The 121896-nt window shown below is 42.6% G+C and overlaps 2 protein-coding genes and 1 long non-coding RNA gene across 7 annotated transcripts in view; 1 reads left to right on the plus strand and 2 right to left on the minus strand.

Annotated features, from left to right (window-relative positions):
• The window catches only part of LOC307030979 (voltage-gated inwardly rectifying potassium channel KCNH7-like), a 62960-nt gene extending 49102 nt beyond the window's left edge, over window positions 1-13858 (minus strand). For 2 of the 4 annotated variants that reach the window (XM_079667644.1, XM_079667642.1), the window contains exons 1-2: window positions 13323-13856; window positions 12581-12811 (exon numbers count right to left, since the gene is read on the minus strand). In XM_079667644.1, the coding sequence (XP_079523770.1) occupies window positions 12581-12811; window positions 13323-13398 (307 nt within the window). In that variant the 5' untranslated portion in view covers window positions 13399-13856. Of the gene's footprint in view, window positions 1-12580; window positions 12812-13322 lie in introns of all 4 variants that reach the window. The other 2 variants (XM_079667641.1, XM_079667643.1) reach the window with 2 other exon arrangements.
• Window positions 13859-63372: 49514 nt separating this feature from the next.
• LOC307033812 (fidgetin-like) lies at window positions 63373-91808 on the minus strand (the record flags this gene model as incomplete). Its single annotated transcript, XM_079672444.1, is given in 4 exon segments — window positions 63373-67450; window positions 90732-90762; window positions 91579-91607; window positions 91610-91808. Coding segments are annotated over 4 exon segments (2499 nt in total). The 3' UTR covers window positions 63373-65210.
• A 16037-nt stretch (window positions 91809-107845) lies between these two features.
• Window positions 107846-121372, plus strand: LOC307031934. Of its 2 annotated transcripts, none has more exons than XR_013806115.1 (3): window positions 107846-107963; window positions 108599-108865; window positions 115979-121372. It is a non-coding gene; the product is annotated as an uncharacterized lncRNA (long non-coding RNA). The 2 variants fall into 2 exon arrangements; XR_013806116.1 differs by lacking the exon at window positions 107846-107963 and adding an exon at window positions 108045-108183.
• Window positions 121373-121896: the final 524 nt, after the last annotated feature.

Here is a 121896-nt window from a genome sequence, read left to right on the forward strand (position 1 = left end):
GGTTTACACGGCGCAGCGTAATGAGAGAACGCACCTCTGAATGACACTAAAACGGATTTAGTCAGAGCATCTCTGACCTGAATATGTTAGGCAGGGCAAAACATAGTTAAGCTTTCTAATGTGACACCTCAGGTGCCATTCTACACTTGACAAAATATACTTCTGTCTTTTAAAACAGTATGACTCAGTATTCTCCTTCACAAATCTGCAGAAACTGGTCTGTAATATGCTGAGGATGGAGCAAAGTGCTGACTTGCTGTTTGTGACTAATCTCCAACGTTGCCAAGTTGTGAGCTGATAAAAACTGACAATCATCCCAAAATCCAGAGTCAGTCCTCTATATAACAGCCTGATCAGATTGCTGTTGCATTGTTGCACTCGCCCGGTGTGTCAAAGTCAACCCACAAGCCTTAAGCCTGAAGGGAAATGTGGTTATTATTGATTTAACCGTTTTCCACTCTGCTTCATTTCCTCATTACATGTTAGACGCTTTTATGTTTACATACTCAATACTGTGGGCAATCCCCACAGGAGCAATTTGGGGTGAAGTATCTTGCCCAGGGACACAACGACATGCTGACTGCAGTGGGGTTTGAACCTGTGCTCCCCTGATCCCAACACCAACGCACTAATCCACTGCGCCACACGTCTCCACGTCCTCCCTGACGCGGAGCAGCCTACCTGGATTAGCAGGGCTACCTGGTAATCTGTTGCTATGCAGATGGCTCGGCAGGATAACAGCACCGTGTGGTAAACACAAAATATGCCAAATCACAGTATGCTGAGGGGCTCTTTAATGTTATCAGACCAAAGCTTTAGAGGCATCGCTTTTGAACACACCACAATAACAAATCGTCCTCCATGCCATTTCTTTTTGGACTAAATCTCTGTCTAATAAATGACTTGGATCACACATTAGTCATGGAATAAATACACATGTATTTTCAGCAGACAGATGGACAAATGTAATCCAAAACTTAGTGGAGAAACAATCACAATAAAGTTGAATCTTTAAACAGAGCATTTCTTTTTGGGTCATTTGACCTTGAGATCTGGACTGAAGGCAGCATCACTGTTGGAGTTCAGGTGAGGACAGTGAGCAACTGTTCCCACAGAGAGGTGCCTTCGTCACATAGAGCTGTTCAACACGCCCACGACACACACACACACACACACACACACACACACACACACACACACACACACACACACACACACACACACACACACACACACACACACACACACACACACACACACACACACACACACACACACACACACACACACACACACACACACACACACACACACACACACACACACACACACACACACACACACACACATTCCATCAAGGTTATGTCAGTTCAGCCTCACTTTTTCTGACTTTCATTTTACTCCACTAGATTTATAGTTAGAAGGCGATGTGTCGGTTTGGTGTATTTTTTATGGAGATTATGTTTTTCACATCACACTTGTTACTTGAAGGTGAAACTGATGCAAGTGAAAACAGCCTCTTAGTATACTGCTCATACATCAACTGTGAGAGGACAGGGACTTTGTGAAAAGATATGAACATTTATGTAAAATTCTACTTACCAGTAGTACCACCAGAAAACCAGCAATTATTCTTTTAATAATATAAAATATATGTTTTTTTAAAGAAAATAATGCCTAACTTCTTTGTTATTTAAAAAGACAACAATCTCCCATTGTGCTGTGGATACTACAAAGAGCCTTCTTCACAGTTGTCTAATGTCTAATAAAACATAAAATGAATTGTGAAAATAGTCATTTTTGTTTTTCAACGAAAGTAATGTGCTAAGTGTGAGAGCTCCTAGGGGGTGCAGCGAGAACAGTTCTGGTTTCAAGATGCTGGAAATTTCATTAGATTCTATTTCCACTATCAATAATTAAGACAATGCAACTCCACGTGGGCATGTTCTGGGTGGTAGCAAGGGTAAAGAGCAGCCTTGATCAGTTAAAAGGCATTACATCAAGTCTCTCCTGTCTATTGATCACACAAACACACACACACACACACACACACACACACACACACACACACACACACACACACACACACACACACACACACACACACACACACACACACACACACACACACACACACACACACACACACACACACACACACACACACACACACACACACACACAGCAGTTTAACATCTGCCGACTGCTTGTTTCTGATGGGGGCGTATAGGAATCCTGATAGCCCTAATTTGGAGAAACCGCTACCAAGAGTATCGCAGTCAAACTCATTTTAAATTGTAGCCTGTGCTTTGTGCCCGGGCTTAATAGACATGGTGTGTGTACGTGTAGGTGTGTGTGCCAGTGAGTGACACTGATGGGAGCCGAGCCTCCAGCGGCAGGGAGCTGTTGGCTGGTGATGCACCGCTGGAGGTTTACGGTGACATCTCCCTCTCCCCCTCTCTGCCAGAAGCTCAGCAGGGAGCATCTTCTCGGATAATTGTCATCAGATCAACCAATCAGGTCGCTCTCTGACCCTGTGTGTTAGTCAGGGTGGCTGAGTCAATCCCTGTTGTACTATCATCACCCCTCTTTGACTTTACATGAGAAGGTGAGCTAAATGTGTGAATGACGATGACGTATAGCACAAGGCGTGTGCAAAGGTGGGGAAGCCTGTGAGCTACAATGATACATATACACGTGGCATGCCTTACCCCCTCATACCACCCTCCAAATGAATTCTCCTAAATATGACGCACCATAGAGAGTGGCGCAGTGATGTATTTTTGTAGTCCGGCCCAGAAGATAGCAAGGGCTCCCTCGACTAAAAGCCAATGGGATTTTTCTATTGGATTTTGTATCATGCAAAAAATAAGATCTGTGGCAAACACACGGTTATGGTACTTAACGTTAGGCTATAAAGGAAGTACATCAAGCACAGCTTCGGTTGTGGAAATTAAACAGTTAAACATAAGAATAGACTTTGTTCTGAAGAGAGGAAGGCTTATTCTTCTGCCTTCCATTCCCCTTCTCCCCCGAGAGCCTTCAGTTGTACTAAGAGCTGTTTAACTCTCTAATCCAGGAGCTACCTTATCCTCAAGGTTACAACATCACCAGAGAGACTGACCCATCACCCAGAGGTCACATGTCAGATCACTGCATCACAGGTGTGTATCAATCAAAGAAAAATGTCAAAAAGTATCAAATAAGGTTTATAACCGTGTGTTAGACACCTAACAATATCTGAGTTTAAACTGCGAGGTAAACGATCAGATGACAAGAGTGAAAAAAATGAAACCAAAATAAAGGTAAAGTTCTGTTTGAAGTGAGTCCAAATCAGGGCAGCAGAATGACTCGTAACAAAATCACAATATGGAATTACAAAATCATGTAAAAAATGCACATGCTCCATAGTACTTAATAACTGTCACAGTGGGGAGCTCATTATTAAATCACCTTCAGTACATCATGCTGCTATTTTCCCCATGTTAGCTGTTTCACGGGTCATTGTGTGATGTTGAAATCCCATTTTAGCTGTAAAACAAAAAGGTCTTTTGTACTTGTGGTTGACTTGTTAGCGTAGGGATATCATTTAAGGTCACATGAGGCGAGTCCTAAGCAATGCACGGACTACAACAAAGCCTGGCCGAGCAGTATTAGGAGTAATCTGTCTGAAGCTGTAGGCACCACGCCGTGTCACTGAGAAAGGTTATCTGGGAGATCATGGCGGGTGATGGAAGGCTCTGCACACTCTGTCAAACAGCACGCTGTGAACGCTGCCAGAAATACACCGTTCATCATTATGAATGTGGGAAAAATCTGACTAGTTGCAAACACAGCAACGTGAGATGATTGGATGTGTGAAAATAAAGCCTGCTTGTGTATTTTTATACAGTACGCTTAACATATTTTTTGTTTCCCTCTCCAGTCATTGGTGCGCTTGTTGTCCTGAGAGATTGCTGTATTGATTCAGTGTGTGATTGCATATGTGTTATTAGTGTAACTGTGTTTGCTCTGTATCTGGGCAATAATCTATGATGTGTTGATTAAAAGGATTATATTGACTGTTAAAGGTTTGACTTTCTCTCAATCATAAGGACTTTAGACACAACCAAATAACGCGTTTCTCCTTTTCTGAGAATAAACTGTGAACACAGGCTGACAGGAGGACATGTCATATCTACAGGAAACACCAATAACAACATCACAGCGATGTGCTGTGAGTGCACCTGTAGATACTGAAACAAATGTGATTAAACAACACTGTAACAGCTTGACAGGCGCCACTTCCTGTCATGCTTGTCTTAACACTGCACTGCGATACCAATTGACTTTTGTCAAAACCTCAGCTATCTGTCTGCCCACAGGAAAAACAACAATATGAGTCTTGTGTGGAGGAGACTCATATGACAAATACAAAGCCTCAGTGGTCCAAGGTCTTAAGAATGTGCGGTTGTCAGGTTTTGTTGAGCTGTGATGAAACAGACCAGTGGCCGTAGGCTGTCCCCTCGGACTCTAAGGGCTTGTTGATTCAATCTCCGTCAAAGTGACTCTGCAGATTGCTAATCCCTGCCTGACATTTAGATTTCATGGTTGTAGGCTGATTCAAAGGGTCAAACACCGACAGCCTGGGCGTGAAAACACTGTAAGAACATCAACATGTTAATGGCCAAGCATCAGGTCTGCCACTATGCCTGGAGGAGGATTGAAGGCTCTGAGCAGACCTACTCCGGACCTTTTTGAAACAGCAGGAATGATCAGAATTTCATTTAAATTACTTCTATTGGTTTCCAAAGCTCTTAATGGTCTTGATCCTTGCTATTTATCAGATTTGCTTTTCAATTATGAACCCTCTAGAATCCCCGGGTCTTCTGGTACTGGTCTTTTAATCATACTTAAAGTTCAAAGAAATGTTTAGGTGTCGTTTTATTACTCAGCTCACGATTGAGGACCAGAAGCCTGAAGGGCAGGAGAAAGAGCGTTCATACCTTTATGAGCCAAAACATTTTCACTTCACAAGCAACATATCAGTGATTGATCCCAATGAATGTTTATTGGCTCACACCTTAATTAATAAATCCCTACGTGTTTGTTTATTTATTGTGATGTGAGAGTAACATGTCCCGTTTCACATTCATATTTGCTTTCCAAAAAGCCAAGAACAATTGACCAAATGTCAAACATGAATGAAAACGATCAGGTCAGCATGTGATCTGATGAATGAGCCTGATTAGGTGGGAACCAATGAATGGACGTTCATTCGCAGATGCTAACATGTGATCTGTGAATGAGAGAAAGCAGGGATCATGGGCTGGAATCATAAATACGAGTGGAGGGAGGAGGGATTAACATTATTAGCCATAAACCTTTTTATTGCACTTTGAAGCATATCTTACAATTAATCACCATTCATCTCCCTGAATGGATGAACCGTGTCTCTGTACAGCTGTGCAGGGTGGGTGAGGTTGAGGCCCCTCAATGAGGCGAGAGTAAGAGAAGGAAGGGGGAGGGGGACCTGCAAAGTGAAGTGTGTGAGGCTGGGCAGGTTGGGGGAGGGCGCTGTGAGACTGTTTACTGTTTGTTTGTGGTAATAGTGTCACATATTGGCAGTGTGTGTGGGCTTAATCCATAGACTCAACATCACAATGACCCGTGTGTGTTCAGTGGCAGCGGGCCTGCCAAGCGTGACGGTGAAAAAGATTACAAGCTGAGGTTAAACTGCTATACGACGATATTGGCAGCCATGAAATATTGCATATCAGTTACATAGCCAATGGTCTCAAAGATCCATATGGGTATTAGTAGTCAGAATCAACTACTGTTCGAAGAAAAGCTTCATTTTTCTGCGGATCCTAAATGATTTGTGTTTAATTGTATTCATTCAAAGACCTAAACATCTTGATTACGACCTCTTTATATTTGAGACTTATGAGAAAATGATGTCGGATCTGTGGCTGTAACCTCACCAGAAAGAGGAAGGCCGCTGAAGAAATGGGTTATTGATCCCAATGACTTAAGGGGCAAGGTTTCATGAATATCAATGCCAATGTCTGCATGTATCGAATATATGTCTGAGGCAATTCTGATTAAGGGCACGGCAGGTGTATTATTTATTTCTAATTTGTAACTCAGAGCTACCCTGATATTGTTTTAGTTATGATTTCCCATGCTCATGTTCTAACCTGGAAAGATGATAAATGAAAATGCCTTAAGGCAGCAGAAATGGACTGCCGATAAATCAATAAGTAAAAATGCATGTACATGACTCCATTAGTGTAAATAAAGGGCATGAACATAAACGTGCTTCCTCTAAGCTTGTGTGTAGCCACAGCAGAGCTGTAAGGATTATCACTCCACCACAGTGATCCAGACTACAATGTCTCTACAGCTAGCCTATAGTCATGTCTGCAAATAGGCTGTAGTCATTTTTCACAGCATTTCATCTCATTCTGCATTACGCATGTGTATGAGATTTGCATCTATGAGCCAGGAAAGTAGGAATGGCTCAACACCGCCACATTTGAGTTTTGTATGTCTTAGGGTTAGCTTTTACTTCAGTGATTCTCTTTTCTTTTTTTTGTATTAAATTGTTTTGCATATCATAATATAGACGTTGAAACATGTTAAATCCCTTTGCACTAGCACTACTAGATTCTGCTTTTGACTCTGCAGGATGAATCTGAGAGTAGCTGATATATCATGGCTCTTTGAACTGTTGCCAGGACAACCCTATGCTACAATGCACATAGAGACGGCCAAGTGAGGGTGGAACCGACAACAGAAAATGAATCCAAAGGAGGGAAATAAATGTGTATGAGGTTAAGACAGGACTGTAAAAGCACAGCAGGGGCATGTCTCTACCTCACATGCCTCCACTTTGAGTGCTTTAAAGCACTCAGGTTTATATCAGCAACCACCAAGCAGGGTTACAACAAATCTCCTTGTCAAATCTGTAGCTTTTGCTGCTGGCAGCGAAGAAACTCATTATAAATGAGCTCCACTTTGAGGCATGAGCAAAGAGAGAATCGAAGCCTTTGCTACAACACAACGCTGTCACTTTAGATTGGGGGGGGGGGGGGGGGGGGGCTAGCTCATTAAACTCCTTCCTCTCAGGCACGACTGATCAGAGCAAAGTCACACACAATTTTCCAAACAACTCCCTTATTTATATGATCCTTTATTGGGATCATTTGACGTATCTCCGAAGCCCTTCAGTGGTAACCCCCCCCCCTGCCCCCTCTGCGGAGAGACAGACAGAGGGAATCCGAACTATGTACATCCATAATTAAAGCTGCTGGACTGGATTCAAGAGGGTGTTCCTGCCATGGAAGAAGCCATCTGATATTCAGCTGCGCCGCATTCCTGCCGCTCTCTTACAACTTCATCCCTCACTGTCACACCCAACTTCACACGTAGTTTAAGGCACACCCCCCCCCCCCCCCCATCTAATTGATCTGCCTAATTTTGTCTTTGTGTTGCCACCTCTCTTTTTCTTCCCTCACAGACACAAGCTACCCACAAAATAAAAGCCTATGTTCGTTGAATCTACAATAATTGCTTTTACAGAGGACGGTTTCTGTTCCGCAGTCACACCATCAAACGGCTTCAAGCAAATGGCCCGAGTCATATCACTTATCGTGCCCTACTTCCTCTGAGGCTACAGGGCCGTATTGACTGGTTCCTTGTTATCTTGAGAGCAGTTCACACCACTTGGTCACAAGTTGCATCTGAAGCATTACTGCAAGACTATGAAATGTCCATCTTAAAAAACACCTTAAATCAGCTACAAATGATTAACTACTATCAAGTGTTTGGAACTGTTTGTGTTTTTCCTCCAGGGTGGTGATAGCTCCGCTGGTTTTCAAGTTTCTCCTTGGAGTTATTTTTAAACTATGTGACAGCCAAAGCCACTTAAAGGGGTAACAGGTGAAACACGTAGTATAAAGGACCAACAAGGAGCTGTATGAATTGATGTCATTTCTGGGTTGAGCTGCTAATAGCGTAACACACCCGGATTGATTGAACTGTCTGCAATTGAACTGCATTGTGGGTAATGTTGCGCCTGTTTTGAAAATGCAGAATAGAATCAAAAAGACTGCTTCATTAATTGTTATCCTTTTTTTCTACAGTGCTTAATTGTTGGACAAAACAAGCCATTTTTGAATTACTAAACAACACTAAAAACATCTCCGTCCCCAGAGTGAGGTACTCTAGCAAAGATGTCATGTTTTTAACAGCCATCACAATCTGAAGATTCAACATTAGTATGGCATTTTCAGCGGCACTGATGAAAAAAGTTCTGATATCAGCGAGCATCACTGAAGCACAACTAACTTGAATTTATTTATAGCGTGTCTCATTTGCTATTTGCAAGTGAAAGCTTTTACCATGTACTGAGCTTATGGATTTTCTTGATAGACCCCTGAGAGGCCCTTTAGTCCGACAGCAAGACACTGTGATTATTCGATTTGAATCCCTGACTGGAGAGGCATATAGAGAAACTGTTGCTCAGTAAATACTCGTGGATATTTGAAAATATGCTTTACATTTACCTTAGTCATGTATGTGCAGGGCTGAAGGCCTTTATTCACAAATAAAAGACCAAAGACTAAAAGCATTGAATTAGCTATAGGTGCTGACCGCACCGTTTTGTAATGTAGGAAACAGTCTGTATTTAAATATCAGGGTCTGTGCTTATTGCTTTACCATTTGTTTTAGTTAAGAGGAGATCATGTCGTTTAGCAAATTCCAATTTCTCACTAATTTACTGTGTAATTACCCCATGAAGCATTAGCATTTAAATAGACCAGGCGGCTATCTTTAACAAGAGTCTGCCAGGAGAAAGGGAACCCAAATCTAACGTCTTGGCAACATTCCAACACTTACTGTAAGGCCACTTAATGGAGGGACTATGACTATGGTTAATTAAATTATTATATTTGACGTCTTTACTCTTTATCTGTAGTTTCAACAAAGCTGTATATGACAGCCCCTCTAACCTGCTTAGTCTTTCTATTTTCTTTTCACTTTGTTTCACGGCTGTGTTATTCAGTTTGAAAAGAAAGTGACAGGGGACAAATCCATAAAAAACTTGCAGTTATTTATCCTTGATTCAAATTGACAGTTTCATAGGAATCATCTTAAACCCTTCACCAGCAAGGCACCCTGTGGTTAGCACAGTTTTGTTCTCAGTGACAGAAATCCTTTTTGTTGACAGAGTTTTGCTTTGTTTGTGATTATAATTGTGTATCTGTGATCATCTGTAAACATAGTAAGCCCATAAAACATACTGCGCACACACTGCAGCATCCTCACAGAAACACAGGTTTGTTTTTCTGCATTGGATACAAATGGAATGACTTACATGCATAAATGATGGGATGATGACAGCAAAGTGCAAATCGAAATAGCACCAGTGAGTCACACTCTGTCTTTTCAGGTGCTGATAGAGTTGAGAAGAGGCAGTGCTCTGAACGTACAGCCTACCAAGGTAAACAAAAATACAATTGTTACAAATGTAGCACCTAAATGTCAAGCACAGGGGTTTGGAATACACTTTTGACTACTTTTAGACCCTACTTTCTCTTTCGAGGTCATGGAGATATGAGCAATCGGAGGCAAAAGGACCAGTGGACCTGCGAAGGCACAAATCACAAAGCATTAACAATGTGCCAGAGATTGTGCTGACGAGGAGAATCTCCTTCACGGGCTGTAAAGGACAGCGGGCGACGCGTTTATAATGCAGACCCCGGGTCACGGGATTAAAAAGAAGAAGATTGGCTCGCAGAAACCCCAACGGTCCACCACAAGGAGAGCAATCAGCTTGCCGCAATGACATTTCCCCTGGAACTCCAATACAGGAGACAATAGAGATAGGAAATGAGAGCTGTGTGTGTGCAGTGGGTGGAGGGAAGGAGGGAGGGAGGGAGGGAGGGAGGGAGGGAGTTACATCTAAGATCAAAGTATTTCTTAAATGGCTGCAATCTGAAATCTTAAGTCTTAATGTGGTCCATTCCAATCAGAAGGCTCCCAGAAGCCAGCACACTTTTTAATATCTTCACCTGACATTGTCTTTTGTAGTTTCATGCAACTACAAAAAAGCCTCAAGTAGAACCAAATAAACATGTCGTAGCTCGTTTCTCAAACTTGAGGTCACGGTCTTGTTTTTCAGTTTTTCGTCCCACTTGAGGTCAATTCATTCCTACTATGGTCAGTCGGTGGAGGCAGGGCGATCGGCCCTCATTGATTTCTCCTCTCGAATGCACCGGTATTGGAGATCAATGCAGCATGAAGGTATTTGTGTCCTCATTAATGCTGTTTGCTCAGCAGATCGATGCAGCTTGGCCTGGTTGACAATAAGTCTGCCTAGAGGATAGGAGCATCAGACCTGTAATGGTCATATTTAACGTACTCGAAACCTAGTATAAAGTATAAGGGTGCTACATTATGAGTCAGTGCCCAAGAATCCAAAGTGAAAGTACAATACTTATGCTGAAGCTTGGTTCCCCTAAGGCGGATGTTTGGTCTTCAAAGATCTTTGTTTGGTTTAATTAGTTAAACAAATATTCCCAGAAGCTTTATACATCAAATGTTCTTGTGGTAATGCAATACAGCTCACTAATGAGAGTGCTAACTAATGGATTCTGTGAGGTTATTTTTAAAAACGTGTTTCGAGAAATGTGTAGTAATCACCTCTTTTATAACAAAGGGAATTTGTAAATATAGTAAAGGACAGAAAAGTTATTAAGAATGTTCTACTATCGTTAGAAAAGTATTGCCAGAACAAATCTGCAAACAGCATTCCTTTTCAAAGTTTAAAACTAAAACAGTACACAGCATAAAACTTAGGAACATGTTCTTTCCCTGGGTGTCATACTTTGGAAAACATAAAATAAGACATGCCTCACCAAGGCTCTGGTTGCATATTGACTCCAACCACTCAAATAATAAGTCCTCCACTCCGCCTCTAAGCATCATCCACTAAATCCATCTCACTCTTTCTACCTTTGAGACCACACACACGTATATCCCAGGATACTAACATTTGTCACTACTCTGTAAACCGCCCTATTCTACTGTATATCACCTCTCTCTCTGGGTTTTCCTATACCTGCCTGATATGCATTACACACTTGCACACACACAGGTCAATCTTCAAAGAGCACTGCATCATCCATCACTGATACAGAGCTCCTCTCTCACATCAAATGTCAGAAAGATCCCTCCCATTGTATCTTGTTTCATGTTCATGAGAACATCTAGCCGTAGGTAGGCAGATACAGTTCAACCCTTTCTACAGATCAAGAGACTTCTCCTACAACGCTCAGCTACTTCACTCATGGATGCCTCAGTGAAGACATTTACCCAACTAAAATGAGTGCGATAGATTAGTTGATATCGGATTAAAAACAACCAAACAATCGATGAGAATAAAACTAATAAAGCCTAAACCCGCATACAACGAATAATCAATCCTATGCCGTAGTAAAACTTCCCCTTTAAGCGTTATGCAAGGAGGCTTAAGCATCTGAACACACATGTCATTGTGGGAGGTCAAGACATGAACTCTTTCTGAACTACCACAGTTGAAAATGTAACTCTGGAGCTCGCCTATAACTCAGCAGCTGTCATACCAAGTCATGATCTGTATGCAGAATTCATAAGCAGCATATGCACGCAGGTACATTATTTAAACTATGGCTATTCAGTCAGAGAAGAGGGTCATGCCTGTGAGTTCTGACATTTTAATGGATGTAGCTTAATGAATGCAGCAATGACATCTGTGTTCACTACTAACACTAACACTACTGCTATTCTTCTTAGATGTATTGAGAACAGAAAGCACTCGGCTTACTCTCCTCACATTACTCTCTGGGGAAGTGAGCTACATCTTTCCATGGTGCCCTCTCCGGCGCAGGCTAATGAACATCTCCCAGCCACCCTGCGCTGCTTTGCATCACTTCAAAACTGGACTTTACAGCAAAGGAACCCTTCACAGCTGCTCTCTCCCCCCCCCTCAGGGTTTACATGCAAATGGGTGCACTCAGTGATTTGCCTGCCCCAAAATGTTCTACATGGAGCAGACTCAGAGATAGAACTGACCAGCAGTGTATCCAGAGACAGTCACACATTCAACTGCGTATCTGGCATTAACACTGCAGGGGGAGTAACTCAACGAAATGTGTGGATTTAAACCAAAACGTGATTATTTTTTAGGAAGCGACTGACAGAGCTAGGTTCAGCCAGCATATTTTGGGGAATTAAGATATCTGTAAAAAAAGTCATGAACTCATCCTTTTTCATAATGAAAATGATGTTTACATTAATAATTATAATCCAATTATATGATATCCTCACAACGGCAATTCTGCATAGTGAGTACCTTTACTTTTGGGTACTCAAATATATTTTGATACTAATACTTATCCTAAAGTAAGTTCGGTAAGAAGAGTAATATTCCCACTGTAGTATTGCTTCTTGTTCCTTTACTAAAAGATGTGAGTATCTCTTTCACCTATGAGTCCACTGCAGCCTTATGTCATGCTGTAAATGTCACCTGACCCCCAGAGTCAGCGGTACTCACCATCCTTGCGGTGGTAGGTGATCTCTACCTTGCGCTCCTCTGATCCCATGAGAGCCTGGGCTACCTGAGCCTGCGAGTGCCGGGTGGTGAACTCTCCATGCAGGAAGTCACAGGTGCACGGCTTCTGCATGACGTCCGCCCTGGAGAAGCCTGTCATCTCGCAGAAGCCATCATTACAGTAGATGATAGCACAGTTCTGCACCCGGGCATTGGCTATGATGAATTTCTTACCTGAAAAAGGAGAGATGGAGAGAAGGGGAATGATAATTTGTTCATGGGCAGAATAACAGAAACAAGACCAATTGAGTGCAGTGATTCACCATTAAATAAACATGGTGACTGTTGGAAGCTGGATTATCCCTTCATTATATTGAATATTCCTAAATAACGATAACAAATTATTATTATTATTATTATTATGGGCAATTCAGGTTTTGGGGATTAAATGCTTGATCCTTATTTCTCATATGCAGCTTTTTGAACTACACTTTCCACTGGAGCAGGTGAGGTGCTAAGACACAGAGTAGCTGGATAATTCACTTAAAATGACTTTTCATGCATCTCTGACATATAAAATCATTAAAACATAGAATAGGTTAATTGTGTTCTATCTGCATCTTAAGCTTATTGTTATAAAAGCAGGCCTATTAGGCGATTCCCTAACAACCAAATTATTATTATGAGGATGCAGACACAAAAGGCAGGCATCACAGCACACTGGAAACCATGGAGAGGTACTCACTTTGTCCTTCGAATTTGCGAATTATTACTCCCAAAAACGTGTTTTGTGGCGCAACATGACCCCTCCTGACAGGCATGGTTCCCCCTCCAATAAATATGATGATAAACAAATCTTCCAAGCCGATCCCCCAAAACGCCTTCCGTCAAGTTCTAGCGGAAGACAAACCAAGCCAGAAGGGCTCCCCGTTTTCTTTGTCACCAGTCAGTCATCCTTGCAAGAATATCGCCCCCTCTCCCTTTTTGTTTAAGACCCCCCGTGTTTCCCTTATTTCAACTCCGACGCGTGCCCGCTTGAGCGCATCGCAGAGGCTTCCCTGCGCTCCTCGCCGATGGAAAGAAAGGAGTCGGTAGACCGCAGTTTCTCCAACATCTCACCGTCGCTCCTCGAAAGCACTGTGCGCGCTGTGCGTCTATGTTGTTACGGAGGGAGGTCTCTGAAGCCAATGGCTGAGGCTGACACACCGGAGAGCAACACCGACACTGCGAAGGGGAGAAACCCACATGGATGCGTAGACAAAGCAGCAGACGGAGAGATAGTAGAGGCTGGGCTAGCTGGTAACGCAACGAATTACAGTAACGCGTTACAGCCTTGGAGCGTACAACTCGCTATTCTACGCAGCCTTATTAGCAGATAAACACTTTGTTATTATGCTACCCATTTTCGTTTCATTCATTATATTTTAAGTTGAATTATTTTCCTGTTGCGGACATAATTCAGCATTGCCTGTGGTTAAACATAGACCTACTGAACATTACAAGTGAAAGTCCTTAATTACAATGTTACTTAAGTAGGAATATAGATTATTGCCAGCTTAATGTAGGCTACATAAAGTAACAAAAGTGAGTGATTCAAATAAACCCCACATTTACCAAGGGCAACATTGAAGGGAAGCACACATTAATGCATTAATAATTATAATAACTTAATAATTTGGCGTTTAAATGGGTACTTTTACTTTTGGTAGGCTACTTAAAACTAAAAGCTTATTTGAAGTACATTTTTGAATGCTGGACTTTTACTTGTAACGAAGTATTTTTACATGGTACTATACAGGACTGACACTGTCATGTCACAGCGAGTGCAATTTAGAAGGCGTTACTATATTAGCCCCGAGGACGCTACTTTAGCATTAGCTTAGTGAGTGCTAGCTAGCTTAATTTACCTGCTCAAGCTAACGTCTTACGTACTTATATGACGCAAAGAAGCAGCGGAAGTTAACAAAAAGGCGACAAAACACCTGGACGAGTATCTAAGTAGTACTTTAGACACTAATGAGTATTTACTTCAGAATCACTTGTTGCGAGGGGTGACGTCAGGGCAGAGGTGTGTCGCCTCGTGAGGTTCCAAGGAGTCCTCCTCCTTTCCTCTTTCTACTCAGTTTATGCTGTTCTGTCTCAAAGTGAGTCAGGAGCTGGCCATGGTGCTGCCGAGGGATTTGACTTAACATCCCATTCGTCGTGTCAGCACACACTTTATGCATTTTTCTTTACATTTTGTTGACATTTTCAAAACGTTTTTTCATCATCATTGTTATTCATAGTACCACAAAAAGTTACTTTAAGTACTCTAACCATGAAGAACAGGTAATGTTGTAATGCTTCATCCCTTACTCTTTTATTATTCTTCATTGCTCTGTCCTCTCGGATGTAAATTATTTCCCCCCATGTGTCTCTTGTCCCACTCAAAGCCATGCACACCCGGGGTGAAACATCTGTCCTGGTCTTATATTAGCTCTCAGTCCATATGGTCCATTCACAAACCCACTAAATATACACAGACAAACAGAGTTTAGAGAGAAGCTGACATATTCTGCATTTACAACCTTTTATTTGAAAACTGACTAGATTCCATGTGAAGTTAGCCTTTGTTCAACACCTTTCTCTTTGTCGCGCACAGACAGCTTGCTTTGGATGTTTTAGTTTTCCCCTGCAGCGTGTGGCCTATAGTCTCAGATTTACAGCATGTATTAGTACTAATCTACATTTTGTTGCCCACATCCAATTTGTCAACACAGTTAATGATATTGTAATCCATCAATTCAATCCACAACACAAATCTTTTTTCTCTTTCATTTCCCCCTCTCTGTCGCTGTCGCACAACAAGCACGACTCACTGATTCAAAGCTGTGGAATAGTAAAGGGTAGGCCTGCCCTTGAGTCATATTCACATTAAAGGGAGTGACAACTTTAATTAATTGTATTTTAGCTCATAATACGCTCACTGAAAGGACAGCTGGTGGTGACAAGCACTATTTCAACAGAGAGAACAACATAATCCTTATGGAGCCTGCATAGCATAGTAGAAAAGCAGGAATTCCAGATGGGTATAAGTATTGGGAGATGCTCTAGTCTAGATCCACTAGCAGGTAAATGTATTCACTAACTTATCAAGTAAAACCTAAAAGAATGCCCACGTGACCACACATTTGGTAAGAAATAGCTGCAGAAGTGGCATTACTTCTAGACTGAGTTACATAACAAGTAAGTACATGTTCACTCCTGGTACAAGAGGTAGGAACATAGGTCTCATATGTGAATATATATGACTTACATTAAATATACATAACATTAAATATTCATATACGTTGAAACCCCATCGATAACAGGCCACAGTGCAGGACTTGCTACGTGAAGTTCTGCAAACAAGCCTCATGAAAAGGAAACACATGTGTCAACATTACTGCTCAAAATGTGAGGATATTTCTGAGAAGTGACAAAAACACTTTCCATGTGATTCTTGAACATCTCTTACCAGATGCCATTGGCACGGTGGCTCAGTGCTTTTATGGGAACCAATAGTTATAAATAGATTAATCTGTATTTACTTTCCATTTATCTGGAACATCACTTATCTGCCCTTTATGAGACCGCATCTTCCCGACCGGGTTTAATCAGTCACGGTAGGAGAAGGAAATGAAGTTTCGTCCCTACACTGCAGTTAAGGGTGCAATGAATAATTAAATGGAAATTAAACAATACAAGAGGGATGTGGGTTTTACTGATAACACACGAGGGAATTCTGAAGTAAAGCTAGAGGGTCTGAGGATATTCCAGAAGAGATATTTACTGTAGTTATGAGGTCAGCTGTATTCCATTAAGTGCAACCAAGAGATACATTTCTGTCAGGCTGATAGATTAAGACCCTTTGCCTCATGGGAAATATTGTCTGTCAGGAGAGAAATATTTTATGATCAAATAATTGTATCCAGTGATTAATTTGTACAACTATCATAACAGAGTCTCATTAAAGACACTGCATGTACACCAAACAAGTTGTTGTAGAAGCCTAGTGACTAAGGGACTGTTGAATTGGCTTCTGAACGGGGCAAAAACCTTTCTAAAGCGATGCCCTGGTTTGAGCAAGGATGGATGGGATTCTCTGGGCTTTGTTAGCCCATGTTGAAAAAGGATAGAGCTAAAACAGCCCCCTTTATAATTGGTGCTGAGTCAGCAGGTGAGTGATTACAACTCTACCTTATGGGATCATCAGCATCATTATGATGTATCCGAAAAGGGAAAAAATGGTTATTACTGTAACGGCAACCTTGCCCTGGGCCCTTCTAATTAGAAAGACTAATGCCGAACACCGCGAGCCCCCGACAGGCTGTCACTCATGCAGCCAAAAGGTCCAGGTTCAGCATCGCATGTGGCAGAGAGGTGCAGCCACGCAGAAGGTGTAAGTGACGAGGATGGGGGCTCTATCTTTAATCTGGGTTCAAGACCCCTTGACAGCGAACATCCATCCTGCTGAATTACCCCAGATCAAGAGCAGACTCTGAATTCCCGCCTGCTTCTCAGCAAATGAAAAGTTCCGGTCTCAATCTACAATATCACATTATTTTCCGCTTGCAATGTCAGCTATAAATCATCAAAAAAAAGCTTTGTCTTGCAGAATCTCGCTGTCAAATAGCCCCGCTCCTCTAAATGTGACACAGGATTTAAAGGTTAGGACTTACAAGGGGTTTATTCTCCAGATTTTGAGAGTGCATGAAAGCTAACATGGTTAATTACATTGGCTGCCAACAAACAGACAGTGATTTCCCCCGTTGGTTGTAAAGAATCTCTATTACTATGAAGCATTTTCTCTGACCTCAGCCCATGAGAGGCTCAGTGTCATGTAGCCTGTGCAGCAGGCTGGCTGGCTGAATAATTGTTCAAACATAATTCATAAAGGTTGATATATGTGCCTGTATGACGGCTAACAAATGTAGAGAATGGTGCTATCGACGCTGCATTGGTGGTCCTTAAATCTATGATAATGATTACAGTGTTGATTCTAATAAGCATACTCATTATTACAATATTGTGAAGCTTGGCAATACTGTAATACTTTTTCCTGATGGTGATAATGCTAAATCAGGAGCATCGCTAAGGGTATTCCCATGCTATCAGTGTGTTCCATATTGACGCAGTAAATTCCCCCTCGTCCTGTATTTGCCTTCAGAATCCTTTGCTGCTGTCACTGCTGCTGTGAATGTTTTTGAAAGGAGAATATCCCCCTTATAAACCAGACTATATCAGCTTGGTTAGTCCATTCATTTTTAACTTAATCTGTTCAGTATGTGTAGCAATGTAGATCGGTCAGCCCGGCCTTGGCCCCCTAATCCACGGTTCACTCAGGGGTAAATGGTACCCAGGAATGACCCTGTGTCTCTATCCTCTCTCTGTATATTTCTGCCTCTTCTTGTTTTTTTTTGGCCCTTGATCTCCGCTCTGGCTGTGAGCAAGAAAATGACAAAGCTGACAGAAAAATCAAAGCTGAATGATGACAGGGTCTACACAAATTAGGTATACAGAGTTTGAGATCTGACAATGCTGTTTGTCAGACCTCTGCAGTGCCCCATCCAACTTTGTCCCAGACTTTTCCCACAGCTGGCCCCTTCCACAGATACATGTCTCACCTTGGCTCATCTGCTGTCTTGCTATCTTTTGGGAGCAGTTCAGCTCAGCAGTTCATGGGAAATACGTGGCGGGGACACAGTGTTGGCGTGTCAACGATAACCCACGTGTCACTCTAAGATACTGCCGGCGGCTCCCTGTAAACCCGTGGCTTTGTCTTCTGTCAGTGTCGCCATCACAGCTAAACGCCTGTGACTGCACAGCTCATCGCCACAGAGAGGTGTCATCCCAGAGATGTATCACCCTGCACATGTCCCCTTTCTTTGCTGGTCCACTCGAGGTGCAAAAGTGGAATAACTGTTTCCATGGGTGGTGTGTGTTTGTTTCTGTTTGTGTAGGACATTGGAATGGTGCCATTATGGTTAAGTGGAGCCATGTTTGCGTATTACCACTTCTGATTGGAGTTATGACCATGGCTAGTATTTAGCAGCAGAAGGGAAGACATTGGCCCATCTTCCCTCCACGTTCCTATAATGGACATAACATACTATAGAAAGTACTCGGATACTCCAACAGTGGAACAGCTTCCTTTTCAAATGTGTTTCAGTTTGATCAATGAAACACAATTTTTTTTTAAAAAGATCCCTGTGTAATCCATCCATCCATCTTCTCCCGCTTATCCGTGGTCGGGTCGCGGAGGTAGCAGTTCCAGCAGAGTAAGTTCCTGTGTAATTAGTACAACTTAAACAAAATAAATTTGTAAGAACTACTTCTACGAAATGGATTGGCACAAAAATGTTGTACATCTAGAGAAAGAAGAAATTATAAATTAATAAACATTATTTTCCTATCAGACGTAGTGGAGTATAAGAATACCGGGGTTATGAAATGTGTAAAAATACTAAAGTAAAATACAAGTACCTAAAATGACACTTAAGTATAGTAGTTGAGCAGATGTACTTAGTTACAACCCACCACTGTGTTATGTAGCAAACACACATTTCAAGGATTTTTTAAGTAAAATCTTGTTTTCAGATCATCATTAGCACAAATCCCAAGCCAGTTCTCAGATCAGCTCCTTGTGCCAGTTCCTTCCACCAAACCCATGAGCATAGCACTCACTCCTGCTTCTGCATTTAGCATTTCTCTGCCTGCAGTGACTCTTACCGAACGACCTCAATGTCATTTCTCTTTTGAATGTACAGCTGCGGTGCAGGGCGCCTCCTTCTCTCTTCTCCTCACGCTCAAGTCGTCCTGTAAACACGTGTTAACACCTGAGATTGCACTCGTCACCATACACCTGTGAGTAATCAAATGAAGCAGCGATTCTCATTACAGATGGTGACAATTACATGTATTTATGACAGCAGCTGGATGTTCCCCAGCTACAGAATCACAAACAAGGCCCATGAACCATCTTCTGGCAAAAATCGTGAGTCAGCGTTTGCTTCTAAGGAAAGATATTGGAATACAGTCTAGTATATATATCCCTCAGTTGGCAGAAGAAAGGCTTTAGGCAATATTAAAGTTTTAAATATAGATTGCATACTATAAATCGAACAAGAATATAGTCAGGGATGTGGATATGTAAGCTATTCTAGTGCTACTTTGTAGTCAAAGCAGTGAGTAATGTGAGCATTCTACCCCATAATCTTGCCTGGGAAATACATTTGATCAAGAAATGTGATGTTGCCATGACATTCAAGCCTCATAAGTCATAGAATTACCCTTGTAAGATATACCATATTTATAATTTGATGCATACCCTGAGTACAATGCAAACACAACACACAATTAAACCAACATTATGAAGCATTTACTGTTGACAGAGCACACAGGGACTGGGGTATTTTTAGACTTTGTTTACCTTTGTAATTGTAATTAAAAACATGAGATACACTCACAGGTGTTGTGCGACAAATTGACCTGCAAATGCTAGAAAACACACATGGAGAGAGAGAGCCATATTATAGAAAATTCAAATAATTTGGCTCCTCAAATAATGCAAATAACAACCAAAAGTCACTGCACCAGGCCAATAAATAGTCCCTCACATAATCCCATGTAAAACCACACCTTGATTTGTTTTGCAAATATGGTTTTGCCAGGTGTTTCCCAGTGTGGCTGTGGCTTTAAAACCTGCATGTTTGTGTGCATCCGTATTCAATGTTTCAATACCCTGTGTGTGAGAGTGTTGAGTCTTGTCAGATCATGAAGGTATGATGCTTTCAGATGGCCTAACTATTACGAGGTCGTCCCTTTGGAGACTCTTCCTTTGCGATGGCTCCGTCCCTTCTGCTCATCACTCCCACTGTTGTCAAAATCTCTGGCATCACTCCAGCATCTCTCCTCCCCCCCCTTTCTTCCTTCTCCTCCGCTCTGTCTCTCTCTTCCTCTCTCCTCTTGCTCTCATTCTGCGCCAGCTCCAGCCGGTCTGGGGGATCAGGAGCCAGGGGTTGCCGTGGCAACTTGTCCTATCCCTATGCTCGGATTGTGTTCCCCGCCACCTCCACCTCCCCGCAATGCAAACAAAAAACAGAGACACACACCAACTTCTACACCTCTTATTTCCCTCTAGAAAATCATAGTATCTTTCTTCTTCCCCGGTCACGACATGTTTCCCTGAGTCAGCCTGGCCTTACGCAGAGTCAGATTTAGGCCTGTATAAATGGCTTGTTTAACTGGAACAATAGGGTCAGCCATGGCTCTGTGGGATTTCCCATCATGCCTGCTCCACTGGCAAGGCATTAGACTGAAGTCGGTGGCTGCTACGGATCGGATTCTCCACCGGATAATTGGACACGCAGCTGCCCAAGCTGTAGAGAGGGGAAGCTTTCAGGATTGATACCTGTCCTGTGCTGCTCTCCGTAATGACAGCACTCAGATGAACAAGCAGACATTCATATGAATGCTGCTTTACATACAAGTGTAAAACAAGTGGTGTTGAAGCTCCGATCTGCCACTCATACAATTAACAACTTAACCTTTCTGTCCTTCCAAGCACAAACTACCATGCTGCCAATTAATAACTGTATCTAATGTCATTTGCAATGTGACTGGCAGGAGATCATAAACACTCCTGGCACAAATTTGGTTTTCAGTCATGGTAGCAGCTAGCAGTTAGGCTTCTAGCTAAAAGACATGTCACCAGACTTACAAGGACATATACGACATATTTCATTGGGAGTAATATCTACCACATGTTAAGATTTTCTAATTAGAGTCAAGGGTTCACTGCTGATAACGCTGCAGGGATTGCTCAAGTCATTTTGAGTCATCTTCTGGGACCATGAATGTCTGGATTCAACTGTTATGCCAATGGATCCAATAGCTGTCACCACTTCACTATAAAAAAGATAATTGAACATCATAATGGCACTAAAAGAAAGATCCTTCCTTTTAACTTTGCTATCTTCTCTCAATGAATTGTGCATCTTACTGCCTCCAGGCCACTGTTGCCAAGGAAGTAGCTCTTAGTTGATCAAAGGCTTGCTAGGTGATGTTTAAGTTTTCACATGAATATATTTCCTGCAGCACCCAGCTCTCTGAGGAGAGACAGGCCCACACTGTATTTTAAAACCACTGTGATCACCACATCACGTTGGATTAGACACGACTGTACTGCAGGTATACGTGCGCTGGCATCAGTCTCACCAATGTACCTCCCAAAGGCGTGGGAGTGGACACTTTACTCCCCTCAGTCCTATTAAAACGGCTAAATGTGTTTCTTGTTGCTGCTGACAAATAACTCACCTGGGGTGCTAAATCTAGTTACATCCCTGGCTCTGAAAAAGGTTTGAATAACCCAATTGTTAGCTGCCAGCACACACACACACACACACACACACACACACACACACACACACACACACACACACACACACACACACACACACACACACACACACACACACACACACACACACACACACACACACACACACACACACACACACACACACACACACACACACACACACACACACACACACACACACACACACACACACACACACACACACACACACACACACACACACAATCGACCCTTCCTAATATCTTGACAAGAAGATCCATTTAAAATATGTCATACAAGGTGAAGCTACCACTGATCAATGTCTTGCATTGATCAGTGACGAATGACATTGAGAGATGACGGCAAAAAGCTTCCACATTTAGCTTATTGATACGCTGCATCGAGTGACAGATGGCTGACTGAGACTCATATAATAGGGAAGTAAAGCTACCACAAGCTAATTGACAGTATAAAGGGCTAAATAAAGAATGCAGCTTTAATCTACTGGGATATTTATAGTATTGCTACTGCACGTCTCTTCAAATTGTTATCAGTGGCCAAGCTTAAAAGCCTGACTGTCTTTGTTTCTGTTTCTCAGGGATCTAACACTGGAATTATTTGTCAGTGTTCAATTTTGAGAAAGCAAATATCAACTCAGCATGAATCCACATCCTTCAGAGTTAATCGGCCCACAAACCTCAAGAAGTCAGCACTGAAAATCAACACTGATTACCAAATTGTTGGACATTTTGAGCGAGCTAACTGAAAATATTGAGATATTACACTAAGATGTTAATTAGTGAGTCTAGAAGTGCTGGTAGGACACCTCTGTTTGGTAACTGCTGCCGAATACTTCATATTATACTTCTCTTTTCTTTCCCTTTTTAGTCTTTGAACTAGATTCACTAGTTAAACAACGGTGAAAATAAACGGTAATCTGTAACCAAAGCCATTCACAACACGTCTTAGTTTACCCCGGCTGTAATGATGTGATTAAACACAATTAATTAAGCTGTCTGCAGCCGATGGTGTGACGCCATCAGTGCTCCTCACACGGCCTCAGTGTCACAGGAGCCTGTGTATCCAGGGCAGGGGAAACTATAGAAGCATCCCATACACTTACACTACGGGATTCTCTTACAGGGCACCTCTGAGAGCGGCTGGCCCAATTAGATGTGTTGGGAATCACCCGGAGAGTCACCTAAATAATAATGCTTTTGGTTTTTATATGCGACACTCACAAAGACCTATGCCAACCCTAAATATTTGATGAAAGCGTGTGCAAAAGGAACAAGTCAAATACCTTGTTTTAAAGGCCTGGTTGTTGTTACAGGTGAATGGAAGGAAGTGTTACATGTCAGTGAGTATAAGGAATTCAACAGCTTTTGTTCAGTGTTACAAGATAAATGCATTATTCATATTGTTCCTGAGATCTGATCTTATGGATGAGTTGATATCTCCCCCTGTTGGCAATATTACGTAAACACACCTATCATGCATCTGTTGTAACAGTGAGACGCCCATAACTACTATTTCCAATGAGAAACATCCCCATCGAACATGTTTTTATCTAATCCAAATCTTTTAAATGAAGCACAGTTTGCCTGAATTTTTCTCGAATTTTGTAGTCTCCATGTCTTGGATGTAACTTCATGGTTTAAATGCACTTGTTAAAGCACCTCTCAAACTCATTAATCATTATATTAGCTATGTATTAAAGAGTGGAATCAATCTTCCCATTTAACTCTCACTTAGGAAGCGGATAGGTGTGCTTGAGGTAATTAGCTGATGCCTTTAAACCTTACCTGGAAATCTCAGCAGACACCAAACAGTGCTGTAAGAAAATCAGGCTGCATCTGCCCTAATTGCATTAATTGCGATCATTTACAAGTCTTGTCCTGAATGTCGAACACCACCTGAAAGAGGGGCCAGGACTTTCCCGTGGCCTTAAGGTCAGCTGCACACACACACAGTCACAGAGTGGGTTGCCCCGGCTGTGAGGTCACGGCTTGATTTCATGGTATGACTTTTGTCTCGATCAATCATTACGGCACCTCTTCAAATTAAACCTGGTGTCGGTCGGGCCTGCCGAGTATCACTTGCTGTCATTAACTATATAACAACTACAGAGAGCAGGAGCAGAAACTGGAGGAGTGAAGTTGAGAGTAATACACCTGCACATCGGCTGCTCTATCTCCATCCATCTGCTTCCTTTTCTCCATTACTCAGCCTGAATTAAATGTGACCAGGCCTTGGTGGAGATGAGAGGCCTTGTCATGTCTGCAGAGATCTGAAGCATTTAGGATGAGCAGTGGTCTGAGCCTCTTCCAGACATCCTAGCGCAGCATTCTGCAGAGAATAACATCCCGCAGTGGCCCCTGTTTAGCCACAGATAGCGGCTAAGTGCCCTGTTAGTTCACTCTATCTGCGACCCCTCAAGCTCCTCTCCCAAGAGCCTCTTAAGAGACGCTGTGCAGCCTCTCGAAAAGGAGCTGAGCTCAGAAAAACACATTTGTCACACTGGGGAGCTTTACAGGTATCAACGCCTGTTACAGCACATCAAACTCCTCTTAGCTTTATAGACTGCTATTGTTGAGCTATTAATAGAAAGCATTAGCTTTTTATTCTCAAGCGGTCACTCAGATGACCATTTAAGAGGCGGCTGTCTTCCCATATCAACTTCAAATTCAAGTTAAAGGATATGGCCGTCAATGTTTTATAGGGTTTTTCAGTGATTACAATGTGGAAACTACACTGGCCAACGGGGGAAAGCACACGCTGCAAAGGACCAAAACAGTTTAAAAAGTAATGCAAATATAAGAACACAGTCATCCGGGAAAACCATTTAACAAAGGAAGGAAGGGAGGAATCGTACATGAGGGACTATTTTCAGTTGCGGATTAATACACATTTCATGCTGCAGTAAGTTTTTTCATTCAAAAGGATTTTTCTTTCCCCCCCATTTAGATCCCCCCCCCCCCCCCCACCACCAACTGATAACATGCTAATACAGTATGTAGTCTAGTCTAGTATCTAGTCTGATGCAGTTAGAAGGTCCAGGGATCACCTTACAGTGGAAAATAAACACACTGCATGCATGACCTGCTCACTACTGTTAAACCTTATATGTGCTATAGGTTTTCTGACACTTATACACCTGGTAATGTCTAAGTGGCCATGGGTTGCAGATGTAACCCATAAGAACCCGGACCCATTTCTACTTTGGGAAAATTAAGGGAACATAATTTAAACTAAATAGACCACCTTGAACACATTTCTGACAAGTAACCCCCCCTAGTGTCCAATATCTGGGCTTTAATGGTAAAATAACTCTTATTTATAACTTCATTAACGAGGATGATTTTTTGGTTTGAATTAGTTTGAACATTTTTTTTGAAGAATAAAGAACATATTAACTAATTATAATTGAATCAGCTAAATTAACTGAGCAGATCATAATAATATTTCTAATTGGACATGTTGTTATGGAAACACAAAATCACATGTCCTGGACCAGGACCTACCAGACTGTTCAGCGCGTGTCACTGAGGGACTTCATGAGTTAAAAACAAGGCTAAAGCTGAATAAGGAACTTTCCAGAACATTTAAAGTTCACGTGACACCCGTGTCCTTATGGGTAGTAGAATTCTTACAGCACAGCTCTCTGTTTTCAGGGTGGGTTTTGATTTTGAAGGCACCCCTGTCAATCAAACACTCACATGGACGATCTGTTCCACTGATGCGAGGTGGCAGGAGTCACCTTTAGGCGAAGGGTGCAGGGTCTGGTTTGGTGATGTGGAAGAAAGACAACACGATCTGCTTCACTCTGTGTTGTTGGGTCTCGATGAAGGTTCTCCTAATGAGACTCTGCTTAATGAGAGAGAGCTCAGAACATCAGGGGGACAATTTAATACTTCGAGCTAAAGGGACAATCTGTATGTGTTAAAGGTGCTTAGCCATAGTCAGCGTATTACTTACAGTAGATGGCAGTATGGAGACACAGACAGCAAGGCAGGCAATGTTCTGCTGTGGACAGGTGGAGCAGAAAAAACATTTTAAAAATAGTTTATATTTGTTTTACATGATTATACTCACTTTTTGACTTTGCTGTCTGGGAGCCTTTTCTACCTCAAGAGTCATTTGTCTACTGCTGCCTTGTTTGTGTTATTGTGTGACTTTGGTGTTTGAAACAGTTAGTTTGGGTTAACTACAGTCACACAATAGAAGAAATAAGCTAAGGAGATAAATCGAAGTGCATATTGTGATATTACAAAACAAAAGAGTGTCTTTTGCATGCAGTACCAGCAGATGGCACTCCATAGGCATGCATGTTAAAGAACACCAATGAGTCCTTGAGTAACACCAACACTCCCACTGCAACACCAGTTCTATTTATCCAATTACAAGCCGCCCTCTCATCACTAAAGCAATACATATATATACAAATAAAGAGTCCCTTAAGATATGTTAAAATATAAGAAAATAAGCTGTTAGCAATAGATCACAGTGAAGCACATGGTAAATATGATTTATAGCAAAGCAGATATATTCCTGTATTCTCGCAAGAGCAGCGTCTGTGTGTTTAGTGATCATGCTGTTGAGGATAAGCTCATTCCATATAACATATTAGGGAAGATCAGATTTAAATCACCGTGTGGTCTTTGGGTGCAGCGAGATGTTAGATCCAAATAGTCACTAAACTTTACTTCCACTTCAATGTTGCAATATAATGAACCAATTGTTCTGCTCTAAAATCGTTATATTTGTATTCGATTTAAATACATACAAATTCAAATATAACAGTTGAAATAACAAATACATAAAGAAAACATTAAATAAAATAAAAAGTAATTCAAGAGTGTGGGATAAATTAAAAAGCCTTCATGCAACCCTTTTTAAAAGAAAGGGAAATAAATCAGTTGAGAATCAGTTCCTATTAAACACTCTTTGTATCACCATAACCTGCTATTAATTAAATGTTTACTATAATTAATTCTAAAAATATATTCATCTTTAACAGCATACTGTTATCAGTATATGTGGAGGAATACTATTTTACTTTCCCTATGAATCTATTCATTATTCTCACAACTGATTTGACATTTTATAATACAATGTCCTGCTACTAAACATGCATCTTCTCTGTTTAAAAGGCACAAAATCGTCCTTTCATTCACCATGAAATGTGATATTTAAAGTACAGTTCTGTAGCTTGTTTCTCTCTCCTCTAAAGAAAATGAAAAGTCTTAATTCTGCAGGATTCTCAACACCTTTAAAGGTATCTCTAAATCCTAATCGGAACATGAGCTAAAAACAGCAAACAGTCCCCTGTGACGCAAAATGAATATATGTGGAATGATTTCTACTTCAAGGTTTTACCCAGCATGCCCTCAGGGTGGCGATGCATATCAGGAAACAAACTCCACACCACCACTGCTTCTTATGAGCTACATGTGAGAAACAGACGTGAGAAAGAGATCATACCTGATGTCTTCATGTGTGGTTAATGAGAGGATGAAATAAGGAGCTGTTGAGTCCAAAGAAACCTCCTAAAACTGGTGAGAGGGAGATGTTTCCATGAGGAGGAAGAAAAGGGAAAATAATGCAACTGTTTTTGAATTAAAAAAACAGGAAAGCAGAAGTGTTAATATTCAGATCTCTTGATATGTTAAATGATTACAGCCATGCTACACATACTTATCATCACCCTAATGGCAGGTGCAGTTTGGAGAGGTCATCAAGCTGATTAAGTGAGTGTTGGGAGAAAAAGAGGATGTGGGGGGGGGGGGGGGGGGTTTAGGAGCCTACAGGTGGGTTTTCTCTCCCAGGGCGTGGGAGTGAAGTGGGAAGCCAGGTAACTAAATCAATATCATGTGAATTATTAAGAGCTTCCTCTGTTGTCACGCACCGCGGATCCCAGGCTCTCCTCCTCCCTCCTTTTGCTTCTGCAAGTTTCCTCCACACATGTGCATGCACTGGTCTTTAGGCTCACCCTGGTTGGAGTGCTCATTAGTCAGAGCAGTGATGCAGAGTAGCCCTGTCATTAGCTGAGAGCTCTGTGTCCTCCACTCCCTTCCCTCTTCTCCTTCTTCTTCTTCTTCTTTCTCTAGTAAGGATTCGTCTTCATTTTATCTCACACGCCATGGGGTATTCCGGAGATCTACATTACAAAGATCTCCCTAATCCCACTGACGTCTAAATACCCTCTGCAGAGCTTCTTTATTAGCAGAATCCAGATCAGGTATCCTAATTGCCTCTGCCGTACGTGGCACTTGTTACTGAAGGAGCTAAAGGGTTAAGGAAAGAGTGTCCTCTCTTCAGGTGGTCAGAAATGATTGCTTTGGTGCTGCCTGCCACGTGTTAAAAACCTTATAGTACAGGTATCCTAATTGTGTTATTCTTAAAAGTGCAAACACAACTCTGATAAATGCTAAATTGGCCCGAAAGTATGTATTCAAACTAGTAGCCTTAATGTATTGAATAAATTAAAAGAAAGATAATTGTTTCTGCTAATTATTGATTTATTTTTGTATAGATAATGATACCTCCATGTGTAGGTAGCATAACAAGTTCACCTGTGTATTCAGAAAAAAACAAGTTTTCACAATTAATATGATTTTTAATTGCCATGTTTTTACATATCTTTTGTTGACATATTTCTGCACTTTTTTTCACTTCTCTAAGTTAATATACATTTTTTTTTTTTTAATTGCATTTTCTTTTTATTCCTAAATGGAACAAAGCAATCCAATCTCTCCCGTCTATAAAAACAATTATAACGAGAGTTCTGACTTTGATTGTGATGATTCTGATTATTTATCATGCAGTGCTGTAAAAAGTATGATTTTTCACTCCACACGTCTGCAGGTGACCTGTGACCCTGTGACATCATGCTGGGTGTAGTTAAAGGTGTAACAAATCACGCAGGTGGGGTCAGAGGTGAAGCACTCCTCCTCAGTCTGCTGGGAAGGTAAAGATTGAAGCAACTCAGTATGCAATCCTATATATTTATACACAGCTGGAAGTGTATTATAGGGGTTGGAATAATGGGTTGGAAATCAAGGGGCAACTAGCTAGCTTTAGATATTAAACATTAACAAAAAGCTCTTACACATACATGCACAATGTTAATAATCTACCCACGCCACAGATAATGATGATTCATTCACATTAAAAATATTTAGTGGGGGTTTGGGTGGGCATTTATGCAATCATAACATGATTTGTGTTAACTGCACAGCTTTCCACTTTAAATTCTAATACTGAGCATTTTTTATTTATTCACGATAATTGATCATATTTTAATCTTTTTTTAAAATATTTAAATTTGTATTTATTTATAATTTTTCTGAACTGAATTTCTCTTTTTATGCAACATTTAACATCAAAGTGCACTCACTGGTGTGATCAGCTCTTATATTTCAGGAAATGAAGGATCAACTGCTTTAGTGGGCAGCAGAAACGCTATCTTTCAGCACCTGAATCTTCAGCGCTGCTGCTTTTTATTTGTATTTTCCTTCCCAATGAAATGAAGACCTTGAGATATTTACAGCGCAGCTCTGATGGATTTTATTGTGCATCACATCAACAGTAAATGTCAGGTTTGGGTGTCAGTCTTTCAGAATCAAAGACTAATGGCCTCTATCATCATTTTGCACCAGCATTCAACTATTACACAGTGAGAGAAAACATCAGAGAGGATGTGTGTGATGCAGCATGCAGCACAGCCCTGAGACATGTTGCCAGTTGAGGGCTTGACTCCCACTTTTGCAGGACGAGAGGACCTCTGCCCCGCTGCTGCAATCTTTATAACTAACATTACTGCCCCCTGCACCTGTGTGGCGTTCACAGCTGAATGCAGCGAGATCATGGGTCTGTGCAAAACCATGTACTAACATACTATTCATACTAAATGAAAGAGTGAGTAAGTAGGGCATTCAAACTGGATTTTGTGGAAAGGCTTGAATGTTTACAGGCCAGTGAGGATTTCTTAGTATGAGATGTGAGCTTGCTGGATGGATAAAGCCAGTCCAATGAAGGACGCTTTGAATAAAAACTGTTAAATATCTTTACAAAAATATAGGATTTTCACCTCAAACTGTCATATTTTCCTGAACAAAATCTAGGTAGCACAACTAACCAAATAACTAACTTCAACCCTCACCAGTCAGGAACCACTTTGTAACCCCATGATTTACCGGCACATGTAGTTTACGTGACATGAAGCATATCGCATGTCGGGAATTCACAACATCCTACACACAGAAACAGAAACATACACATTGCTGCAGAACGTCCTCCATCAATCCTCCTTTCGTCTTCTCCCTCCTTTAGCTCTCATGATGACACTAATGCTTGTTTGTCATGTGCAGACCCATGGGTGATAAATCCATCACAGAGAGAAGATGTATTTATTCTGTCTGAGGATGCACATCCCACATCCTAAATCCTAATTTGTCTGAGCGGAGACACTGAGACTGATGGGATACGCTTCTGTACGCATCACTCTTCCTCCAGCTCTTTCACTCGCCGTTTCTTATCTGAGTTGGCCTCTTGTTTACTGACACCATCAGTTAAACACATCCTCCTCTAATATCTGTTCAGCTAACGACTGTGCTATCAAATCTATCAATCTACAGGCAGCGCACCCAGGGAGATGTTAAGGAACATTCAAACTTTGTTAAAAAACATCAAAGCCAGGTACATTGCTAACCTCTTAACGAATACGGCTCCCAATTTCTAGCAAAGGCTCATTTGCGAGCCATATCTGTCACATAAACACTCCAACCTGCTGTGTTACCAACTACCATCAACAATGCAATTAATGAACACAATGATGATAGCACCAGGAGGACGTTCCTCTTTGCTCATCATGCATTCCTCACTGCATGCTATTACAAATGACCAAACACTCCATATAATAGCACATCATTTAGCCGACGTCCTTCGCTGGCTTGGCTCCCCACATACTCCACACTGGCCATCAAAATCTCTGTGATAGAGCACATTAATTACACCCATCCAGAGACAGCTATGATTACAATTTCACACGTTTGAATGGACTACAGCCATTTGCCACAAAACTGCAGAGGCAGAGCAATGAGTTTGGTGGAACGGGGGGGGGGGGTGGGGGTGGGGGGGTGTTGTCGTTCGTAATTCTCCGGAGAACCGCAGATGCAGGATATGTGGACGCATGGATGCTGACAGCTTTGGCGTTTAAGCAATGTGCTGTAATTGCATGCAAATGGACCTGAATCTGTATCTTAACACGTCTTCATTAGCATGTTCACAAGTGTCCGCAGCTCAGATGGAGGGACAATGGAGGGATGAAGTTAATTCTTAGTAGGCTGGTCCTGTTTTCATATCGGACAACTTTAATTAAGCGATAGATTAAGTTTTGAAGGAATGGTTTAATGCATTGAATCCCATGATTGCTCTAATAAACAGCAGAATATAATCAGTCAGTGGTATCTAATGGGGTTGAAAATAGACACAGACATCTGTATTTCCGGACCATGAGCCTCTTTTCCCCCCTACTTTAAATTGACCTTAAACGTTGAACAAGATGTCTTGGTGAATCGCAGCTTTGGTATGGCAATGATAAGGCAAGAAACACAATTTATAATTAATAGGTGTTCCTTAAATCGATATCTTAACATGTTGCTCTTTCTTGCAGAGAAAGAGTTACAAGAAAGGATTGAGACTCTCATGTATGCTAACAGCCTGTTTCCGTAAATGTATGATCATAAACAATGGAAATATATTGTCTATTATGTTTTGGAAGTCTTTGGTTAGGACAAATGAAAGCGCAGTCAGGTGCTGGGTAGATCGGTTTCACTGGAAGTTATTCTAGACTCAATGTTCATGAGAGCTTAACCACAACAGAAAAGTTGCGCACAGTCTTGAAAACCCAAAAAATAAAGCCTAAAAAAAAAGCTATTAGGGACTACAGAGTCCGTTTATGAGTCTATGGATTTTGACACTATTCACATTAGCCCTACGCACATTTAATCCATTGTTGAAATTGAAATATTGATGTGAATTACAGCTTTGGTGTGTAGTAATCGCTGATGGGGCTGAAGTGTAACACACATTATATTCATTCTCTGGGTGTCTCAACTCTGTTTTTTCTTGTGTCTGGAATCGTTTTGACCTGTAATCCCTAAGATTATAGTGGCTAAACTGCCCACTGTGTGTTTCCATGCTCTTTATCAACTCCTGGTATGCTTTGCTGAGAGGACTGCTGGCCTCTGGATGCCCTTAGTCTGACATTCAGGGATCACAGGGGTAGCTCGCTGTGCCTGGGTGTGTGTGTCTGAGTATGTCCGTGGGAGCACAGGCGTCTCCGATACCCTTGGGGCGGAGACCAGCTACCAGGAGGTACCAGTAGGTCAGGGAGCACAGCAATTAGGAAGCAGTTGGAACCATTAATTAGCCGATATATCACTTACACTATTGTTGATATAGACTGAGTACATAAGCTGTAAATAACCTCTGGACAACTTTCCCTCCTCATCATATTCCTATTAGGCTTAAGTCGTGCTAATAATTGCCACCCACGGTTTTAGTCCTCCACCTTAAGTAACCCCAAAGCTGGACGATGATGTAACACAAGGAAACGATAATGGTAGAAAATAACAAATAAGCACCTTGGAGATGATACCTGGTATTGAGAAAAAACTCTTTCAACTCTGTGCCCCGTCTTCAGGCAACGTGTCTCCTGAATTCATATCAAGATTTCCCCCCCCCTCCCTTCTTTTTTTATTTCACAGGGTTTCACCTGTGATCCGAGCCCGCCTTGAGCAGTTTGATTTTCCCTCTCTGTGCCTCCAAGACAGGCTGTGAACTTTCAAAGGCTGCGAGTAAAGCCGCGGTGAAAACTCGAAGAGGGGGATCTAAGCCTGTGAGCTCGGGAGCAATGCGCCTGAAAGGGATGGTGGAAGGGAGGAGGCTGTGGTTGTTCAGAAAACCATAGAAATGCGGGAGTAGGAACTGGGATTGACAGGGCCACCCACGTGAAGGAAGGACTGTTACACGAGAAGGACACGATGTGCAAGAATGTGATTGTCCTTGCAGACCTCTTCATGGAAACGTCACCAAACCCCGATGTGTGGTAAGAGGGGAGATATGGTGACGATGAACACACTGCCAACGATAAGGCTCTTCCTGCTGTGTTCGTACCTCTCTAACCCGCAACCAAAGGATAAGCGAGAACACAGTAGCAGCTCCCCAGGAGTAGCAGAGGCCATTTTGCCAAGCCACCGTGTGATTGACAGGCTCTGACGATAAAGGGAGAGAGGAGCGGCGTTGAAGGATAGCGGCCTCTGTGATGGAGTGCTCATGGGGAAGAGTAGCTATTGAATCCTCTTTTTAATCTGTCTGTCAAGGTTATTGAAAGTGCTGTCTTCGTTATTGCATGCCAGCCTTGGACTTGGAGGGGCCATGATATGAGAACACACCCTGTTCTGGTGGGCAGATAAACAAGCTGTAAGCAAATACACACAGATGATCTCAGACAGATGCACAAATGTGTGTATGAAGACACCAGAACCAAAAAGCATTCCAATAAATGGAGCCTACACCTCAAAGATTGCTGCTCTGATCACATTACTCAAACTTTAGTGCTTGTAATGGATTCTTAAAAACTATTTGACAAGTATCCCATTTGGACTTGGACACAGATCCACATTTTAACCGGCTAGATATTTCTTTGGCGGTCGTAGCACATGGAATAATCGCATATTTTCCTCTGATCTATGGCTGTGGATGGCAAACTCCAAAAACTGCCATCAATTGGAAATGCAGGTCTAATTTCATGAAGGGTATAATTGCCATTTCGGTGCTTAACTTTTGAACGAGGGGAAGTTTTTTTCTACATGCAAAACAAGCCTCAGCAGAAGGTTATGAAGTAGACAGGCAGCACTATTCCTGTATTGAAGCTGTGATTGTTGCGAGGTGGACAGACCATTGATCCCATTAGGCCCCAGTTTGATGCACTCTTCATACCGATGGCTGTTCTCTCTGCCCTGCGCCCCTCCCTCCCCTCCAGTCCAGTTTAGACCGAGGGGGATCCACTCCAAACCAAACCCCTTTTTCAATCAATGCTCATCAGCGGGTCGAGCAATAAGTTGTCAATGGGATTCTCATTAGGATTCAAGTATGCTTTTGAATAATATTGTATAGTACTGAATCACACTGACAGATGACTGGGTGAGTGGCAGTTGAGAGCCTGTCATGGAGGGAATTTTAATCAAAAGAGGGGATCTTGTCAGGCAGAAATTGATGCATCTGTCTCAAACCACTGATACTGCATGTTCCTGCTTTGTCTGATAATCTTTAAAAGGAGTTAAGAACGCCATAATGAAATTTACATAACACGTTCAGATCCTTAGGCTATAAATGATAAGCCAACTTGTGAATCAAGTGTTTGAAGGTATATGGTACTTTTATTGAAATTCTGTAAAGTACATCCTCCCAGCAATAACAAAAACTCTTTTATATATGTATATATTTCTTTTAAATCACAGTTATTTTATAAACCAGTAGGACTTTCAAGGTTGTACTGTATACAAAGGACTCAAACAGGAAGAAATATTACATTTGCTGGGGACTATTTTCAGCGGCGCATTCATCTAGGAAGAAGTTAAAGACACAATACTTCTTGGTTAAATATTTTATTTTAATTTCTTTGAAGTTGATGAATGCAGAATATCACAAGACATGTTTTTATGTCAGGTAGAAGTGGAAATCTCATACAATAAGTAGAAAGCAAACTTTGTGTTAGAAAAAAAAAAAAAAATCAGCCCCCTGTCCATTAGTAATATCCCGAGCTGTGTGAAATGCATGACCAACCAGATGGAACTAAATGTAATTAAGATCTACTCAAGGTTAATTTGGTCAGTAATGGTATTAAGTATGTATGGAGTAGCCTCTTTCTAAATACCAGTCCATTAAATCGGTGTTATTAAAAGATGATGCTGAAATGAGACCAAGCATATACACATTACAAATAATTAGTTTGTTCTGTGTGTTTTTTTCCACAGAGAAAGAGCCGAGTGTAACTAAGGTTGGGTTTGAATGTTTATTATCACTAATTGTCATTCAAACATATTTCTTTCACGGTTTCTTTGGAGAAAGTTATTCATGTGCTCGATTGGTCGCCATCCACCTATTTAAACTCCATTCATATTAGAAATAAAAGACTGTCTTTCAGAGTTGGTAAGCAAGGAGTGCTACTTGAAAATTGGCATCTCTCCAAAAGAAACAACCTTCTATTCTCTTATAAAATTCATTTGATAAACTTTGTCACAGGTTGCCCTTAAACACAATAATTTTCGTATGCCGAAAGCGTTGCTTTGTTATCCCTTGCAAGGGTAGCCTCTATAACAAAATGGTCTGAAATTACCAAATAATCCATCAGGAGCCAGCGCTTTTCAGAGAGCTCTACCTCGTATGAAAGGCTTACCTTGCCTTGTATTCAGATTTCCTGCATTATTTGACCATTCATTTCCTTAATAATAAACCTCTAGAACATAACATCTTTGAAAGATGCATTTTAGTGGAGAAAATCACTTATTTACTCATGAGAGGTCTTTAATTTGTGATGTCCCTGAACCATGGAGAAAAGCATAGCAGGAGCATCTGCGTCTGAATACACTTTTTTTTCGAGTTTTCTCTCTCTATATTTCCTTTATTCGTACAATATATGACTCTGGTGACTGAGTCTAAAACAAAATACCTTTTATACCATAATCACTCGCATATGTGTGTACGCATGGGGATATTTGTTTAAGAGAAAAATTGTTATGACCATACCATTATCAGCTGCAGTTTACATTCCCGTGGCAATTAGACGGTCTGCTTGTGTGTGTGTGTGTGTGTGTGTGTGTGTGTGTGTGTGTGTGTGTGTGTGTGTGTGTGTGTGTGTGTGTGTGTGTGTGTGTGTGTGTGTGTGTGTGTGTGTGTGTGTGTGTGTGTGTGTGTGTGTCTCTATCTGTGTGCGCACACCCAACATATGCTGGAGTCAGTGGGGAATGGTTTTCCCCAGAGACTGTTCCACACACCCCTCCAGTCAGTGTCTCAAATTAGAGAGCAGCAGCATAGCCGTGCCTCATCCACTTTAATAGCATTTTAACTGTTATTGGAGCTCTTATATATGAGCATTCAGTGATGCTGGTCATGCCGGCACGCCTATGAAAAGGACAGTGGCACAATAGCCTCCAACTGAACTGTGACAGGCCAATTAATGAGCCTTCATTGGGAAACAGTCGTTACATAGGTCACCTAAGAAGTGTAATTAGAATGCATTGTAGGTTCTTATTTTTATCGAGAGCATTAAATTGAAAGAGGGAGCCCAATCAATGGCGGGTCGTTATAACGATGCGGGGAGATAGATTTGGGTAAAACAAAAGGTGACTGTTTATGGTAGATGCAAAGCAGACCGCATGCAAGAGTTAGCACGTGTGTTTGCTAGCACACACACATAAATGTTGGCCGTGAGGCTTGATAGATGTGTCACAGTGGGGATGTGAACGGGAGCCAATTACATTTATAATGTCAAACGCCGTGCAGAAATTAGCTTCAGTATTATTATGTGGAAGCTAATTGCAAGGAAATGCTAAAATGATTTAAATCACCAGGGCTATTTCAAGACATTAAGACATTTTGAAGATAGCACTAACAATTTGTACCACCCATTTTATAATTACATTTAATAGGTTGTCTTATCAGTACTCTAAAAGTGGATTCGGATTATCGCAGGCTGGAACAGACCGACGGAACAAAATTGTATTTTTTTTTTTTTTTTGAGTGATGAGTGCTGGCTATTCTGCTCAGGAGAAGGGAGAGAGATAATATTCTGGGGGTTAAACTCTTGGATTGCCTCTTCAAAAGGTAAAATGGAACAGAACGCCATTGGCAGGGCCATGCTTTGTATTTTTAAGAAGGCAGTCTGGAAGGTCTACTATTGGCATTCAGCGCCACTTAACTTCCCACCGCAATAGATTTCCTACAGTATGCAAAGACACATACAGAGCGTGTTGCCAAGCCGTCCTCAGAATTGACCCCATCCAGCGGCACTGACCTCACCATTGTCGGCGCTCTCAGCATTCAGATTGTATGCTAATAAGGGCAGCGGATGGAGGGAAGGGGAGTCTGAGACATGCTTTGTTATTAAGTGTACGCAACACTTGAGTCGCTGCTGCTTATTAATGTTCAGGGTCCCAACATTTGAGCGCTTTGATAAATGTAGTTTGTTAGGAAGTATGTCTATAAAGGATGATTGTAAAAAAAAAAAAGGTTAAAAAGATTAAACAGAAGTTTTGTCGCCAAATTTCACTCACCGCATTCATGGTTGAATACAAGATGCCTCCAGGTGAGTGAGAAAAAAGAGCTACAGGAGATGTGATGGAGAAGAAGGATTTCAGAGAGAAGGATGAATGCAGGAGATCAGGACTGTGTGTGTGCATTTGGAAGGAAGCACGGAGGGAGGCAGATCTTTATTCTGTGAGCGTAGGCCGCCGAAGGCTTAGGGCGCTCTGTCCGCAGCACCTGAAGGCCTTATCCACAGGTGAACAATCAGCTTCATGAGCAATGGGCCCTTTAGCCTAAGACCACATCATCCTCCGGCCCGGCCACGCAGACCCGGGGTGCCGCTCGGAGCTTAGACGGAGATTAAGACGTGGATTTCGTGAAGGAGGAAATGTATCATTCATAAAGCAACGTGTCCTAATGGTGTATGATGTCCGCAGCACGTTCTAACCATTTAACCTTTCGCTAAAATTATTCAATTTTTCCCTTAAAAGAATTCACGGGATTTTCACCAAAGAGCCAAACAAATATCTAAAAAGATTTCACTCTTCAAAGAGTTTGTCTCTGGTTGATCTGATTAAATTATGTCAGTTTACAAGTTAATGCCATTAAGCCAATGATGTTCCTATACTATTCTAATCACTCATACACTATACTGCTGCCCAAATATGGATTCATCCGCAGCTGCAAATAGTCCCTCACAAATCCCCCTTCCTGCTTGAACTTTTCCTTTTAAAAGCATTCATTTCCCCAAAAGGAGTTTCATTATGTCAATATTTAAAAAACCTGAATATGTAAAACAGTCATTTTGGATTAAAAGGAGAAAAAATAACCAATTTCTAACAATTCTAGGGTTTATTTAGAGATGAACACTCTTCTCTTCTTAGAAAAAAGCACCTTTTTCCTTTTGATGAATCAATGAATCTTAACATCTTAAATACAGCTTAAAGGGATGTACATTTTTTCCCATTTACACATTATACAGTACATGTCATCATTCAAATGAACCTGGTGTCATCTTAGTCAGTGTTTTAGAGACAGTGGGTTAGCCTTGATTTGAGAGCGCCTGTAATCAAGCTCTGTGTGCGGTTAATTCTATGTTCCATAATAAGCTTACATACATAGGCACACGATGAATCATCACACACACACACACACACACACACACACACACACACACACACACACACACACACACACACACACACACACACACACACACACACACACACACACACACACACAGCTCTGTCTCTCCACCTCGCTGTGAGTCATTAGCCATTCCAGACGCAGGGTGATCAGCAGCCAGCCTGGCCTGAGACAATTAGAGACCCCGGAGGTGGCTTCACATCACAATGAGCCCCGCGGCCATGATTAAAACATCAGCCGCTCGCTATGCAACGCTGACGGGAAGGGAGACGGAGAGAGATCAGAAAAAAAGATGAAGGGACTGAGAGTTTAGTTCTATCAGCTGTCTGTGTTCCTGATTAAAAGAGGGGCTTGTACATCATTTTATGAGCGGGAAGACATCATCAAAAGGGGGGTTGAGCTTCATTTATTCCTCATTGTACATAATATTCCCCACACACATACTGTACACACATCGGGGAATTGGAATCTGGTGATATTTCCGTTTAAACTCGTGAAATATTCACTTGCAAAACAGCTAGTGGATTACTACAGCTGCTATGTTGCTATCTCCTTTGACATTTGTGGCTTTGATTTGTATCTCAGTGAAGGGAGATTTAGATAGCAAATCCCTCAAGTGCTTCATTGAGCCAAGGTGCATACCATTCAAAAAGCGTACAAAGACGGTCACAATAACTGGAACAGCGCTTGCAATAGACGAGCTTTGAAGTAACCGCATCGTAATTACAAAGGTGTGTTTATGTCATTGAACTTCTTAACTCCTTTACAGGCCTATATGAATACTGCGATCGACATTAAAGACAAACATCAATTCAAAAAAAAAAAAGTCCATTTCAATATTCAGTTCCATGAAATTGATTGTGTTGTATACCTGTATTTCAATGTCTGGAATAAAGCGAGGCCAAACTTCTGTCACAGTATAAGGGCCCTTAGCACCAGTGATTGACAACATGCTGCACAACAAGTACTGAATACTGAGTTTAATACACTGTAGGCCACACAAGAAGCATTCAACCATCAATCAAGGCTCGTCTTTATTCAGCTGGAAGGCTACATATTTATTTGTCTGCAAGCATAAAAGTCACATTCATCATAAATCTGTATTTGAAATGGAGACTATATGCAATGAGAAAAAAATTGGTATCACAAGTTTTCTGATTTGAGCAGACTTTGGTTGCACGCATTGGGCGAAATGCAATCTCGGAACCCATTGTCGATTTTCTGAAGACGAATTAGCTTTGTGTTAGATTGTAAAACTTGTGAGATATCTGGTCGTAGTCTCAATACACCAACTTCATCGGATATAATTAGAAGTCTTGGCATGGATTTAAGTTAGACCAAATATTTGGTGGCTACAACCCAACACGGGAAATATTGGCCTTTGACTGCCGAGAGTATTGTCGCCAGAATGTTAGCCGATGTGTTCTTGGATTGGATCTCCAGTGAACTCTAAGAACCCATTCCTACCTATCAATATATAACTCCCTAGTTCAGGGGTCGGCAACCCGCGGCCCTCGAGCCGCATGTGACCCTTTAAGCCCTCTGCTCTGGCTCCCTTGAGTTTAGACAAAAATAAGAAGGAAATAAAATAAAAGTATTTGTAGGACTATTTATATTTTGTTGCATGGTTGAAAATGTTTCGTATCTTGTATTTTGAGGTGATACTGTGACACATAAATAAAAAACAAAACGGTTTTAATTAGGTCAACTAAAATATGCGTCACATCCTGCTGGTCCCGCGCTAGCGCCCTTTCTTGCAGGCGAATAACCTGACCCCCGGCTCGATGAGCGAACTATGGATAAATCAAAGAAAAGAAAAGTATCGGAGGATCACAGGATTTAATTCTGCCTGGACAGAGTTATATGCTTTCCCAGCAAACGATGCTGGTTTACCGGTATGTTTGAAATGTAGAGAGAAGTTGTCAACGGTGCTGCAGCCTTTTCGTATCGAGGAACAACAAGGGAGAGGAAGACAGCTGACGATCTTCAGTCATAATTCAATTGGGTATGTAATTTATTTCAGAAAACACTTTTTGTTATATTCCATGGAATGCTCTTAACGTCCTGATAGCAATGAATATATTAAATGCTTTGACAAAAAATCCATGAAAAAACGTCATCTGTGGAAGCCGTAGCGCTGTAAAAAGCACGACCAATCATCTGAGCCGGTCCGGCTAAAATGATTGGATGGCCTACCTGCCTGTCAGCCTTCCATCTGTCGACAAACTTACCTCGTGCCCTCATTGGTCATGTGCGCGTTCGTGTGTGTTGGAGGAGGGGCTCTGTAAGGAAGTCTGAAGGAAGAGTCAGATTTGTTCCGGTTGTGTAATTCTAGCGCACTCGAGCTGGTTTCTACATTCTTACCTACCCTACCTTTAACTCTTTTTAGGATGCAGCTATATGTTTTATTTATTTCAAAGTGGGCCCATTTTAATTACATTTGTTTTCCTTCAAATGTGCAGAGGACTCCCCAAGTGCTGTGTTTAATTTATTTTAAAGTAGACCTGTGTATTATTTTTAATTCTCCTTATAGTAGTTCTTTGTTTCTTAATAGAGGTTAACAGTTCTATATAATGTAATAAATAGCCTAATAAATGCAAAACAACTGTAGTTTTTGTCTGATATAACAATAAATACAACTTTATAAGCTATGAAATATGTTTTGCGGCTCCAGACAAAAAATGTTTTTGGAAAAAGGAGCAAAATGGCTCTTTTGGTCAAAAAGGTTGCAGACCCCTGCCCTAGTGTCTGTCATTAAATGCATCCCTCAAACTACGTTTCTTGACTATTCACTTTGGTAAAAGTCTCAAATCCAATCATGCCTGATAGTCTTCAAAGGTAGCTAGCCACTGCCACGTTCCTATTAGAAACCCTATTCCAGGATGATGGAAGTCCTGGAAAGCTAACCCTAGCCCATACCTGATAGTGAAAGTTGTTTCCAGGTGCTCCAGTCGCTTTACAAATGCTGGTGTTGTACAAAAGGAAATGTTTGATATGACATTTGAAAACTAAATCCTACATCAGAGTCCATGCATTCACATTCAATTACAATTGTGTCGCTCATGCATAATGCCCGAGCAAATCAATCTCTAGCAGCACTACTATCCGCCACACTTCCAACACTGGCTCCAGTGGAAAGGAAAACCAACCTGGTATTCCCACTGTGGTCTGCCCCCGTATCCCCAGTCCTCACTGCCTGGGCCGACCCTCATCTCCCACCTGCCTCCTCTCCTCCTCCTGCCACCCCACCCTGCTCCGCCTCCCCTCCAGAGGCCTGGCTGTCCTCTGATCTGGAGCGACACCGCCACTTACCCAAGGCAGCGGTCCTCCCAGAGAAGGTTGAGCTATCCCAGAGTCCCTGTGGTGTGCAGCCCTCTGTCCCTCTGTTCTTATGGTTCAGTCTACATTGAGCAAAGCCACCTGGGAGCTCCTCTCCAGCGCCCGGCTAACGCACAGTGGTCCCACCGAAACCCCCAGCACGCCCGCTGTTCTTTCGTGGAACCAGGGAGGAGGTTCAACTTGGAGAAAGATTACAGGTCAACTATGCCGTGACTTTTCTTTATAAATCCTAAGATAAAGCAACACATAATTAGACATAAGTCTGCTGGTTAAACCTAAATGAAGGGAAGAGTAACGCTTGTCCAACACAATTTCGAATCTAATGTGTCCAGGTTGTGGCTGCCGATGCTGTCTGGTCGAATTTGAGATGTTGCCGCATCCCCTCCTGTTCTGACACATGCTATAACGGCTAATTAAATGTGATGGCTGGTATTATTCAATTCGGAAACAGTCGTACCTCAAAGAGCAAAGAAAATTACAAAATTGATTTGATGACAGCTAAATTGCAAGAGAAGGCCTTGATTTAACCAGCCAATGTAAATGAGTCCAATTTAGAATCGTGTAATGCGGCCGGGAGAACGTGGCGGAAAATGATCAGGCCGGCCAGTCACAGATATTAAAATGAATTATATCTAATCGGAATTTTAGTCACGCTACATTAACTAATAGAAAGTTATTAACATTTCAAGAGCGAGAGGAGGAGAGAAAAAAAAAAGCTTTTGCCTGCAAAATTAACAGTGGCTGGGTTGACCCGTGGGCCTGCGGATGTGAGCACTGTAATGACAGCATAATGGCATATTTACATTTAAAACCTCGCCGGCTCATATTCAGATTCGGAATTAGACGTTAAGTCAAGGAATATTTGGTTTGCCCTCGTGGCCTCTCTGCAGAGGGTTCCTGTGATTTCTATAGTTCAGTCTAACTTTTAATTTCCCTCACTATGTCTACTAATCCCTCTTTTTCTCATCCTGTCAATGCACGCTGTTTCATATGATTTCATGTCTTTCTTTGCCAACTCCTTCCCTTGTTCCCATATTTATTCCCTTCTTTCATGTCTTCATTAGAGTAAATCTATAGAAATATTGCCCCTGTGTTTGTCTTTGTCTCTCTGATGATGCGCCCAGCCTGTCATTAGGCTAGAAGGCCATCCCTGACAGCAATTTTACTTCTGGCAACAGAGTTTTGTATTTTAAGTGTTTTACTTTTATATTAATTTTCTTTGCTCACCAATATCACTTCAGTCGTTTTCAAGCCTCTCCGTTTTAAGTTCAAGGGCTGCGGAGAACACAGAGGAGTGCTTAAAGACGCAGCTTCATGATACCTGCCAGGTTTTGCTAATTTTCAAAGTACAGCGAATATCCATAATGAAACAGCCCCCACCAGTCAGCCAAGGACAGCGCGGTATTCAAAGACGTTTCATCACTTATCACACACTGCCCACCGAGCCATTAGTATTCACAACATATTAGAAGTTTCATGGACATCATACAAGGCGATTCAGATGAACTCAAAGCATAGTCAATCCTTAATAAAGGCATCAAAATCATTCAGCATTCACAAGGTTTGTTTTCATGACCGGGGGTTATTCAAATTCCTGTGTTTTTCAGTAAGTGAATAGAACAATTTACAAGCACACGGTGTGAATATGTGTGTGTGCATCTCCGTGTGTTATTGTTTCTGGGTTTCGCCGGAGTTGGGCTGACCTCTGGCTCGACACGTTCGGCGCCAGACATCAGCGCTCCTCTGCTCTCCTCATTTCCACTCCTCTGCTTGTCTGCAAGTGCTCTGTTCATCCGCGGCAAGCGATGAACATTTTACATAGGACCGACTGCCTTTTCTATAATTTAACGCAGTATGGAGGAGAGCAGGAGCTGGTAGAGTAGTGAAGAGATGTACTTAATGTTTGATAAAAACACTGTGCTGCTTTGGTGGTCGTCGTGGTTTTAAGCGTTAAGGAGGGGTTAGTGTGTGTGTGTGTGTGTGTGTGTGTGTGTGTGTGCGTGTGTGTGTGTGTGTGTGTGTGTGTGTGTGTGTGTGTGTGTGTGTGTGTGTTTGCAGACACACAAGGTGGGGACTATATCTGGGTTCATGTGTCAGGGTCGAATCATAAAATGTTCCCTTTGCAAGATGGTATTTGAGGAAAACGTGCTCCTCGATGTCCTTTGAGGTTGACACTTTTTAGCTTTTGACATTCATATGGTCCATGTGTGTGTGCTGGTGTGGCATGCACAGTAGTATCTGTGTACGCCTTAAAAAATAATAAAAAGCAACAAAGACCGTCTTGAGCTCGATGTCCAGCCAGCAGACCTTCCTCTCAGCACACCATCTGCTCCCCAGGTCACTAGCCCCCCCCTTACACACACACACACACACACACACACACACACACACACACACACACACACACACACACACACACACACACACACACACACACACACACACACACACACACACACACACACACACACACACACACACACACACAGCTTTCAATATGCACTGATGTGTGACGCGCTAAGAGACCAAGCTCAGATTGTCTTATTTTCATGGCTCTGTTGTTTAAGTTATATTGATAAGCATTTTTTTTTTGTTGGTTTCGCTCGTGTGGGCATGTGCGGGTGGAGGGGGGGACTCGAGGGAGAGGGGAGTGTAGTGGAGGGAGGGAGGGAGGGGAGAGTGTAGTGAGTGTACTGTGGTACTGTGATATTACAATATAAATGAAATGGCATCGATTACTGTACACTATAATGAAATAAAAAGACTTGTAAAAAAAAAATAATAATAATCTCCAAAGATGATTACTTGTTTGCTTTTACTAAACTGTATCCTGAAATGTGTTTCTAGGCGAGCCATTTTCTCCATGGTAACCACCACAGTTGTGGTTAACGTTAAGACATAAGACAAGGGTAAAAAATAGATGTTTGTTATGCCACTTAAATGGGACCTATCATGCAAAATGCACTTTGTGATGTCTTTTATACATAAATATGTGTCCCCGCCCGGTGCGTCGGGGAACTCACGCAGCGTCAGAAAATAAAACCCTCCCTCTTTTCCTGCGTACCCAAATCTTTTAAAAACGGGTGTACAACGAGCGGATACAGATTTGCTGCCGATCTGACGTCAAATCTGCAGCGGACACACAGAGAGTTGCTATCAGAAACAATGCCTGACGTGTTTTGGACGTAATCTCGTCTTTGTTTACATTAGTAAGCCTCGCTAACACTCAGAGCTAACCTGTACTGTAGAGCACATGTGTTTAAAAAGCAGGAAATAAAAAAAGGAACTCACCTTGTGATAAACCAGCAAGAGAAAAAGCATTTGAGCTCCATACTGTTTCAGAAATAATCCTTGATGTGGTTTAGAACAGGATGGCGTTTTATCACAGCAGAATTCCGGTAGAATTCTGATCAGGCATTAGCTCCGCCTCCTCTTCTTATTTTTTTCAAGCTAAGGACCCAAAATCTGCGTTTCTCTATAACAGGGCTGCAAAAAAGGGGTATGAGCAGTAAGAGGCATGGCTACAATGGGTGAACTGTTTGGTATTTTAAGCAAAAAACTTCACAGACATGTTTTGTATAGGTATGGCCCTACAATATATGTTTCCAATATTAAATATATAGACATACATAAAATAAGATAATTCTTGATTTAACACAGCCCACGTATAGAATCTCACCATCCCTATGAACTTCTTTGTACTTCGACAATATAAGTTTCCCCAAAAACGTTAAAATAATGGTAATTTGAGAAGAAAAGGCTTCAAAATTGGACATTCACTACATTCCAGATTTGCTGTAGATTACCATTGAAATCAGAGGAATTGGAAAACAGAAGACTGCGCTTGGTCTCCAAGGAGGCGCTGTGTAAGAACACCAAACTTCTTGGTGCTGTGTTTCAGACTGTGTCAGCTTCTCTGTTGCTCTGATGATAAATGTGCAGACAGAGATGGAGAGCTCGTGTCAAACGCTCTCATATTCTGCTGCAGTGGTCCACCGCAGAGGAAGAGCAGCAGCCGAGATGTAAAGTGTTAAGTGCAGGTTACAGTGTCCTCCCAGCATGAGTCTACCGGTAAACATCTCTAAGATGTTCAAAGTAAAAATGTGTTTGAGGGATGATGCATCCTGCAGTCTCTAAGGTACGCAATTTAATTGTTGTTTTCTTGATACTTTTAGCCTGTAAAGAAAACTGGAATACCTTATATATCATTTTCTTTTGCTATCGTGCTGTGAGAGTTGGAGATGTATGCAGCATGTTGTAGCTACTTTATATAATTAGTGGTAAAAAATACTCGATCAAGTCAGTGAGTGTGTGCAGCTGCTGATGTGTCTGTGTAGACTGGGGTTAGCATCAGGGCAGCATGCATGTTTGTGTGCTAGTTTCGTTAGCACCCCGTGTGCAAAAAAAACGAACAGTTTGTCTCCCCCCACCACTTTACAAATGAAATCAGTGCTGTGAGGCGGTGGATTAATATCATAAGGAAGGCCAGAGTGGGCCATTAGAGTGGTGTAATGTTGCTCCGGGGCCTTGTGATGGATGGCCATCGGCGCTACGGCCCTATTTGCACACAGTCACCTCTGTGGTGGCCGCCATTAGCAGGACATGGGAGGTAAGGGCTAAGGGATGGTGCGAGGTGGAGGTTTTATTACAGAGGTGTGTGTATTTCCCCGTAAATGTTCACATATCAGTGTATGCAAGCATGTGTTTCTGAAATGGTGTGTGTGTGGACTCCTCAGCAGACAGATGTTGCGCCCCCCCTCCACTCTATCTAACGTGTCTGTCTCTCTCGGTGGACGCCGGCAGTAGGCAGCAAACACACTCGGTGTAATTAAGACAAATTAGCCCGGATGGCAGCTTGCAATAACAACAACATATGTTGGGAGGTTTGTGTACAGAAGAATACAATCAAAATCACCATTAGCGAATCACTTATCGTGAACAGAATCACATTTCCCACCTAGGAGCTCTCGTGGATTAATAAGACGCCTTGATTCCTCTTAATTTATTTATCTCATTGCGTCCTCCTTTCATTTACTTCGCTGTTGCCCCTTTCTTTAATGCTTGCTCTCTTTGTTTTCCCTCATCTTGTTTCTCTGCCATGCTCCATAACTCTCAAGCTTTTTTAGTCTTGCAATGCAAGGATGACTGTGGCAGACTGACAATTCAGACATAAGTGGACAATGGCAGCTTCTAAGGTTCAGTTGTTCATTCAATTCAGAAATGATTTTATTTCTTCTTTGTTGCTTTTTCCCTTAGCCTTTGCTCTCTTTTGCTTTCACCTCCCATCGACTACTAGGTGCCGTGTCTAGCAGGCTGCTGTATCAAAGAAAGTCCCAATTTGGGGACTCAATAAAATATATTTAATCTAATGTCACGCTTTCCGTTCCGTTCATAATAGCAGTGATAATCAAAAACTCTCCATCCGTTGTGGATCTTGTACGCTAACATGAGAAACGATTCAGTAAGAAGCTAGTAAGCGTGAGCTAACGCTACAGGTGATTTCTTGTAACTTGGTACTAAAGCTATTAATTAATTCTTTCCCTCTTTGTTTCTACACTCTTATTTCCTCCTCCGCCTCTCTGTCTTGCTCTATCGCTCTCCATGTCACTGCCTCTCCTCGCTTTTCTCTCCATCTCCCTAAACATTTCAAAAGAATGAATTACTTTAGGCTGTCACTTGGCCCTGGCCAAGAATTCATTTTTGTGGGTCAAGTGTTTCAAACTGTCATCTCTGACAGGAACCATCTCATACAATAACTACATGGATGGACCTTGACTTGAAGTGCTTCCCCCCCCCCCCCCTCCTCCTCTTCATATGCATGCTAAAAAGATCTCGGCTATTGTTGGCGCAGAGAGAGGGAGGGATTGAGAGATGGGAGATAGAGAAAGTGTAGCCCTGAAAAGGGCGGCAAAGCAGAGATCAATACTGGAATAATAGATTCAACTTGACCACATGCAAAGTTATGTGAGGAGAGAAAAGGTTTGGAGCAGAGCGCCGGAGCGTCATGAGAGCATGAATACAGTCAGGAGAGCATGAATACAGTCACTCGACAACACACGAAGGCCTGTCGCTATGGCAAGGTTCTTCAAGATGTGATTAATTAAATAAAAGTAAAAGACATACACTTTCATGATTCTTGCTCGAAGTGGTAAAGATGGCATTGAACTGAAAATCAAGCCTCCGTATGTGTGTGCGTGTGTGTGTGCGTGTGTGTGTGTGTGTGTGTGTGTGTGTAGGGGACAGCAGGGCTTCAATGGCATTGGACTTGAGCAGACAATCTATTTACAGTGTGCTCAGGGGAGCTTATAAACAAATGTTGAGTAATTTCAGCCAGGAGTAATTACCCTTGCCGCTGACAAGGAGAGTGTGTTAGCACTCCCCTTCACCCTCGGCCCTGTCCAGAAGGCTGGTGCAGAAACACACACACGCGTGCACGGACATGCACAGATGCACCACGATGTAGAGAAGTTCCTTGCGTACGTGTGGTGTTTGTCCAGCAGTCGATACCAAAAACAGCTCGCATATTTCAGAACGGGCTGATGAAATATTCCTGTCTGCTTGGAAAAATTGTACACCTGAGTTATTTCTCGAGTTTATGGTAACTAGCGACGGCTGATAACAGGATGCTAACTCTTACACATTTACCGTAAGACTAGGATATTAACAACAATTTTAAAATAGTTTTTCTATTATAGAGTTATAGAGATTTGTCCAAAAGAAATGCAAAAAACCATAGGAGATCTAAAAGATTAAGCTTTTGAGACTGTTACCACGTTATCAGGCATAAAAATGAGTCTGTCATCAGACAAATCCTGAAAATCACCTACAAACCTTGACTTATCAACACTTCCTATACCTCTTATTCAACTGAAAAGCACCCCTTACAGTACATCCACAATTGCTGCTAATAAGGAATAAAACAATGTTGTCTTTTAGAAAAACAACAACATTGAAGCTTGTATTTCGCTCCCCTTCATTAGGATTCTGCGAGTGCGATCATCAGGCCAACAGATCATGTTATCGAATAAAACAAACAAGCAATCAAAGTCACATTCATTGCTCCATTGTTTTACATTTTAATCATTTGCAAGACTTAATTACAGGATTGAAATGTAACTAACGAACAGGCAAATTAATTTTCACCTTAACCTTTGGGGGGCCAGATGCAGGCTTTATCCCATCTGATCGATTATGATCTCGCGCCTCAAACGGAATGGATTCCCATGCAAATTCAGCTCGATCAATCGGCATTCCCGCAGAATCAATGAAACAGGTTTTCCACACCTTCGCGAGACAATGGTATGATTAAGAGATGAGCTGCAGAAATAACCCAACAGATGATATTAAATCTAAATAAAGGTGAGGTAGAGGTTTTTAATGTAACCAGTGCTGTGTGTAAAACGACAGCATGTCAAGGCGAGAGAAAAGGAGAAACTCCTTCTCAGCTCTTTCAAATCCACATAGTGGAGCTTTTAAAGCCGCAGCGGAGCCCCTTTCCTCCCTCACCCCTGCCTCTGTTCTCCCTGCCTTTGATTCCTGCTGTGAGGGGGAGATGGGGGAGAGGTGGCTGCTCAGGCGGGGTCTCTTGACAACTGGGCGTCGCATGTGTTACAAAAACTATTAAAGGAGTGAGCAAAAATATGTGGGATGCAGAGAGCCTGGAATTAGTCCACCTTATACAAGTTATATAAGAGTTAATTATCATGAGCAATGCAGGTGCAAAGAAGTATTATCGACCTCTTTTAAAGGATATTATGTAACATTTCTGCATACAAATACATGAAAACTAACATTAACTATACTTTTAGCTCGGTTTTGTTCTCCACAAAGTCAAAAGAAGAATATCTGGCTTTTTAGTCGATTAATATTCCACTATATTCACTTGGAGAGGGTTTATCACACGGTTTTGAAAACAGATGCGTGCAGTGGGGGCTGCAAAACTAGCAAATGAGACCAGGAAGAGTGAAACGAAAGCTAAAAGACGCTTAAACGCACCCAAAAGCTAATGGGGACTGCGAAGAGTTTCTATGATCATCTATACTTGTTTACACACACAGCCCATATTTAAATTGTATTTAGTTAAACTGTCGTATGCTGGGATGTGGACGTTAAAGATGGTGCCATTTCCTGTTTACCGTATAGATCTGATTTAATGATAATGAGCCTAATTTAGACCCCATTTACATGCAAACGCATACGAAACGCAAACGAAACCGAATACGATATCAAAAAAGTTCCGTTCACACGAGACCGCTCGAAAGCGCTGGAGACGCTGTAGTGCATATGCCGGGCCTGTAAGTGGCGCTGTACTTCTGCCACAAAATACACCAAAAGCAGCGAAGAAGAACCCCGAGCATGGTTGCCTTTCTGTTTATGCCCCGCGGTGGATTTAGCAACATGGAGTTCATGTAATTCTCCATGTCCACTTGTTGCTGATGGTTTTGGTAGAGGAGCTGTAGATGTTGCACTAACCTCTGTAGCATGGTCAGACAGTTACTGACAGTAGCTACTGACCATGCTACAGCAGTGAGCAGCAGAGGTGGGGAGAGGTGGGGCTATGGCTTCATCGTTACCAGGGAAATGATCGTATAGGGCAGGGGTCTGCAACCTTTTTGACCAAAAGAGCCATTTTGCTCCTTTTTCCCAAAACATTTTTTGTCTGGAGCCGCAAAACATATCTCATAGCTTATAAAGTTGTATTTATTGTTATATCAGACAAAAACTACAGTTGTTTTGCATTTATTAGGCTATTTATTACATTATATAGAACTGTTAACCTCTATTAAGAAACAAAGAACTCCTATAAGGAGAATTAAAATAATACACAGGCCTACTTTAAAATAAATTAAACACAGCACTTGGGGAGTCCTCTGCACATTTGAAGGAAAATAAATGTAATTAAAATGGGCCCACTTTGAAATAAATAAAACATATAGCTGCACCCTAAAAAGAGTTAAAGGTAGGGTAGGTAAGAATGTAGAAACCAGCTCGAGTGCGATAGAATTACACAACCAGAACAAATCTGACTCTTCCTTCAGACTTCCTTACAGAGCCCCTCCTCCAACACACACGAACGCGCACATGACCAATGAGGGCACGAGGTAAGTTTGTGGACAGATGGAAGGCTGACAGGCAGGTAGGCCATCCAATCATTTTAGCCGGACCGGCTCAGATGATTGGTCGTGCTTTTTACAGCGCTACGGCTTCCAGAGATGACGTTTTTTTATGGATTTTTTGTCAAAGCATTTAATATATTCATTGCTATCGGGACGTTAAGAGCATTCCATGGAATATAACAAAAAGTGTTTTCTGAAATAAATTACATACCCAATTGAATTATGACTGAAGATCGTCAGCTGTCTTCCTCTCCCTTGTTGTTCCTCGATACGTAAAGGCTGCAGCACCGTTGACAACTTCTCTCTACATTTCAAACATACCGGTAAACCAGCATCGTTTGCTGTGAAAGCATATAACTCTGTCCACGCAGAATTAAATCCTGTGATCCTCCGATACTTTTCTTTTCTTTGATTTATCCATAGTTTGCTCATCGAGCCGGGGGTCAGGTTATTCGCCTGCAAGAAAGGGCGCTAGCGCGGGACCAGCAGGATGTGACGCATATTTTAGTTGACCTAATTAAAACCGTTTTGTTTTTTATTTATGTGTCACAGTATCACCTCAAAATACAAGATACGAAACATTTTCAACCATGCAACAAAATATAAATAGTCCTACAAATACTTTTATTTTATTTCCTTCTTATTTTTGTCTAAGCTCAAGGGAGCCAGAGCAGAGGGTTTAAAGGGCCGCATGCGGCTCGAGGGCCGCGGGTTGCCGACCCCTGGTATAGGGCGTACACACGGATCCGTTTGGCCCCCCAGAGCGTTCCGTTTACAGATCTATACCCCTTGGGACCCGTTATCGTTTGCGGGGTCCGTTTCCGCGTTTCCGTTACGGCCTTGTGTGAACAAACGGGCTATACGAAAGAGAAAAGTAGCGGATACAACCGTTTGCGTTCTTGTGTAAACAACACCTTAGAGACTTCATTCATTGGGAGTTTAGTCGCTACAAAGATTGTATTTGTATTTTGTCTTCTTTGTATGAAAGAGGTCAAACCAAATCAAACATCATTGACCCAATGCTGTGTCATTGTAGAGTGTAAACTCTTTATCATGTCATTAAAACCCCTAGATTCCAAGCTAATACTAAGGACATGATAGCGACTTTACAGACCAATTTAAACATTTTAAAACACAATTGGTTTCATGCATCTCTGCCAACTCGAGCATATGTTTAGAAAACCTTCCCTCATGGTGGAAACTTGCATCAGCTGGGAAATGAAGCTGAGGTCGTCGGAGAGAAAGTCACATTTTCACATTCCACTGAACAATTTCAATGTCACACTTCTCTGCTGTTTCCTCCGCAATATACAGAAAAATATCCCCCCCTTACCTCTCATATAATTTGCATTTTAAAACATACTTTCTGTAGAATATAATGCAGAGTCCTTTGAAAAACTTTTCCCCAGCTGATATTATACACTGGGAGGGTGGGGGGTTACTTTAAGCGCCATTGTGTAGCATTGTCCGAGGACTGCAGGAAGTTGTGCTTGGCACGAGGCCCAGAAGCAAGGTGAGGACAAACTCCACATCCACGACTCTGCGTATAGTGGGGGTGGGGTGGGGTGGGGGGGGGGACATGTATGAACGGTCCCCACTTTCATCTGTGCTGAGATTTGGAAAGGCTTCACTTTGCACCGTCTCCTTAATTCTCCCTTAATTCATTTGTGCTCCAGATTCACTCGGCTGCTGGGATAACCTGGTAATGATAATGAAGTGGAGGGGGGAGTAAAGAGATAGAAGCAGAGAGGGGGGGGGGGAAATGACGGCACATGGCTCCTTCTCCTATCTCCCCTTTGACTGTGTTCCGAATGGATTTAGGGCTTTTCACTCAGTCTTTAAAGAGGAGATGGATCTTATTAGAGCTGATTGCTAGTCATAGGCCGTTTTCTGCCTCGGGAACCCACCTTGCTTAACCCTTTCACTGATGCAGGGATTGAAGAATATCCACAGATAGGCATTTTATCTAAATGAATCAGTGTTGACTTCACTTGATCAACATAGTTTACATTGTCTTATTCAATCCACTTTGAACAAGCGCAAGACTAATACCCAAGGGGCCTGTTTATGTCCAATTTGAAAGCAGAAGTCCAAACGTTCATATATTTTAAAGTAGCACGTCACATACCGTGGCATGTGCTAAAGCACTAACTCACGTATTTGCATCCATTCAATTAAACTGAAGCTACGATCATTTCTTAATAAGTAGGTTTGTTCCTTCAACGAAACCAAGTAGGTCCAATGTCAAGCACATGTTTAAAATGATTTTACAGCATTAGAATGAATGGTCATACATACAGTATGTCAATTTGGGAGTCAGTGAGGTATGAGGACGTGTCAATTCTGTGTAAACTAATTCTTCTTTTCTACAATATCAGTGCACAGCAGCTATAGTGTGTTTCAGCAGTAGTTAGGATTAGGCAACCATGAGCCTTGGTTAAGGTTAATAAAAAGGCAAGTCAGCCCCTCTTTCATAAAGTCACATTTTGGCATTTAGGCTTGTAACCTCTCCAAGGCAACAGCGGTAAGATCCCAGTGCAGAAATACTATTGAATGCCCAACTAAATACAGACTTAAAGGGCCCATGTCATGGCCATTTCTACTGATCGTAATTCCATTGTTGAGGTATACTAAAATAGATTTATACTGTGCAATTTTCCAAACTCACATTGGTTTCTCATACAGAATCTCTGTAAAGTATGTGTATTCACCGGTATTCACTCTCTTTCCTAAATGGCTTGTTGGAGCTCCTGCCCCCCCTCCCTGTGAGCCCAGTGTGTTCTGATTGGTCGGGACGTTTGCGAGGCTCGTTGCTGCGAGGAGTGGACAGGCTTCCGGGTCGGCGATACAGCGAGAACAAGCAAAACTCATCCTGAGCACACACAAACACTCACAGCCGAAGTAAAAACAGTAAGTGTGGCTTGATATTGAGTTAGAAAAAGGTTTATAACGCTGTGAGCATGGGTCTGCGGAGAGCATTTCTCCGCGATCCCAACTTAGCAGCCCGAAAAAACGTTTACCCATTTAAACAGTCGTGGTAGATACCTTGTTTGTTTTAAACATCATAAATACACAAACAATGAATACTTACAGGTTGTGTACCCGAATCTCCCGCTGGTCCAAACGAAGTAGGAACAGCATCGTTCTTCAGTGCCCTATGCTGTACATATGAAGCGTGAATCGCTGAAAGGTTTGTGAAGCTTTGTTTCATGACATGCTGGCAGAGGGTGTGGCCTCTGGGTATTCACACGTCAGAGTACCCAGGAAATAAACAATGCAAAATGAGAAATCTCCAACAAGGCGTTTTGGGCCAGCATAGACTGTTAGAGTTTTACTCTCTACAGGGTGTACTTTGAGGGTTTGTGACTCTGCAGACCGTTTACATGCATAAAAACTTTCATAACACACAAGGGGACGGGTAATAACCGGAAAAGCATGACATGGGCCCTTTAAAGAAAGGTAAATGCACAGGGTAGAATAAGATTTGTTTCTTGAGAGCTGAGGCACATGCCAGCTCTGATGGTCTGAAAGGAACCGAGAGGAACCGGCCTGTTCATAAACTGCAGGGCTGACGAGCTAAAGTGGAAACAGGTGAGCAGGTGGAGGAGGAGTCATGTGACTGGTGCAGGTGGAAACTGTTGTTGCTGATTGTGATGAAGCCATTAGTAACAGAGGATTATATGGATAGAAACCTATTGTATGAACTGAATTAGATCCACTATCTCACTTTTTAGTTTGCCATTATTGCCAGAAACGTGATTTAAACAGAAGTGTTATCAGTCTAATTAAATCTAAATTTAAAAGGACAATTAACTTATTCCACCCAATCAATGTTGTAGCCACCACTGAATCCACTGAATTTCCGGGGCTTTACTTAATTGAGCTGTATGCACGTCTTGGTTAAATAAGTATTCGGAATGGCTTCATTTACTCCTCTGTAACTAATTGATCTTGCCTGAAACAATGGCACCGATAGAGTAGTCCCAGCAGGGCGCAGGCCTCCCCTCCAGGAAGGCAAGCGCAAATGCTGCCACTAATTGAAATTATTTCGATTAATACGGAGCCTAATCGAGGCTAAGTATGCGGCATCACACCGCGGGTCATGCAGTCGGAGCGTATTCCCATTCTCCCCGTCTCCTTTTTGTTTTGACACAGCACCTCTTGTGTTTTGACAATCTCGCCCAATTCAATACACAAAGCAACAATTCATCCCGCGGAGATGAACAAGCAGACATGGGGGAAGAAGGAAAAAAAAGAGCTCGCAGCGGGGCCGATCGATAAACAGAGTCTGCGCTGTGATTTATTTACCGCTGTGTGTTATGTAGAGGCGAGAGGATGGAGAAGAAAAGCCTTCTGATATGGCCACGGGCAGCCGACATAATGGGGCCCTCTCAATCTTCAGTGAGTGGCTTGTTGGATTGTCAGGCAGGTTTCCGCCAGTGTTCAAAAGCGCTATCTGATCAAACCCCCGAGACGTGAGCGACCAGACAGATGATTACTCACTGTAAACGATCCAGGAGGGGGGAAAAAGAGAAATAACTACAGCGGATATTGATGACTCAATGGACTCAGTGACAGACGATTCCATTTGTGTCTGGATTAAGTGTTGACTGTCTCGGATCAATCATAATATAGGCCTCTTATTGAGCATAAAAAGCATGTTTAATGTCATTAAATCCTGATCCTTCTTTCCTGGTAGCTTACACATATCTGGCAGCCTGCCTTCGACAATACGAGACAGAAAGACAGTGGGGGAGGGGGGTTATGTTGTTGTTGGTGGTGGTGGCGGTGGTGAGGAGGAGGAGGAGGAGGAGGAGGAGGAGGAGGGAAGGCATGGGTGAACAAGGGGAGATGGGAGAATAAAAAAAAGAAACCTCGGAGGCAATCATTTCTGGCAGAGCGGTGGCGGTCAGTGTGTGTGTGTGTGTTTTCTCTTTTTTTGTGTAATTTCAGACGCTTTGGACGACGCTCAGCGAGGGCCAATAACAGTTTACAGACTGCTGATGTCATCACATTTTGACAAACTTCTCAATCTGGAGTGACCTTCGCGCTGCTCAAACACACTCACCTCTCTCTCTGCATCTACTCTACTCCCCCTCATCTCGGAGCACAAGTCGCCAATAGCAGGGGGTGTTGGGTTTATTACAGGGATTCGAGTACGAGAAATATACCATTTACATAATAGCCTGCTTTTATACAGTAATGAGGAATATAGGCTGTTGGATATCCTCTAAATAAAACTTTGAAAGAAGGCTTTCTGGGGACTACACTAACAAGTCTCTTAAATATATTGGCACTATCTGTGATGTTGAATAAATACATAAAGGAATACATAATTAGCATTAGCTTGTTCCTGCCTGTTTTTATTAAAAATGTAAGACTTCCAATTGTATGTAACGTTATAAAGAGATAATTAAGGGGGGGGGAAAGTTGGCTAAAGTGAATCAAAAGGCATGTTAAAGAAGTGACATTCTACTTCTTACAGCTAATGGTCAGGGTTACCTTCATGGCACCCCTCATGTACATGTGTTGGAGCGCTAGCCAATAGAAGCCTGAGTGTTTCGTAGTGATGTCACTATGTTACTGAAGTAAACAAAGGGGTCCAATGGAGGCGTGTCAGGCAGGGGGGGAGTGTGTGGGAGAGAAACTCACTTTAGATATTAGCCTTTGCAGACCGTTGCCATGCACAAAATCCTATTTAACACACTACAGAAAGGGGAAACCACAAGGAGCATAATATGGCCTCTTTCACTTGTGTGATACTTTAGCTCCCGTAGCTTAACTTACCTATTTCAGCCCAAAGCATGATCTATTATTTAACCCAAAGTTTTAAGCCAAACTAAAATATTAAATGAATGATGTTCTTAATTGTACAAATAGATTTTTACTTCTATCTTTTACCAAGCATGGGCCAACACCGTCTGTTTGCAAATGCTCCTGATTTCAGACAATGCAAATCACCCACCTGTTAGCCCAGGAGCTGCTGTGATGAACCTGTGGAGGAGGCCTCTCTGTTGATACTCACCCCGTCAGTCAGGCCCTGTCCTCGCCAACCCCATCCCCGTCAGACCTCCTCCAAATCTCCCCTTTCCATCCCACCCTCAGCCTCATCCTCCCCCTTCGCCAGAGGCCTTCGCCCTGAGGTCCACCTGACTGACAGCTGTTGATTTGGATCTCTCCATCACGCGGCAGATAAAAGAGGGATTCAGGACTCATTCCTGTTTCCCCCCTGCGCTCCATTCCTGCCTCCAATCCCCGGCGCAAACGCAATTCCCAGACACCGGACATCTACAGGGCCTCCTAATGAAGTCATTCCCAGCACACATGATTGGGTGAGATTGCCACCACTACTGCACCCCCACCACCGTCGCCGCTGCTGCCGCCACGATCCCCGCTCTCAGGTCTCCCATCCCCCCTCTCTACTGAGTGTACTCATGTGGAAACAGCAAGTGGTTGTGTGCATTTTCCCTCTGCATCCATGCCTGTGTGTGGGTGTGTGTGTTTGTACATGTGCCACACGTGTGTGTGTGTGTGTGTGTGTGTGTGTGTGTGTGTGTGTGTGTGTGTGTGTGTGTGTGTGTGTGTGTGTGTGTGTGTGTGTGTGTGTGTGTGTGTGTTCTTAACTAAGCTAACACAGCCTGACTGGCTACTAATTGGATGTCTCCATCGGTAGTTATACACGATGTGGCATTATAGCCGGGAGAAAATCACGTAGGAAAGTGCACCTCCAACACTGTGGTGGAAAATCAGACGGGGATTTTCCTTACAGTAACACATGATGGTGTTGGTACAGGATGTGCTGTTGTAAAATCAATCACGGAGTTATTTCAACCTGTCCATCACTGTCAAAGAAGATGTAATGCTTTCATGAGTGATGATCTAAAAAAAGTAGACAGCTAATGAATCTCTTATAATAAAAACTCTGAAAAAACGTGTGTTTGTAGAGGTCTCGTGCACAGCCTAATGCACATCACAGTGCCTGATAGTTCACTCAGCGACACCTCCTCAGTAGGAATCCTCCAGAGACAACCTGGCTGGCTGTCAGTCGGTGGGTCTGCCACTCAGCGCTAACACGACAGCCCATCCCCGAGTGCCTGTGAACACTCCACAAGCGCCGCCGATCTGACAACACACACAAAAAAGAGTGTTTCTGAAGGTACCCTCCCGTAACGCTCGAAAGGCTTGTTTTAAGTTTTTTTCTGCCGAGGGAGGTGGGCATCGGAGTGAGCATGACTCACGTCTGAATCCCCGTTAGCATGGGGGCTGCGCGATCAAATGGATCAGGTTTTTGGCGCCTTTGAATCCTGATGATGGCTGCACAGGAGCCTCTTAAGAGAGAACCGGATTGATAACAGCCAGCTGTTAAAACTAAAGAACATCTCTGATCTGGAATAGTGAGTGACACCCTTTAGATAAGAGTGAATGAATCACATTATTAATTATTATTTTCCACCAAATCAAAGCTCATTCTCTGATAAGTGTCAATTAATAAGCCGTCCAACATATCATTTGCATGACAATAAATGCACTGCATTATCAATATGCCAACATCATGCATTATTAAAGATGGTCACCATTAGCATAATAATATATTAGCATAATCAAGACCACCATTTGCATGGGAGGTGTTCTTGTAAAGCACACAGAATCTGAATGCATCAGCCAAAGGTGAGGCCAATTTAGTTTATACTACATCTTCATCTTCAGTACAGAGCTTTGGGAATTTTCAGTCACATATTTTTTATTCAATTGATCCATCACTTTATGTAGTGGTGGAAAGTGTTTTAGAAGTTCTACTCAAGCTATTTTATTATTCTACAGATTCAGATTTGACATAAAAACGGTGGTAAAATTCAATAATATATAGGCTAGGCCTAATATACCAATAAGAAGAGCCATTCTTCCTGTTGCAGGCCTGAAAATCCAAACAATGAGCTGAAAGACGCAAAACGCTCCCCTTTCACAACAACGCGGTTCCAGGGCCGGTTCGGAGCTGGAGCTTGAAAAGCACCGTTTTTTCCTGTTCACACCGCAACGGAGCCGCCTCTAAGCTCCGGATTATGGTTCGTTTCAAGCACCAAAAAGTTGTCGGTCTAGGAAACAAGCACTGCATACATCACGCTCACGTCGGAGGTGGGGGCAGGGGAATCAGTTTTTAATGTTATACCATAGTAATTAATGCTGCAAAGCTGGGTATTTTGAGCTTGGCACATGCAGAGGCTAACAACAGCTAGCTCTAACGCCATCGAATAGGACGTATATTTACCTTCTTTCTCCTACGGAATCGTCGTTGATGATGATGATTGTAAATAACTTTTGAATGTAGCATGTAAGGACTGTAAAGTTGTTAGTAAAGTCGTCCCATTTCTTCCATTTCGTTTCGACAGAGCAAAACCAAAACAAGTAGCGCTTCAATACAATCGGTCATTGTTGTTGTTGTCGATGTGATGGGTTTCCGCGCAGTTTGGCTTTATGAAGCAGGCACGTAAACGGTTACGTCATGACGCAAACGATGACGCAATGACGCAGCAGTCGGGCTCTGAGCGGTGTGAACAGAGCAGGAGCTGAACCGAAGAACCGGTTCCGAACCAGAAAAGCTCTAGCACGGAGCTAGAACGGGAAAAGCCTTGGTGTGAAAAGGGGCATAGTGAAATGTTGAGTTGAGGAGTTAAGTTTGGTTTTATGGTTCTTTGTATGTCCACCATTCCATTTTGTTGCGAATTTGAGTCACAGGCAGCACACGCATTATTTTTCACTTAAGAAAACAACCCTGCCGAAGGTCGACGCACTTCGAGTTCCCCTTCAGTTCTCTGGGGGTTCTTCACCTTTAACATACGAGTTGTTGTTCATCGTTACTGAGAAAAAACTGTACATTTTGCACGCATATACTACCACAACAACGGTTAAATGCAAGATGTTGAGTATTTATACTTATGTTGCAGTAAAGGCGTTAAAGGTCAGAAGTGCTTCACCATATTTCCCATATGATTGTCATGTGATTAATTGCAATTGTATGTTAGAATACACAATAGGATTGTTATCATTAAATCAGAAAGATATGGGTTTTCAAGTTATATTCAAAGTGAAGCTATGTGCCCCTGATAAAACAAAGCAAAGGCACTTAGCATGTGTTCTCCTAGTTAAGATTCCCTCTCAGCAGTAATACAATGTTTCTGAGTGTCTGCTGGAAAACAAGTGGAAGGTCAAGAACACGAACAATAGATGTTGATTCCAATTATGTGTAAAGCATTGAACAAGATGCGCTAATGATGGCGTTGTCGTTAGAAAAAAGGTGTTTATGTGCTACTCTCGCAAAGCCTGTGGAACAGTTTATTAGGCAAAGGCTTTATTTCCACAAAGGCTGATAAGACTTCAAATGATTCGGTGAAAAACAGCCCTGGCATCAGCACAGCAAAGCGGCGCGTGTATTTATCTCTCCCGACGCTGGGAGACAATCAAGACAAAGATGATAGCACATTTTGAAATGCAGCACAGAGGCATAATGAGATTGCAGCCACTTCAGGAACAAAACCAGACAAAATGCTTTTTTTTCATAAATGGCTCCTTGTTTTATTCACTCACACCAAAAAAAAGGCCATCGTTTTCAATTAATGAAGCAGGGAATTGAGTCGGGGGTCCTGCGGGATATGGATTAACCATGATGGCTTTAGGGCCCAATCTCACACTGACTCTGCGCTGCGGTCTGCATGGAGGAATTTCTCATTCAAGGCCTCCCCCCTCCCCCCAACACCTCCTCCTACCTCCATCCATCCATTCCTCCTCCTCCTAAGGTGAGTTGCTTCGGCGCGGACCGCTATTAGTGGTGGGGGGAGATAAAACTGTAAGTGTTGCTCCCAATTAGTGCATCAGTGACCGCTCGGTGCCTCCTCCACGGCGAGGCCTGCGAGGAGGGAGGAAGCGAGGGAGGAGGGGGGAGGGAGGGATGACAGGAAAGGAGAGAATGGCATGAAGACGTTGGAATAAAAGAGCGGGTTATAGATAAAGAGAGGATGAAAGGAGAGGAGGGAGTGAAAAAAAATGGCTTAAGCATTCATTTTGAGCGGCGAGACAGGTCCTATTAACATTTAACAGCGTTTGCGCAACTTGGTGTGGAGGTTAGGATGCAAATGAGGAGGAATTAAAACTGGCCAGAGGTTTGTCATTGATGGATTGCAGTCTGGCGCTGCTCACCACTTCCTAGTGTCCATCACACACGATTACTGTATAATTAAACCTTATTTCTGGACTCTCCGCCGCATAATTACTTGTGTGGGAATGTAACCATCATCTAAAAGCTCCGGCAAAATGCTTTAGCATTTACTCTGGCAGGCTCACAGACCAGTGACAGATAGAGCCATCTGATGATCGGCACGAGAACAGTCACTTTTAATAAGAGGTGGAAAAAAAATATTAGGCGACAGTGTGCTGATTATAGGAAAATTAGGCTTTTAAGTGGTAAAGTCCTTTGTGTTATTTGCATAATTTATTCCGGCTTTACCCCCATGTTCAACCACCTCTGGTTTTTTTCTTTCTGCGAGCTGTGGGCAATTTCCTCTCATATTTGAATGGATTGCACATTTAAGACTACTTAAGGAAAATGATCACTTAGCATATTTTAATTGTCGCGCAAAGAGGTGTGAGGCAAAGCTTGTGCAACGAGGGCCCTTTAAAGTGAAGGGGACACAGTGGTGTTGGGGTAGATAACCCCGGGGTGCACACAGACACTGACTCACACACACTAGGAATAAACCTTTAAATTACACTTAAATTAAAAAAAACTTTCCATGAAAATCTGCTCCCTGATTTGTATAATAACTTCAGTGATATTTCCTGTATAATTTCCCCTGCTGAGTATTTCCGAGACCAACTGCAGCTTTGTGAATACGGGTTATTTACAGAGCAGCTTGATATAAAGCAAAAAAAAAACATCTTCTTACTACCAACTCGGATTGAAAATAACATCTTTAAATGTGATGGACAAAAAGAGCGTGTCACAGATTATTTCTGATCATGGCTGTAGCTTGTTTCAAAGTGGGAAAATAAAGAAAACAGCAGCCCTCGATGCTCTGTAACCTCTTGTGAGGCGTTTGAGTTTCCACGGATAATTATAGAGGCTATACAGCAGCTTCCCACACCTCACTGCCAGCTATATAATGATACCGTGGAAACGCAGTGGGCTAATGCACATCATTTTCATTAAGAGTACTCACATAATCCAAATTCTTTGTGATGGAAAAAGATAATTAATGCTTTAATGTTTTGGTCTTGCCACTCTTACCAGCAAGAGAAATGAATTGTTACATTTTAATGAGCGAGGCGACAGCGCCGGCTTCGTGCGCAACACGGATGATTTTATAATTGCACACAAGGGTGACTAACTCAAGGCTCATTAAGACCATTTTTCAGCTGGGCTATTTTTTGGCAGGGCAATACATACACTTTACTACTGATAAATAAATTCTGTAATTAATCTTCAGACGTTAATGTGACATAAAATATAAAAAAAGACAAGATATAATCTCCCAAGAAAATGTCTTTAATGAATCGTTTGTTGCTGCTTGTACCTAAGATTACATGAAAATACATTGACTGCAAGTATGGCAACATATTCACACATATAAACAAGTGGTGCATTTGTATTGTATGTATAGGTATGTACAACAGAAACACGTTACACTCTGGTTTAAAGTTGTGCAAGTGTGTTATATATACTAACAATTTATAAAATTCAACACACTAAATAAAAAAAAGAAGAGTGTGCCCACGTATATACACATTCACACGCACACAACCACAGTAGTTCACAAAAGATTAAAGCAAATGTATCGGATTATACATTTCCGGGTCACCTTTAGGGCGACTCTTCCCTCCTCACAAATCGCTTGTGAGTGTAATCAGGTGTGTGTGTGTGTGTGTGTGTGTTACCTATAGCTCCATCTCACACAAACACACACTGCAGCCTGCGGGTGCACCATCAGCTAAATGTTTTGAGTACAGTCGTCTGAGGTAGACTGCGCAAAACTTTGTTGTTATTCTCTCCACTTTACTTTTTTTTTTCAATGCTTTTTCTGACATTTGGAAAGACGTTATATGTTTTGTAGCCATGAGGTAGCTTTAAAGAAGAACTCTTAAGGAAAGGGTTTGAAAAAAAGAGAGGTAAAAGCTAGATTTAAAACACAACGAGACAAAAGAAAGGGCCACAAAACACGTATAACAAGCGCAGCGTTGACCGGTGTTTCAAGTCGTTTGTACGGGGGGGAGGAGTGTGTGCTGTTGTTGTGTGCTCTGAAGTGCATTAGTAGGTTTTTCTGTCTAAAGGGACTCTCTCTCCAGAGGATTTGCTGACAGAAGGAATTCTGGTACAGATTGTTTTGAGGGTGCTTTTCTGACGGACCACTCTGCTTTCCCCTTGTGCTGCCGCCACGCTGCCTGGCTGTCTTTCCTTCCCGTCAATTTTGCTGATGCTCAGCAGAACTCTCTCCTCCCCCCCCCCCCCCCCCCCCCCCCCCTCCACATCAGGTGCTGCACTGACGCAGACATAGCAACACAGAGCAGGCCTAGACATACAGTAAGTACTTATATTCAAACAAAAAAAGAGAGACGGATTTACAATAAAAAACTGATGATGAATGAAATCTCCTTCAGGATAAATACCGGACAGACAAAGCAAATACATTTCAACCAAACAATATTACACAGAATGCTTTAGTGCACGTACATTACACTAGCTTAAGGACTCCTGTGTGGCAGCAGTGGAGCTAAAGGACAGCTTCTTACACAAGGAAGGGAAAAAAATACATTCCAACACAATGGGCGACAGATAACCTTCAGGGATGAAGGACTTTAAGACCACAATTCCTCACTCATGTTACAAAGCTTTCCACTCAACTGAAGTGTGTATCCAAATGCATTTAGGTGCCAATAAATTATGTTTCAATTAGTCTTCGATGGTCAGTTTGGATATTTGATTTAAATGTTCTGAATGATTCAAAGAGTGTCCACGTGTTTTGTTGGACAATAACATTACAGAGATGTCAATCAATCAGAGTTGCTATTATGAAATTAGATTTCACCTTCAGCAATTTCACCTCTACTTTTCCCCTTGAAGGCAACAGATGAGCTTTTAACTACAGTATCTTCCTGACTTCCTGGAGTAATGTAGTTCAAATCACAAACATTTCAGAAGAAAGCAAATATGTGTATTCCCTAAAATGTCGATCTTTATATTTTTTGGAGATGTTTTAGCATCAGGTTCCTCCATGTCAAATAATACGTCTCCCCTCGCTGACAAGACAGAAGTTAGCTAAACTGATGGAGCCTCCAGCAAAGCCTGCTAACGCCTAGCATCGCATAATATAAACAATGTTGATTATGGTTGTTTTGAATAAATATACAACGACATTGACCCGACACCTGATTTCTCCTAAAACCCCAAAACCAGACAGATTTTAGTTTTTTTTAAGCGATGAAAATAAGCTTCAGGATTGGTCAAGTAGAAACAGGTTACTAAAGCACCTGCTGTGAGAAAAGAAAAAGGACATGTCTTTACTCACTATTGATTATGTTCCATTGTTCCAGAAAATATTCAGTACATTCATCGTCACCTCTTTGCTATTTATAATAGCCAGTCGAGGTAAACCTAACACTGCTTCGCTAAACATAAACCCCCTCGGATTCTCCTCTCAGGTCTTAGTGCTTTGCGTCAAGAAATCTTGAGGTACTGTACAATTGACAAACGCTTTCCTGAGTTTTGTTTGTTACGCTTGTTTTTTTAGCAGACACAGGAGAGATAAGTGCGCGTCAGGGCCCAGACTACTGCCGCCCTGATGGATTACTGCTCTTAGCAAGACAATAAAGAATGATTGACCACCACCAATGGCAACTGTCAATCTGTTTTTCAGACTCACCTCTGGAGTTTTAAAGCTCTTAATAATCGTCAGCTCATGCCATGAATGTAGATTGTGAGGCAAATAAACAAAGAAAGAAAATCAGAAAGCACCACTTCAGGCACTTGGATAGCCAACTGAATGTCAAGAACAGGAACGTAACGATATATTTACACAGACACTGGGGCGTCTCTTCTCAAGCCAACTTGCTTGCAATGTGTAAACAATGCCTGGCTTTCTGGAGTGTCAAGCAATTAAATTAAAACTCTTGCTCATTAACTGTAAAACTGCCAGTTGTCTCATCAAACCAGGTCTCTGGGTCGTCTAAACCCTGCTTGTGAGAACTCAGTGAGCTTGTGTTGGCCTTCTGTGTGCCTTTCCCTCCAGCACAATACTTCTGCCCTGAGGGGAGGAATTGTGTTTGCCTCTTTTTCTCAAGGGCGGAATCTTTCTTTTCACTGGCTGCAGCCGAACATTTTGTTCCACTCAGTGTACGTGTCAATCTCTTTCTGTGATATACTGGCTTGGAATTTACAAAAGACACTCTCAAAGTCCTGGTAGGTGAGGGGCCGGACCTGTCCCCGGGGCATCATACCCGACATGTCCATGCCTTGTGCGGAGACGTGTAACAGTCCCACGAGGGCCTCCTGGCATAGCCGGGCCACGTCCAGTCCGGAGAAGCCCTCGGTGCGCTGGACCAGCAGCGCCAGCTCCTCCACGCTCAGGCAGTATTTGTGCTGAGATTGAGCCAGGAGCTGGCCCACGATGTGGTGGCGGGCTGCGCCGTCTGGCAGGGGCACGAGGACCCTGCGGCCAAAGTACCTGCGCAACCCTTCATCCATGTCCTGGGGTCGGCTTGTGGAGCAGACCACCAAGACTTGGTTGCCTCCGTCCTCGCCTGAGCCCATGAGCAGGGAGTCCAGCTGGGCAAGGAGCTCCCCCTTCAGCCGGTTGATTGGACTCTCCTCGCTGAGGTGTGCTGACAGCAGCATGTCCACTTCACTGATGAACAGAACGGAGGGCTGCCGGCAGCGCGCCACCAGGAAGGACGCCCGGATGATTTTCTCTCCCTCTGCCAGCCACTTGGTGGCCAGCGTGGAGCCGTTGAGCTGGAGGAACGGGGCCCCGAGCTGGCTGGCCAGGCAGCGACCCAGCAACGTCCTGCCACTGCCCCTTGGGCCAAACAGCAACACGCAACGGGGGGCGGGGCCTAAACTGCTGAACATGTCCGGGCGCAGAATGGGCCAGAGGACCTCTTCCTTCAGGGTTGCCTTGGCTAGTTCTAGTCCTGCAATGTCGCTCCAATCCACCGGGGGCCCCTGCTGAACGATCTCAGAGGTCACCATGTCCAGGAGGTGAGGGTCACTGGTTTTTAGCTGCTCTTCAGCAGGCCGGGAGGATGAAGATGAGGAGGAGGAGGTAGTCCCTGGTGCTGAGTGGGAGAGGTGGAGGCGGTGATCCTCGGCACCTTGCTCACTGAGGGAGGGGGAGGTGAAGCTGCCGAGGGAATCCGTTGAGCGGGAACCCCCTAGGGTGGAGGTTACGTAGGCCGGTGGAGTCAGTGGCCCACCTGCTGCCTGGCTGCTGTACTTCCTCTGCTCAGAGGACATTGTGGACTGCTTCTGGGGATTAAAAGGCTTTTCAGGACCCCTGTCGAATCCACTGTTGGAGCCTCCGTTGGCGCTGCTGCTGTCAGCTATCCGGTACATGGGGCTCTCAGCGGAGCTCCGAGCCTGGCCATAGCCAAAGTTACCGTAAGAGTCCATCTCTCCTTGGCCTGCCATGTAGAAGGCTTTTCTCTTCAGTGAGTTGGAGGAGCTACTGTTAAGAGGGGTGGGGGCAATTGGGGTCAGGTTGTGGCTCTGGTATGGGTATCCAGGTAAAGTGGAAGAGGGGGGAAGGGGTGTAGGGGCAGCGATGCCTGGGGGGAGGTACGATGATGGAGGGGGGGCTCCTCCAGGGCTGTATCCCGGCCCAACGGAGCTCTGGGCCGGGTAGCCTGCTGGGGGGTAATTATAACTAGACAAGTTGGGGGACCCTCCGTTGTACGCTGGGACTAAAGTGGGGTGGGAGGGCGGAGGGGGTGGCTGCAGGAGCCCAGAGCTGTGCAGCGGAGAGGGGAGTGTTGGGGTGGGGGCCGACTGGGAGCTGTAACTACTGTGTAGGTAGGAGCTGCTGTACGGGGGGCCGTATTCCTGAGAGGCCATGGAGGATGAGTGGAGCGCCGTGGCAGAGTGGCTCCCACAGCTGCTGCTGGAGTAGCTGGGCTCGCTCAGGGTGCTGGAGGCCAGGCCCGGGGAGCTGCACATGCCGGACACCACCTCTGAGGCCGCCGCCACGCCCCCCTTTCTGATGGAGACCCCCTCTGGGATGCAGCTCATGGGGTAGACACCATCCTGCCAGGGCTCGGATTCACCTTTCCGTCCGTTCATCACTCCCGGGATCTCTGAATAGGAGCCCGGCATCTCCAGGATACCGGAATACTTCTCGGCATACTTCTTGAGCAGGTTGGAGGCGGTGAGGGCGGAAATGTCGTCGTTGGCCCAGGCGTACTGGTAGGAGGCAGAGCGCTGCAGGTGGCCGGGCACCGCCCTGTAGGCCTCAGCCTTGTGGGCCGGCGAGCGCGTGGTGGAGGAGATGTCGAAATGCTGTTCGGCCCACTGGCTGTGCTCGGGGGTCCACTGCATCTTTAAGCCTGAGAGAAACAGAGACATAGACATCAACATGTGAACACATTGACACAATAATTAAAATGACAACACCTTCAAATTGCCTAGGATGGTCAATTAAACAGGTGATACTCATCTGGTGTTTTCTTTCTTTCTTTCTTACTGATACATATCATGAGATAATTTCATGTCCATCAGCACATTAATTACTCATTTCTACAGGCCATAAGAAGCACAGAGTGTGTTGTGGTGTACAGAGGCTTGTGGGATGGCAGCCTAATGCACCCCGGCCAGACCAATAAGACAGAGGCATTGAGGGTCACTCTATAATCCCCAGCTCATCTGAGGTGGCTGGAGATGGGTTTGAAAATGCGCCTTGGCGAGTACCACAAAGCAACACACACACACACCCATACACATCCACCCCCCTCTGTTCGTGGTGCTTTCATCGAGCACACACACACACACACACACACACACACACACACACACACACACACACACACACACACACACACACACACACACACACACAGGCATTTAAAAAAAAAAAACTATCTCTGCCTGCACTCAGGCGTGCTGACGTGCACGCGCGCACACACACACGCATGCTCACATCCACTGACCCAGACGGACAAACACAGGCACGCACACAGGAGCTGTAGCGAGCAATGAATTACAACACATTGTGTCTCAAGCTTAGTTCCTGTCTGCACAGCTCCACCTTGACCTCCTCCCTCTCTGCCGTTCTCTTTACCTCTCTGTCTGCCTCTCTTCATGCCTCCCTGCTGCCTTGTCTTTGCTGTTTTTGTCGTCCATTTTCCACCTCCCCTCTTTCCCTTTACCTCCTTTTATTCTGACTCCATCCATTTCGATATATATCTCTCCCTTTCATTCCCCTTTCTTCTCGGCCACCCCTCCTCTTATTTACTCCCTCTGTGCTTGCTGCGCCTCCTCCCCTCCCTCCTTCCCTTGCTCCATCTCATCTCAGACACACTCACCTGGCTCTCCCCGTTATTGCCTCGGGAGGCTTGAGAGCCACTATTTCCTTTAATCCCAGCCAATGCCATCTGCAAACACTGACAGTCACACAGCGACTCCATCGTTGTCTCACTATCAAAGCCGTGGCGCTATCAAAGGCTGGACGGGGCGTAATCACAGCAGCCGCACGGCAGATTGAACCCTGTTTGATTTGACTTAGTGCACACAAATAAAGGATAATATCGGTGTCATTTAGGCTGCTTCCCCTGACTTATTGACTGGCTGCGGTTGCATGTAGAGCTCCACAGTCGGGGGTCTTGTGAGCAATGCCTCCTTCAGAATTGGTTTGTGTGTGTGTGTGCGCTTGTGTGACTAAAGCAGGCATGCACAATAAAATCCATTCATAGGGAAGCAAATCTTCCCTTCCTCCCATCCATTTATCCAACTGCAACACACACAAACACGTTCACACTGCCTTGCTCTCTTTTTCCAAGGCCCTGTGTTTGTTTGGTAACAACACAGAGAGGGAGGGGGAAATCCCCAGACCCCTATTTCCTCTCTGCTTCTCCTCTCTAGCCATCTCTCGGCAGACGCCAGTGGCTAATTAGCAGAATGGCGATCTGCTAATTGTGTTAATTTACAACATTTTAGCCGAGGGGAGTCTAGAAGGGGCTGGCATGCCTGTCACCTCCCAGTGTAGCGAGCAGGGAACGCCTCAGACAAAGCGCTAAGCGGAGGAAAGTTTTGTATTAGCTGGGAGGCTCCTCTAATATTGAAAAAACATTAAGTGGAAGCAGCGCTATAAAAGGGCAGTATTTCAAGTAGAAAATTACAAGGCAGGCATACTGGACAAAATGAGAGGAAATGAGGCACAATAAAGGTTCCACAATCCTGTGTAAATAATTATATTTTAATGTGCTTTTAAAGGATTGTATTCTCAGGATATGTTTGATTATTTCTTCGGTAGGCACTAGCAAAATGCTTGCTTGGCAGTGCACATGAAATCTCTATTATTTCTATATTATCACACTAATATGTATCAGAGGATAGAGAGGAGACAGTGGAAGAATGGTGGCTGGAGACCAGATTGAGCCACTTTCTACATAAGTATATAGTCTTGTAGGCCTGCTATGAAACTCCTTGAAGCAGCAACAAAGTGTCTTGATTCTGCTGTAGAAATACCCACCATTCTTACATCGTTTAACGGAGCATTCAGCAATCTAATTCTATTGACCACCACTAGTGATCAAGGTATTATGGGAATGTGGCCAAGCACTTCACCTTGGCCTTTTCTGGCTCTCTCTAATGTTTGATATAGCAGTTACTACCAGGTCTGGTATTCCTAATGCTCTCTTTGTGACAGAGGTGCCATTTGACTGCCGCTAACACAAGAGCAATATCAGTCAAAAATAGTCAAATAAAGCGTTTTCTTTTTTTAAACAGGCTGGTTCAGAGCGTTGTTTCTGTAGTATGCTAAATTTAGTATTTGGGAAATTCAACATTTGGGGTTTAAAGACAATAATGAGTTGATTTGGCGCATCTCTTGGGAGAAATTAAAAGCTGCACTGAAAATATTATGACGTGTTAAGATGGATGTGTGTTTGCGTTGTCATGATGTATTGTTCTATTTTAAGTGTCAGATTCTGGTTGAACTTTTCAGTGCAGGGAGGCGTTAAGAGACACGGATGGAGATTAAAAAATTCAACGTGGGAGGGGGGGGGGGGTGCTTGACTAGGCCAAGAGAGAGAATGCTGTGGCAGAAAAGGGGGGTTGGGGGCCGAAAAACAAATAAAGCAAGCCTTGTGAATCCCACACACTCTTCTCCCCATAGTTTGACACTCCATCAAACCGCGTTATGTCCTCCATTTAAAGAAACACGGGTCTTTCTAATTCCATCATTAATAAAGATAACATATATAAAAGAGTGTGTCAGCCTCCATCAGGGCTTTCATCTCTTCTATAATGAGGTTAATGCAGGGACGCAGTGATTACCCCAGCAATGCAAATGAAGGCCAAATGATAACTTGCACTATTTAAATAAGGTAATAGCGATTACTCTACGTTATTCAAATGAGGACGGATACTTTGAACTGAGCGCTTTGAACTCGCTGCTCCTTCTCCAAAACATATGAAAGGGATGGAGGAGGATTGACTTTGGAATCTTTCAGTGTGTATCCTCTAATTCAACGTGATGTAAACCAAGGGCAATGAGCAAAGTCACTTAATGTGCGCTGCAGGATGGGCGGGGTCCACTCGGAAAATGCTTAAGGTAGGCTCGACTTACAGATACTCATTTTGAAAGACCTTGAAAGTCATTTAAAAGTCCTTGGATTCATTGTCAGAGGGAAACACTTGAAAGGAAACAATAAAATGACACCTTTCCATTATTTTATGTATATTTTAATACATTTAACAACACATTAATTTCCCAAAACTTTCAAGGCCCTCTTCCTATTTCAAATATGAAAAGGATTCAGTGGAGCCCAATTTGCTTTATACTAAAATGTGTGTTAGCCTTCATCAGTGTGATTACATGCACAGACAGTTAAAAGACCTTTCTCTCGGGTAGCTGAATTATTTTCGATTCATTCTTTTTATTTGCTGCACCTCAATGGAGCTTTCAGCGCAGCCCTTATTTGGTTTCCCCCCTCAATCTTTCAAGGGTTTAAAGGGCCGGGGGGAAATGTGCAAAGAATTTGGATGGACACATGCGGTAAGAAAAAGAGCAAGTGTGTGTAGCGGAGAAAGCAGAGAGAGAGATCAGGCACTCAAACAGAAATATTCTCCACCTTCTGAAGCGTCAAGTCTGCCAGCGCATTTTTTTCCTCTCATCCAGCCTCCACATAGAGAAGCCTAATCATTCTCATTACACTCGGCGTCCATCTGCATCAACAGAGCTGCCTATTACGGAGCGCGTGTGTGTGTGCAGTAAACAGCTCTTTAGAGAGAACTAATGAGCTCTTTTAAGTCTGTCCGCTGTGTGATTCTGCAAGCGGGGTGTCAGAGCAAACTGCCCATTTTGGTAACGTCATAATTAAGCCATGTGTGGAAAAAGAGATGTACAAGTTCCCAAGCCCACACACACACACACACACACACACACACACACACACACACACACACACACACACACACACACACACACACACACACACACACACACACACACACACACACACACACACACACACACACACACACACACACACACACACACACACACACACACACACACACACACACACACACACACACACGCGAGACGCACAAAAGCATGCCCTTCTTTGTCAGTCTAAAACAAACAGACACTGAATACCTTCAAAAACAAACTATCATGTCATATTTTATATAAACCTGCCTCCGACTGAGTGTAGGAGGAGAAGACAAGTGATAGCTCCATCAAAAGAGACCTGTTTTTACACACCACCGGGGAAATCTAACCAGTTACACAAATCCTTATCAAATACACCAGAGGGCATCTTTTAACCTCTAAATCTCAAGCGCTGATCACGCGCTGTGTGTGTCTGTATGTTTCACGAGTGTGTGTATTCTCACGTGCGCGGGCCTTGTGTGTGTTTGACAACCTCCGGATCGCCTTGTTAATGAGTCCAGCACACTGTGACTAAGCCACGGGCTACGCTGTATTGGCACACAACCTACAGTACAGAGTCAAATAATGTGATTAGGTCCTCCAAAAGGCAATTAATTAGGAAATTAGTCATGAGCTGGTGTCACACGCACATAATCAAAACTCACGCTGCGACGCGTCCTCTTCAGAGCAACAGTCACCCGACAACACTTTGAGACTAAAAGAGTAATACATAAAGACAAATGTGCACAACTAAATACCTTTCCTCAGACAACAAAACTGCTCTCCAAGCCAACATTTTCATCTGAAAACAACCAGAATCCGCGTCTTTGAAGCAGGCGATTCAAGCGCAGCCACAGCTTACCATTACATCGTCGCAAAGCAACAACAACAACAACAGATAAGGGAGTAAACAGAGCGAGTTCAAAGTCTAGACGTGGAGCAGTGACCGGGAGAGATGAGCTGTCACTAACTCAAAGACAGTAAGGGGGGAAGAGAGATCGCTGTAAAGATGACAGCTCTGAGCCGCCATATAAGGATATTTGACAAATGACAGCATCTTTTTAAGAAAATCAAATATTCATTTTAATCTGCGATCTTTGACCTCAAGCGAAGTTATCGCTGCTCCGACCATCAAACTTTCAAACGTCTTTGTGGAGCATTTCTGGTATGTAAAAATATTAGGGTATATTTAATGATGAATCTAAATTTAGCTCGCAGAAGAAGTATAAATCTCCCGACTGTATTCCAGAGGCGTATCATCATCGCCCCTGCCTGCCACTATCAGATCTTGCTGCGAGCTGTATAAATTGACACTGTCTAAATTTCCTTTTACTAGACAGACTATTGAATGGGTGGGTTAAATGGGTAGGGCGCAGTTAAACAAATGCTCCGGATCAAGGAAATTGTGCGTGGCTTCTTTTGTCATTCAGAGAGGAAATTGAGAGATATTCGACGGGGGCTCGGAGCCGCTAACGCATGGCATTCATCTATAATGCACTCGGCCTGTCCGTCAGCTACTCCATTTCCTGTGACTAGCGCAGCGTGCCTAATCACCCGGCTCCACGCGGGGTTCCTTCCTCAAAGACAGCACACACACACACACAGGCACGGTCACACAGGCAGGAATGAAGACACACACACATGCAGGACACTCAAACACGCTTCAGCCCGCTGAGGCAAACAGATTATTCTTATCTGGGGAGGAAAACATCTGTAAAGACGCTCAGCATCACTGTGCCGGGACAAATCCACACATATATCATCAGTGTGGAGAAACACACATCTGTCCTGTGGGAAGTGAAGTGTGATCGTAGACTTCAGGAAATGACTGTACATGATGTTTCTTTCTTTCTTGTTTGAACCAAACTGTGTCTTGTATGTTGCCAACACACAAGACATGTTGAATTAATTGATCAAACAAAGTCACTTGTAATCATTTGTATTGTACAGCCCAGGCCTCATTTACTAAGGGTTTATATATAATTGTTTAACACATCAAATAATCTCTTAATTCTATTTTCAAATCTAAAAAGCATTAACAATTTATTAACGTATAAAGCCATTAGTAGTCACAACCTATGAAGCCCTACTAATGCATAGTTAATTAAGGGTTTTAAGCTGTAGCTAATGGCTTAATTAGGTTAATAGTTCCTATCCATAAAGATTTATAAACAATTGAACATTAAGGGATACTCAATGAATCATCATTTATGTTTTATAAGTTGTTCTTATATCATTATTATGTTGGAATATTAGTGTTTAGTCCATATAACTGATCTGGAACAACTTTTAAACCCTTATTCAAGCTTATTTAATGTTTAATAAATTGTTTAATTCAATTATAAAGCTGTATCCTTAAAATATGGCTAGCTGAAGTTGCCAGTAGTCCAACTCTTCTTACTTTGTTAGACAAATAAATAAGTTTAAGACTATCATCCGCCTACACTGGTGTCAATTAAAGCTCTACTGTCCTTGTGTGTCCGGTGACACCCCCCCTGCTGTACCCCTACCTGAGGGTCTCAGAGTGGCCCTGAGGTTAACATGGGCCACATACTATCAATACCGCTCTGAAGCCCAGATCCATACATGTGAACCAGCCGCACTTTGTTTACCTGTGTGCTCAGTAATTAAAATAGATTTCTGAGCGGGGGCCTAATCCTTTTAGAAATGACATCGATCTGAAAGCTTCGGTGTAACTTTGTTGCATTTATTTTTATATCCCCGCCCATTCTCTCGAGCAGTGTTCCCCTTTTTGATGGAAACTTCGGAAAGTCCTCGACATGGAGGACGTCATTTAGCGCCAGGCGGGGGGGGGGGGGGGAAGGGGTCCGCAGGAGAGGGGTGTCAGGTGGAGATAATAGAGAGGAAGCCTCTAACCTCGCTTAAAGCTGTCTGTCTTCGTAAATAAAATGAGATAATTATTGAGTGAACAACATTATACGCCGACGACACACTCTTTCTTCCACCCCCCCGCTGCCGGCGCAGTTGTAAATCTCAACAAACACGGTGCTTTTGGACATTAAGTGCTCACTAAGCACAGTGGATGCATCATATTTCAAGAGCAGGCGTTGTGTGGGTGAGGAGCTGGGGAAAATGGAGTGTAATGGTTATCCATTATCTTATACGGCAACGGCGGCAATGATCATTTTCAAGTGACTCATTTCTGGAAGTACCTATCTATTGGCCACTTCGAGGGAAGACTTTGATGGCTAATCCAAAACAACTATTCAGAGGTCATTTACCGCTGCAGCGCCGAGACACTCTGCACAAGAGAACGCTCCAGCCTCCCTCATTATTCAAATACGATCCTCAGGAAGATCCACATCACAAACAGCGGCGCCGCAGCCCCGGAGTGGGCGATTACCTACACAGCACACTGCGGTCCAGAGTGGAAGCATTAACATCAACAAATGAATATATCACAATCCAAGTAAGAGTTAGAAAGCACAAGAGATATTTGCCACGGGAATTAAATAGTGATACTGGAGTGTGTGTTAACATATCAATGATAGCACTTGTGGAAAAGCTTCAGAAGATATGTAAGATAACTTTTATATTATTCAATCGTATTGTGTTTTTTCCACGGTAGATGTATTTTAAGAAGTGTAGGTGTGATGTTTGTTTGTGTGGTCTCGGCTCCACATGAATGGTTACTTAACACCACGTTGATTTTCCCTCAGCAGTTAGAGGAAAACCAGCCGATGCTCAATGATGCATCACCGTGTTTGTTGCCGCCAGGCTGTGTGTACGTGTGCATATTCTGTGTGTGTGGGTGTGTGTGTGTGTTATCATCGCTGGCACGTAGACAGACAGCCCAGGAGTGACTGCCGGAGTGTCACCATCTGTGGATGCATTTGTGTCTGTCTGCACAAGGCTGAGTGTGTATCAGTGTGTATGTGGGTTTATGTGTGTGTGGGAGGATTGGAGAGGGGGGGGGGGTGTGTGTGTGTGTGTGTGTGTGTGTGTGTGTGTGTGTGTGTGTGTGTGTGTGTGTGTGTGTGTGTGTGTGTGTGTGTGTGTGTGTGTGTGTGTGTGTGTGTGTGTGTGTGTGTGTGTGTGTGTGTGTGTGTGTGTGTGTGTGTGTGTGCAGTCAGACAGTACACTAGACCACAGCTCCATAGTTTGCTACTTCAACAACAGCATGCCAACTCGGTGCCAAATGTTAAAAACTATCAATTTCAACAAGAAATATTTTTTTGATAAGTATTCTTCAAAAAAGTTAATCTAAAATGTTTACAAATATTTGGAATTTTTTATTTATATTAAATGGAATCCAACCAAGTTTTAAAATGTTGATTCCACTAACAGGTGTTACAAGTAAAATAAAAACGTTTTTAAGCAGTAAATGACTCATTGAGAAATTCTTGGCAAGCATGCCAGATTAAAGTTGAGCAGCAGTTGGTGGAGATTAACGCCCGCAGTGAGTGGCACAGTGCGAAAGTGTGTGTGTATGTTGTTGTGCGCGACCTGTGGTGTGTGTGTGGATTACTGAGGAGGGCCTGGCTGGGATAACCTCTACCCCCAGCCTGTGAACTCGCAGGATCCTTCACGGTGCATGTTGGAAGCGTCAAATCCTGCACGCTTCGTATAGATTCTGGGAAGATCTGCCAACTCGCTCAAACTTACTGTGGCCCCAAAAAATATGAAGCAGACTCTCCTACTTAAAAATGGGCAGGAGGGGGGGGAAGGGGGCCTCGTTAATGGTCATGTTTTTAGGGAAAGAAATATGAGTACTTCTTCCACCATTTAGCTTTTTATTCAGATGTAAAGGTGCATGAGGAGAACATATCACTTAAGGACATTCTATTTGATTCAACATGGCCGCTTCAACATGCGGTCAACCTCGTCCTCCAGCTGCTTATTCTCCGACTGAACCTACTTGTGCTGTGTGTCTGCAGCGTTAGCAGGAAGGAGCTCTCAGGAACGACAGGGTGGCGTGCACCTGAAGTAGACGCGCGTCTTTAAATCCACTGTGGCTCGCATTATGCCGGAATTCACACAGGTTGTCTAAACAGTCAAACAGCGGATCAATACGCCCATCGATCGGTGGCATTGAGACTGAACTGTTCGTGTCGAGGGGGCAGGAGATTCTCACTCGAGGACGCACGTACACACACATTTAGAGAGCACACATGTGTAGACACTGCGCAGGTGAGGATCTGGTGTGGTGCACAAATATTTGACAGATTTGTGCAGACACTCGTCGGGACACTTCGGCGCCAACACAGCGTCTCATACGAGCAGATTCAGGTCCTGTCTGTCGGAGCGGTCCGCCAGCAGTTTGTCTCAAAGTGAGGGCATCCAGTCAGCTTCAGCAGCTGAATATCAAGCTGGCTGCCGCCGCGTCTCCTCGCGCTCAACTGACACAGTCGATAGCTCTGCATTATTCATGGGAAGGCGGGGGCCGATGAGATGGCCTCTCACTGAGGGCTGGATTTCAACAGTCCCAAACTTTACAGGCGCTGGCGGACGCTTGACACCTCCAACAACTGCTTATCGTCAGCGAAAATGACAACCTGAGGCACGAGAAAGGGCAACTTTAAAGAGGAGGCTCAAGAGGGAGGGGGCATTTGAATTTGTACGCAAATTCAAAAGCAAATGTGTTGGTTTTGAATGACATGATCGTGCCTTTGAAATCAAATGGAACAGAGCTAAAATAGCCCAGCTCTGACAGGTAAAGTACATATTAGGACTCTCTTGTCAGCGCCTCTTGTTTTCTATTAAGTCAATAAACACGGATCACAAAGTTAACATGGAAACCTGAAGCGTCTAATAAAAAGAAAAACAAATCATCATTTCAAATGTTGCTCATCCGTGTTCGCTGATTTCCATTACACAGACTTAAAGACATCAATTAGCTAAACCGTGTCTGTTCAATAAAAGAGGGAAGGAAGACAAAAAACAAGGAATGATTTGGTGCGAATCAAACAAGAGGCGATGAAAAACGTCAGGCTGCTTGATATCAGATCTCGGAGGAGAAATTTGATGGGCACCGATGAGCAGAAGGCATCTCAGGAGAATTGGACAGAGGAGAGATTTAATGTGATCATAGGGGACGCTCATCTTTCAGGGAACGGGGTAATAATGAGCAATCAATAACGTCCTTAACAGAGTTAGAGCGAGTGGCTGACAGCAGATGTAAGGCTCTGGCTAACAGCCTACGTCTGATCTCACATTACCACACTGGATCTGGGTTTAACATGCGCACGTACGCACACACACGGCCAGGCGTACAATATGTATGTACATGCAGCATATGGGCCAACACACCAACATATGGACACACATTTCTGTCTCCGTCACACACACACACACACACAGCGTCTTACTCACACACTCTCCTCAGGTGACATCCACCAGCATCGTGTCACTCTCTATCGATCAATAGCTGTAATCACATTCACAGGCGATGAACACGGTGGAAGGCTCAGGCGTCTCAGTTTGATTTCACAGGCTAAAATTACAGCTGTACTTACAAGGTAATAAAAAAAAACAGGCAGTAATTACTTAGCAGTAAAGTAAATACAGCTCTGGACTCTGTCGTCGGCTGTCTTTATGGGTAGGTGAGTGGCAAAAGTAGGCATGGGGCGATATACCATTTGATATCATGATTATTCTGGGCATACGCTATGCATTAAAACCAAGTGTCAAACATAGCTGGGAGCTAAACAAATGATTGCTAATGCATCAAAGATAGCTTACATCAATATAGTAGAAAAAAGAAAAATGAATAATCTTTAAAAAAATCCTGTTAAATCATAATTACTAAACTAAACTAAATAATTAAAGGATATTCAAATAATAAGCAACATAGGGCGTGCCTTTCTGTTCTAAATCTCTAGTTTGTTTATTAACAAGAAATGGAACTGCCATGATAAGCAGCATGTACAACTCTGTCTTTTGATTGGTTGAACAGATGTCACAACTAAGGCAAGGAAGAAATAGGATGTGAGCTTTTGTTGGCCCAGACAGATTTAGGTCCTTAAGATCTTTCTACTGACACGTGGTTGTAGTTTGTTTCTGTTGACTTAAGAGGCACTCATATGTACAGCAGCTGTCCATACTAAGCACGTACGCAACATTTTTAACCTTAAATAACCTTTTTCTCTACAGCGAACATTAGAAGTGTTGGCTGTAACTATCACGTCCTTCAAGGAGTCACTGGCGCTTTGAGGCAAACATATTATTTTGCGTTTTCCGTACAGTTCTGCCTGATCCAGAGTGAGAAAGACCTTGATAACGGTGTTGGCAACTTAATGTACAAATATTTTCAGTGTAATATTTCTCACAGCAGCCGAGGTTGGAAACTCTTGTTTCCACTCTGACTAAATAAATAACTGCAGCTTAATTACTGTGAGAAAAGCATAGGATGTGTAATCATCGTCATCCGGACTGAATACACAGGTCCAAAAGACAAATGGTGATCCAGTTTGGGAACTGAAACGGGAATAGGGATGCAGCGATCTGACTTATTTGAGATAGAACGAAATGGTTGGGATCATAGACAGGTGCCACAAAAACTGTATAAGAAGCAGAGAGATATAAACCTCTTATTGTCCATTAGATGGGAAGATGGGAATGTGATCAGGTAGAGAGGTTGTAGAACAGTGAAAAATGTTCGATTCAGCAGAGCGAAAAGGACGTGCGGTATTTATTGAAGAGATGAGCTGTGACATAAGATAAGGAGAGACTGTTCTGGTGGAAGGGGAATGTCATTCCTCTGAGGTCCCAGGAGGAAGACGAGTGGAAGCTGAGGAACAAAGGGCCAACAGCACCGCCTGAACTCAGACATTTTCATTTTTTGTAAACTTCTCATGATACAGACAATTCCTGCAAAATGAAAGCGTTCTGGAGCTTTATTGCTACCTGTCTGAAGAGTCCTGCATGAGCGGGAGACTGATTGACAGCAAGTCTATAGACGGATTCATTTTGTAAACAATATCATGCTGTTGCGGATGCTCCAACCCTTGTCAACAACTTGCACTAACAGCTGACCAGATGTGTCAGAGGGTTTCAGTGTCTCCTAGCAACAGTAAAACGTTCTGGGGCTACGGGCAAAGCTGATGTACACATGTCTAATGGTCTGCTGTCCGGCAGAGCTTCAAACGTAAAGGGCTAATTCTGTAGGTTCCTTTGGGAGATCCAACAACAGCTTCCTCACGACTTCAGCGCGCCGTTCATCAGGTTGTTAGTCGCGCTGAAGCTCTCAGACGTGTCTACGGGCCTCTTATCTTATCAGTCAGTCAGCAACAGCGTGCAGGAAATGAGACACACAACAGTGATACCGCCAACAACGCTCATCTGTCAGGACACGCAGGCTCAATTACCATACTGTAGCACAAAGGACAGGATGCACTGCGCGCCGGTGAAGTGGATAAATTGAATTGCTTACGTGATACAAGCTAAGTCATTAGCCGCGTCCATATAGGGAAAGCAAAAGCTCGGCGGAACGAGAGGCAGAGGTGTTGTTTTATTTGGTGTGGCTGCGCAAAAGAGGAAGTGATGAACTTCTTACAGTTCGGGCGTAAATCTGCATTTTTCTAATCATGAGTGTGTGTGTTTGCTTCTGATGCAGCCCCCTCATATTACTGTACTTGTTTGCAGCCTCTGTCTGGAGGTAGAAAGAGAAAGGGAGGGTGGGAGGGAGGGGGGGGGAAAGACGGAGACAGAATGGGAAAGTGAGAGAGAAACAAAGAGTGAAACAAACAGAGACAGAGAGATATGGAGGATGCTGATGTGTGTACTGCATCCCAAGGGATCACTTACTCAGTATAGACACAGCACTGGAGGACAGAACACAGCAAGGGTTCATTGGCCAAAATCTCTCCTCTTTACACACACACACACACACTCGCGATCCCTCCAAGCAATATTCCTGTAAGCACTCGTCCACTGAGAATAACCGCATTGACTGAAGTGGAGTCAATGCAAGAGGACGATAGAACGAGGGGAGGAAGATAAAATAAATAAAAGGGAGGGATGAGGATGAAGCAGCAGGAGGAGGAGTGTCCACCTGGCCGGCGTCCAGGGGAATTAAACAGTCTGTTTACCGCTCTCAGCGACTCAGCAGCGCCATGTTAGCCTAATGGCACGGACATGAAGCCAATTGATTTGTGGACCAATAGACCTGTCCCACAGCACAGGCAGATTACCTAGATCACTGGCTCCGCATCGAATACACATCGCTTCTCATTCGCGCCCCTGAGGCAGGGGAATGTGAACAGGGTTTAATGTGCGTCTGTGTGGGCTCGCCCGCATATACGGACACGTGTCCCCGGGATTAGAACATGGAACCAGGGGCCGCTTTGTGTCCGCTTGGGGGTTTGTTCGTTACTTCCATATTGTAGCCTTCAGGCCTCAGTTATTCTAAATTCTGACTTATAGGCTATGGGTTTGGGTGATGATAAGCTGGCGAGTTACATAAGGCTGAAACCTTTGGGGTCTAAGTTAAAAGGCTATAATGTGATAAGCTGTACTAACTTTTGTCGTTACACACAACAGATGCCGAGCTATCTGCTAGCTAACGTTCAGAAAAGAACATGAAGCCTTTGCCAAGAAAATTCTGTAGAAAAAGTACATTTTGGCAAAACTGACACGGAGCAAATGAACTTTATGGACACGAATGTATTTTCTTTTGTTCAAATAACACACTTAACTGTTTAGCTCTGGTAATTAAAAAAGTAAAAACCTGTTAAAGACTGTTTGCAATCAATTTCATGATTCCACAATGTTGCCATACTGTCATACAGATTGAATTTGAAAAGTATCCCTATTAATATAATTATATCAATTTCAGCCATATTGCCGAGCTCTAATGGATCCTTCTCATAACAAAATTGGATTAAGTAAAAAAAAAAAAAGGGATGATTGTCCAGCTAAAAGCGACATTTGTTTTCTGTGATGAAATTGTAGGGATAAAGAGGCACCCAGCACCGACTATTATGTGCACAGTTTAAACCTGATGTGAAAATGTGGATGGGGAGTTTAATAAAAGTACAATTTTCCCAGAAGGATCTATCTACTATGCTGTGGCATTAACAGTGCACATTGTTCCAAATAAAAAAAACCTTTCTGCCGGACAATGAAAGACCACACACACTGAAACTACAGTTGTCCGTGTGTACGGCCGGCGAGTGAGAGTAATTCCACATTCTCCACAGTTTTCACTCATGTCAGTGTCCCAGTTGATAAGCATGAAAATCCATTTATCTACAAAGGGGCTGTACGGTCCGTATTGGACAATGTCTCTTTCATGGTCCCTTGCAGGCCCTTCTTTAGTCCACAAAGCCACCCAACTGACTCCACCACGTCTGTAATAGGCCACATTCATTTGATATAGACACATCAAGGGAGATATTGCAGTGCTTTCGCTGTGCATCAAGAGAAGTGGGGCTGGTTCACAGAAGCGGCAATATGCTCTGAACATAAAAGAACAATGGACGTGAGGCAGATGCAGTTAGGCGAAAAAAGAAAAGATACAGAACAGGGGCCTGGACATGAAATCCAAACATGTATGCTTGGGTGGAACAGACACGGCGTGGCTCACTGTCATTCTCATTCAGCCTTTCTCTCCTTTTGAGAGTGCAGAGATCCAGAATTAGGCCTCTGAGGATGAGGAGGAGGAGCCGTCAGATTACAGATTAGAAGGTGGGGAAGAGGTGGGATTAAACATGCTGTCTTGATGGTAGCCCGACTAATAGTGCTCACAGCTTCGGCTAAGGGCGTTGTCATAGCGGGTTGGATTATAGGGAAATGTTTAAAAGGAAAAACGACTCTCCTGGAGATTCTCATCAAAACACTTTCCGATCTGGTCAATGTTATTCATTGCTCATCCGATCCATATTTGTGTAAATGAGGTGCACGGAGCTTTACAGCTCGAGAAACCTCTGAGACTTTGGTATGATGCTACGTCTTAACCACCCTCTGGCTAATGCAGCTAATGAATGAGAGAGCGCTAGCAGGCTAACGGCTCTAATTCTCCTTCACAGGCTATCATGTTGCAGCCCAGAGACGGATCAATACCATTTGCTCAACACACAGGAGGCCTGGGAATCTATAAAAGGGCTTTTATTGAGTAATTAAACACCCATTACTGTCCCGTGCAGCCACACAATAAATTTGATCAGCCTCTCAGGCGCAGATCCAGCCGTGATTAATACTCAGTGCATGTATGACATAAAGGACCACGATGACATTTTGCTGTCTTTGAGAGTGCGAGGACGGGGTTTGGATGTTTCAAGGTTGTTTAGCGGGGCCGGACCCTAAGAAAGCTCTGTGTGCAAAAAAAGGTGGCTATGGATTTCTGCTGGTCTGGGATCAGTAGCTGCTGTCTTAAGACCGCTACAAAAAAAAGCATGTACGGCTTTCTGTTCAAAACTCAACATCTAATGGCCTTGACACGTTTCACAATCTGCTCCGACAAGAGTGCTATTTTAGACATTTTTCTATCTGACCTTTGGACTGTAACCTTCTAAAGGCTGACAGTAGCGTTAAGTTACTACTTAAATGGCATTAAATGTTTCCAAATGCCATTTTATCATGTTTTAAAACTCGTGAATATTCAAAAGAAGTGACAGGTATAGGCTTTAAACTCATTTTGGACACTGTTAAAGTCGTTCTAAAAAGAAATGCATCAAATTGTAGCTTACATTTTACTTTAACTGCCCATAATTAGCATTTATTAGCAATAAATAAATATTTCACAAACCCTAACACACACAAATGTAGTTGTGACGATATATATAAGTGTATTAAAATAGCATTTATTGCCACATATTAAATATATGTGTTGTATAAAGATAATACATTACCTTTGAAGTTGGAATATATAAAGATAAATATTGATACATCTTTTTTAAACCTTGTTTAAGGATGTACATTAATAGGAAATATAAGATTAAACTCCCTTTGGATACATTTCACTTTAAAAAATGAATTCTGAGGAGGCGAACGCAGATGCTTGAATGAAGAAAAAGGAAAATGGCCACACTTTGAAGACATTTGGACAAATACTTCTATTATTGCATGGAAAGGAACAGTAATAAAACGTTTCCAGCAACACTGTCACATGTCCAGCCTCTTTACAGTGACTGAAGGCTGAGCTGTGTTTTCTACCCAATTTCCCAACGTCCTTTTCCACAATTCACAAACCTGTTACAATCCCATCCTTGTTGGAGAATATTTAGCGTTGTTGAGCCAACAATATGGCATCTGGGTGATTCTCCTAAATATGAATGGCCCATTCACGAGGCTCAATGGAGTCGCTTGGCAATGGCCCTTCTTCCCCTCCCTCCTCCATACTCAAAACAATATTCAGCGCAGCAGTCTTGGCACTTTTCCCCGAAATCAACAAAAGAGGAACTCGAAGCTGTCCCTGAAACCCTCAAAGCATTAAGCCTCTGTGAGATGCAAGTACTTGGCACAAGCAAAGCGATTTAACGACAATGGACAAATCATACAGTGCTTTGTGAGATTTAGGGGATACAATAGCACTCCGTTTCCAAAGCACACATTAGTAGGCATGTCATTGGGACCCCCTGGGGGATTTGAGCAGCCTAGAGGATTGTGTAGTGAAGAGGATAAATATATGTTACTGGGCACGAAGATGGACCGGTGCCAACGCCTCCCTCCTTCACGCAACATACTGCGGATTACGAGTGTGTGGAATACATTAATAGAATAATCTTCTGAACTAACCCACAAACTGAACCCATTTGGCTTGTTAAGCGTATACATTGCAACAGATCCAAAATCAATTTAAGAAACCATTTACCCGAGCGCAAGAGGTGCAGATGAGAAGCCTTGCAACAAAAAAAAACAAAAAAAAGAGAGACGAGAAAACTAAAAAACATATATACTTGTTATTAATGTGCGGCGCTTGCAGCCATGCTGACCTCTGAGTGCTAAACAAAACCAACAACGGACAAGCAGACACCCACTCAAAAGTCAATACCATGCGTGCCTCTTCTTCCTCTTGTATGGTTAATGCATGATGCCAGGTAGTGGAGACAGACGGAGAGAGGATCTCATTATACGCTGCATGCTATCATTAGCTTTCTACCACATGTGTCCATCCTGCCAACGCACAAGTACAAGCAACATCCTAATGCTCTCTCTCCGGCTTCCACTGGGCCCGCACACACACCCAGCACAGGCACACACACACACCCAGCGCCCGCACACACATCCAGCGCAGGCACACACACCCAGCGCAGGCACACACACACACCCAGCGCCCGCACACACACACGATCACAGGTGAGCGTATAACACATTCCTTCCTCAGCAGGCCTCGGCGCGTGAATAGATTTTAAGTTGCTTTTCAAGAACAAATACTAAAAGATTCCAAAGCTTTTGTAAGGAGGAGATTTGTCTTTGCTTTATATGATCGTAAAATCAATCACTTTGGACTGTCGTGCGGACAAAATAAGATATTCAACGACATCGCAAAGAAGTCATCTGGATTCCAATACACTATTGAGCTTCTGATTCACAGTAAAAATCGATTAGACGATTGACAGGAAAATAATCAGCAACTATTCTTAGGGATTGATTACTCCTTTATGAGGTAAAAATAGATTTTTAAAAATGCAAAAATGTTAAGGTTCCAGCTGGAGAATTAACAGTTGTTCGTGTCTTGTATAGGAATAGTGATATTAAAGTGAATTTATTTTGGTTTTAAGAGTGTTTGTAGAGAAAAGGAGACATTCAAAGTCGTCCCCTTGGCTTTAGGAAGTTTGGATTTTTTGCACTTCTTTTCAACATCACACATACCAAGCAGAATTGGCAGGTTTGTCAATAATGACTATAATTGCTAGTTGCAGTCCGACAATAAACGCTGCAGAATTTTTCAGCGATGTATCAACAGCGGTTTGTTTTTGCTCTGGTTACCAGTTTGTGTCCATCTCCCAGAGGCCACAGGCAGCTCAGTGATGCTGTGCCACACGCCCAGCCACTCAACATCCTTTGTGTCCGTCCCCTGGCCGCCTGCCAAACACACACACACACACACACACACACACACACACACACACACACACACACACACACACACACACACACACACACACACACACACACACACACACACACACACACACACACACACACACACACACACACACACACACACACACACACACACACACACCCTCCCTCGCACCCAATGAGCCATTGTTCATTAACGCGCACACCTTTGCCGCCTCGCAGACAAAAGTGTCCGACTTACTCGCGCAAAATGCCTCGCTAATCAAGATGTTCAAGCTGAGGTTGTGAGAGCGGGCGGGGGGGGGGGGGGGGGGGTTGCAGACGGACACTATCCAGCCCAGGCTTGCTGTTACCAAGATCAGATCATCCATGCAGAGCCAGAGAGAAGAGCAGCAGAGATTACAGTCAGATCTCTCTCTCCTAGCTGTCATTTTCGTTGGCCCTTGTGAAAAAAAAAAAAAAAAAGGCCCTCAACTGCGTCCTCCATCGCCGGGCCAAATGAGTGGCGAGCTCCTCCGCATATCAATGCACAATTTAGCTTAAGACATGCATGGCAATAACCTAATTAGAAACGGCGCCTTCTAATTTGAAGGCACAATGTTAAGGATAAGCTGCCTTGTCTAGCGAGGTCTAATGGTGCGGAATATTCCAAAGTGGAAGTTACATTTTTTTCCCTTTTTTAATAAGTCCTTAGCATATTTAACACTTCCACATGCTGAATGTTTTAATATCTGCCGGAGAATCCAGGCCATGGGTGGTGGAGATTGCTGCTAAAGAGTAAAAGGGAGGTGAGCGGGGGTCTGCTTAAAATTCAGAGAAGGGGGCAGCGGATTGCAAAGAAGGTAGGAGGGAGAGAGAGAAAAATCTACAGCTTTGATTTGATTAAAACGTATGAAAATGACGCGTTACATAAACCAAAGAAACTTCAAAACATTTTACGGGGTTTGGAGTTCAAAGAAAGTGAGATAATGCTTTTAATGCTGGAATTAACATGGAAATGAATTTAGCTGAATGTCTCTTCAAGGGGGGGAAATAAGAGGCGGAGATGGGTGGAAATTTGGCGACACTGATATTAGATCGCGTGTGCTTTTACGCCAATTCTTACTTTTTAGACTTGAAAACTACTATTAGGTCATTTCAAATGCATTTAAGATATCTTTTTCAGTGCAGTTACATCACACCCTGAGCTTTGGTTGGAATTCATTTGATCTTTCTAGTGTTTCTTTGATACATAAAAGCATTATCTTGGTGTGAAGAATCCCAGGTTACAACAGGCTCCGAGTAGTAAGCTGTAAGTGTTACCCCCCCCACGAGTCAGTCTTGTGTGGACACCTCTCGCCTTAAGTACACCCATCAGATTTTGACTGGATAATAGGCAGTGAGCAGTGGGAGAAAGCATGAGGGCAGAATGGATATAATGTTTGTGTGAGGGCGCTCTGTTTTGTGTGTTTCAATTGCAACACGGTAAGAAAAATAATCCCCCAACCGACAACTGTCAGTCACAGCAACACTGCTCCCCTAAATCCTAAACCCCCCCTTTGAAAGAAGCAGTGTACCAACACTGAGGGAAGTGAGGAGGGGAGGATTGAGTGGATCACGATGTCAAGGATTTTAAGGAATTGGCGTCCACTCAGCTACGGATGTTTTTCGGGCAGCGGCGCTACCGACAGCTGCCTGCCGTCTCCGGGAGAGGAACTCAGATCAGCGAGGGGGGGGGGGGGGGGCTGTCAGCGAGCATGCAGGGAAACACACAAAGACTTACACTGCCTTGCTACTGTTACTGACACACACCGTCTACTGGGACGGAGAAGGAAAGGGAGAGGAGGGGAAATAAGTGGACGAGAGCGCAAGGAGACAAGGAGAGAAGGGGGGGATGAGACACAGGGAGATGGAGAGAGTGGAACAGACAGACAGGTCCGAGAGGGATTTGTTCTATTTGCATGTGCCGGGGCTCCCATGGGGTCCACCTCGGAGAGCACAAAAGATAACACTTAACATATTTGCTAAAAGATGACAACCCTGGCTGGATCTGGTTTGAAGAGGCCCTTTGTCAGGCCGTGCAGACAGGAGAAACCCACTGATACGGACGCCTAACAAATGTCCCCGTGTGTGTGCGTCTGAAAAATACTTCCGCACATCGCCTTACATCTGGCAGAAGTCCCACGGGGGCGGGCCAGATCGCACACCGCTGGCTCCGGGATGGTAAAACAGCATTTAATGGTAAACATTACAGACTGATAGAAAGTGTCAGGATAATTTATTTATACGGTCCCACTGGGAGTCGCTGAGCCACCCTCGCCGCACACCGGCTCTCTCTATTCATTTGAGGGAGAAGCATTTAGATAAATAAAGGGTTGCCTGTTTGTAGAGCACTTTTTCTTCTATTCCTATTATCTCCCCTCTCTCTGTCCCCATTAGCAGTATCGGGGGGCCGCGGCAGATGTGAGGCGATACGTTATGTGTATAATGAGGGGGATTATTGCTACTGTCACTGCTCCACGCACAGACAGGATGCAGAGGGACAGATCTTAAGCCGGGGACTGGAGCAAACAAATAGACTTAGAGGAATAAACAAACTGCTGGGGAACTACATTATTTACATTACACACAAAGTGACACATGCACGGTTGCGCCTGGGTTTTCCTCATCTCACACTCTCTCACACACTCTCACACACACTCTCTCTCTCTCACACACACACACACACACACACACACACACACACACACACACACACACACACACACACACACACACACACACACACACACACACACACACACACACACACACACACACACACACACACACACACACACACACACACACACACACACACACACACACACACACACACACACACACACACACACACACACACACACACACACACACACCCTCCATATGTTCATCTAGAATCCTCTTCTGTAACAAAACAAGGACACTTCTTTACATGTTCTTGATAGCCACAAATCTATCAAAGGTCACTAAATTAGGAGCAAATTGAAATGGAAAAGCTGCAGAATTGTATGATATGTCATTGTATGTGTCAAGTGCATATCTGTACGTATGTACGATGCCATTTAGGATCATAAAAGTACAAATACAAGCATTATTATTCTAGGTTTTCATTACAGGAAGTTAGGACAATATGAACACACACCATCACTTCCCATTTGCCTTTTCAAAATACTTATTTGCATGCGCTTTACATTTCTCCTAAAATCATACGCACAAATCTATCAAAAGACAGTCAATAAGAACTTAATTGAAATATAAAGCTGCAAAAAATATGAAAATGTATGTGTCAATTGCAAATAAGTGCGTATATAATATGGTATTTAAGAGGATTTAGGTACAAATCGATGCACTAATATTCTACATTTTCATTAGGGTTTAAGTTTGACAATATGCACACCCACTCACACAAACTCCTATCGACAAATCAATCAAAAGTCAGTCAAATAAGACTGAAATGCAATGCTAAAGCTACAGGTAATATGTATATTAGGTCATTTAAGGTATACATAGAAGCGATATTTTTCTATATTCTTATCATAGATGAAGTTTGTCAATATGCACACACACACTTGCATTTCAAAACTCATGCATCCCATCACTCCCCATATGTTCATCTAGAATTCTAGAACAATTGAATGAGACTCCTAATGAGACAAAATATCCACAAATCAATAGATGGAAAAGCTGCACAAATGTATATTTTTAGGTGGCAATCGTGTGAAAGGGCTAACATGAATATGTAAAATAGGGCATTTAAGATCAATAAGGTAGAAAATGAAACATTATTTTCTATGTTTTCATTAGAGATTAAGTTTGACACACATATGCACACACATACACACTTGCATTGCAAAACTCATGCACCCCACCACTCTTTATATTTTTCATCTACTGTAGAAATCTCTTCTTTGACAAAAACAGCAGACTCTTTCGCGTGTCCTTGTACAAAATATCTTTTGTGAAATGATATCGACAAATCGTTCAGAAGTCAGTGAATTAGGACTGAATTTGAATGGAAAACCGTCAATTGCAAATAAGTGCATATCTGTTTATGTATGATATGTCACTTTAGACCATTAAGCTACAAATATAAGCATTATTTTATGTTTTCATTACAGTGTGACATTATGGATCCACACGCTCTTAAAAACAAAACTACAAACATGAAAAAGGAAGTGAGTGCACATGCCGCATGTAACACACACATCAGCAGGAGAGAAACAGCACATGATGTGAGGGTGAATGTGAGAGAGAGAGAGAGAGAGAGAGAGAGAGCAGAGGGATCAAAGGTGAAAGGTTGAGTCCTCACTAATAACTGCTACAAAAACCAAGAATGTGCAATCGTAGAAGCGAAAGCTCAACAGAAAGCACATTGTGGTCTCGAACGTGATTATTCAACAGAAAACTATCCGCTGCCCGCTTTCACTTGCAACAGGGTGGGATGGATATTTTCTATTTCTAACAATCCACCATTGTTCTTCATGAGAGTGGAGCATCATTTCTGCGAAAACACTCCTGCACAGCTCACGTTATTTTAAATATCTGAAATTGAAATGAACTTCTGCATGCACAAAGTAGTGTATTTTGTCATTAACGCTCCTTCAAGAATGCATTATTCCCTCATGACATAATGTAAATAAATACCGGTGAATTCAGCAATAGAGGTATACAAAAGTGCAACTAATAAATAAATCCTCATTATAAATATGCATTATGACTTTGCAACGAATGAGGCCTTGTTCGCTGTTACTCAAATCACATCAAATATGAATTTCCATATTTGTACAATGATATCAAAAGAAAATGGGAGTGTGTTGAAAAAGAACTGCTCCCTAATATCTATTTTACTCATATGCAAAAAGGATTATTAAATAAAAGTTCAACAACAATATTTTAGAACAGATTTCAACTTATTAAAAAAATAGTTTTGTTTTCAAATGAAGCCATGTATAATTTAAAAGATGCACAGTTATTATTTAAAATATCAGGCAGTGCTGTGTGCAATGACAAAGGGTTATGTTAGAGTGCTATGAAGATGGAGAATAAAACCTAAACATGAGAATTTGAGTAGTGTCCTATAATACAATAAATATTGCACCATTCTAAGTAAAGCTGTGAATATACAGAATACGATGAGTGAAATAAATAACAGTAAACACACCGGCTGCTGAAAGTCATCAGTGCATTTCTACACCTTGTAATATATGAATATAATAAGTTGTACCTACCATAGACGCTGCTGCTGCTGATCATCTCGTGCTGGAACAGAGGGAGAGGAGATGAGAGCATTGGAATTAATTTGTGGAAGAAAAAGACTACAAAAAAATCTCCTCTGCTTCAAGCAAAAAACATGACAGACACTTTTTTTCTCTGGTCCAGCAGCACTGCTCGGATTGCAAACCGTGTGAAAGGTGGGCCCTTGAAGGAGTGCAGCGAGCAATAGGAGAGGCGTCTAACCTACATGCATCTCATTAGAAAGTGGAGCCCGGGATGACAGGTTTAGCGAGAGAGAGAGTCAGAGAGAGAGTCAGAGAGAGAGAGAGAGAGAGAGAGAGAGAGAGAGAGAGAGAGAGAGAGAGAGAGAGAGAGAGAGAGAGAGAGAGAGAGAGAGAGAGAGAGAGAGAGAGGGAGGGGGGTGGAGGAGCATCAGATTGTTTGGATATGATGGAGTCAAGTTAAATCTGTTGATAACGCCCTACAATGTGCACTATTTCTACAAAAAGCATGCTGCGGTGACATTGCCTGCACGCATGCATAGGGCAACTTGTTGTAGCCGCACCACAGAGAGGCTGGAATATCCTCCCAGCGCGTGCAACTTATGTTTTTTTCATTTTTAGAGAGTGCCGCACAGCCGATAAAGCATCTATAGTGCGGGCTGCGCATTTGCGTATAACGGTGTCGCAGGTGCGCTCCTTAAAAAATCACACAAAAAAAAACGCACTAAAATGCACGCTTATGTAGTTAAATAACAAAGTGCACATGCATGATTCCGATGAGAAGGTGCACTGCAGCCTCTCGGCTCTGACCACTCCGTCTAATTGCAGACGCAGCGGATCCCAGACTATCCGTCCTTACCTGCTTTTTTAGCGACAGGTCGACCTTTCAAGTGCGGGGTTAGGGTCGCATCGATCCCGGGGAGCGGTTCTGCTGATGATCGGGGTGCCGAGGTTAAGCCGGGGTGCGTGCGAGCTGAAACCATTCCAAGTTAACGCAGGAAACACTGACCACAGCCACTGCCATGTTGGAATTTCACCAGCCCCGAACAGCTGCTTCTCACACTGACCAGTCCGCGTCCCACTGCGCATGCGTGCAGAGAAGGAGAAAGAGAGAGAGAAAAAAAGATCCTCAATTCCAATTACTGCCCATAAGGTTATTATGGGCGTCTAGTTTGTATGGCAGAGTGGTGAAAGGGAGTCCAAATGGTGAGGAAGATGAAGCGAAGAGGGAACAGGGAAGAGTTTAGGAGGCAGCAGAGAGAGGAGAAGCACTACAGGAGAGAGTGCTGCACTTTATAGGCAGTTCAATCCCAGTTTTAAAAGATCAAAGGTGAGACAGCCTGTTTTTCTACTGCACACTTACTTTAGAAGCATTTGCAGACAAGTTGCATCTGTCATCTTCTTGAAATGACATTTGTAATACTTGTTTAATATTTTTTAAATAGTTATTTTATCCCTAGAAAGCTGTTTTGGTTGCACACCATCAAATGCAACTGGTTTAGAAACACTGAGATTTTACACTGAAAAATAAAGAGCCCTAAATAGTGCCCTGAGGCACCCCAGAAGCCCCCTGGCGTAGTTTGGTAGAGTGCCATAGGGGCAAATCTAATACCCCGCCCCCCCTCTGCCCGATATGTGACTGTCTCCCTCCCTAGCCCACGACTCTCCCCGTGATAATTATAGCAGCAATATGGAATTAGCAATTGAAGCCCTAATTAGAATGAAAATGTCCCAGTTAGCCAGTTATCAAAGCATCAGCAGGGAGAGCAGGTTTAAACAAGACATCAAAGATGGAATAACTATCAGCTCATTGTTACCCACAAGTTGAGAGTGCACGTAATGAAAATAGTTGTTAATGTGGTTAAATAAATGTCCCTTGTCGGTTATTTTTTGGCGAATAGTCGATTCCGTGAAAGTGAGTTTCTCCACAAAAAACAACACTTAAAGTATTTTTGATTAACAGAGATGTGCTCAGACGTCTTTTCTAATATAAGTCACAAAAAGATGATTGAAAAATGAATAATTGAGGAAACTAAGATAAATGTTAGTCTACCAAAACCATAACAACCAATTAGTCGACTAATTGACTAAGAGAGGGCCAGCCGGAAAAACAGGGTTGGAGAAATGTGGTGGAAAAGTCTCAAATGTAGAGGGTGAATAACGCACATGAACACGTCCCTATAGTGAAATATGATCCGTACACCACTGCTGGTGAATTTAGTAAGTGGACTGTTTCCTTCCTCAGTCTGTTTATTAGAGCAGCGGCTGCAGCACACTATCAAACTCTCCATCACTGAGAGCTACAGCTCCACCTTTCACTCTCCATTCTCCATAATTAATTGTCTTTTTTACAATTCCATCAATTCATTAAATTTGTCAAGCCTGCGATGCAATCAAGGTTTTGTCAGCGTAATGAAAATTGATTGAAAACTCAACTAATCGCTGTGTAATAGAAGTGTTTTTGTTACACAGAGCTAATTATTAGCTAGTAATTAGACAAAGCTTTAAATTAGTGTGTTTAATGGTAAAGTGAGGTAAACAGGCCTTTGTAGTACAGTGTGCAGATGAGTTACAGAGCTCTCTGATTAACGTTCGGGAGGCAAAGGTATAATTCAAGTGTGGTGAATATGCAGTGTTGCTATAAAAGGGACACGTTGATATGGAAAACCTTACATGGGGCGTTTTCAGATTGGATTTTATGACACATCTTCTGATTTGTGACGTGTGGTGGAGGAGATTTAACTCCAACATAAATCTAAATAGATTTTAACTCATTAGCCATTGGAGAGGTAATGATGTAAGTCTGCCACTAATGAGCTTAAGCTCTTAATTGAATAGGAGGGGGGTGGAGAAACACACACACACACGTACATGCTGCAATAACGCCCACACAAGCCTTATTGCACAAAAGGATCCACACACAAAGACACACACCTACAAACACAATCCCGCCTCCTGTGTTGGTATGGGCTCCCTTCTCTCTCAGGGTCAACACTGTGTGTGTGTGTGTGTGTGTGTGTGTGTGTGTGTGTGTGTGTGTGTGTGTGTGTGTGTGTGTGTGTGTGTGTGTGTGTGTGTGTGTTTGTGTTTGTGTGTGTGTGTGTGTGGAGGGGGGGGGGGGTGTAGTCACATGACCAGCTACATTTCAACTCCAGTGCCTGCGGACTTCAGTGTCGACCCTCATCACTTCACCACAGCTTTACCCCCTTCTTACACAATCTGTAAAATAAAATAAAAATAGGAATACAAACTTGATTTTCTTGAAATTCCTCATGTGGTATTTACTAAACCAGAGCTTTAATTGATACATCAAAGGACCCATTGAACGTCACACTAATCAAACCCCTACTGCATATGTTCCATATTCCCAGTATTAGAGGGAAAACATGCAACAATCCCCGCCGCTTTGATGTCACCTCTTCCAGACACATTTCATATTTTTATTCATCTCTCCCAAATAATTATCAGCACTTAACCCCGGTGTGTCTGCGAAGACGTAAAAATGTCAAAATCAATTTGGATGAAGTAGAAAGCTTATAGGATAAAAATGTCCATCCTTTATAAACTCGGGCGATACATTCAGAATGTTCCCCTGGTAATACAGGCTATGAAAATGATGATATCCAATTTATTCTATCAAATACAGCTGATATAAACAAAGCCCCAGTGAATGGGGGCAATGTAGGGAAACTCAAAGGAAACCCAGAGGGAGAAAAGCCCGGATAGTGTTAGCTCAGATAAAGAAGAGGTAAAATAATGTAAGAAAATACAAGAGGGGATGAGTCGTCTTTGCTCAGAGGCTACTGTGAGTGTGTGTGTGTGTGTGTGTGTGTGTGTGTGTGTGTGTGTGTGTGTGTGTGTGTGTGTGTGTGTGTGTGTGTGTGTGTGTGTGTGTGTGTGTGTGTGTGTTGCCAATCCACTTTTATGAGCCCAGACTAACGCCCTGATGGGACACGGCGTGGATTTGAGCAGAGCCTATTGAGCATAAGCTGCTAAATTTGGCAATAAAGGGAATGTGATTTACTGTAAGCTCCAGTGGGCTGAGAGCGACGCAGCCGACGGCGTGTGTACACACACACACACACCTGAGAGCATAAGACACACACACTAACAATAACTCACTCACTCTGTTACTGTCTCTGGCTCTCTCCCTCATTCTCCCTCGCACACACACGCCAGCTCGCCTCACACTCGCGCAGCCACTCATGCGGCTCAGCGGCAGTGACTTTGACAAATAACCAGGAAGTCCTGGTGTTGGCTTAAAAACTCCAACTTGTTCAGTTGCAATTCTGCATTTGTCCTGCTTTAATGGCTGTGGAAGTGGCTTTGGAGGTAATCTGTCAGTGATTGATTAGAGCCCGGCCAAATCCCCTCACTGAACGCATTGGTAGGCTGCAGGCCTGCTGCTGTGTGAGGCAGGCAGAGAGGAGAAGCACACTCCTCCTGTGTGTGGGAGTGCATGTATACATCCACTCAGCAGCAAATGGCAGGGTTGATTCGTACTGATAAGAAACCAATAACTCATACTAGATCCATCTTTAAATAAAATACCTAAGAGTTACATTTCTCGTGTTGTAAAAAAAACATTTTTTCCTTTAAATATGTGTTTGCTTTTGATATTATCAAAAAAACATTATTTACAAAAAATATTGGATCTTTAACCTTTGTCAGATTCAAACAGCATTGCTATTACACCACAAATGGATCATTATATATATTCCTATTGTTAGCCAAAAAGTCATTCATTGAACAACAAATGTAGTATTATGGCTTTTAAGAAAAATAAAATGCATAATAATATTATTCAAATACTATACTTATTTGTGATTTTAAAGGGGAAGTGCTTTGTAAAAACTACACAACAGAGACCAGAATGGAAGCAGAAACCTGACATATTATACTATCATATATCATATTTTTACTGAATCTTGCAACAAGAGCCGGTTTAAAAAAATGAGTGTTATATTTAATATAGCTGAAAAAAGTTGATCATAAATATATATGCAGTACATTCAGTGATGGAAGAAATAGCCCTTTTGTTATAGATACTTCTGTAAAAGTAAAGTTCAAAATAAAAGTGCTCCTTATGGAGGATGAACAGCCCGTGTCGTTATAAGTTTATTGCATACAAGTTTTCTGTCTGGTTCAAGAGTACTTCCTCAGCTTCATTATGGTGTAACATCATGTCTTATGATGAAATGGAGTGTCATGGTGTGTAAGGATATCATTATTAATGCTCCTTCTGCACGATCACAAATACCTGTTTCCTACAGATTCTCCCTGGAGCTTTGTGAGAGCCTCGAGGAGTCTTCACTTAGAGGAGAGGATGTTCACATGGAGACAAGACTCTTTGCAGTCCACCTGATCCTCCATCTTGCAAAGAGAAATACATTTGAATGGCTGAACACATTCAATCAATTCGTACACTTCACATGCTGTACCTGAATGAGTCCTCTGATGATTACACTTGATGTAATCATCACTTTATTTACTAGTTGATGTCTGAATTTTGCATGTAGAACAAATGAGTGGTTATCTTGTTTATGATTCAAAGTAATAATGCAATGCTTTTAAATTAAATGTATTTTATATTCACACTCCAAGCTACCAAGGCTGACCATGATAATGAAATGAATGTCTGTTTGATGTCTGCAATCTTATTGTGCTTTTTTCTAATCAGGGTGAGCTTGAAAACACTTTTTTTTCTTCTTTTCTTTTATAATCAAAGACCTCTTGCCGAACACGTGGAGGCTCTGACCATGAAAATGTTTAGCATGATTCTTAATATCGCTTAAGTGATAATTATTCTGCTCGCCACAAACCTGACTAACAAAATGGAATTCAATCAGAGCCTGCGCATAATGACAGTCATTATGAAAATAATGAATAAAAAAGACATCCCTGTCTGTATTCAGACCTCTTTTTCTCACACATCTCCATGGTGATCTGAATTATTTTTTTTCAACTCTACATTCTGGCTGGCCGACGGCCGCTTTAATCACATTGTTTATGGTAAACCAAGCGTTGTGCGCTAGCTCTATGCCTGGACTCATTTAATTAACCACTTGAGAGGTGCAGCGCGGGCTACAGTAGTGCAGCGTTGTCTCCTGCAGTGGTGAGTGCACGGTTATTGTTGCTGACCGGTCCATCTCGCAGCAGCTCTCTCTGCTGGCTCTTTGAAACGAGACAATCTCCCTCTGAGTGAGAATTTGCCTTTTTACCACTAATTTGAACCAACTCAGACAAACAGGAGCGATATAATAATGATAGAAACATCTCCACAGGGTTGTAGAGGAACAGACAAAGCGATAAAATGTCTTTTTAATTTTATATTCTACAGATTTATATTTAGAATCATATTTAATTGACTAGATTGAATTAAATCTTCATATGCGCCTATTATCATTACAATCACTTACATTTTATATGTGTTGCAAGTGCATTTTCCTAAGCTTCCGCCCGGTAGATGTGTGAGAGGTGGACCATGTCCCTGAGGTTTACTCTTTTGATTCAATAGCGCTCCACATGGATGGACTCAATCAGATACCTCAAACCCAGTGAAGGGTGATGTTCAATGGAGCTGAAGTTACACTACAGCAGCTCCTCTGAGAAAAGAAGGCCTGGTTCTCAGACGATGTTTACATGTAGAGACACTTCTTACCCCTGTAGAAAGCACAAAGAAACCAGCATTTTAAGCAGGTACAGTAAACAAAGACATTATGACTTGCTTAATTGTTGTCACTTGGCACGGAAATGCTTTTTATGTCTGCAGTTTCCTACTTCATAATAGTCTTGCATGAGCCTGAAGATTCAAGGCTACACTTAAAATAAAGTGTCTTTGTTTTGTTATTTTTTCAACTGTCGAATCAATTTTCAATCAAAAATGTCATCAAAGGCACAGAGTTCACATCACGTACTTATCCTAAAATCAGATTTAGAACAGATGTACAGCTTAAAAAAGGATTGTAGGGGTGTCAGATCCACTGCAGTTGTGCGTGTGCAAATCTTTATAGAATTCTGACACGCAGTTCCTGAACAATAACTAGGAGCAAAGAACATGAAATGGCCAACAAGGTTTCTGGCCCTCGAAGCCATTACTCGATGAATACCTTGAGAATAATGAAACTGGGCCAGGGGGATGGAAAACTGCTGTTGGAGTGCACTGAGCCATTGCACATTTCTGTTTGAACCCATAACACTGTGGCCATGTGACAAATGATAGGAAACACAGAGCCTGAGAGAAGATTATATTGTGTTCAGCTGGGTTCAAACTAGAGGTAATTTCTGGTTTGAAGGTTTTCACTGTTCATGTTGTGTTTGTGATCATTAGTTAGCCCAGTTCAGCTGGCAACAAACTATTTGTATTTCTGGAAGAAGCTGTCAAGTAACCTTAGGGAAAAGTCAGACGAGAGAAAAAAATCTCATGCCTGATACCTAAATACGAAGTGACAAGATTTGTGAAAAGCAAATTGAGGACATTGCTGGTTTTTCGGTCAATATATCATTTAAATATCCAATTGAATTAAACATTTTGACCATGGTTAATGTTTTAATGTAATAAATAGTTTTATTGGTTACAAAATAAGTTTGTACACTGTTAAAAGTTATTATAATAGGAAGTGTGATGCTAAGGTAAACTTTGGAAAAAAGAAAAAGGTCCAACTCCAAAAAATAGTTCAATAGTGTATTTAATGATATATTTATCTAATATGACACTCTAAAAGACACTGATAGAAAATAATATAAATCACATTATTATGTTAAAACAACTACATCTAGCTAGTCTTGTAAAATATGATTTTGGTCTTGCAGTTTTACCTTTTCAAGGGACAGGTAGCTGGGACAGGCTACATGGCAACCCTACAGCTAGAACAACATTAGCTCAGTTAAACTAAGCTAAAGATGAGTAAAAGCTTAGCTGGCATTTTAACTGCTTGTTTGTTTAATCTCTATAAATACATGTAAAGATACTTTTGTGTTCAAGGCTAGCTGATGATCTTGGCCAGCAGACTGTTAGCTTAGTTTAGCATTGCTAAACACTGTAAGCAGGGGGAAATTGCTGACCTGGCAAAATAAAAACATTACAAACATTTCCCAGCCATTCAAAAGCTAGAAAAATAAGTGTAGCCTATATCTTGTTAGTTAAATCCACACACAAGAAGTGTAAAACAATTATATTTAATTTGGATTAATATTTAATTCTAACAATCTCCTAGCTGCAGCTAATATTTAACACAGAGATTTAGCATCAGAGAGATTTACTGTAAGAGGAAGTAACACATATGCAATAAAAGTGTAGATTTGTCATACCATATCAAAGTAAAACCTAATATCGATTTTCTGGGAAAAGGGAAATAAATATTGTACTTACAGCATGAAGGATTACCCAGACTATTGCTGCTGTGAGTCACATGTCAATTTGTACCAGTTCTATCTGAGAAATGAACATTGGTTGGGAGAAGACTTCCTGATTGGTCATTTTCAACCAGAGAAGTATGTCTGCATGTCCTGACCTCTGCCCGACGTTTCTTCATGCTCTGCTGTATAACAAGACCATCACACCGCACCGAAGGGAGACAGGTCTCAGCTGCTGGCGCACTCTTATCAGAATGGGCTGTGCGGAGTGAGACGCCTCAAGGAAGTATCAGTAAACAACGCTATAGGGTTCCAGTTGCTATACGCTCAGGCGCTCATGCAAAATTCAGCACTTTGTATGTAGACTGAGACGCAGCCAAAGCAGAAGGCAAGGGTTATGTTTTAACTGTTGAACCTTCAGAACTCCACTATTCCCTCTCTAATTCTGACGGAAATGTTTGCGCATTTGACCTGAGAGCGGGAAACAGAAATATTAATTGCTGCACTTATACTTGAAGACATTCAAACACCGTTGGCTATTGCCAGGCTCTAACTCTAACCAGTTATCTCTTGCAGTCTCTCTCTCTCTGTCTTCCTCCCAAGTCCTTTAATGGTGTGATCGCCCTTAACTCCACTGTAAATCTCTCCCCAACGGCTTATGGTTCAAATTAATGGCCCTGCCATAAGTGTTTGAATTTCATGAATTGTAATAATACTTACATCACAAGACACATGAAGTCATGTCTCCCTCTCTACAGTGGAGATATGATACATTTGAGAGGGATGCACAAAGTGGTCCCCTGGTACGGTAGTGATGTATTCTAATAGACTCTGCTGGCCAACCCCCGGGTGCAGATATTCATGATTCATATTTGAAGGCTGCAGAACATTTAAATGGGACATTAAGTGGTGAAGGAGATTAAAACACTGTTGGCTTTGTGTAATAACTGGGACGATCACTAGTGGGGTATTATGTCTTTTTTTTGTTACTGATCACTCTGCATATTCCGAGCAAATCAAAATATATGTAAGTGGAATTTCCTGCTTTCTAAGTAAATACAAATCAGAATTACACTGCAACTAATGTGCATTTCAAGTTGTTGAGACATTTCTGCAAAGAGTGTCCCCGCTTTAAGCCACTGGGGAAGACTTATCCCTTTGCAGCCATTGTCTGTCAGCCAGGAGACATGCTGTCTGGTGTGCTGCTAACTTGAAATCATCCAACTGTAAAGCTTATGAACTTAATCAAGGGACTTTTTCTGCTTTTCAACAAACCCAAATTAACATCCATTAGCAATTGAAGCTAGCCAACATTCAACAATGGGTTGGTACAATTGTATTAGTTAACTATCTAAAGTTAATCCTATCTCCCATTTTCTGCTGTTGTGTATTAATAACCCAATGTAATGACAAGTACCAAGGCTGACTGTTGGTTTCAATCATAGGTTAAAACAAGTACCTATGCTGTATATTTCTAAGACAATATTAAATTCAGTTTAAAGCAAAATTCTTATCGACAGTATAGAAATATGACAATTTGTAAGGTTCAAATAGGGTTAGAACGTGGACAAATATGTCCATGTCTGTAATAATGATCTAACAACTGTATGTAGCCATTATTCTTATAGGTGCGTGTTGTGTGTCTCGATGTGTATGTGTGTGTGTGGTGGAGCAGGAGGACAGATTTGATGATCCCCTGTCTCCTGGTGGCTGTGTGGAGCCAGCCAGCCGTAGCGAGGCTGCCATAACTACCAGTTGAGCTCTGTCAGGGAGATGACCCACTCTCTATTCAACAAGACCTGCCACCCTGACAGACAGACGGACAGAGAGCATGACGGACAATAAGACAGGCGGGCACAAAGACTAAAGACACAGCATGTGAATATTTTAACTCTCCACTGAATCTGAGAACTCACCGTCTCGCTCCAAACTGCTGAAAACGGAAAGAAGCCGTAGGTGTAATTGGACCGCAGCGGCGCAGGTCAGGAGTCAACGGTCTTATTTGAGGGCTAACACCATTTAAGACTAATTTGAGACTATGTGTTATTGTGCCTTTAACTAAGTTTCTAACCTGATCTGTGTAGAGGTTCATTGTGCTTTTAAAAGAGACCTGCTGCCCCGTAAAAGGCCATCTAATGGTTTTTCAAACCCACAGTATTACTTTAATGTACTGTAGATCAAAGGATAAAACAACCACTTCTGCAGATGAGGGGGAACACATCTGAAGTGCAGAGAAGATTTTAGATTTTCTTCATGAGAAGTCCATTTGGGTTCTCACTGTAACAAATTATTATAGTCTCGCAAATGTTTAAAAGGCACTTAAGCAAAAATCAAGGCACGTTTATTATGTATGAGACATACATTTCGTAAAGAAAAAAATGAATTCTGCAGAGCTGTTATGAAGGTATTATATCATTAATATATTTTATCCTGTTAATTTATACCAAATGAAATGTTTGTATTACCATTTGTCTGGTAAATGCTGCTAATTGTGTGCATTGAGAAAAAGCAAAGGTAAATGCTTTCAACCTATTTTCAAATGGGAATTATTAGCATTGTTCAAATGTTAATTGGGTTTCTCATTATAAACCAGGACCCTCCTATATATGTATTATATGTATGTGCATGTAATGCTTGTATGTACTCAGGCACCTTTGCTTCAGTGTACCTGTGTGTGCATTAGTACGTTCATTTTGTCATTGGTGTTTGTGTGCGAGTAGCGGGGTCAGGACCTGGGATGGAGGCCTCTCCCTGGAGAGCTCGCCTCCAGCATGGCCAACTAACACTACAAACAATTAAAAACCACTGCTGCCTCCCCCCTGGGGCGCGGGGCTTTATCCAGCTCAGGTCGGAGGAATCGCTGCGGCGCACTGCATGAGATCCGAAGCTAAACCCTCGGTATCTGGTCTATAACGATGCCGGGCAACGCTGAAGATGGAGAGGCAGAATCGATACGGCTACAGCCTGTGGACCAGTGTGGAGACAGGGGGCTATTATTAGGACGTCCTTTCTTTACCACCTGAGCCACTTACACACTTAGGATAGTCACACACACACACACACACACACACACACACACACACACACACACACACACACACACACACACACACACACACACACACACACACACACACACACACACACACACACACACACACACACACACACACACACACACACACACACACACACACACACACACACACACACACACACACACACACACACACACACACACACACACACACACACACACACACACACACCTATATATATATATTGTTTCTCCGTAATTATCACTGAAGCAGCAGTCCAAAAAACTAGAGCTTCAACACCAACAACATGTTCTGTTTGCACTTGAATAGAGGCAAGACTAATGCAAAATTAATCACAACTTTGCAAGCAAACAAATAATTCAGGCTCATGGTCTCGCCTGATGCAATAGAGACAAGTCGGGTACACAGACTGGGCCTTACAACCAGGGCCAAGTCTGTTTGAATTAAGGGATCTGAGTGTATTAGCGGAGTGGACACAGTTAGCGTACCAGTAAGAAAGCCAGCCAGTTATCTCTCTGGGCATATGCTGTGTCCACTGCTCCAGAGCCCCGCTGTCAAAGCCATTGTGAATCCTAATGATCACAGTGCATCCCAACCAGGCAACACACACACACAAAGACACACGCACACACACTCCCCATTCTTCGCTCCAGGGGTCCTGACAAAACAGGAGACGGCGGGGACTCTTCAGAAGACAGCGATGCCGGTGCGCTCCACCTGCTCACTGATTCTTACGCCTGGAGGAGCCTGAGGGCACTGCCATCACACACCCTCCCTGTCCGTGGCACACACACACAAATACATAAATCGATAGACACACACAGATGCCCACATACTTATATTCACAATGCACATATACACCCTGTCTCCTACTTACTTACCTCCCACCTCTTTTCTTCCTAGCATCCTCCAATTTCGACCCTATCCTGTTGTTTGTCTTCCTCTCTCACCTCCTCGTCACTCCCTATCCCCCCCCAATGAATGAAACAACAGACACACACACCTACACACACCTGTCAGGTAACATCAGAGAGGGGGAGAGTTGAAGAGACGTGACAGCGTGCTGAAGGAATCGTGTGCCAGGAACACAGAGCTCTCTCCGTTCACCTCTGCTGTGCTGGAACACAACAAGCTTCAGCCCCTCACCTTTGTTAAGGATCAGACCTGTTTGGAGAGAGCTGGAGAACCTCCAACAGTCAGAGCCGCGAAGACACGCTGAGGAGAGGAGGTACATCCGAGTGTTGGGAGGAAGTTCTGATAATCAATAGGCACTGAGAGTAAGTCGGAGACACAAAGACAGAAAGAAGGAAAGAAAGCAAGGGGTAGGGAGGGCCAACACATGCAGCCCGAAGGCCTTTTCACTATCCATCAAGTTCAACAAGTTGGCCCGAAAGCATGCAGCTGCCATATGTGCCGAGCCATTTACACAGCGAAGTCCAAAAAGTCAGCAGCAGACCGGCAGATGATTTGTTCGGGAGAAAAGAATCGACCAAAATAAAAAATGTTAGAAAGACAGCTAATGGCATTTCACATTTTTGGGCCCTTTGTGTTGAATGGTGATGTGTCTGTATTGAAAAGGTGGAAAAAATGAACAAGGGCATGTTGGGTGTTTCTGTTTTCAGTGCTGGAGATTGAAATAAAATACATTTTTTAGCCTGGATTTACTCAGAATCAAAGAGCAAGTGGATTCTTGAAGGCTCAACACTTTCTTAAAATATAGAAAACAACACGTGTTACATTTGTAGTTTCAGTCTTGAAGGAGATGCATGCTTTAGTTTAGTGAACAAAAAGTACATTGGCCAAGTTGGCCTTCTAAGAATTCTGAAGCTGCAGCTAAAATGAAATTGACTGTCTGGGTTTAGCTGGAAACTAAGTTCAAATGAAATATAAACATAGAAATTTTGTTCTGATTCACATCTGTTACCTACGTCAATCCTGAAGTCAACGATCCTAATAACACAAAAGATCCTGATAGTAATATTAAAATAACAGTCCGTGAAAATGTACGTTAGCTTCCAATCATACGTTTCATTTTTCCTTTCAAGAACTGCTAACAGGAGCTAAATTAGGAGACACTATTGGGATACATCAATCAGCATCTCAGCTAACTGACGTCTGAGAAAAAGATAGATTTTTGGTGCTGGAGGGCAAAGCAGGAGCACAAAATTATTGATTCTGAACATGCATACATATTGCACAACACTTCCCTTGCATAATCAGTTAAATACTGGGCCGACAAAAGCACATTTGGCCATGCTGCATCTATAATGAAACGGTTTAGTCAATTATTATTTATTTGTGGACCTAAGACCTGTCAGTTTCCACAAAATTTCGGGTCATCAGCACGTAGTATGTGTGTCCAAATCACTCTGCATTCAAAACTCAATGTATTCAAGCTAGAGGAATGAATTAGTAATATGTCTGCATGTGCTGGCCTTGGGAAAACATCCCCTCTTTATAATTAAGCCACTGGCAGACTCGAGCAAACCTTAGCTCAAACCTCTACGTCTCCTCCTGCTTTGAGGGGAATGTTAAAAGCCGTCGGAACTAATTGGTTCCCCTGCCTCCCGTTTGTCATGGGAACAACACAACAATCAAGCCCTCCATCAACTCGTGCAGAATTGGGAAGGGAAACAACAGGGTGGTTGTCTCATGTCACGCCAAATAGACTGACAGTCAACCGGGCATTAGTGAAGACTGATGTCAAGCATTAGTCACTTACAGGGGCGGATCCATTTGTGACCGTCGCCTGCTCTGCCTGTTTTTCTCTGCTCAGGTTTGAGCTCACAAACCGTAAACTTGTTAAATGATCATAAAACAAAAAGAGTACTTTGTTTACCTGCAAGTGTTGGATTAACTCCTCACACTCTATTGTTTAATTCTGGTTCTAATTTCTTTATTTCAATCACAGCATTTATAATAAAGAGAAGCCCTCCACACAGGTTTGAGGGGCTATTTGGGAGTTAGAGAATGCCACTTGAACAATAACCAGCCAGCTCTAGTGTTGGTTATCCTCTATATCCACAAGGGCCATTTTCATGAAGGGGGCGGGCGGGATGATTTTGCTTCATCAGAAAGAAGTGGATCTTCTAAAAACAGTCATTTTGTTTCCGCGTCTTCCCCCCACCCACCCTCACATCTCGAGAGACGGTGCGGGCTTATTCTCTGAGTGAAGTGCCTCTTAGTGCTCTCCAAACTTACATCACGCATTGTTTCGCCGGTTGCCATATTTTGCAAGCTCTTGGCCCATTGGGGTGCTGTGCTGAGTGTGTGTAGGTTAGTGGGTGGGCAGCAGGAGTGGGTTCTCTGTGCGGGGCAGGAGATGCTGGAATCCCTAATAGGAGGTAATTGAAAATGAGCACTTAGAATCCGTTGGCTGGTATTTTCCTCATGCGCGATGAAGGGCTGCCGTAATCATGTGCTAGACTCTGTTGTACTCAACATGCAATGGAATGGCTCATTAGTGGATGCTGTGCAATGTAAAAAAGGGGGTGTTTAACATGCATTCACACACAAAAGAAGATGTGCTCATTCAAACAACTTTTCCTTTGCATTGAGTTTCTGTCGCTGGTGGGCAGAGAGCAGCAGCCTTGAGATGTTTTAATCAAATATGACAACATTTGATGAGATGGGTGCTTGAGGATGTGAATTGGATGGCTCAGTATTGTCACTGTATGTCTGTACTGTATGCCTATCTGGCTTCAAGAACAATGTTCCCCTAACCCTAAGCTACCTTTGATAGATTTTCTTTGGCATTGTTCAATTTGTGCAAGTTCAAATGCACTCTTAATGTTCAATATGAGGCAGGGTTACCACACATTTAGTGACATGTGGTCAGTAGGGATGGTGAATAGGTTGGGAAATTGTGCTGAATGGCAAAATAACACTCCTTCCATTGTGTTCCATGAGGATGTGCGGATACAAAATCTATTTACACTGGCAACCTTGAGAGTGGAAACTACTGAAGAAGAGAAAAACAAAAGGAAGAGGGTAGGAGACAGTGAACCAGGATCCCTGAGAAGTAGCGCGCACAGACAGAGGTCACATGATCCTGTTCCACTTCTGATAATCCACACATTTAAACGCTTCGACAGCGATGGAACTGAAACCCTGCAGCCGTCCGCCTCACTCAATCAGACACAATATCTTGCTCCAGCAAACAGAAGCTGTGGTGTTGCCGCTTAGCACCGGGATAATGATCAGATTAAAAGCTTTGACTGGTGGGACTTGGACTAATGCCAGGTGATGGGAGCAATTTGCTGCCCAATCAACACCGAACGAAGGAGGGAGAAGTGCACCATTGGCTGCAGGCGCCAGCAGGGAGGGGTTATAGGGTTAGGGTTGGAATCCACCCAACCCCAAAAAGCAGCTGGTGATTCAACAGTTCCTTTTGTCAGATTCCATTACATCCCCTCTGTTTTTGTCTTGCTTTCTCTCTGCCTCCATCTCTCCTATTCCCCTTCTAATCAAGTTCTTCCCCTGTCTTCGTCATTTTACCTCAAAAAAATGGATTGTCAGCAGAAGGCCTTTGCGCTGAAGAGTATTTCTGTTTGGCTTCACACACTTACCTCAAATCAAATGCAGTACAACATAGTAAAAGACACAATGTGTGGATAAAAAACAAACAGCAGGCAGGCTGAGGAGATGTCTTTGTCAGTGAGAGACAGACATGAGTGGGTCGGCGCGCTAATCATCGATCGGATGATTAAGGCAGATGAGGAGGGCTTTTTCCCCCAGTGAAGGATCTGATTGTTGGTCTCCTCCCGCCTGGTGTCCAGGGAGCACGCCGGCGGCAGCACTCAGGATCAATACACTCAATCACGGCTGAGAGGGGCAGCGTCAGTCACGCTGTGCCAGACTATTAGAACCAAGTAGGCAGACGGTGAATAACTCCATGCTTCTCTGGTCCCACCTCACACCACAGGGGGAAGCCATGGACTTGCTGGCTGGCTGGAATGTGTGTGTGCGCCTGGGGATGAGTGTGTGCTGTTTTCACACCTGCTTCCGGTTCAGTTAAAGGAGGGTTAGGGTTGGTGAACAAAAATGAACATTAACATTTCTAAGAGATAGGCTTCTTTGTTTCGTACAGAGAATCAGATGTGAAAATTGGTGCCATGGAATGTTATCTTCCAAAGGTAACAAAAAAAACGAATAAATAAAAACCCCTGCACCTCTAAAGGTAACTTATACAATTGTTGCATCTTGTTTAAAAACCACAGAGTGAAATTACACATCTTGGTTTAATGTGCGGTTATACAGTGTCTGCTGTTTGAAAATGGTATCCAGCATACTGAAACTGACTAACCGAGCACAGACCGTTACTGTTTGGGAGGGGGAAACAAGCAGGTAGAAACCAAACATTACTCACCCCCACTCACATGTGCCCTGTACACAGACAGCAAACTGAAAAGAAAGCGATAAATTAAGAAATGTGCAAAAATGACTAAACACAAACACACTTAAGGGGCAGTGAAGTGCACGTGAGGGCCTAACACTGCTGAATCCCAACTCCCAGGACGGCCGGTCGCGTCAGGGTGCTGGATCCTTCGTAAAAACACTAATACACAACAGAATATCAGTTAATTATACAGATAATAAAAACACTGATACCCTTGGCTTGGGGGATTGGAAGTTTACCAAAAAACAATGTAAAAAAGAAACACAAACAAACCACAAAAGTGCAGCCCCTCCCACTCTGGTCACAGTCGCAGACAATACTACAGTCTGCTGCAGTATATACAAGTCAAACAGCCAGAGCCTAACATGCAGCTACCTCAATAATTACGGAGACTTACCGAAAATGTCTCGGTCGAACGGGGGAAGCTATCAGGTATCAGCGGTTTAAATATTGTTTACAAAGTGTATGGAATACGGAAGTGGGCGGTACACTACGGTGGCTGAGGTGGTTTGCCTTTATGGTCGGGTCGAGTTAGCCATTCTTTATTATTAGCTAAGCTAGCAAGCTGCTAACTCACTAGGTGTTCTACAGTTAAAATGTTCAATTGTATGGACATAACTATTGGAAATGGCTAGCTGTGAACAACATAGATGTAAGTTACTTTGTATTTGTATTCTTATGTAGAGTAAGGATGTATTAAAAACCAAAGCTCTTACTTTTTGAGGCCACTATGTCAAGAAACGTTTTATGTAAAAAATCAAATCAATACCTGATACTTCACCAGCAACTCCTTTTTATAAGACATAGGTACACTCCAGCCCATTTGACTGACTTTGGAAATAAACAGCAGTAAGAACCCTTTCTTTAATCATATCCTTGACCTTTTCACAAAACCTCCTTTAGATTCTCAAGTACCAACACTTGAAAATAAAACATAGGAAACTTTTAATCTTTTCAGGCAAAAGGAGATTGCATTGTGAGCTTTGCTGCTCTGATGTGATGTTAGACAATGTTCATCTTCTTGAAAACCTTGTGCACTGACAGAAAAACTCCTCCTTTCCCTATAGCTGACACCATCCTATGTGGCGGGCGAAACACTCGTTAGCGCCGTAAGAAAGGAGGAGAGGGGAGGATGGCACTTCTCAGACAGCTGTGTCCCTGACAGACAATGAATGACCCAGGTCCATCTGGATGCAGCAGCCCTGGACCAACATGATGTATACATCTTCACTAGCCAATGGGTGCCATCAATCCCCGCTTCTCCATGGTGACCAGCGGTGACAGCTAGCCAAGGAACACAGCCTCTGTCCAACTGTCTTCATCGTTTCTATGAGGCAGGTAAACATATATTATTCTTATATTTACAGATTATATGATATACATAGAAGGATAAGCCATGCAGCACATATGTCAATAAATCAATTAGGAAAACTATGGTGCGTTCACGTGCTCCTCCAAATGTCCCATCACTGAAGTTGGTCAGACAGCGTGTTTATCGCTGTTTGTGACTTTTTGTTCTTACCCTAGTGGAGTCCACAAATTCTTACATTTCTAATTTTGTCTTTTATAATGGCTCATACAATTTCTACTTTTCTTTTCCTCCATTAAAACTACCCTTTGCATATCAGTGAAATTATGGAAGGCATGAGGGTAATAAATGTCATAATTCTGACGGAAGTCAAGACAATTTGAAAATAACTCAAATACCAACACTTTTCTATCCACATTGTTTGTTCTGTCTTCGCATCTATTCACATGGCGTTTTGAATCCAATATTATCCTTTTACCAGACCCTGCTTTTAAGTTGAGCGTTCGCAGCATTCCTCTCTAATCTCCATCTTTAAAAAAAAGAACTGGCAACCTTGTCAGCCGCGCAGTGGAGATGCAAAGAGGAATTGGAGGAATGGCCTTGCTACAGGACCATTCTGAATATGTTAACAGCGACGCTTCCCTTGAACTGTCACAACTTGAAAATCCACCGTGTTAAGAGCTTCACATGCAGGCAGCCGTGAATATCTGCTGTTTCCATAGACTTGGCCACGGAGGCCCTTAAAAAGCACTTGTTGTAATACATGACCAATTTCCCCGCAGCGAGTGCAGGGGAGTATTAACATCTCCTCAGCCTGGTTCGGTTTTAATGTGATGGAGATGTTATTAGAGCCATCACAGGCCCAAATGAATGGCCAGTGGAAGCGCCACAGCGGGAGAGAGAGGGGGGAACACATCGACCTTCGCCTTACCAAGGACAAGGACACTTGTGCTCGTAAAAAGGGGAGGTCCAATTGTTCACACCAGCCATGGCTGCTGATCCAAGCCTTGGAGTCAGGCTTACATGTTCATATTACACTCACTTAGTCAGCTCATATTTCAGCCAAATGCTTTGATTTGTGAGTAAGATGTCACTGACTAAATCCGTCTTCTTTTCAATGGTCAATCCAGGATGTCTTTCTTAAATAAATGCAATAAAAACTGCTAAAATAATCTTTAAATTATCCATCATAAGAGGGGGCATCTGCTTGATACTTTTTTTAACCATTTATGAGATGGTAAATTATGTGGGCCAATGAAATCAAATCATTTTGTATATTAATAGGTGGTGTTGTATACGAGAAATCGACTGTGATTTACTTCAAACTTTGTAATAAAAGGACTTTAATATCTCCGCAATCCATTTGATTAATTTTGCTGTCCTGCATTGTTGTGTTCGACAATTCTCCATGAGACAAGAGCTGCTCTTCGTCTTTGAGCGCTTATCCTGCCTCCCCGCGCCTTTGAAGTATAATTATTTCACTTTAATTAGAAGCGAATCATGCTTAGTAAACACAAAAACACGGTCTCTTCAGATTAATAGGCCGGGGTAATGCGTTAGGCACGAGGAGTTCCTTTGAATGGGCTTTGGCTGCGCTCCAATTCGGGCATGATTCTCATTGTGCGGCAGCCTTGACGGACTGACCAGCGACTAGCGGAGGGGGAGAGTGAAGATACAGGCCCGTGTCCAACATGGAATTCTCCTATTGTTTCAACACAAAACATGTTGTCCTTTGTTGTCTGCTATTAATAATACATTGGCGCAATCTGTGAGTCAAATAGAGCAGAATTAGGCATGAGGCACCTTGTTCCAAAACCCAATCTGAGTGTTGCATAACTTTAAGCAGCAAGAGTTTTCATGAAATGCAAGATTCCTGATTAAAGTTAGAGTAACAGTTCCTTTGCTTATCCTTGTGTCCTTGTTTATTTCGGCACTATAGTTGACTGTCATATATGCAGACTTACTTAAGTTACACATTCAGAAAAGAGCACAGAATGGACCTAACGCTATTTGGGGCGATTCTTTATAAATACTTAAAGAAGTAAACGGCAGCCTTTTGAGTTGAGTAAAACGTCCTTTAGTCATGCTGAAAAGCAACAATGGATTACTCCATATCAAAGAATCTTTAGATGAATTTAGATGACACGAAATCGAACAACCTTTCGTTTACACATTCAATTACACTATCAAACTGAAAAGATAAAATGCTCTAATATTTACTTGCCAGTTTCGGCAGCTATGCGCAGGTGGGGGCGGGGGGGGAGTGAATGAGGGAGAAGGGGGGGTGTCGCTCTCCCAGCAACTAATTACTTAAGCAGTTGTCAAAGGTTTGAAGCTCGCTCTTGAATTCCAATGAACACTGTCCATGGACAGCGGTGGTTTTGCATATATTATGAATATTTCAGCTTCTCCCAGTAACCTTGGTGTCGTTTGGCAGATAGGGGCTGGCAGAGAGCCATTTAAAAGCTTCTCTGTTGCAGAAGGGAGGAGACAGGGTATTAAGCTTTATCTATACTTGACATTTCCGAGCATTTGTAATTAATTCATATAGAAAGTCTTTCCCCCCTTTCTCTTAATGACCGGCCAGGAACAGCAAAAGGTAGCGGCCTTTGTTTTGTGCAAGGAAATCAGACACAAGTTAAAGTGGTCAAAAGAACATTTCGCACATAAAATCCTTTTTTAACCCAATATAAATTCTTCCAAAGACATACAGATATCTCTTTCAACAAACACTTTTAAGATTCAAGGTAAAAGCTCACATTTAGCCAGACCGTGAATACAAACAAAGATTTGAGAGTGGATAAACAGTGTGAAAGTGCAGCCAGATGGACAAAACTATAGTCTCTGTGCATGTCAGAACTCCTGGCAGGAAGCCCAAAACACAGGTGTGTGTGTGTGTGTGTGTGTGTGTGTGTGTGTGTGTGTGTGTGTGTGTGTGTGTGTGTGTGTGTGTGTGTGTGTGTGTGTGTGTGTGTGTGTGTGTGTGTGTGTGTGTGTGTGTGTGTGTGTGTGTGTGTGTGTGTGTGTGTGTGTGTGTGTGTGTGTGTGTGTGTGTGTGTGTGTGTGTGTGTGTGTGTGTGTGTGTGTGTGTGTGTCCATTTTGCAAAAGAGAAACACACCTTTGATATCAAAAGTTTCTCATTGATGCGCAATGCTTACTAAATTCTAAAGAGCTGCACTTCCACGGTATATATGCACATTGTGTGTTTTCATCCTGCCCTTCCTCCCTTGCTTCATAGAAACCATGATAATAGTTATACTTCCTGTTTTGGTTTGCTAACTGAAAAGGCAGCGATGAAATACTCACACACATCACTCAGACCTTCAGATATCCTGAACGATTTGTTCTTGCTTAGAATATTCCTGCGGCTCTCGTCCTCCGATGGTGGCCACAAGCAACCACTTGCATACACCTTGAAATGATAATAACAGCATTCTGTAAAAGCAGGCTTATTGTTCCTCTGTAACTTCTTTATGATGTGCAGCGATAGAAGCTGTTAATTTAAAAATGGTATTGATTCGTTCAACAAGCAGAGAAAAAAAGGCAGTCGCAGCCTCCAAATATTCAAAAGGTTGTTAGCTTGTTGGCAACATCTAATGGGTGAAATAGCTTGGTGGTTAAAAGAAAAGAAAAGCTAAAAAGTAGTTGCACTAGAGATATCTTTCAATGTGATCTCATGGTGAGGCCAGTTTAAACAACATAAGACGAATAGGGCAGGTATTTTCTACTTCAAAATGTGATTATACTATTTGTCGATCATCTAAGAAATAGCATTTGTTGGATTCTCTTGGTGGGATTTCTGGCTGTCCTTCTAGATGAATGTTTCCATCCCACCTACACTGCAATTTAAAAAACATTCCTTGTAGACTTAAGATGTTAGACAGCTTGTAGCCAAAAATGTGACTACATATGAAAAAGAGAGAATCGCTAAATAATTCTGTGGAGTAAATGAAAGGCTGCACAGTAAAAGGTTTTTCCAAATAGCGTCGGTGATTCGATAAATACCATATCCTCCTTTTTCCCTGATAGAGGGTTAGCTCTAAAGACCATTTCCTGGAGGTGATGTCAATCCACTGAGATACGCAAGTGTAAAGACTTCAATCTGTGCCTCATCTAAAGCCCAACCCATCCACACCATTGTGTCCATTTTCTAAAAGAGTGAGTGAGTTAGAGCAGCGTGGGGGTAGTGAGCGAGCCTTCAGTTTGTGTTTGTGTGTGTGTGTGTGTGTGTGTGTGTGTGTGTGTGTGTGTGTGTGTGTGTGTGTGTGTGTGTGTGTGTGTGTGTGTGTGTGTGTGTGTGTGTGTGTGTGTGTGTGTGTGTGTGTGTGTGTGTGGGGGGAGAGAGAGTGTGCCTGTCCAAGAGGTTGCCAACTGGCATTATGGGGAATGTGAATCAGTGAGGGACCACCGCGGTGGTATCCAGTGGTGTTGTGAGTGTGTGTCGTCCACCCCCCCCGACGCACACTCCCCCACCTCCACCCCTGTGTCCTCTTTCACAACCCCCCCACCCCCTCCCCAATCCCTGTCCCTTGTTTCTGCCTCCAGCTTTAGCACTTCCTAGTTTAGTTCTGCCTGAGCGCAGCGCAGCTCTCTCTACAATTTAGTGAGTGGCAGGCAAGATGCAGACTGACACCGTACTGATTCAGTGGAGTGTGTGTGTGTGTGTGTGTGTGAGTGTTTGTTCTTGTGTGTGTGTGGGGATGTGTAAGCCATTATGTGTGGGTTAATTAAAGGGATGAATAAAGCACAAAGAGTGAGAGAGGGACTATATTACGTGAGTAAAAATACGTCAAGGAAGTAAAAGGGCACATTAGCAGCTGAACAATATCTTGATTTCACCTCTATAATCTTTCTAAAATTATCCACAACTGTTGCCACATGACCTGTGTGTGTCTCTCCTAATTAATAACCCATTCATGTGGGAGAAAATACAACAAAAAGAGGCTTTCAAAAAAGGATCAAATCATATCTTTTATCAGCCGTGATGCCATATCTCTAAATCCTTTCTTTTCATAGTGAAGACCGGTGTTTGCACAAGGGCTGCTTCTATGTGGAGAAGGCTATAGCTCTCTATGAGAAGGCCAGTGCTCAGTCTTCAGGGTGCCATCCTGTGGCAACATCAGAAGAAATGTCAAAGATTTTGAAGGCTTGGTTAAATACAACTGGATTTCTTTGCCTTAAACCTTCAATGACATTTTTGGCTGTCGGAAAGGTCAGCGTGCAGCTCCTGTGAAATGCTAGCTCTTTTGGGGTGAACTTCAATACAGGATAATAAATCCCTCTCTCTATTTTTCTCTCCATACTTCCAGCCCTGGCCTTGCCATAATAGCCCGTCAACAAGTAGAAAAACATATGGCTTGATGGATATTTCTGTCTACTGTGATAAATATCTTTGTCCTAATGAAACTATATATTTTAGCTGAACACAGCCGCAACTGCGAAATAATAAAGCTATTCCTTTTTAAGAATTGCATTTACCTTCACACTAAAGGATGTATCTCCTTTCTAAGTGTTTATTTGTTTTAACTTGTCTTTGAGCAGTGGGAAAGGCGCTCTATAAATATGTGTAGTATCATAGACTTCATTGTTTATAACAGCAGCTTTTGCCAGCACATATCTGCAAATTAGGTTTTTTAAGGTAATTTACAGGTAATTCACCAAGGATTTTAGCATTAACATTTAGCCTACAATTAACATGTTGGTATCATTTTAATGAAGTGTCAGTTTTGTTAGAGGCTTATTAGTGCAGGCTATTTTCATGTCTGTTTTCAGTCCTGTCTTTGTGTGTTTCCGTTGGTGTTCCTGTGGTGCCTTTGACCAACACACCTGCTCTGCATCATAATCGTTAGTCTTTCGCCAGCCAATCAGCTTCTTCCCTAATTCCCCGCCTCTTTGATATGCCTTATTGGTTTCACCTGTTCCCCATTAGCTCTGAAGCCTCCTGACGTCCTGTACACCTGCACTTCACCCCCTAATCAGATCAGTTTCTATTTAACTGAGTTCTGTTTCTTCTTGTTAAGACAAGTGCTTTTCTTCTAGCAAACTGACTTAACTTTAGAAAACCGGCCACAACAAAGTGTCTCTGAATGGAAAGCTTTCTATTTATTTAAATGAGTCAGCTTTTCACGTATCATCTCAAATATATACTATGTTCTGTCTTCTTAGCAAACCTGCTAACGTTAGCAAACTAGCTAACCAGGCTTGTTTACAATATTAGCTCATTTAAGCGAGTGGTTTTGTTCAGAGTAGGCATTGCTAAACTAGATTTTAAAGGTCAGTCTATACCAGCAAACTGTAGCTTGGCAAAATATGTTGTCACACATTAAATAAAGGATAGTAACATAAAGGAACTTGATTTGGAGCCGAGCTAATTCATGGAAAGTAATTAAGCTAAATACTACATGAGTCATTACTTTTTAAAGAGTAGTCAGTTACGTTTTTTAAGTAACTCGCCTGACACTGCTGTAACATTTTATATTTATGTAATGTGATAAACTAAACCCTAGCCACCAGAACTGAGCAAACGTCATCCCCCTGAGGCCATGAGACGAGGTTGGAAGCTTCGGAAACAACAAGTTGACCTTGTGTTGAGAATAAGAGGAAACTAACTTGGGAGAAAAAGTCTACTGTGTAGCAGTATCGCAGTGCAAGAGGTAATCTCACTTATTTACCTCTAACTTCCACGTGAATAAACACATTATTGGCGAAACAGCGGCATCGTGGTACTTTCTGCCGAGATGTAATTAAAATATTGATCATATAGCCAGGTATTGGTTTACAGTCACTCTCCATTAGTTGCAGTTGTTTTAACTGCTGTGACTGCAGTCCCTGAGTCACTTAAACTGAAACATTACCACAGTAGTGTAAACAATGCCAACAGGGGTACAATATTGAAACATAATGATACCAGTGCTTGAGGATATCAGATAAAAGTAATCAAGTTTCAGTTGTATACTTGAAGTTCAACTGTCCAGCTGTCATTTTAGCCCTGGCTTTACCAGAGGATGTTGCACTCCACCATCCACAGTGATGCACAATTACTCCTTCAATATGATGCCACACAAAGACGATTTGGAGAGATGGAGAATCTGATGAAAAGCATTGAACAGGAATTAAATCATGTTTTCCACACCATAGGTTCAGAAAATGGTGCTTGAGACACTGGAGAGCCCAGCGGCGGATTCCAATCTGTGAGCTGAAATTGGAAATGAACAGCGGCGCCGTCTCCATTCTGACAGCCTCGTGTCAATAAAAGTCAGTTTCCCTCCATTGCTCCTCATCGCTGACCACAAAGGGACTTTTGTCAGCTAGAGGCAGAGCGTCGGACGGCTAACATTGTGCTAACGTGCTGCAAATGGTGATTGCAGTGGGTTTTAACGATTAATCTGAGCATACATGTAGACAGCAAGGGACAGAAATAGGAAAACAACGTCTTTAAAACCTCCACCTGTGCCCGTAAGTGCCATATTATACAGTAGTGAATTGGTCTTTTTCTGCAGGCAGAGTGAACAGTCGGCCAGAGGAGATCATATAATGTGATTTATGGTTCTGGAGTGAATTATGGAAACACTGACCTTCCCTTTACATCCCATCAAACAGATAACTGGCCAGTAAGCTGCTGTTATGATAGGAGGAGGGGGAAGAACACTGGCATGCCTGTTTACATGTTCTGATCATGGCGAATAGCAAATAGGACAAGATACATATCGGATGTTGCCTTTGATATACGAATATGAGTCAAAAATGTGGCTGTAGTGATATTTCTTTGTATCATGCCCACACATTTGTAGCAACCAGCTCTGGCCTTGGTGTAACAAAAACGCCATTAAAGGTGGTATCTCACATATTTTCTTTTCCAACAAAATGTCATGACAATACCATCTTTGAGATGTTCTTTTATTTTGGAAAAAAAAAAAAAAAAAGCCTTCATCTCCCCCACCTTTGTTTGCACTTTCAATTTGCATATCAAAGAAATCCCATCGGGACCTGCTTTGCATATTTACATCTGATTAGTAACTTTAAATGAACATGTCAAAAATGGTCGAGTTTTCTTTTTTGAATGTGCGAGGACTACCTAGCTTGTATAATTAGTGCCAGCACATGTAACGTAGCCAAAAAACAAAACAAGCTGATTTCAAACAACACGAGAGGCACCTTTTATATTGCCTTTCATTAGGCGTACTCAAATATTCCTGTCTCACCTTGGACCTCGAAGCTTGCTAAATGATAACTCCCTTCGAATGATAAAGACAAAAATATGTACTGTATGTTTGTGGTAATATTTCTTTGCAATGACATTAGGTCTTGTAAATTCTATCAGTTTTCTTCTGATGGGAATATTTTTAGATGTACGGAGGAAGAGTTTGAAAAGAGAACGCGCCGGGTTACAGGTCACTTAGTTCTGTGACAAAAACAATCTGTCTGCTTACCGTCATATAGTTCAAAGTCACAATAGGGTAAAGTGATATTCTGTCTTCTTACCTGACAGCAGAGTATGTCTCGATGCTGACATGTTATTCCTCTCATTCGAGCGACCAGGAGATCTGAAACCAAATTTAAACATTTTATTTGCCTGTTTTGTCACATGTGGGAGGGACACACTCTCCTGTGCTTTCTTATTTCCACCAAGTTGACATGTTTGATGCCTTGTGTGTGTGTGTGTGTGTGTGTGTGTGTGTGTGTGTGTGTGTGTGTGTGTGTGTGTGTGTGTGTGTGTGTGTGTGTGTGTGTGTGTGTGTGTGTGTGTGTGTGTGTGTGTGTGTGTGTGTGTGTGTGTGTGTGTGTGTGTGTGTGTGTGTGTGTGTGTGTGTGTGTGTGTGTGTGTGTGTGTGTGTGTTGAAGTAAGAAATGTAAACTTTTCCCTGCTGAAACTTCCTACCAGAATGCAGGCCACAGCGGTGCACACAGAATGAACTAACTATGTGATTATTAATTGGACTATTTTGATTCAGTATTCCACGCTGCATATCGTCACGGGTCCTCGGTGGGATTGTGTCTGCGTAGCGGTGTGTTGGGGGGGCCGGGGGGTGCAGTCTGGAAGGCTGTGCCGTTTGGAGCACGGTATCCGCACATCGGCATACCAATGAGTGGGGTTAAGAAGGCACGGATCCTCACGGAGACACCGTTCCTTCGGCAGACCCAATCCGCCAAGTCTCCACGGACCTATTTCCAAAAGCTGCTCCTAATGTGGGCCTGTGTCAATCACCCCCACAGACAGCTGCCCCCCACTTCCACCCCCCCCCCCCATTCCTGTCCATATGAAATAGTCATACATTAGGAACCAGGGGAGAGCACCTTGCCATCCTCATGTATTTTAATGCGATTCAAAAGCTATGGGTAGTTAAGCGGAAGGCAGTTGCTCAGTCTTCCGTCTTTTTTCAAAGAGTTCCGACATGTAAGAATTGGGCTGTCTTTTGTCTCTGTTTGTTTGTTAAATCCTCTCCTTGCCTGCACAGTAGGACTCTTCATAAACAGAGGAAAGCGTGGTTCTGTCAGCGAGTGGACGGGGGCTAGATATTGGATGTCGCAGTGACATGTTTATGTGACAACATCATTTGACAGCTCTGACACTCCATAGATAAACACCTTCAAAAGAGTCAACAGTATACCTGCTCAAAATATAGGGATGCCTTTTGCTGCCAAATGTAAACCAAGCTGATGGGATAATTTTGTTAGGGTTTGGTGTGTGTCTCAAACATCAGGGTTACATTTGGCAGATGTGCCAAACTTAACGTTGCAAAATCCTTATTAGTGCACAGAAATATGAGACATCATCTATTTCACTGAGCCACACCTATTTGAAATCATGGATAACTGCACAAATACAACAAACAAAAACTAAAAAGTAAAGAAAACCTTTGCAAACGTGTTCTAATTTGGGTTTTAATTGGTGTTCATGTGGGGTCCCAAGTTGTTTGGAAATGTAACAAATCAACACCGATATTTTAAGATGGAGGGTGTGTCTAAGTCACTTGGAGGATCCATTGAATTCTCAAGCTTGGGAATAAACTACCATTCACTCACTGCATCAAATATGTTCCTAAATATGACACAATGGGATGATGGGAATATTCTTTTTTGGGCTATTTTTAAAGTAGGCTATATCGTTTTCTAAACCAACTTGGCATTTTAGGGTTTTTTGGCAGATATTACCAAAACTGGAGGAGATTTGTTTGGGACTATTTTCAGCCTTGTGATACAGTGAGTGTGTAAAGCAGTAGGACAGTGTTGTGGGTGCAACTCCAAAATAAAATGCAGAGCCCACATCCACCTGGTGCAACAGAGTGGGTATTTGATGCGTTTTTTGACAAGAATGAAGCCGTTATGATACAAGTTTTATCAAATAAATGGGCAGTTCTGGATGGCTGAAGCTGGAAATGGACGACTGTTTAAATCTACTGCCCTCAAACCTTTCAGAAAAAAATGAGGAGGATCATCCTGTATTGACTCCTGATTTGTTGCAGCCTTGAGTCTTATCACTGTGCAACTAACACATCATCCCGCTGGCAGGAGTCGTACAGCGGTGCCACGGAGGCAGCCGCCTCTAAGTTCCTCCACGACCAAGGATCCAATCTCCTCTAGGGTCAGAGTACACGGGGCCTCCGCGGCTGCTCCAATAGCACCATGCCTGGCTGAGTGCAGCCCACACTGGGCCGCAGGTATAGTGGCAGGTCCACGGGACGTGAGGCAGGATGAGGAAACCACAGGGATCTGAGTGGATTTACTCTCCTGCCAGCATCCCTTTTGGTTTCTAGTGGACCTATTGTACTGACTCAATACATTACAGCAACACGGAGACAAAGAGGGGCTCAGATAAAGGCAGGCTGCTCAGAGATGTGGCACAACAAGGACACTTCTTTCCTATAATATAGCAAAAATAAAACCCTGATGGAAATAAAGAACTGAAGGCCATTACATTGAAAATGATCAGCACATGTTTGCAGAAGTGGATGAAGTGTTCAGACTTATTATTCATTTAAAAGTAGCAAGACTAAATTGTAAGAATTCTTTGTTCCAAGTAAAAGTCATGCATATACATAAAATCTTCAGTAAAGTATTGGCATCCAAATATACTTGACATACAATAAGTGCAACTTGTTTTACTTAAGAAAACTATAAACAAAACCCTGTGAAAATATTGTATTACCTGTAGAAATTCCTAATCAAAGATCTAACTGAGGTCAAATTACAAAACGTAATGTACTGAAAACATCAAAAGTACAAGTGTTGAATTGCTATTAATTGTGCACCATTAGAAAATCTTTATGCACATTACATTTTATAATTAAAAGAGTTGTAGCCTTTCAACACATTTTATTTGAGATATTAGGTGGGAGTTTTTTTATAAAGTCCATTAAAATATTTTGATAAAGCTTGAGAGGGCCTTGCTTTTTAAAAAGAAGTCAATTAAAATCAGCCACTATTCATTTACCTAGTGTCCCTATCGTTACTGTAAAAAGTGCATATTTCCAGAATTCCATTTCATATACTAAGACCTTGAATTCCACCGGATGCAGAAAAACATAAAGTATTTTCTACACAGTATTGGGCACAGTTATATAGCATAAAGCCCAATGGAGGAATGTATCATTACTGTGTGAAGCCTGATGGTATGTGTGCTTTTAAAATTAATGACGGAAGCTCTCTGACTTTTAGTCCATCTAAAATTTTCATTAAATTTCATTATTCAGCTGTCTCTGTGGCCCTGAATTAATAAACTCCAGGTATCATACTATGAATTCATATTACGTTTGAGATGGATAAAGGTATGCAGTTTTTTTTTTCCTTTACAATATCCTAAAAACATACAATTAAAATTAAGTTCAAAGCAGCGGAACTTTGGTTATTGCCTTGCAAATAGATTGTGAGGACTTGTGAGGCTGTTAAGCACACACACACACACACACACACACACACACACACACACACACACACACACACACACACACCTTCAAATGCTATTTTTATACAATCAATGTTTCTAACATATATCACTCAATTGGCTGGGAAAACATCTCTTTTCATTGACACTGACAAATGAAGAGAGCATGATAAAGATTTTCTTTCAGTCGCTGAAAACCTATAATTTCTTGACAGGTACCGTCAGTAAACACTGTTCTCAACCTTCTTTTTATATAACCTGATTTCATTTTATATTTCCCCAAGTACGCAGATGAGGTAGGTGGAAGTTAGTGGAAAAAAACGCAGGGAACGGTGTGCCAAAGTATTCCTGGCACCCGCCTGGGGCCACTGCTTTTTTACAATAAACATCTCTATTGCTACAGTTTTTATGTGTTTACTTCATTTCATAGCATATTGTAAAGAAAAAATCTGCCAGAACTCTAAAAGCATCCACGTATAAATGGCCACTGTCCATATATCTTGTCTGTTAAATCACGATTTCCTGCACGCAATAACAAATCCCCAATAAAAGTCTCCTGCTGTGTGTTGGGTTCGTGTTTGTTTAGCCCCGGTGTGAGGCCACGGAGGTTAAAGCTACCTTTTAGGCTTAATAAAAATCAGAGCTGGAAAGTGGTGTGAACACCTACCTTGAAAAACTTTATTCTGTTCTGCTGGCTCTGAACCGTCCACCTTAAACTCATAGCTGTAAAGTACTAAACAATGCGTACGATAAGGGGACGTTTCTGAGAGGAGAGGTTGAGTTTTGGTGGGCAGCTCTCAGGCCTGGTGAGAGGTGTGCTCAGGAAACTGTTATCAACACAGACTTTAGGTGAGAGAAGTCATTAACTGCATTCAAAGATCCTCTTTTATCTTCTCCCTCTGGAAGTAAAGCGCTTCTGTTCTCCCGCTGGCCGACAATGGATTCCTGCCAGATCCTTCTCTCCTGTGTCTCTTTGACTTTTTCAATGTCTGTTAAAGGAAACAATATTGTACTTGTGTTTATAAAGAAATAAACCTTATACTGTAGCTACTTCTCTATTGGTCAGTAGTGGAATGTAATAAAGTACATTAACTCTAGTACTGTCATTTAGTACAATATTTTTCTTTTAATGTATTCTACTTTATACTTCTCCTTCATTCTATTTTAAAAACCA

This window comes from Notothenia rossii, assembly GCF_949606895.1.
Source record: "Notothenia rossii genome assembly, chromosome: 3".
In the NCBI taxonomy this organism is placed as follows: Eukaryota; Metazoa; Chordata; class Actinopteri; order Perciformes; family Nototheniidae; genus Notothenia; species Notothenia rossii.